The sequence below is a fragment of the Salmo trutta genome, chromosome 3 (genome assembly GCF_901001165.1).
Source record: "Salmo trutta chromosome 3, fSalTru1.1, whole genome shotgun sequence".
Classification (NCBI taxonomy): Eukaryota; Metazoa; Chordata; class Actinopteri; order Salmoniformes; family Salmonidae; genus Salmo; species Salmo trutta.
This window is the reverse complement of record NC_042959.1, coordinates 37,386,920-37,516,992: the sequence shown is the minus strand read 5'-3', so window position 1 is coordinate 37,516,992 and position 130,073 is coordinate 37,386,920. Positions and strand designations below refer to the sequence as shown.

General features: G+C 44.0%; 1 protein-coding gene and 2 pseudogenes across 1 annotated transcript; 2 read left to right on the top strand and 1 right to left on the bottom strand.

Annotated features, from left to right (window-relative positions):
* The first annotated feature begins 45,731 nt into the window (after positions 1 to 45,731).
* LOC115174749 (peroxisome proliferator-activated receptor gamma coactivator 1-beta) lies at positions 45,732 to 102,624 on the top strand. The gene is made up of 12 exons (XM_029733575.1): positions 45,732 to 45,889; positions 82,465 to 82,650; positions 83,533 to 83,718; positions 88,426 to 88,557; positions 93,407 to 94,370; positions 94,568 to 94,613; positions 95,103 to 95,167; positions 95,886 to 96,438; positions 96,573 to 96,648; positions 96,759 to 96,877; positions 97,020 to 97,153; positions 98,212 to 102,624. The coding sequence occupies exons 1-12, from the start codon at positions 45,809 to 45,811 to the stop codon at positions 98,301 to 98,303; spliced, it is 2,634 nt and encodes an 877-aa protein (XP_029589435.1). The 5' UTR covers positions 45,732 to 45,808; the 3' UTR covers positions 98,304 to 102,624.
* A 1,548-nt stretch (positions 102,625 to 104,172) lies between these two features.
* On the bottom strand, positions 104,173 to 118,864 carry LOC115174742 (rod cGMP-specific 3',5'-cyclic phosphodiesterase subunit alpha-like; annotated as a pseudogene).
* A 1,997-nt stretch (positions 118,865 to 120,861) lies between these two features.
* On the top strand, positions 120,862 to 129,761 carry LOC115174735 (sulfate transporter pseudogene; annotated as a pseudogene).
* Positions 129,762 to 130,073: the final 312 nt, after the last annotated feature.

The following is a 130,073-nucleotide window of genomic DNA, read 5'->3' as shown; positions in this document are numbered from 1 at the left end:
GAGCTGGCCACAAGGGGGCGTACCTCACCAACTCTCACCGAACAGATGGCTTTTGTCGGCTTTAGCTTTATCATCTTTTTATTATTACCTCAGTCAGTATTGATGTTAAGCTTCTGGTGGATGTTGCACAATCTAAACGTGTTCATATCTTAACAGTGTTGTCATATATAACTAATTTGACTGTCACTATCTGCTTCATAATATTATCTAATGAGAATGTGTTTGCTCAGTAAGTCTACTGTCAGGGATAATCCTACGCCATGTTTTTTTATTTTTATTTATTATATTTATTTACCTCTAGCAGGGCCGCACATCAGGCTTTCATGTGTTCTGATGAAATGAGCCATGGAAGATGAAATGACTCAGTATAGCCCAAAACCGTTTGAAAGGGAGCACAGCTCTGCACTGTTGGTGCAGCCGTGTCATTGTTATGCTGATTGCTGCAGAATAGTCTGTGTGGCCTGGATAATACACAATTCAAGCTGGGTATACAGCTTTTCAGATATTCACCTCCATTTTACCGTGTTGGCTCAGAACAGCATTTGTATGCGGCTCTAAGATGGTGCAGTTTCTGAATTTTAGATGTATTTTAAGGAAAGGCCACATAGATGGTGACCCATTTTTGAGAAAGCTATTATAACATAAGAGAGCACCAGAATGGAGGGTAATCAAGTGTAAACAGACGTCAGGGCTTTTAGGGTTGCACTTAACCAAACAATGCTACTGTGAGGCGTGTGCTGTCCTCCATATGACATCTAAACGTATGTGTGGCGTATTCCGCATTTGTGGTTGTCACCTTGATGCTAAGGACGGGTTGTCAACAGGGATTTGATGCAGTGACTCCCTGCAGCTACCGCTATCCCTAGCATGACAGAACCCTACGCAGCTCTAAAAATACACTTTCTCTCATTCAATGGTTCTATAAATAGACTACTGTCGTTATAGGATCCCCTGTTGGACCCTTGGCCTCCCCCTGCTGGCTACTGTGGAAACAAGTTGTTTTTCCCTTCCTTCCTCCTCTGGGTGGTAAATCCCATAACAGCGACTGTTATACTACCTCCCTGCATGGCTCCAGGGCCGCTCTTGGCTTAAAATCCATAGGGGAGTATACAGACAACAATTAAGTTGGTTGTTGTTTCTGTCTTTGAGAATTGGGCTCCTGACTATGAGGGTAATCCAGTGCTTTGCAGGCAGGGCTGAGACGAGGCATCCATGTTTCTGTCAGCCTCAGGCTCCAGTCAGTGTGGATCAGCTGCTCCACTGTAACACTGTCTGCTTATCTGGCTACAGCCTCAGATTTACGTGTTGGGCTGAAATTATTGTCCATTTTTAGAGGGTCACTGTGGCAGTCAAGGGAAAGAGCATCTGCATCTGGGTGCCGGGGGATATTTTTCCTGAGTCTCTCCCTCCGCCACCTCCCCTGACTTGTGAGGAAGTGTTGAAGCGCAGTGTGTAATGGGGGCTGATCCGTCAAAGCCGCACTGGGCTGGCCACAGAAATAGCAGCAGTGGGCTTGTCCTGGTTGTTTTAAGCCAGGGCTGTATTTGGTAACCATTTGGCACCGCCCCTGATGCCTTAGCTTGGCTTCTTTAAGGCCCTGTCAGCTGGCTCTTTTTAGGCCCTGTCTCTGGCAAAACCAATTTTAGTTTTAACAATGGTTCATCCCCTCTGCTGCTGGACTAGAATGGGACATTTTCCCGTGGCTTGTAGCTAATGACTGGGGGTTTAGGAGATAGTGGTGAGACTGAGGCATGGATGGTGCAGGGTACGGCAAGGCAGGGATGCACGTGACACTCTGCCCCCATGCAGCCATGCAGCAAAATTCTCCTGAGGCTCCAGTTGGGGAGCTGGGGAGAGAGCCACTGACATGGCCCAAGCGCCATGTGTGTCAGTGAGAGCGTGTGAGTGAGCCACGGCAGTCAAGCTTAACAGATCTCCTTGTCGTCAGGAGGATTGACTTGGCTGTTCCTAATTCCAGGACATCGGCTGTTTTTCTGCTTTCTCCTTCATGCTTCCAGCCCTTCTTTGAATAAGACATACAGATATACAGTGCATTCGGAAAGTATTCAGACCCCTTGACTTTTTCCACATTTTATTACATTACAGCCTTATTCTAAAATGGATTGCATTTTTGCGTGTAGATTGATGAGGGGGGGAAAACTAAATTAATAATTTCAGAATAAGGCTTTAATGCAACAATGTGGAAAAAGACAAGGAGTCTGAATACTTTCCGAATGCGCTGTACACTGACATGAGATACAACTCTCGTTTCCCTTCAACTGGATATCATTCCATTCATAGTTTTCCCACACACTGACTTGAAACTGAATTCTATACACCCTTTCCATTTGAAGGAAGTTATGTGGCCTGCAATAGATTAGCGTCCTGTCCGGGGAGTGTATTTGTACCTCAAGCTGCCTCACGCTCCAGAAACAGGAGATGGACTCCTGTCCTATTGGCCGTTCTGTCTCGAACAGGGCTACTTATGTGGCCTTCATAAAGGAATTGCTTTGATGTTCTATAACTGGATACTTTTAAATGGCCAAACATTATTTGTAACCAAAGAGTATTCTAGGATTGTTTACATGTTGATCTCAACTGTGCTGTATAGGGCAGTGCCCTTTCCCTTGGTGTAAATCACATTGGCCCCTTAGTACAAAATAGACTGGACGGTCCTTTGAGGCCCATTCCTTTTGGGTCCTGGGGCCCATTCAGACTGAGGGAGGAGCATGGGTGGGGGTGAGGGCAAGGAATGATTGGGGTAGAGCGAGAGGCTGCGTTGGGGCCTCTGTGAGGATTCTAGCTGGAGGGGGACTGCGTTGATCATAGACTGTTCTAACGCAGAGTTCGTAGACACTCCGCTGGAACCTACAGTCTCGGGACAATCCCCCTCCCTTCTTACTTTTCCTGAAATGATGCCATTGCTTCGTCTTTCTTTCTCTCGTTCACTATACGCGAAATGTGGCGTCGAGACGCTCCGCTTTTCTTTTGTTTCTGTTTGAACCCTTTGACGTACAGTCATGGGCTGGCTACTGGCTCGCGTGGTGGGCGGGTGGCCGCTCAAGGTCTGCTTTGTTTTTCAGCAGAGAGGACAAGGCACCACCTCTCCCAGCCCAATTATGGGACGACCCTGACTGTGTTTTGAAACAGGTAACCGTGCGGTCCATACGTAAGCGCCGCCCTCTCTCTTGTAAACAGTGCTGGCCTCGAATGTCAGGGATGTCAACCGTGATCACGAGGGTGCAGGACTTGGAGCTTGCTATAGTTTAGTGGGCGTGAAACGCAGAGCCATGCGGAGGGGGAAGAAGGGAGGGAAGGGGGTGTTTATGTTCGACGTGAAAGAGGAGCTCATCCCCCCCACCATCCGGCACTGGGACAGACTATGTGCCATGCCCCCTTCTGGCAACCCGATAAGGCACTTTATAACACTTACATGACACTTAGCTTATAGGTTGTCACACATTATAACACGAGGAGTGCAAACTTCTTTCAGCTGGACTGAATTTCTAAGTTTCTAAGCCGCTGCTGTGTCAAGCTATTGAATGTATTTTTATTTAAATAGATGTGGTACTAATATTTTCATCTCGCTCTTTAAACTGTCAATCATCTCATGTTCTCTTGTTGCTGTATTGTACAGTGTGGACTGCAGCTACCGCCAAATGGAGTGCTATGTTGCTAGTGTAGGAACTAACTGTTTAGTTTTGCAGTTGTACATGTGGTGTTATTTTGCGAATATGTTTAAAATTAAACATGTATTAAACACCCCAACCCCCCCTCTGTGATGTAATTCTGTGTTTTGCCCTGTTTTTAGTCACTTGCCCTGTTTTTAGAAACCTGTGCATTGCTCTGTATGGGGGGGACATACAGGGAAGATAAGACGCAGGGAATGGATTTTCTTGTATGACACATTGGATTCTTCGAACATACAGCTGGGAAGCCTGAGCTCAGCCAATAGGGCGTGCTCTGAATACCAATGTGATATCTGTAGTAGATATCCTATAAGTAGGGAGGGCCCTGTGTTTTGGACTATCATGTCACATGACCTAGATTTGAACCTTTTTTTCATTTGAACCTTTTCCAGAAATGAGAATTACACCAAAAATGAAAGCAATTGTCTGAGGATTGAGCAGGACCATCTGACATAAAAAGGAAAGTGGACAGTTTGAAAAAGCTTTTCAATAAATGTTAAAAACAAGGTCATCTGACATGATTCTCCTAAACACAGGGCCCTACCAATAGACCTATAGCATGTCCACACTGTGGAAACAGCCTCTGTATTTGGCACCTGCGATCAAGGCCACGTGAAGCTGGCTCGTGTTCTCCCTCATGCTCCAGCCCTGGGTCTGATACCGTGTCAATAATGCAGTGGAAGACGCCCCTTCGCTCACGCCTCACGTGGCAGGTAAATCTTTGACCTTCCTCTGCTCGATTCGCCCCAATCCAACAGTTCCTTAAAGCTGTCATTTACGGATCTTCTCTCCGCCTCTGTGGTCGTAAAAGGAATGTGGTAATATGTCTTTGGGGAGAGGGCACCGTTATGGCCATTCAATAAAGATTCTGTCATTAGTGTTCACATAGGGCGCTGCCCTCTATTCACTGTTGCACTAGCTAGCTACTTCTCCTCAATCTCATCACCGTCATGTCACAACACGTACAATGACCCTTTAATTGGTTAGCAACCTTTAAATGCAGCTTGTGTGAATAACTGGCACTGTACACAATCTCTATGGACACATACTGCACATTAGCGTGTCTGAATAGGATTTGGAGGCGGACTTCAAAGTTAAACCATTGTAGTTATGAAGTTGGTAGTGTGGCTTATTGACTAAATTAATTTTGAGGTAATGGTGATTTGTTGGGAGCTTTGGAAGAAAGTTTGGTTTGGTGGTCTTTACATTGCCTTGCAAAAATCATTCACCCCTTGACGTTTTTCCTATTTTGTTGCATTACAACCTGTAATTTAAATGGATATTTATTTGGATTTCATGTAATGGACATACACAAAATAGTCCAAATTGGTGAAGTGAAAAAGTAACTTGTTTAAAAAAGAAATGTAAGACTGAAAAGTCGTGGGTTCATATGGATTCACCTCCTTTGCTATGAAGCCCCTAAATAAGATCTGGTGCAACCAATTACCTTCAGAAGTCACATAATTAGTTAGATTGCACACAGGTGGACTTTATTTAAGTGTCACGTGATCTGCCCCATGATCTCAGTGTATATATACGCCTGTTCTGAAAGGCCCCAGAGTCTGCAACACCGCTAAGCAAGGGGCACCACCAAGCAAGTGGCACTATGAAGACCAAGAAGCTCTCAAAACAGATCAGGGACAAAGTTGTAGAGAAGTACAGATCAGGGTTGGGTTATAAAAAAATATCAGAAACTTTGACCATCCCACGGAGCACCATTAAATCCATTATTAAAAAATTGAAAGAATATGGCACCACAACAAACCTGCCAAGATAGGGCCGCCCACCAAAACTTACAGACCAGGCAAGGAGGAAATTAATCAGAGAGGCAACAAAGAGACCAAAGATAACCCTGAAGGAGCTGCAAAGTTCCACAGTAGAGATTGGAGTATCTGTCCGTAGGACCACTTTAAGCCGTACACTCCACAGAGCTGGGCTTTACGGAAGAGTGGCCAGAAAAAAGCCATTGCTTAAAGAAAAAAATAAACAAACACGTTTGGTGTTCGCCAAAAGGCATGTGGGAGACTCCCCAAACATATGGAAGAAGGTACTCTGGTCAGATGAGATGTAGGTTTTTGTCCATCAAGGAAAATGCTATGTCTGGCGCAAACCCAACACCTCTCATCTCCCTGAGAACACCATCCTCAGAGTGAAGCATGGTGGTGGCAGCATCATGCTGTGGGGATGTTTTTCATCGGCAGGGACTGGGAAACTGGTCAGAATTGAAGGAATGATAGATGGCGCTAAATACAGGGAAATTCTTGAGGGAAACCTGTTTCAGTCTTCCAGAGATTTGAGACTGGGACGGAGGTTAACCTTCCAGCAGGACAATGACCCTAAGCATACTGCTAAAGCAACACTCGAGTGGTTTAAGGGGAAACATGTAAATGTCTTGGAATGGCCTAGTCAAAGCCCAGACCTCAGTCCAATTGAGAATCTGTGGTATGACTTAAAGATTGCTGTACACCAGTGGAACCCATCCAACTTGAAGGAGCTGGAGCAGTTTTGCCTTGAAGAATGGGCAAAAATCCCAGTGGGTAGATGTGCCAAGCTTAGAGACATACCCCAAGAGACTTGCAACTGTAATTGCTGCAAAAGGTGGCTCTACAGAGTATTGACTTTGGGGGGCGTGAATAGTTATGCACACAAGTTTTCCGTTTTTTGTCTTATTTCTTGTTTGTTTCCCAATAAAAAATATTTTGCATCTTCAAAGTGGTAGGCATGTTATGTAACTCAAATGATACAACCCCCCCCCCCCCCCCCCCAAAAAAAAATCCATTTTAATTCCAGGTTGTAAGACAACAAAATAGGAAAAATACCAAAGGGGGTGAATACTTTCGCAAGCCACTGTATACGGTGTCACCGAGCTTGATTTTCCCATCTCTCCCAGCCAGCTGATGGTTGTTATTGCTACGCTGCAGTCCGGGGTTTCAAAAACCATCACTATCTGTCTGCTGTGGCAATTCCATTCCAATCTTTGCATCTGAGTGTGAAAAAAATAGCCTTTGTCCTCACCTCCTCGTCCCACAGGCTGGCCAATGAGAAGCTGCTTAGACCTCATGTCTTCACGTCGCAACATAATCCTACATACACACAGGTTGTGTGGAGACCCTTTCCTCATGTATCCACCCAGCTCCAGCCCCTGCATGGATCCCTCCCTGTGATTCAATTAACAGCTCAACCACCTTCACACACCATCCCCCTTCCACAGAGCCCTCTGAAAGACTGCTGGTTTAGATTAATAAGCATGGCTTAATCATTGAGGAGTAATTGTGTGTGTGTTTAGCTAGAGTAAAGACTACAGAGCGGAATGATTTGGCTGCTTGGTGCTGGACTTCCTGCCTTGTGTTTCTCTGCTGAAATAAAACATCATAAACCAGTAAAGGCTGGTCACCTTGGTCAGTGGTCACCAGCCTTCGCTGTGTTTTTGCTGGTGACCATCCTTCGCTGTGTTTTGCTGGTGCCTTCACTGGTTGACAAAGAGCGACCCGGCTCTACATATTTTACTGGTTTGTGACCCACTGACACCGCCCCGGTTAGAGGGGAATGAAGCAGCCCAAGAGTTAACACACACAGGAACTGTATTTAAACACACTGAGGAAGATGAACATGGGGATGGTTCTGTAATGCAGAGTGCACTGAATAGAACAAAGTATGGAATGGATGATATAAAGGAGCTATAACCATGTAATGGCACAGAACTTCAATAGCACAATAGGAAGGACTGAATGATAATTCACTGCCGCAATAAGCAGTCGGCTATTACACAGCAATTCTCGAGAACCAGGACTGTATCTAATGACCTAATAACCATGTATTACATAGTAACACCATATTAATGACTAGGATGGCAATAGCACAATAAGAATAATGGCAAAGACTATATGTAAATAAATAGGAAGTAGTAAACAGTGACTAATCATTGCAGAAAATATCAGTAGTAACATAATAACAGGAATGAGAAACTACATAGAATACTGTTTACGCATGCCATGCCCACCCATGTTCTCGGACTGGAAAAGCACAGTTTTGGCCCGGCTCATACTTATATGCTTGAGAGAGGATGCAACGGACCCGACTGGCCAGTGCTGGGCTAGCTAAGAGCATCTGACCAATCATGATCAGTGCATGGGAAGAGGGTGGGGTGCATGGGGACAGTCTAATTGGCTGGAGACACGAGCTGAAGGTGAGGAGTGATGAGGAGATCTAGACTGCGTGGTACCTGACAGACATAAACAACAACACACACACTGGAAATTAGTGCCACAGAGCCCTGCCTTCGCTGAGTTTTTGCTGGTGACCAGCCTTCGCTGTGTTTTTTCTGGTGACCAGCCTTCGCTGTGTTTTTTGCTGGTGACCAGTCTTCCTTGTGTTTTGGACACTGGTCACCAGCGTACCAGCATAAAGATGTAGGATCTTAATTTGAGCCAGTTTGCTACTGCAGGAAAATAATCCTGCATCAACAGGAAATGTGAATTATTATGTGGATTATAATTAACGGATATCTTTTTTAGGGCTTGTACATTTTTCGTAAGGGAAAAGTTAAAAGTGGAAATTACAAACTTCAGAAGCTTTTTTTAAACCTCAAATACACTAAAAGTTTTAAGTGTTCTGCATTGCAGGAAAGTTCTTGCCTGGCTACCCAGACTCCTTGCTCCGGCCAAATGCTGCGCCACGCCCAAGGACGTTAGTTTCTTATCCGCGCTGAGTCCGAATCTGAGTACCTCCCTGACCCTTCACCGAACGTGAACACAATCGGGGCCATCTGATTGGTCTAGAAACCGATGGGTTGGGCCAGAACCAGAACACACGTGGGTAAAGCGGCGGATTGTAAATTCGTCATTGGCTTTGATACTCTGGAGACGATCCAATCGCTGATGACTTTGTTTTGTACAACGCCCCTCATCACCACAAACGATTTCAATGATAGCAGTCTCAGACTAATTTATGTGGCGAACGACAGAGCAGCGGAAGAATTTAGCATGAGACATCAGGCTAGGAAAAGGTCTGCAACATAGTGATCCAATTAAGATCCTACATCTGTATGCTGGTAAAGCCAGCATTAAGTCACATTATGCTGGCTTGTAAAGTGATGTTTAATTCCTATTGGAATCCAGCCGGATTGGGAATATCCAACAACTGGAAGTTTTATTCACCCACGATCTGCATTCAGAATGACTTCCAGGTGTCACGTCCTGACCAGTATAAGGGTTATTTGTTATTGTAGTTTGGTCAGGACGTGGCAGAGGGTATTTTGTTTATGTGGTTCGGGATGGTGATTTATTTAGTAGCGTGTTGGTTTAGTTAGTTCTGGGTTTATGTTCTATGTTTGTATTTCTATGTGGTCTCTAGTCTTTTGTATTTCTATGTCTAGTTTATTGGGGTTGGACTCTCAATTGGAGGCAGGTGTTTTCTAGTTGCCTCTGATTGAGAGTCCTATATATGAGTATGTGTTTGGTTTAGTGTTTGTGGGAGATTGTTCTTGGATTGCTGTGTTGCCTTCAAGACTGTTATTTTGTCGTTCATCGTTTTGTTATTTTTGTATACGTGTTTGTTTGGTTTTTTTTCCTTCTTTTCCCATCAATAAAGAAGATGAGTATACATGTCCCTGCTGCGTTTTGGTCCTCTCCTTACGACATCCGTGACACCAGGGTTAGAAAGATGATAAATGAGACTACCTAAATCATATAAACTGGAACAACCAACAGTCCAACTAACAGAATTAGTTTAGAAACATTTATTTTATTTATCTATGTGCACATAAGATACATTAATTGAGTAATTAATCAATCATTGTAAATGCAAAACACAGATATTGAAACAAACAATAAAAAAATATAACTGCAATAGAGCATACTGGGAAATATGATAATGAGCGGCGAGGTTTTGCAGACCAGCTTGACTGCTGGACCAGCATAGACCAGTTTGGTCACCAGCATACCAGCATCACCAGCATAAGCTCATCACCAGCATGAGCTGGTCACCAGCATACCAGCATCACCAGGATGCCAGCATGAGATGGTCACATGCATCACCAACATACCAGTGGTTCCCAAACTTTTTATAGTCCCGTACCCCTTCAAACATTCAACCTCCAGCTGCGTACCCCCTCTAGCACCAGGGTCAGCGCACTCTCAAATGTTGTTTTTTGCCATCATTGTAAGCCTGCCACACACACACTGATACATTTTTTTAAACAAATAAAATACAATTTTATTGGTCACATACACATGGTTAGCAGATGTTATTGCAAGTGTAGCAAAGTGCTTATGCTTCTAGATCCGACAGTGCAGCAGTATCTAACAGGTAATATCTAACAATTCCACAACAAAATCTAATACACACAATCTAGTAAAGGAATGGGATGAGAATATATAAGTATAAAATATATGGATGAGCATTGACACAGCAGCTAAGATGTAATAGATAGTAAAGAATAGATAGTGAAGGATACAGTATACAGCATTTTGGGGCAGCAGGTAGCCTAGTGGTTAGAGCGTTGGGCCAGTAACCGAAAGGTTGCTAGATCAAATCCCCGAGCTGTCAAGGTAAAAATCTGTTGTTCTGCCCCTGAGCAAGGCAGTTAACCCACTGTTCCTAGGCCATCATTGTAAATAAGAATTTGTTCTTAACTGACTTGCCTAGTTAAATAAAGGTTAAATACAGTATGACGTGAGATATGTAAACATTCTTAAAGTGGCATTATTAAAGTGACTAGTGTTCCATTTATTAAAGTGGTCAATTATATCAAGTCTGCACCTCTCTGTGCTAGTGGTGGCTGTTTAACAATCTGATGGCCTTGAGATATAAGCTGTTTTTCAATCTCTCTGTCCCAGCTCTGATGCACCTATACTGACCTCGCCTTCTGGATGGAAGCGGGGTGAACAGGTAGTGGCTCAGGTGGTTATTGTCCTTGATCTTTTTTGCCTTCCTGTGATATCGGGTGTTGTAGGTATCCTGGAGGGCAAGTAGTTTGCCCCCGGTGATGAGTTGTGCAGACCGCACAACCCTCTGGAGAGCCCTGCGGTTGTGGGCAGTGCAGTTGCCGTTCCAGGCGGTGATACAGCCCGACAGGATGCTATCGATTGTGCACCTGTAAAAGTTAGTAAGGGTTTTCGGTGACAAGCCACATTTTTCAGCTTCCTGAGGTTGAAGAGGAGCTGTTGCGCCTTCTTCACCACACTGTCTGTGTGCGTGGACCATTTCAGTTTGTCACAGAGGAACTTAAAACTGTCCACCTTCTCCACTGCTGTCCAGTCGATGTAGATAGGGGGCTGCTCCCTTTGCTGTTTCCTGAAGTCCACGATCATCTCTTTTGTTTTGCTGACAATGATGGAGAGGTTATTTTCCTGACACCACACTCCGAGGGCCCTCACCTCCTCCCTGTAGGCTGTCTCGTCGTTGTTGGTAATCAAGCCTACCATAAAAGAATGAGTGTGAGTTTTTGTCACAACCCGGCCCGGTTGTGACAAAAGGGTGTGCTTGAAAGGATGCACATAACTCTGCAATGTTGGGTTGTATTGGAGAGAGTCTGTCTTAAATCATTTTCCACACACAGGCTGTGCCTGTATTTAGTTTTCATGCTAGTGAGGGCCGAGAATCTACTCTCACATAGGTACGTGGTTGCAAAGGACATCAGTGTCTTAACAGCGCGATTTGCCAAGGCAGGATATTCTGAGCGCAGCCCAATCCATAAGTCTGGCAGTGGCTTCTGATTAAATTACATTTTCACAGAACCGCTTGTTGCAATTTCGATGAGGCTCTCTTGTTCAGATATTGGTAAGTGGACTGAAGGCAGGGCATGAAAGGGATAACAAATCCAGTTGTTTGTGTCATCCGTTTCGGGAAAGTAAATGTGTAATTGCGCACCCTACTCACTCGGGTGCTTCACTATATCACATTTAACATTGTCCCTAAGCTTGAGTCCATTTGCCCACAAAAAATCATACAATGATGGAAAGACCTGTGTGTTGTCCTTGTTAATGCAGACAGAGAAGAGCTACAACTTCTCAATCATAGCCTCAATTTTGTCCCGCATATTGAATATAGTTGCGGAGAGTCCCTGTAATCCTAGATTCAGATCATTCAGGGGAGAAAAGACATCACCCAGATATGCGAAGCAGTAATTGTTTCAAAACATCTCCTGCCATGTCACTGATGCGTCGTGAAACAGTGTTGTTTGATGAAGTGATTGTCTGTATAGTTTTCTTTTCTTTCCCCCCAGCATTGTCCCAGTCATATCCGCTGCAGCAGGAAGCATTAAGTCCTCCACAATAGTTTGGGGCTTGCCTATCCTAGCCACTTGGTAGCTCACCATATAAGACGCTTCTAGACCCTTCTTATTAATGGTATTGGTTGCTTTTATACATGTCTTTCTACTCGAAAGTCGTCTTAATTCTCGCTCAAACTCCTGTGGCTTATTTTTCAAATTGGCATGTTTTGTTTCTAAATGTCTGCACAAGAGTGAAGGTTTCATTGAGTTGTGAGATAGTACTTTTGTACATATAACACACTTTCGCTGAGGAAATGCACTACTCCCAATATAAGTGAACCCCAAATCAATGTAGTCCTCATCATATTTGCGCCTCTTCGATGGTCCAACGTCCCTGTCTGTTGTTCGGTGGTTTCCCGGGTAAGGGGGCAGTAGCTCTTCGGCAGCATCAGATTCACATCTGTCCAGTGTCCATGCTAGCTGGGCTAACAACAAATGTAGAATTACTGATGCTAGCATTGGATGTGCTCGTGGAAGCAGAACAACTTGTGTCATCGACAGGTGCAGGTGTAGTACTGCTGGTAGTAGTAGTACTACCAGTAGAGCTGGTATGTGTCTTGATGGATGCGGGCTTTACTTTTTTTTAACCATTTATCCATTTTCGAGCAAACGTTATAAGCAGCAGCTACGTTTGGCTATATACGGATCATTAGTGGAATTCCAATGAGAGACTAACAGTTATTGTGATTGGATGTTAATTATTTGACTAGGCTACCTGTATTTGACATTGTGTTATTATTACGATGAACACTAGATGGTTTAATTTTATTTTTGGCAGTGAAAGGAGGCTACTCAGGCGAGAAAAAACAATGTATAGCCCCGTTGGAAAATATAAACTGTTTGAAAATGTGAATCACGTTTTTATTTGGCGTACCCCCGACGGCATTGCGCGTACCCCAGTTTGGGAATACCTGGTCTAGACCATGCTGGTCAGACCAGCTTGAAATGTTGGCCAATTTAGGCTTGTGAAACAGCCTGTGAGGAAGCCCAGAGCAGAGACTGGAGTGGATTGGAGACGGTGGGTTGAGATTAACAGAGAGCAAAGCAGACGAAAGGGACCGAGGTGACTGACTGCCACAGCCTGCTATGCCGACGCCAATTAGGAAAACAGACAACACACAAAATGCCGTAGATAATGTTTTGAGAGCTGTAGCAGGTAAAACAGATTTTTTAAATGCACCTAGTTCATCAATAGTAGAGTACACAGATGCAATATGGTGAATTAATGCTCTTTAGCGTAGAACATGTCACGGTGTATCCATGTGATCATGTTATGCATTCCTCTGCTACTTGAGTGTCTGCCTGTATTTTAAAAGCCCTTTCCCTGTTCATGTACCTCTCTCTCTTTACCCCCACCCCATCTTTCGCCCTATTTCTCCATCTGTCTCCTCCTTTCGCTCCCACCTTTTTGCCCCCCCCCTCTCTCCCTCCTTTTCTATCCCCCTATATCCAGTGTGACTGCCGAGGCAGCTGCCCCTCTCTCTGCCTCCCAGCCCCAGCCAGCCACTCAATCAAGGTTGCCTTGAAGCTCAAGGTCATGTCCATAATAGCACTGACATACAAGAAATGCTACTGTGATAAAAACAAAATAAGTCAGAGCAGCTAGGACAGGACACAGAGCACTCAGGAGCCAAGGGAGGGGGTCAGACCAGAGGTCAGGAATCGTCAGGCACGCACAAGGCCCTGACTGACTTTGACTTTTTAGGATTTCCTTTCTAACAGCCACACATGTCCCAGTCACGTCCCAGCCAGCACTGCCTATTTGTGTCCCCAGTTACCCTAGCTCTAGTCCAGCTATCACTCCAAGTGATACTCTGGTGAGTTGTGATGCTTGTTTATTGACTTGCTGAATGATATGTCATAAACACCTGTTTCACTTGCACCGTAATCCCTGTGCAGATGAAGGGATTTCAGGCCCTAATCCTGGTATTTAGAGGCATTTGGTGGGACAGGTTCTCTGGATGCTGCCGGCCTGTTCTCTCCCTATCTGTACTCACACACGCGCGCGCACACACACACCGAACAGAGAGAGAGATCACAGAGGGTTATGTTATGAGTCCTCTATAATATGCTTTACATGTAAACACTGCCCTCAGTGAATCATGCTGGCTGATTGGAGTAAACAATGTTGTCACTGTAAACAGTCAACATGGTGGATCATTGGCACCCAAAACAACATGCTTTGATAGTCAATCCTGATAACAACAGATGACTTGTACATTTTTGCTATGATGCAATGGTTTTTATAATGTCCATGACTGCAGTTTATAGCAAGTATGACTTAAACCCTACAATAAGGATGTTTTAACAATTTACAGTTGTGAAAGAGCATGAAAACAGTTGGTTTAAGATGGAATTGTTTTAACATGGTCACACTATGGATCATTTAGCTATTTGATTTAAAATTGAAGGACCCCTTTAGTTATATAAAAATATATACAAAAATGATTTGATAAAGTATAGAATTTGGCCTTTACTACCATAGCCCAGAGAAACGTATTGAATAACACAAAAAATTGGGTAGGCACAAAACTACCTTCATACTTCCATTTATTTTTCATAACCTTCAGATGAGTCCCGTGACACTTATGGGGGTCATAGAGCAAAACGGAGAACTGTCGTGTTCGTGAGAATTTCCACAGTGGGGTCACATTAGTTTGTAGTCCAAACGGTTCAGACGCTACAGACATTTTTGTGAGACGTCTCCTGGTCTGACAAACACCTCTCTGCCACCTTTCACCGCAGATGCGGAACTGCGACATATCTCTAGCTTAAACTGACGGATTTTGATGGGGATTTTTTTATTATGTTTGTAATATTGACGCATCAATCGACTCTATGCGGTTAACAAGAGCACTACTGCTCAGCATACCTCATTCAAGAAATATTTGGAAATCCTGACTCTCTTTCTGACACTCTTTCCATACCTCTCCATGATTTGGTGGAAACCAAACATTTCCATTCTTGGCTTTTTTGTGTGTGTGTGTGTGTGTGTGTGTGTGTGTGTGTGTGTGTGTGTGTGTGTGTGTGTGCGCGCGCGCATGCACGTACGTGCGCGTGTGCATCTCACTGCAGACCAACCAAGGAGGAGTTGCAGAGTTGAATCAGGAGACAACACTGATGCTGTACACTCCCTGGCCTGATGGCCTGCTGTGAATTAAGGTTAGTGTTACTGTCACAATTTCGTCTGGATTCCAAACAGATCTCTGCCGCCACTAGGGGGAGTGTCAGCTTGTTTCCCCTCCACCTCGCCCCCTCTTCCTGGAGAGATTATCAATAAACAATTTTGTGTCATGCAGCCCATCAGTCTCCATATGATATAGCCCCCACGTCTTGACCAGACTTTACCGATTTTCTCAGGATTGCATCAATAGATACCTTACTATAATGGTAACAGAACACACAGCCTACAGTGTAACCTCTGGCTGGTTCATTTTAGATAGCCTACTGTCTCATAACATTAGAGAGTGAGAACAGTTCTGAAATTACAAAAACCAACAGTATTTCATGTCCCTATCCTCGTCCACTGCAAATTCGTTGTGTGTATCAGAGTGTGCCATTCACGATTGCTCTTTATATATGATTGAAACATCAAACGACACTCATATCTCGCCTCTTTTATTGCTGTCATTTTCCAAAGGATGGAGACAAACAAAAAAATGAAGATGGCAAGCTATCAGATGTCCAAGTCAAGATAGTGACGCAGCAGCACAATCACAGCCCAATTCTGATGGACTGAGAGCTGTGTAAGTAATCTCAATGACAGTTTAAGGTTGACCTGGCTGTCTTCCCTGTGGACCGACCGACCACTCTGGACCGAGGGTTTGTGCAGATTACCGCCTTGATTACACCCCCCCCCCCCCTCCTACACACAGATCAGTCTATACAGTCAGTCAGGTAGGCTGTCCTGTCAGTCAATGAGAGTGAAGGGAAGGGAGGAGAGTCCCACACACACAACAAATCCTCCATTAAGCCTGATTTGATTACATCATGATCGCCAGCAATCAAGGCCGACTAGCTGCAGGGACTTTGTCCCCCCCTCCGTTCTCTACCGTCCACCCTGTCCTCCTATACTCTCATGGACGTAACAATGTGAAAGTAGCACTGTCTGAGACGCTGTAAAAATGCTACGATAAGTTTGGCCAATTACTCCGAATGCACGTTAAGGGTTCAACTTTTTGGTGATAACCCCATCTTAAAAATCAGAATGCGGTGTTTATTCATGGTGTTATATCATCAAGTTGTTCCTTGATGAACTCTGTGGACGTCATCCATCTTGTTGAGAGAGCCACAGGCTCTGTCTGTGCTGTTGGGAGGCAGGAAGGAGGGGTGGGGTGTAGTGCTTTCAAACTAAATTTAGGCTGCTTGTCTCCTTCATAAACATGAGCCTGCATCTGTCTTGGGCTGTGAAAGCCCACTGTAGTAAGGCTTGTTCTCTCTCTCTCTGTCTCTCCCTGTCAGGGCTGGGCAACATAGTATGGCACTGGTCTGGGCTCATATTAGTCTGGGAATGAATAAAAACACACCAGTTATCTAAAGAAGGAGGAACCCTCCTTTAGCACAGTAAACTGTACTGTATTACATTGTACTGTATTACATTGTACTGTATTACATTGTACTGTATTACATTGTACTGTACTGTATTGTATTGTATTGTATTGTCTATATAGCCCAGCCCAAAGCAGGATTGGCCACAAATGTAAACAAATAGTAGATGGTGTCCTCCCAGCTCAAACTATGCCTAGCCTAGTGGCTGTCCCAGATTTCTATTGGATCAATCTTGAATTACACTCACTGGTATAAAGGATATTCCCATGTGTGCTTCAATGCTATTGGACGTGATCAGGGACTAATGACTTGAGCTAGTGCTGACCTCAAGTAATAACGTCTAGTTCAACTGCGGTTGTGTTATTGCTGCAGTGTTGCTGGCTCCTGGTACAGTGGTGGCGAGTGAATGCTCTGAGCACTTCTGATTGAGGTGACATCTCCTCTCTCGGGTCCCAACTCTGTGCCCTTACTCTGTTCTGTGTGAGAGCAGAAACTGGCTCTGAGCTCTTAATCCCGGTAGATGGATGGCCGGCCGCACTACGCCCCTGTAACGGCTGTCGGGAGAGAGAGTAGACCAAGGCGCAGCGGAGTTAGTGTTCATCATAGTTATTTAATTAACGTAAGAACACGATACAAAAAACAAGAAAACCGACAGCCAAAACAGTCCTGTCAGGTGCGAAACAAAACAGAAACAATTACCCACAAAACCCCAACGGAAAAACAGGCACTTATGTGTGACTCCCAATCAGCAACAACCAACAACAGCTGTGCCTGATTGGAAGCCACACGGCCAAAATTAATGAAACAGACAACATAGAAAATGAACATAGAACGCCCACCCAATGTAACACCCTGGCCTAACCAAAATAAAGAACAAAAACCCCTCTCTATGGCCAGGGCGTTACAGCCCCCCCACTCGCTGCCTGCAAGGCCCATCACAGGTCCCCTCCACAGAGAAATTAGCCACGACCTATTCCACAGAGACACACGGCTCCCCTACAACCTAATGTTGCGCACCATGACCACCTCCCTCCTCACAATGAAAGGGGGGGGAAAAACAAGTTTCACATAAGCAAGGGACACAAAGACTTGTCTTGCTTACTCATCCCGCCTACACCGATGAATGACTTGGTGGTGGTTAAAAGGTCACACCATGGCATTTACTAAACCAAAACATACTGCACGCTACAAAACAATGATCAACTAACCTCTCATACCCGCCACCGTTATTATGTCTTTCAACCAGTGGTAAACACTAATCTGATAAGCAAGCATGCAGATGTTTATCCTTCCTGCCTGCCTGGCTGGCTCGTATGCCTGTATGCTTGTCCTGTCCAGTTGATGACCGGTATAATCCCACATAGACGCAGTCTATTCTGTCATGAAACCAGATAGCCTCTCGTGTCTCATGCTATAAGACATTTGGCACGTTCCAGAGGGCCAGTGTGATTTGTATTGCTGTAAGCCCCAACTGCACACAGCAGGCCTGACGTTATCACCGCTGTAGGATTTCAGGGAAGAGACAATTTCCTTGGAAATGAGTAACCCGGAAAGATGAGTTCATTTTTAAGCCCGGTACTGCTTTGCGTTGACTCTCTCGCTCGCTGTGACCTGTTTTGACTCTTGCACGCCCTTCCTGCCAACGGTTGTCAATGTAAGCTTTTTATTTGCTTATGGCTGCACTCTGGTGAAAGGCAAACTCTTAACATGTTCGGAGGCGTATGTAATCCTTACGGCAGAATTTGTCCAAAATTATATCCTTGAGGTAAGACTGACCCCTATGGATCAAAGTCAGACAAGGAGAGCAATTTACTATTAGCCACTCAATGGTGCTTTACTAACTCTATCCCATGCTTAAGCACTGGAGTTTAGTCCTCTTGCTAAAGCCAAGTTAGCATACAAACTGAGTTTGGGGAACCCCGTCTCTCAAAGCTTGGAGAATTCTTAGTGCTCCTGTATTTTGACCAAAGGGCTATTTTCTACTAGAGCTATTGATGTGACGACCCCAGTTCCCTGAACTGGGAGCCCATCTGTTCAATAATACATCTGTTTGCTCTTATGAGGAACGCTACAGTAGATTTTGGGCTATGGGAGGTAGGTGGAAAGTTGGTGCTGGATGCATTTTTCAAAGCAGTCCTTTTAAAAAGGAGGAAGGCTCCTCAGCGGCCCCATTAGTCATACAGATTTGGGGCTGGAGCGGTTCTGTGACTCACTCTGTACAGCTCAGCCCTGCCTGCCGCCCACTCGAAACACTCCAAGAACTCATTGTTTTAGAAAACAGAGATGTAAAGAAAGAGTGAGGGAAAGAGGTGGGGGGGCAGATAGATAGATAGAGAGAGAGTAGAGGGAGCGAGAGCAGAGAGAGAAAGAAGGTGAGCAGCCTAGGGATAGATGTGTGAGCACTCTGAGGGCAGAAGGGGGAGGGGGGGCGGGGGGGGGGGAAGAGAAGCTGAAGTATGAATTGCAACTAAATGCTTCAGATGTCTGAGTTATTAGTAACACACCCACATGCAGTTTAAGCCAGCCTGGAAATCATAGAGGGACAAAGTAAAGTAATTTGACGTGTGTGCACGCGTGTGTGTGTGCTTGTGTCTGCAGGCCATGACTGAAATAGGAGTAGAGGAGAGAGAGGCAGAGAGGGTGTTTGAGTGTGTGCATGAGCCTGTGTGCACTGTAGGTATGTACTGGATACGTCTCTTACTATGTACATGTGGATGATTGTATGTCAGTTCCAGGCAATGCAACTATTACTGAACACAAATATAAACGTAACATACAACGATTTGAATGATTTTTACAGTTACAGTTCATATAAGGAAATCAGTCAATTGAAATGAATGAATTAAGCACTAATCTATGGATTTCACATGAGTGGGAAGGGGCGCAGCCATGGGTGGGCCTGGGAGGATATAGGCCCACCCACTGGGGAGCTAGGCCCAGCCAATCATAATTTGTTTTTCCCCACATTGCTTTATTACAGACATAAATACTCCAGTTGGCTGGTCTCAGACGATCCCGCAGGTGAAGAAGCCGGAAGTAAAGGTCCTGGGCTGGCTTGGTTACACGTGGTCTGCGGTTGTGAGGACAGTTGGACGTATTGCCAAATTCTCAAAAATTATTTTGGATGCGGCTTATGGTAGAGAAATGAACATTCAATTCTCAGGCAACAGCTCTGGTGGAATTTCCTGCCGTCAGCTTGCCAATTGCACGCTCCCTCAAAAACTGATACATCTGTGGATTTGTGTTGTTTGACAAAACTGCACATTTTAGAGTGGCCGTTTATTGTCCCCAGCACAAGGTGCACCTGTGTACTGATCATGTCGTTTAATCAGCTTTTTGATATGCCACACCGTTCAGGTAGATTATCTTATCTTGGCAAAGGAGAAATGCTCACTAACAGGGATGTAACACATTTGTGCACAACATTTGAGAGGAATAAGCTTTTTGTGAATATGGAACATTTCTGTCATCTTTTATTTCAGCTCATGAAACATTGGACCAACACTTTACATGTTGCGTTTATATTTTTGTTCTGTATAAATATGTGCACAGTCTTGTTGTTAGGACTGAAAGTGTTACATAAATGTGCAGTCTCTGTACCCCTGACAGTTCAAAGCTTCAAAGCTAGCTACAGTAATAACTGCTATAACTGCTAAGTTATTACTGTAGCTAGCTTTGAAGCTTTGAACTGCCAGTATATGTACTGTCAATAATAAGGTGGCAAGAAGATTGCTAATGCTGTTTGATCTGAGCTGAGCACATGTGTGTCAGCATTATGGATCTGGATTGGACATTGCTGCTAGGGACCCTCACAGTGGCCCCTCGGACTGACAGGTGCACGCCCTGTACCCAATAAGACCCAAGATCAAATGCCAGAGGGGCCAGAGGTGCCAGAGGTGGGCGGGGTCACGACATTTTCTGCCTGGCTGGCTGTGACTTCATTATTGTAAGCTGATGTGGTGACATTGGCCTTTTCTCATTTGGTAGATGTCAATTCATTAGTAGGCAAACAGAAGAGTGTCCTCCCATCCTTGATAGCCATCTTTCATCAAGGAGAGTCATGTATATCCTACCTGAGTCATTCGCTGAAGGGTTTTGAAATCTGCCACACCCCCTTGGAATCAGCTTTTGTTTTTTCAGAGGAGAAAAGCATCCACACCTTTAAAAACAATAAGCAACTTATCTTTTTTATCTATACAATGTATTGCACAACTAACTGAATTAGTTCTTAGCACTATTTCGGGATCCACCCATGTAAGTGTCTTTTGCCTGAGTCTCATTTTATACTAGCACAGAAGTTGAGCAAATCAAATTGAGAAAAGGCCACTCACTGTGTTCTACCTAGGATTCCTTGAACTGTTCGTCTGTGCTGTCAAAACAAGGGAGGGAAGGAGGGAGAGAAGGGAGGGGGAAGCGTTGTGTCACCTGCACTGTTCCACCTTGATGGTTATGCTTCTGAACATCGTTTCTAGCCCCCTACTCTATCATGCGGTATGAGCAGATGCTGCTGGTGTAACTGTGGAACTTCGAACTGCTGTTATGTGTAACAACATCACATGCTGTTCTCAGGTCTCAGGGACTCTGGCAGAGCTCAAGTTAGTTCAGCTGTCTGTGGTGTGAATCTCTCTTTCTCTCTTTTTACGTATGTGTTTAATGTGTGTGTTGTAAAAATGTGACATGCGTGCTGAGCAGGAGTTGTGTGTGTGTGTGTGTGTGTGTGTGTGTGTCTTCTTCTGGACTAATATGCTGGAGCGCACAGGGCTAATAAATCATTCAGAGCCCAAGTCTATTCTTATCTATAACCTTGCACCAACCGCTAGGCTCTATAGCTGGACCCCCTTCTCTCTCTCTCTCTCTCTCTTTCTCTCGCTTTCGATCTCTCGCTCTCTCCCACTCACTCACTCTCTCTCTTTCGCACTCTCATTCTCTCTCACTCTCTCTCTCACTCTCTCTCTCACTCTCTCTCTCTCTGAGTGAAGGGAGATGGTCAGGGCGATATATTCTAGAGCCAGGAATGATGCTGGTTAAAAGGGGGTTGAGGTTCACCTTTAAGAGTTGTATTTCCACCATACCACAGAGTGCACTGGTATACATTCCCCTTTGTGAGTCACACACACAGTTATTTCAGGTTGGGATGAATCACATGACGACAATGTGCCATGGTGTTCCCCCCGTTTGGTTGCTGTAGGTCTGTCTGTCAGCATGTCGGTGTGTTTAACTTCTGCCTGCCTGTGTGCAGGCAGCACTTCGCACAGACTATTTCTGTGTAGTTTAATATACTATATACACTGAGTGTACAAAACATAAGGGAACACCTGCTCTTTCCATGACAGACTGACTGAAAGCTATGATCCCTTATTGATGTCACTTGTTAAATCCACTTCAATCAGTATAGATGAAGTGGAGGAGACAGGTTGAAGAAGGATTTTTAAGCCTTGAGACAATTGAGACATGGATTGAGTTTGTGTGCCATTCGCAACTACTACCAGAAGTGTGTCGAGAACTGCAGTTTCCTGTGTGTCAGGAATGGTCCACCACCCAAAGGACATCCAGCCAACTTGACATGGGCCAGCATCCCTTTGGAAAGCTTTTGGCACCTTGTAGTCCACGCCCCAACGAATTGAGGCTATTCTGAGGGTAAAAGGGGGTGCCGTGCAACTCGATATTAGAAAGGTGTTCCTAATGTTTTGTACACTCAGAGTACCGCGTGTCTGATACTGACAACTTTCCGTGTGTTAACGATTAAACTACGGACCCCCTACGGACCCTCACTTTTACTTAAATAGGGCTTATACATTGTGCCAATGTTGTGCTCCTCATGTTACCTAAGAGCATGCTTTAGCTGTCACAGACACCTGCTGTGTGTGTGTGTGCAGGGTGGTGGTGTGTGTGTGTGTGTGTGTGTGTGTGTGTGTGTGTGTGTGTGTGTGTGTGTGTGTGTGTGTGTGTGTGTGTGTGTGTGTGTGTGTGTGTGTGTGTGTGTGTGTGTGTGTGAGGTGGAGTGTATGTGGGTGTTTGTGGGGGGTTGGATCATTGAGTTCTGTATACAACAGATGAGGGCTGGCAGCAGAGAGGATGGCAAAGGAAAATAGTGGAGAGTCCTAGCACATGCCAGGCGTGCTGAGTTCCTGCTAGATAAAGGTCGGTCCACACTGCCAGGGTCATGCCCCAGGGACCCGGGCCCTCACAGAAGTCACTGTCCTCCTAGAGCCCAGCCTGCAGAGAGGGTCGGCACACTGACCCAACACAAGCACAGCTGGCTGGCCCCAACAGGCCACCTGGTCCCCTTGCAGCCCCCTCAGACCAGGTCCCCAGCCCTCCACACCTGGAAAGGGTTAAAAGCCTTTTGTTTTTCTCCATACCATCCTTGTGTGTACGTTAAACAAGCAAAGCCGGACTTAACCTTCACACTGCATTATGAAAACAAGAGCCTGGTGGCGGCAGGGAGGCTGAGGGGGAGTGGTGCTCGGGGAGGCGTGGCCGACTGTTCACTCAGTGAGAAGGCAATGGTCTTGTTTTGAATTCCTCTGATCCAACTGTCAAAATATACCGGGAAGTAAGGCCTAGAGTCCTAGACAGAGGGGTGTTTGATAGGAAAACTACTGCCAGCCAGGAGGAGTTGGATAAGGCTCTGTTTGGAGCAGTGGGACAGTATTGACTGAAATTGAAGTGACGTTTCACATTCCCTGACAAAATCACTAGTGCTAAATGTGTCAAATTCACGTTCTCAGGAGGACTACATGTATCAGTGTGATCAGCGAAGCATTCCCCAGCTCCATTCTCATTGCGCAATATACCATGAATATTTTTCTACCCATGTTTTTCTACCCAGTTCTCCATTTCCACAGTGTTTCCTTATTCTAACCACAGGGTTGCTCCTTGGGAATATATATTGATCTCAGTGGGGAGGTTTCATGTAGAACTGGGGAAGTGGCCTTGAAATGGCCTTGCCATGTAATTAAATGGGAGCTTATCACCACCACCAGTATCCGTGCTATAGTGGCCATCGATTCTACCGTTAACAGTATCAAGGGGCTTGGGCAGGGGCTAGGGAGCTTCCCCTATTGACTGTAAAGAGGAACCCCAGTGCCTCCCGGGTAGCGCAGTGGTCAAAGGCACTGCATCGCAGTGCTAGCTGTGCCACCAGAGATTCTGGGTTCGAGGCCCATGGGGCGACGCTGGGCCAATTGTGCGCCGCCCCATTGGCCTCGAACCCAGAATCTCTGGTGGCACAGCTAGCACTGCGATGCAGTTAGGGGTTAGGGAAGGTTTGGCCGGCAGGGATATCCTTGTCTCATCGCGCACTAGTGACTCCTGTGGCGTTGCCGGGCGCAGTGCACGCTGACCAGGTCGCCAGGTGTACGGTGTTTCCTCCGACACATTGGTGCGGCTGGCTTCCGGGTTGGATGTGCATTGTGTCAAGAAGCAGTGCGGCTTGGTTGGGTTGTGTTTCGGAGGACGCGTGGCTCTCGACCTTCGCCTCTCCCGAGTCCGTACAGGAGTTGCAGCAATGAGACAAGACTGTAACTACCAACAATTGGATACCACGAAATTGGGGAGAAAAAAGGGTAAAAAAAAGAAGAAAATAAAGAGGAAATTCTGAAACAGCAGAGGAACTTTTCAGCTCCTGGTTGGAGCTGGAGTTCCTCCGCTGTTTCATCTCCACCCAGGTCAGCAACTGGAGCAAGTTCCTCATCTGGGCGGAGTACAACACACTGCCGAACTTACATACCAGAGTAGCAGGGGTGTAAGTGAATTCTGGCACGGGGCTGTCTGGATCTCCCTGCTTTGCTCTCTAACCTTCCCTGAAACAGATCCATGATTACTACTACTACCCATGGGGGCTGGTGTCAGAGTTGGCAAGGGTGTTTGGGGTTCCTCTTTTAAAAAAAATGTTTACCCTTTTTTTCTCCCCAATTTCGTGGTATCTAATTGTTGGTAGTTACAGTCTTGTCTCATTGCTGCAACTCCCGTACGGACTCGGGAGAGGCGAAGGTCGAGAGCCACACGTCCTCCGAAACACAACCCAACCAAGCCGCACTGCTTGCACATTCAACTGTGGGTGGAATCCAGAGGAGAGACTCACCGACGCTCCCAACAGGGAACAGAAGGCTTTCCAATACCGTGCGACGAACTGGGGCCCACGATCCGAGACGATGTCCTGGGGAAGTCCGTGAGGTCGAAAGACATGGGTAATCATGAGATCAGCGGCCTCTTTCGCTGAAGGCAACTTGGGTAGGGGCAATGAAATGAGCTGCCTTGGAGAACCGATCAATGACCACCAGGATAGTGGTAAGCCCTTGGGATGGAGGTAACCCTGTGATAAAGTCTACGGACAGGTGGGACCAGGGCCAGCTGGAGATGGGCAGAGGTTGGAACAACCCAGCTGGCTGCTTCGTGAGGACTTGGTGGAACAGGCCGCAACGAAGGATCTCACATCCTCAATCATGTTGGGCCACCAGAATTTCCGCCTCAGGAACTCCAGTGTCCGATTAACCCCTGGATACCCAGTTCATTTAGAGGTGTGTCCCCATTGTGATACTCAGGAACGGGCTGATCGCGGAATGTAAAGTCTGTTAGTGTGTCCCCAGCTGGGGTCAGGTCTGGGCTTGTCGGACCGTGGTCTCAATACTCTATATCACAGGGGCCACAATGCCGGAGCTGGGGATGATGGGCTCGGAGTCCCTCTCCTCGTTAGAGACATCGTGTTGGTGGGTTGCTTTCTGATTATTGGATCCCGGGCGATAGGCTAGTGTGAAATCGAACCTGTTAAAAAACAGCGCCCACTTAGCCTGGCAAGTGTTCAACCTCTGGGCTTCTTGAATGGAGACCAAGTTCTTATGGTCCGTCCAGATCATGAAAGGATGAGGGCCCCCCTCCAACCTAATTCTGCCCAGATTGTAAGTGTTGCGGAGGTCCAGTTTGGTGAAGAATTGTGGCTCTTGGGCCAACTCCAAGGCGACGGACATCAGCGGTAGGGGATGACGATTATTGATTGTAATCTGGTTCATCCCTCTTTTATCGATGCAAGGACACAGGCCTCCATCCTTCTTACCCACGAAGAAGAAGCCTGCACCAGCTGGGGATGTAGAGGGGCGAATGAAACCTGCCTCCAACGACTCCCGGATGTAATTGTCCATGACTGCTGCTTCAGGGGTCGAGAGGGAGTACAGGCAGCCCCAGGGAGGTGTGGAGCCGTGTAGGAGTTCTATGGCACAGTTGCATGGACGATGGGGGGGAAGGTAGGCGGCTTGCCTCTTACTGAAGGCCTCCCGGAAGTTGAAGTATTCGGGAGGGAGAGTGGAGAAGTCTTGGTCTTCAATGGATGCAGGAGGACACGGCGAGGCTCTTGGTGGGGGTCTTAGACATTTAGTCTGGCACTCCTTACCCCAGTCTAGTAGGTGTCCCGTGGACCAAGAGTATAGTGGGTTATGTAACCATAGTGGGTTATGTAGTGCTAGCCAGGGGTACCCTAGGATATGGGGGTTCTCGGGAGCAGTGATCAAAAGAAAACTAAGAGTCTTTGAGTGGATCACCCCAACCTGCAGTAGAATGGGCTTGGTCTGATATTCCACCTGACCGGAGCCAATGGGCCATCCATCGAGGGCTTGAATCTGCAGAGGGATGGGACACTTCACACAGGAGATTTGTAAATCTCTGGCGAAGTCCTTATCAATTAAATTATCTGCTGGCCCGGAGTCCACGAAGGCTTGAATCTGGTGCTGACGGTTGTCCCAGTGGAGGGTTGCGGGTAGTGACAAACGGTGACTGGGTAGCGAGGAGGTAACTGCACAGCTCATCAGGGTCTCCCCTTGTCCTGGCGAGCCCTAGCATTTCCCGTCTGCTCTGGTGCTTCTTGATTGGGTTACAACCTTCTTGATCTGGGTGATCTCTGCTGGGTCCATGTTTTGGCAGAAGCTTGCTGTGATGTGGTAAGGTTGGACTCAGGTGCAGAGAAGATACCAGATGGGGAATCAGTGGTTAAGGATAAACATAATACTAAACTGAGAAACAGTAGCCACATGATCACAGTACACTTGAAAAAACAACAAACACTAACTCTCGAAAACTCACTCAGGAAACGAACACACATGGTAAACAATTCAATCTTCTGCAAAGGACAACAGAAAACACACATCTTTTAACAAGGAAATCATAATGAGTAAATTGGACACACCTGAGTGTCATTAATGTCTCAAGGACGGTCTCTGCCACCCTCTGGTGACAGGTGGAACAATGACAGGCACACTTGAAATGCATTCCAGGTGACTACCTCATGAAGCTGGTTGAGAGAATGCCAAGAGTGTGCAATGGGTGGCTACTTTGAAGAATCTCAAATATAAAATATGTTTATTTGGTTACTACTTGATTCCATATACAGTTGAAGTCGGAACTTTACATACACTTACATACACATTTCTTGGTAACAAACTATAGTTTTGGCAAGTCGGTTACGACATCTACTTTGTGCATGACACAAGTAATTTTTCCAACAATTGTTTACAGACAGATTATTTCACTTACAATTCACTGTATCACAATTCCAGTTGGTCAGAAGTTTACATACACTGAGTTAACTGTGCCTTTAAACAGCTTGGAAAATGCCAGAAAATGATGTCATGGCTTTAGAAGCTTCTGATAGGCTAATTGACATCATTTTAGTCAATTGGAGGTGTACCTGTGGATGTATTTCAAGGCCTACCTTCAAACTCAGTGCCTCTTTGCTCGACTTCATGGGAAAATCAAAAGAAATCAGCCAAGACCTCAGAAAAAAAATTGGAGACCTCCACAAGTCTGGTTCATCCTTGGGAGCAATTTCCAAATGCCTGAAAGTACCACGTTCATCTGTACAAACAATAGTACGTAAGTATAAACACCATGGGACCATGCAGCCGTTCAGGAAGGAGATGCGTTCTGTCTCCTAGAGATGAACGTACTTTGGTGCGAAAAGTGCAAATCAGTTTCAGAACAATAGCAAAGGACCTTGTGAAGATGTTGGAAGAAACAGGTACAAAAGTATCTATATCCACAGTAAAACGAGTCCTATATCGACATAACCTGAAAGGCCGCTCAGCAAGGAAGAAGCCTCTGCTCCAAAACCTCCATAAAAAAAGCCAGACTACGGTTTGCAACTGCACATGGGGACGAAGATCGTACTTTTTGGAGGAATGTCCTCTGGTCTGATGAAACAAAAATAGAACTGTTTGGCCATAATGACCATCATTATGTTTGGAGGAAAAAGGGGGACGCTTGCAAGACGAAGAACACCATACCAACCGTGAAGCACGAAGGTGGCAGCATCATGTTGTGGAGGTGCTTTGCTGCAGGAGGGACTGGGGCACTTCACGAAATAGATGGCATCATGAGATAAGAAAATTATGTGGCTATATTGAGGCAACATCTCAAAATTCACCCAACTTATTGTGGGAAGCTTGTGGAAGGCTTCCCGAAATGTTTGACCCACGTTAAACAATTTAAAGGCAATGCTACCAAATACTAATTGAGTGTATGTAAACTTCTGACCCACTGGGAATGTGATAAAAAAATTAAAGCTGAAATAAATCATTATCTCTACTATTATTCTGACATTTCACATTCTTAAAATAAAGTGGTGATCCTAACTGACCTAAAACAGGGAATTGTTACTAGGATTAAATGTTAGGAATTGTAAAAAACTGAGTTTAAATGTTTTTGGCTAAGGTGTATGTAAACTTCCGATTTCAACTGTATGTTATTTCATAGTTTTGAACATATTGGAGTGGCAGCAAGTCTTAAACCTTAAATAGTTGAGCATTTTGCCATGTCATCTTGATCGGTTTTTCCCTGTAGTCGCTGCCACCGAGCTGCCTGTAAGCTACAGTGTAGTAGACCCTCCATGCTGCCGTGTTAAAATGTCAATGGTGCCTGGAGGTCACCCTTCACCCTCTTCTACCAGGCAGCTGACTCTTAGATGTGAAGCGACACCCCTGGAATGTTGGAACTAGCTGCTCATTTGGAACTAACCTTTCTCCAGTGACGAGAGAGAGAGAGAGAGAGAGAGAGCGAGAGCGAGAGAGTGCGAGAGAACGAAAGAGAGAGTATATACATACACTGGGGCTAGGCTGCTGACATATGCTTTTCTCGGCTATAGGAACCTGTAGCTGACCCCTGACCTCCTAATGCTCAGATAAGATAATTAATGCAACATTCACAGTCACCGTTGGCCAGGCGGTTGGAGCTAGAGCAGGGCCGGAGGGGTTGGCACAGAGGTTGGCCTGGTTCATGGTTTCACACACACACACACACACACACACACACACACACACACTGCCACCCACAGGACCTGTTAATTCACACACACCCTCAGTGACACCAGCCTGGCCAGTGGCCGTTCCCCCACAGGGCATGCCAAGCTCTTGTTGACTCTAGGAAGGAGAGGCTTGATAAGTTATAGCCACAAAGTTGTGAAATTAAGGTGATCTGACAGAAAACCTTGAAATTATGATATTTTCGGTGTATGCTGCTTATGCAATAGTTGGCTACACAATGAACTATGCACTTTGCAGACTTGGTAATAAACAGTATTAATCATGTTATAACATATTAATAACCTTACACCCACATTCCTTGCAGCAATCACTTTGTACTTGCACTTCAGTCTAGCAGACACCAATCTGACTGATAGAGAAACTGATAACTGAATGCAATTCTGTTCAGATTCTAATCAGATGATCACATTTCTTGGGAAAGGGTGTGTGTTTGTGTCTCTTAGGTTCTAGATAACACTTTTTTTTATATCTAGATCCTAAAAGGGTTATTCAACTGTCCGCATAGGAGAACCCAATTTTGTTCCATATAGAACCCTTTACACAGTGGGTTCTACATGGAACACAAAAGAGTTCTACCTGGAACCAAAAAGGGTTCTAACTGGAACCAAAAAGGCTTCTCCTGTGGTGGACAGCCAAAGACCCATTTGGAACCCTTTTTTCTAAGAGTGTAATGAAGTGAACTGTATCTGTATAGAAGGCTAACAGTGAATGATGACAAGGAGTTTTATGGTGGCTGGCAGGCTGCCTAAGGTGAGCAGAGGAACTGCTGTGCCAGCCTCCAGACTCTGGCCTGGTATGCGTCTGATCTGTGGCAAATTGATACACATCCAGTGGGAGGGCAAGTGTCATGATGGCGTCATGGTAGCTCTTATCCTAGCAGGGGTTTTGTCAGGTCCCTGTCCCCGTCACACTGTCTGTATACATATTGCAGCTTAGAAATGGCCTTGGTCTCAAAAAGGTGCATCCCAAATGGCACCATATTGCCTATGTCGTGCCCTACGTAGTGCACTATGTAGGGAATGGGGTGCCATTTGGGACACAACCGCAGTCTCACATTGCACTCAGAGAGAACAGAGAGTTCCGATTATTACATGTTATTACTAGGGCCCCGAGTTTTTCCTGAGCATGTGACCTGACTAGGAAAAACCCAGGTCCCTAATTATGACTACATATGATTGAGCAACAACTGCAGGTATTTGCTGCACATCTGGCTTGTCATTTTCACTCATTGGCACAGAGAAGGAAACATTAGCGTTACCGAAAGCATACTAGACAATACAGAAGTATTTAAAAAAGCCCAGATGGAGGAAGTACGGATTGCAGACCCCCCAGCCCACTGTGTTAGTCAGTATCAGTGAGACAGATGATGAGGAGGAGGATGGTGAAGGTATTGGGATTTGCTTTCACAAGTGGTGTGTTGCATTGCAGACACAGTGACTGCCTGAGAGTGAATTGGATGGTGAACTGAATGCACCCCCAACCCACACAGATGAATCAGAAAGATTTCCTCTTTTCAGGCGTTGCGTGGTTCAGACTTCTTCTTTAAAAGGGCTGTACTCTTCCTGACTCAGTTGACGCCTGTGTATAAGGCCTGGGGGAAATTCCTAGGCTGCGTCTGAAATGGCACCCTATTCCATATATAGTGCACTACTTTTGACCAGGGACCACAGGGCTTGCAGTGCACTATATAGGAAAAAGCTTGCCATTATGGACATAACTCTAGATTCTGTACATAACTGTGGAGGTATGTAGTGCGAATGGTTTTGACTCCCTCCCCTCTTAGTATTCTGGTGGTGTTTCCGAAAGCTTGCAGAATTTGAGGATTTGTAGAGGTTATTTGGGGATTTTACTGTGGTCATGTGCTCTCTAATCTTGAGGTAATTATGGAAGATTTCCCCTTTTACAACATCAGGCCACCAGGGACAGTTGGCCCTGGCCATGTGTCGACGTGGCAACACTGAAAGATTGACACCAGCATTCTCTCTCTCCATCACATATATCCCCCTCCTCATAATAGCACCTTCGTCTTCTCTTTCGTTCCTCGCTAACCCTATTCTCACACTGTTTTCCAAGCGGCAGTGTTGGTCCATGAGTAGGCCTAGTGAGTGTGTCGCTATGACAACAGACAGTGAAAGGTTGACACCGGCACTCGCTCCTTCCATCAAATATCCTCCCCCTCATATCTTCCCTTTTCTTCTTTCTCCATCCTCTCTAACCTTATTCTCCCTCTTTATTTCCACCGGCAGCCTCGGCCCACGAGGAGGGAGTGTGTCGCTCTGACAACAGGTGGTGAAAGGTTGATGACGGCCCCCTGTCTTCCATCACATATCCACCCACTTCATCCACAATTCTATCAAAAGCATCCGCAGCCTGACTTAGAGGGAAAACCCTTCTTTAAAAGAAGTCCAGGACGTATAGATACAGGAAATCTTTAATACAGCTGTTTAATGGAGACATTTACCAAAAGACTCCTGATTGGTTAATAGGAGTGTACATGTGTATTGAACTTTCACTGTAAATACGGTGCCTATTGCACTTTCCATATGAAATGTCTTTTGTCTTTTTAAGCACATGACTAAACCAATTTCCCCCTGGTGGGATAATAAAGTGTTCCTAATCTAATCCTCCTTGTAATGCTATCTTCTTGTTCTTCTCTTTCTATCATCCCTACTATTCTAATCTCCCTCCGTATTCCCCCCAGCAGTCGCTCCGGGGTATATGACGACCAGCTTATTCTGGCCTTCTCACGGTAGGAATAAGACAGGCCAGGGTCATGTATTGTAATAGCCAGCATCCTCGGTGCAGGGTGAACTGCTGCTGGTATGGGCTCCCTCCCCCTTCCCTCCCCGCCTCCCTCTCATTGTGCTCAAACTAAGAAGACCCAGTAAGCTGGTGTTCTGGTTCAACTCCAACAGCAGCTGTTTCCAAGGGAGGGAGAGACAGTGGATGTGTTTGTGCGAAGGGAGGGGAATGGGTTCATGGTCTATACACCACATCACAGATCCAACTCTGGCTATGTGGTCGTGTAATGTCCTTGTAACAATGTAATCATACTGAGGTGAAGCCAGACAAGCCATAGTTGCAGACTGTTGTGGCCACAGCCAGAGTCCCTTAACCTTACATGCCAGCATGATTGGTTCTGATTGAACATTTATTGGGTGACATATTATACAGTGAGGTGTAGTAGAGGCATTCACTTCGATCACCACCGGAGGAGTGAGCTTGGCAGGAAAGGTCTCTGCCCTTTCAATATATCATGACACACACACACCATGATAGTATGTTAGAATACGATGCGTTTATAAAGTGTGCAAGCCAGGCTGGATGGTTTAGTATTAGATGAACAGCTTTGTTTGGGTTCATAGAGATTACCCTGGGGCTAGTCACGTGGGAGGAAAAAAAAATGTATGTATCTGATTGGTTCACAAGATGTCTTGAGTCATGCTGCATCTAAGCATTATATCAAATCACTGATCTATCCATGGGTCACCAGTAAGGACCGTTGAAAGGGCTGAAAGCCAGCGTTAGGAAATGCATGATTACATAAAAAGCTCTTTAATGTGACACTTTGATGTACTGGGAAAAAGTTCCCATCTAGAAATGCTGCTACAGCATTCACAACGGTCCCTTATTGAACGTTACATTTACACCACAAAAAAAAATCTACTTTCCTTGTGGATCCATCCGGCAGGGTAGAGTGTGATGAGGTAGTGTCGACCTGGGATCCTAACAGATCCCTGTGCGTAATGTTGTATTATGCCCTTTTCTCTGTATGAACCAAGGTGAATCCAGTAGGATTATATTGTATAATCTGCATATGACTAACACACCAGACACTGAACAGCAGAGAGCAGAGAGGCTGGTGAGCATAGAGTCGGAGTCAAAGCAAGCCAAGGAGCCAGAAGACAGAGTCTGTTCAACTGTCCGTGATGCTTTTTGAATTCTTCCCCTATTCATGCAAATGGCCTCATGCACAATTCAATTACTGCCCGTATCACCGGTAAAGAGGTGTGCTGCACTGAGATAAGAAGGCTCTGTTATAGAAGCTTTTATGTCTCTGTGTTTTTGGTGTGCGTGCATGCGCGTGAGCATGCGTGAGTGAATCTTTTTGTGTGGTTGTGTGTGTGTTAAATGGCGTGATGAGATTATGACCAATCATTCTCCTACACCCATTTCAGACTCCCAAAATGAGACGCTAGCCTCAAACTGGATTTAACTTTCGGTCCGAATGATTATAGAGGGAAGTGACTCTAAAGCTTGATAATTTCCTACCACCTGCTGGGAGTGACTCATTACTCGTTCATATGATTAATCGCTACACTCATAGAAAAAAAAGGTGCTATCTAGAACCTAAAAGGGGATAGGGGACAACCCTTTGAAGACCCCTTTTGGGTTCCATATAGAACCCTTTCCACAGAGGGTTCCATGTAGAACCCTTTCCACAGAGGGTTTCAAATAGAACCCTTTCCACAGAGAGGTTTTACCTGGAACCAAAAAGGTTCCAAAGGAGTGTATCTGAAGAGTTTTTTTTCTAAAACACTACTGTATATCCACCAATTTTTCATAATTGTGTTTTTTCATCAGAATGATTGTTTATGAGTATTTTCATGTGTGTGTCACTCTTGCTGCTGGTGAGTCTCTGATCCACCTCTACGCAGACGACACCATTCTGTATACTTCTGGCCCTTCTTTGGACACTGTGTTAACAACCCTCCAGACGAGCTTCAATGCCATACAACTCTCCTTCCGTGGCCTCCACAAGTAAAACTAAATGCATGCTCTTCAACCGATCGCTGCCCGCACCTGCCTGCCCATCCAGCATCACTGCTCTGGACGGTTCTTACTTAGAATATGTGGACAACTACAAATACCTAGGTGTCTGGTTAGACTGTAAGCTCTCCTTCCAGACTCACATCAAACATCTCCAATCCAAAGTTAAATCTAGAATTTGTTTCCTATTTCGCAACAAAGCATCCTTCACTCATGCTGCCAAACATACCCTCGTAAAACTGACCATCCTACCGATCCTTGACTTCGGCGATGTCATTTACAAAATAGCCTCCAATACCCTACTCAATAAACTGGATGCAGTCTATCACAGTGCCATCCGTTTTGTCACCAAAGTCCCATATACTACCCACCACTGCGACCTGTACGCTCTCGTTGGCTGGCCCTCGCTTCATACTCGTCGCCAAACCCACTGGCTCCAGCTCATCTACAAGACCCTGCTAGGTAAAGTCCCCCCTTATCTCAGCTCACTGGTCACCATAGCAGCACCCACCTGTAGCACACGCTCCAGCAGGTATATCTCTCTGGTCACCCCCAAAGCCAATTCTTCCTTTGGCCATCTCTCCTTCCAGTTCTCTGCTGCCAATGACTGGAACGAACTACAAAAATCTCTGAAACTGGAAACACTTATCTCCCTCACTAGCTTTAAGCACCAGCTGTCAGAGCAGCTCACAGATCACTGCACCTGTACATAGCCCATCTATAATTTAGCCCTAACAACTACCTCTTCCCCTACTGTATTTATTTATTTTGCTCCTTTGCACACCATTATTTATATTTCTACTTGCACTTTCTTCCACTACAAATCTACCATTCCAGTGTTTTACTTGCTATATTGTATTTACTTTGCCACCATGGCCTTTTTTGCCTTTACCTCCCTTATCTCACCTCATTTGCTCACATTGTATATAGACTTATTTTTCTACTGTATTATTGACTGTATGTTTGTTTTACTCCATGTGTAACTCTGTGTTGCTGTATGTGTCGAACTGCTTTGCTTTATCTTGGCCAGGTCGCAATTGTAAATGAGAACTTGTTCTCAACTTGCCTACCTGGTTAAATAAAGGTGAAATAAATAAATAAAATAAAAATTACTGTTCTCAGATGTTTTTTAGATTTTAGAGGCAGAAAAAAAATCATCAAATGTTAGCTTTTTCTCTTGCAAAACACTATATATCCATTGTTTAGCTGGAATGGAATGTTTGTATCCTGTATATTGGACTGTGATATGTGGTTGTCTCACCTAGCTGTAAGTCGCTCTGGATAAGAGCATCTGTTAAATGACTAAAATGTCAAATATACATGTTTTACATACTGATCTCAAATAACTGCATTTAATTATTTAAATTTTAAAAATGAAAAAAATGTCATAAATGTATCATTTGTACAGTTATTTAAAAAAACATATTTGTTACATTTGACTGTATAAAAATGTAAAACGTATTTCCCTGAGAGTAAGGCAGATATATAGCATTTAGCGAAAATAAACAAATTATTATTTGTTTCTCTAAAATGGAACCATCAAGTGGTAGATTTAAAACAAATACATTTCTGTCATTGAACAAATCTATGCCATGATTAGAAAGTGAAAAAAACACACCAAGCTCTTTAATAATTTCTTTAAACAATAAAATATATCATTTACTCACATTTCTGAAAATGGATGTAGCGTTTTGAAATGAAACTGTCACGACTTCCGCCGAAGTTGGTGCCTCTCCTTGTTTGGGCGGCGTTCGGCGGTCGACGTCACCGGCTTTCTAGCTGCCACCGATCTACTTTTCTTTGTCCATTTGTTTTGTCTTGATTGTACACACCTGGTTTCCATTACGTTATAATTGATTCCCTATTTAACCCTCTGGTTCCCACAAGGTTTTGTGCGTGTTTGTTCTTTGTTAAGTGTTCACTCGTTTGTGTAGAGCTGGATTCCCTGTATGGAATTAGTTTTTGTCTTATTTCGAGGAAAGTACGTTTTTACTCAGTTCTGTGTCCTGCGCCTGACTCCGTCCTACCCGCTGCACACAGACACTTGACAGAAACTTTTCCATCTATCTCTTGCATGTTGTGTTTTAACTGTGCCATGAGGGATTCCTATGTTTGCCTGTATGGTCCAGAGCAGTGCGAAACTCACATAAGGAGGACAGAGAGGAGTTTCCCTTGGTACTTACATTTCCAGATCGCTTAAATGCCAAACATCTGGGATGCTTACCAGATATGCCTCTGTCTTTCCACGGAATGGGCCAAAATATAACAAACGCCAATCTCTTTATCGGCTGCTCCCTGTGTTGCTGTGTTCCCAGAGGCAACACAGCCCCCCCTCCCCTGCACAACCCCCCAGGAGTGCCTGGCACTGGCCACCGTGGCTAGACTATATTTACCAAAGTATGCTACACCCACTGCATGTCCCTAATGTCCTTCAATCCTCAAATACCTCAGCTCCTATTGCTTCCACTGCTTATTCTGACGTGCCTGTCATTTTGTACGTGTGTGTGTGTGAACGTGTTTATGTGCACTGTGTATTAATCGGGATTTACGTCTGTGTTTGTCTGCGCGCGTGCTTGTGTGTGTGTGTATTTGTGTGTGTGTGTGTGTGTGTGTGTGTGTGTGTGGGGGGGGGGGGGGAATTTGAGGTCTTAAAAATCCAACTGAATGGGATCAATGTTTATTATACTCAACGCTAAGCATTGCTTCATTATTGCTAAACCTAGGAGGGTTGTGAAACAAGATTGTCGTGGGTCCCCTCCGGTGCTCTCCTCGATAAATCAGTCTCTCCCTGGGGAGGGAGAGGCAGGGTGGGAGGCAAGGAGGAGGGAGGAAAGTGACCTCATGGGGATACAAAAGGGAGGGAGAAGGCAGGGAGGGGGAGGCATGAGGGAAGGGGAGGCAAGGGGGAGAGACGTGGGAGGCAGTGGGAAGTTAGCATCAGGGCACCCAGAAGGCAACACTCTGGCTCAGCCTCCAATACTAATCTGGCCTAGTTTGCCTGCCTGGACTACATCTTGCAGCGGTGCACTCACACAGCATTATAGCAGGTGGGCTGTCAACATCACAGGCTGACTCCAGCAGTCTAACCTCTCCCATTTCCCAGAAAACACACAGAAATCCAGCTGAGACCAAATCAGACAATTCAGCATTATCCTAGATTCTCTATTCATCACTTCAAATCAATGTACACATGCAGCTAGTCTATCTTAAGAAGGTAGCCAACATCCAGTCACCCAGTAGTCAGGGAATATCATTATAGAATAGACTACTTAGTCTTAACACATTCACATTTCTTTCTCCATTTACCAGTGCTTTGATTGCACCGCTTTGGTGTCCTGAAGGATAATAATTGAGTAGATAGGATAGAGACTCAGATCTCTCATTTCCCCAGTACGGGGTTCCACACCCTCTAATGTGAGCTTATCTTAATTACAGTCTGTCTCGCTGCCTGTCTGTCCAGCAGGAACACAGAGGAAGGGCTTGGCTGGTGGTGGTGAGAAGGCGGAATGAAGCTTACTGGAACTATGAGAGAGAGAGAGAGTGTGTGTGAGAGAGAGAGAGACTGCCAGGTCTGCAGACAGTGACAGATATCTTCCCCAGGCTCTAGGCCAGATGACCTGCCCCCTTACAGCCACCCATCAAGTGGTCACACGCACGCACGCACACACACACATTCTCTCTCTGAGGAGAGGATGTCGGATCCTTACAGATTCACACACCTGCGTCACTCTTGTCCCAAGCAGTAGAAGCCTAACAGCTTTCTGTTTGTGTGAGAATGCGAGCACAGAGTATGCGCATGCATGTGTGTGCACATGAGTAGGGAGAGTGTGTGGTGTGTGAATCTTTTACGTCAAGGTGTGGAAAATCGTGCCTTTGGAATCACTTTGCTGGCTTAGCGTGTCTGAAAACCCAAATTGTTCTATTCCCGACACCCCTCTATTCACAAAACAATGGCAGGAATGCTACATATCCCACAATGTACACACACGCTGTACTGACTCAGCCACTCTCAATGCAGTGCACACGTTCTCACAGGTCAAGGAACAGACAGCCCCAAAGAAAATGCCACTGTCCATTGTCTAGAGGGTTTGTTTTAGATTTATCAGAGTAATTAACCATTTTCGTCAGAACTTGTTTCTGCGGTCCTGTCATCGACAGTGCAGTAATGAGACTGACGAGGAGCCAACATCAGTTATGTGGGTTTGATATGTAACCTACCTGTAGCAACTCAGTGCATCACACTTCCTGGAAGAAAAAGTGTCAATGTTGTCTCAAACTGCAGGGTTTCTCCATTCTGCTTCATCCTATGACTAATCATATATATATCTTTTTTTTGCTTATTGTGTTAACACATTCCTACCCATCCAGGAACATATAGTAAATACTGTGTGTGTTTGCTCTTGATCAATATTCTGGGATGGTCCAAGAGACTTCTGAATTTCACATTCAGATCCATGTCGGGACAAAAGGAGGCAAACAACAGAATATGGATCTCTATTCATTTACGCCTGTCGTTGTTCAAACAAGTCCAAACGCAGAAGCTCTCCAAACATGGAGAGGCTTTCCAAACGCAAGCGCTTTCCAAGCACAGTTTGCAGTTTGGTCTGTTGGTGATCATCATGGCTCTGTCCTTATTTCTCAATCTAGAAATTTACAAATTTACAGGGGATATGATATGACCAAATGTTACATGCTATGATGGTTAGGTCAAGTGTAAATAGGGCCTTTGGCGTCCATCTATCCCCTAGCCCCTAAATATAGCCCCACTCCTCTTTGCCCTAGGGCGATGTCTGGGGGTAGTGGCCCTGGGAGAAAGGGGAGAAAGGGGAGGGAGGACTGGACGAGGTCTATGCAGAGAAATGTCTGGCATGTGACCGCTCAGCCGGAGCAAACTTTTCACCCCCACTGCTTGTTTGTGTTAGATCAGACGACTTTGAAACCCTTTATCACCTGAGCGACTGGTTGTGGCAGTTTGTTTAACCAGCACGACAATAAAGTAGTGAGAAAGAGAGTGGTGAGCAGCGGAGGGAGCTGAGCTTGCCTGCCTGCCAGCATTGTGCTGGAAGAAAAAGGGAGTCGTGATGGAAAGGCACGTGTTGGCCGGAGGTATCGGGTCTCCAGCTCTCTCGCTCTAGCTCACTACAGACTCACTCTCCTTCCTCCTCCACTCAGAGACAAGAGCCTGGCCAGCCAATCACAGAGCGCTGAGCACGGAATCCTGTGCATCTTTGTCGAGTCCTCTGACTTGCCTCCAATATGAAGGCCGTTAAGCTGGAGGAGTGCTCAACGGGTTCAGTGTGCTGTGCTCTCCTGTATGCATATAGGACGCTACATGCACCACGTCACCGTGCCACATAGGTCATACTGCGGGTTAAGCTTCCCCCCTCAATACATTGCATTTTATACATGCCTCAGTGGAGAGACATTTAGCTTGCTGAACATATGGCTGTTTTTTTCTACAGCTCTGTGATTGTAGGTGATGCTCAGTCGTAAGAAGCCATTCATTCATACTCTTTCCCGCTCCTGTTGGTAATTGTATATTGACTTATTAAGAGCATGTCAGGGATTTTACATGTATTATAGATTTATCACTCAGTATGGATTATCCATGTTACATGAATGACGGTGACCTGAGATTCGGATGAAATTGGATGCTATGAAGAGATGTCAGAATCAATCATTGTTTTGTTTGTATACATTTCCAGAGATAAACGTGTGTAAGCTAAACTCTCAATGAAATCAGTCAACCACAAGAAAAGCCGCGAATTTCCTAATAGTGTCAAACAACTGCATCAAAAGTTGGCATGAAAATATAGAATAGGGCATTTTCGTTCTTCTCTCTATAGAACTCTCCCAACCATACATTACTGACTGATAATGGACATGGCATCGATGAGGCCAATTATTGACTTATGAGCTGACCTGATCTCTTAACCCCCGATGGATCACAACAAAATTGTCAGTGGTCAGTCACAGGTTGCGGTATGATAAGGAGGACCCAGACTAGAACTTACCACTTACGGTGCATCAATCTCTAAAATGATCAGCGTCATTTGATCAGACATGTGACTGGGGCTATGCCAGGCCGCGTCACATTGGGAAATGGTGTCGACGTGCGGCGAAAGCGACGTGTTGCTCTCATTTCCTTCCCATTGATCACGACTGAGCAAAATAATCCCTGTTACCAATCAACAACACTGGCGTGCTAGCCCCCCGTCTCGGAAAGGATTGTGTGAATCCTATTGATTGGCGTCCTTGAACAACTGGGGTAGGCTGGGCTGAACGTGCAGCAGGCAGCCCCGCTGTATTGACCTCCCACATCGCATCAGGCCTTTCCTCCTGACAGATCAATGAGATGATATAACTGATGAAATGGGGCACTCTACTGATTGATGACCATAGATAGCCTAGTTCTAGTAGTAGCCCACGACAACAACGTTTCCTGGTAGTCTACAGCAACATTTCCACTAGCCTGGTCACGGGTCCTGTTTGTGCAATTCCTATGGTCATTGTCATTGTAAAATCAAGTGTTTAGGATCTGAACACATAACTAAAACCTTTTCTGCAACACTTTTTAAACGTGTCAAGCTATTTAGAATTTCAATGAAAATACGTTAGTGTTTTTGTAAACATTTTTATTTGCTGTAACACTTTTTAAACACATGAACCCGTTTATTCAGTACAAGGCGTTTAGGTTTTAAATATTGGGGTGTTGTTTTAACACTATAGGGTGTAAAGCCATATTTGCATATTTACCAGCATGCCTTTTGAGTGAATGTGAGAAATACCCACCCATGACTGTCTTTGTTAGTGACAGAGACATGGCTGTTGCATTCATTAATTTCTATTCCTGAAGCCTTCAAGTGATTGCCCGAGTGAATGTGTTTCAATTAGAAGTGAACACTTTATGACCCCATATTATACATTTAATAAGGCCTTTAGTTATGGCCTAGTTATCCTCAACATTATGGTCTGAAAATCCTGGCTCATGGGCCACATCAGATCTGCAAGTCACATTATGCTGGTTTGTGAAGTGATTAGTAATTCCTATCAAAATCCTGCCAGAGGGAAGAATTTCAATATTTTATCACCCACAACCTGTACTCAGAATGACTGCTAAGGTGAAGGTCTCAATAAAAAAGACTACCTAAACTGTAACAACCATCTCAGTAACGGGTGCAGTAAGTCCAACCCCTTACAGATTGGAATAGTTTAGAAAAATGTTATTTATTTAACTTTGTATAGTATAATATAAATGAATCAATCAATGTGCATGAGGAAACATAGATATTAAAACAAACTATTCTAAACATAAACCTGCAACAAAGCATACGAGGAAAAATGATAATGAGGCCCCCCTCCCACGTCTTTTTCACGCTGAGAGAGTTAACTGAAATTAACTCAATACCACACAATTAAAAAGATGACAAGAATCAAATTACCTGTTCAGTGCTGAAATATAGGTAAGGTGACAAACATTCCTAACACTAACCAGGTTTCCATACAATCGGCGACAGATTTTTATGGTAATATTCTAGCATCGTCATTAAGAAAATATGAGCATTTTCCCACCAGTGGTGTTTCCACCAAATTTACTTGTTGTGGACAAAAATCTGACCTTAAGTTTTCATGTACCCGATAACTCTACCGATAATTTTGTCACAAAAACTGTTGCATTAAATAGCAAATGTGACTATTCTGGTTTTAGCATGTGCGCTTTAGCGAGCCAACAGCTCGCAGATACAGTGCAGGTAGGCTGGGCGGGTAGGCTAGTCTACATGATGAGATTATTATGGTAGTCGAGCATTGTTCATGTCACCAGAATAAGACCCTCAATATTTATTGGAAAGGAGCATCAAGATCACCGTGCACTTTCACCACCCTGTGAAGTTTATCAGAATTTATAACATCTGTAGCCTAATAAACTGCATGGTTTCAAAATCAAATTTTATTGGTCACATACACATGGTTAGCAGATGTTATTGCGAGTGTAGCAAAATGCTTGTGCTTCTAGTTCCGACAGGGCAGCAATATCAACAAGTAATCTAACAATTACACAACAACTACCTAACACACACAAATCTTAGTAAAGGGATGGAATAAGAATATGTACATATAAATATATGGATGAGCAATGACCGAGCGGCATAGGCAAGATGCAAAAGATGGTTTTCAAACCCTTTGCAATGAAACTCAAAATTGAGCTCAGGTGCATCCCGTTAACATTGATCACACTTGAGATGTTTCTACAACTTGATTGGAGTCCACCTGTGGTAAATTCAATTGATTGGACATGGACATGGAAAGGCACACACCTGTCTATAGGTCCCACAGTTGACCGTGCATGTCAGATCAAAAAACAAACCATGAGGTCAAAAGAAATGTCGGTAGAGCTTCGAGACAGGATTGTGTTGAGGCACAGGTCTGGGGAAGGGTACCAAAACATGTCAGCAAAAAATGAGCTTGGCCCCGGTGATGTACTGGGCCGATCTGAGGACCCATGCCAAATCTTTTCAGTCTAGGTTTTAGGGAATAGGTTTTGTCGTGCGCTCTTCACGACTGTCTTGATGTGCTTGGACCATGTTAGTTTGTTGGTGATGTGGACGCCAAGGAACTTGAAACTCTCAATCTGCTCTACTACAGCCCCGTCGATGAGAGTAGGGGTGAGCTCGGTCCTCCTTTTCATGTAGTCCACAATCATCTCCTTTGTCTTGATCACGTTGAGGGAGAGGTTGTTGTCTTTGCACCACACGGTCAGGTCTCTGACTTCCTCCCCATAGGCTGTCTCATCGTTGTTGGTGATTAGGCCTACCACTGTTGTGTCATCAGCAAACTTAATTATGGTGTTGGAGTTGTGCCTGGCCGTGGAGTCATGAGTGAACAGGGAGTACAGGAGGGGACTGAGCACGCACCCCTGAGGGGCCCCCGTGTTAAGGATCAGCGTGGCGGATGTGTTGTTACCTACCCTTACCACCTGGGGGCGGCCCTTCAGAAAGTCCAGGATCCAGTTGCAGAGGGAGGTATTTAGTCCCAGGGTCCTTAGCTTAGTGATGAGCTTTGAGGGCACTATGTTGTTGAATGCTGAGCTGTAGTCAATGAATAGCATTCTCACATAGGTGTTCCTTTTGTCCAGGTGGGAAAGGGCAGTGTGCAGTGCAATAGAGATTGCATCAGCTGTGGATCTGTTGGTACAGTATGCAAATTGGAGTGGGTCTAGGGTTTCTGGGATCATGGTGTTGATGTGAGCCATGACCAGCCTTTCAAAGCATTTCATGGCTACAGATGTGAGTGGTACAGGTTGGTAGTCATTTAGGCAAGATTACCTTAGTGTTCTTGGGCACAGGGACTATGGTGGTCTGCTTGAAACATGTTGGTATTACAGACTCACACAGGGAGAGGTTGAAAATGTCAGTGAAGAGACTTGCCAGTTGGTCAGCACATGCGCGAAGTACACGTTCTGGTAATCCGTCTGCCCCAGCGGCCTTGTGAATGTTGACCTGTTTAAAGGTCTTACTCACATTGGCTGCAGAGAGCTTGATCACACAGTCACGCACAACAGCTGATGCTCTCATGCATGTTTCAGTGATACGTGCCTTGAAGCGAGCATAGAAGTAATTTAGCTCGTCTGGTAGGCTCGTGTCACTGGGCAGCTCTCGGCTGTGCTTCCCTTTGTAGTCTGTAATAGTTTGCAAGCCCTGCGACACCCGACGAGCGTCGGAGCCAGTGTAGTACGAATCGATCTTAGTCCTGCATTGACCCTTTGATGGTTCGTCGGAGGGCATAGCGGGATTTCTTATAAGCTTCCGGGTTAGAGTCCCGCTCCTTGAAAGCGGCAGCTCTACCCTTTAGTTCAGTGCGAATGTTGCCTGTAATCCATGGCTTCTGGTTTGGGTATGTACATACAGTCACTGTGGGGACGACGTCCCCGATGCACTTATTGATAAAGCCAGTGACTGATGTGGTGTACTCCTCAATGCCATCGGAAGAATCCCGGAACATATTCCAGTGTGTGCTAGCAAAACAGTCCTGTAGTTTAGCATCTGCTTCATCTGACAACTTTTTTATAGACCGAGTCACTGGTACTTCCTGCTTTCAGTTTAGCTTGTAAGCAGGAATCAGGAGGATAGAGTCATGGTCAGATTTGCCAAATGGAGAGCTTTGTACGTGTCTTTGTGTGTGGAGTAAAGGTGGTCTAGAGTTTTTTTCTCCCTCTGGTTGCATATTTAACATGTTGATAGAAATTAGGTAAACCTGATTTAAGTTTCCTTGCATTAAAGTCCCCGGCCACTAGGAACGCCGCCTCTGGATGAGCGTTTTCCTGTTCGCTTATTGTAGGAATACAGCTCATTGAGTGCGGTTTTAGTGCCAGCTTCAGTCTGTTGTGGTATGTAGACAGCTATGAAAATACAGATGAAATCTCTCTAGGTAGATATGTTGGTCTACAGCTTATCATGAGATACTGTACCACAGGCGAGCAAAATCCTGAGACTTCCTTAGATATCACCCCAATCTGAGTGATATTGTCTCCATTGAGGTGTAGTCTTTGTGAATTACTTATCAGTTAGGATCAAGGGCTAGGAATTAGGGAATTTACCAACCAAGAAATTACATTCTAAAGACATATTTTAATTAATTATTTGCCTTGAAAATCAGATCCAAGAGCTGATTTATTTATTTTCCAAGGACTTCTATTAGGTCAGCACAGGGATACATTCAACTTCGAGTTCAAGACACTCAACCAACCACCAGCCATTCATCTCAAGAACCTAAAATGTACATACAGAGCATCAAAAATACTGTACATCAAATAGAGCATATTAGAACAAATCAAATTCTAATGAAATGACAAATACATTATGCTTCTTTGATATACTGGGCAACATGCTTGGCCCACATTCATCTGTATTGCTGGAAGACTTGGCCAAGATTACAGGAAGATTACAGGCAAACATTAATGCCAGCCTATGTGGGTTCTTTTTGGAACATCCTTAGATTCATTTATTTAAACAAAATGTCCAACACAACATGATGAAGACATGTCATAGAAAGGGTTAAGGGATCTAAAAATAGGAATGAGAGTACCGATATATGATTTCTTAGACAGTGGCATAACAGAGTGAAGACGTAACAGCAATTGTCCCTGGCCTTGTCATGTTCTAAGCCAAACTGTCCAGTGGTGTGACATGCTGGCATCAGCTGCATACAAAAGCATAAAGGACTGTGTGTGTGTGTGTGTGTGTGTGTGTGTGTGTGTGTGTGTGTGTGTGTGGTGAGCAAACCAATTAGTTAGCTAATCAGGTGCAAACCTTGCTAGGGCAATTGTACAATTCATAACCTTCATAAGATAGCTAAGCCAACAATAAGCATCACTAGCTGCCTGTGTTGAGTTGTGAATGGTAAATAAATGAAGTGGGGCTTTGGGGAGTAGATGGGGGAACCATAGCTTACACTTGTCCCTGAAACATGATCCAACTGATATGCAATCAGGAGGGGCAAAGGTGGGCCAAATGAGCAAACCATATATCCTTACCTGCCGTCAATAGGAATATTGTAGGCATAATAGCAAGGAATGACAAATGTCCATTTATTCTATTTTGATTTTGACCCCATTTATTTGTTGGGTTGCCAAACCTAACCAGGCAACAGACCTCAACATGGGTGTTAGAAAAGGCCTACTGTTTGGAGTGGTGGCAAATGCCCTGAATTCTGTGCACTTTATGGATTACAGGAGTGTGTCAAAATAGAACAAAATGGAAAAGTATGTTCAAATATGAGTTATAGATATACAGCACTTTAAATTGTTAGGCTTGTTGTGTAAACAGATTATTTGCGTTGCCTGTTTGACTTGTAAATGAGTCATCATCGTAGTCACCATACGCATTTTGAGTCCATTCCAGCCTGGCAAAAAAATTATATTTTGCTCATATCAGTGTTGTTTTTCCAAGCATTACTTAATAAGTCAAGGACAATACGCATACACATCGATTGATGTGCACCTTTCGTAGGTACATGTATCTAATTTGCTTATCCAAACAGTGTTATGACATCATTACTTACTAGGCTATGTAATAGTATATTTGTATTCAGTCTAAGCAGTCTATGACAACGCCCTCAAACGGCGACTAACCGCAACTGCATGTGAACAGACCTGTATCACACTGTACTACAGTCTTTGCCTGTATACTCCGCTCTCTGACTTCTCCGCTCTCATTCTCTAGAAGATGGCGGACTGCGCTTCACTGTTAGATGAGGAGCTCTCTTCCTTTGTCTTCAATTACCTGACAGAAAACTCCGGGAGCCAGGTAAGGGATGCTCATATTCTATATGTGCAGGGTCAGGACTACATGGCCGGGGGTTCATGTTTGCATGTTATTCGCAGAAGCATGCGTAATTTCATCTTCATGTGTGCTCTGGCTGTAAGCATCTCCGCTCTCTATAGCTAACCGGCGTCTTCAAACCTTGACGTCTGGGCTTCACGTGGAGTTTTAAGGAAATGTCATTAGCGCATACAACGTGGTGATAGGAAGTCATAAAACATATAGTTTAATAGTTGGGTTTGTGCAAAATTAGTTTGTTTTAACAGCGATATAACAATTTATATGTTGCTTTTAAAACATTTACTCTACTTTTACTCCTTCTTACAATTGTTTTACTAACGTCAGTCGTGCCAAATCAGAGACATCAGCAAGTAGCTAACGTTAGTACTAATGGCATGAATGTGACTTGTGGCTCTTTAAACATTTGATATTGAAATAACTGTAAAATACGGATATGTTGGCAATATGCTTTTATACAAAGGTTTGACTAACGTTATCTAGAAATATTGATGCATTTGTTATGTTGGTTCTACTACTACAATGCAATTTTTTCCATCCTATCTACGTTAATAGCAAACAATCTATAAACAATGGGTCGTTACGGGACGAAGCAAGGTTATGTTTTGATTCATGTTACTGTTATTGCAAAATAATGCAATTTGCGTGTGTTGACTAGCCTACTGTTTTACCATCACCAGCCCATCTAAAAACGAAAGACATTTCAACTAGACCGGTCGCTGCTGCTTCTGTATAGTTCGCCTCTCACGGTTCAAAGTTTAGCAACTTCAATGCAACGATAATGATAGTCGACGTCCTTGGAGTTTCAGGTGCTGCAAGAATGACGATGAGATTGAGAAATGCGTAATATTGTGCCCATCTGTGAAAAATTAATGCGATTATGTATTCGTAGCTAATCGTTTGCGTAAGCACCGAGCTATTGTTACAAAACCTTGTTACCGGTAGTTCCCAAAAGTGTCTGGTCTAGTGTAACAAAATAATTAGGGTGAAACATTCAGGGTCTGATCGCATTAGTGATATTAGCATTGTATAATTAGATTCGTTGCTGTGTTACATACTGTTGCATGTTCATTTAGTTGGGTTGACAGTGCTATATGGTCATTGTAATAGTACTCGATTCTCGTGACCAGAATTATAGAACACGTAGTTGCTGCAGTCATGTGCTTTCTGCAGTTATGCGTAGTAGTACGGAGGCGGTTCCAGTGACGTGCATGAGCGACAGCTACACTCCCTTCTTTTGGTTGCATCATGTGACTGCTACTGCCGCCACTGCTGCTGCTTCTAAGCAGCCTAGATCACGACTAATGCTGCGTTCACAACCATGTGGGAATGTGGTATTTACCACATACGACTGGGGAAAATATCTTGAACGCCCCTCCAACCGCTAATAAGTGGGAAACTCGTTTATCATCAGTGAGGTCCCACATGATGACCTCTGCCGTCACCTACTGAGGAAATGACCTCGATAACATCATTTTCTGCAGTTAAATGGAACAACAAAACATTATTTATTAGAAGCAATCTATTAATATGTTTTTTTTAAACAATGTCATTTGTTTACAAGCATGTTAGCTGTACTTTTAGTTTATGGTGGAAGCAGCTTGTTGGCCATTAGCCAATCAGCCTTACCCAACAAGTTCAAAGCACATGAATGCATCCAACTGGTTTTAAGACTTTACAACTGGTAATTACCACCTTCCCACTTCAGCTAGTCTACTCAAGTCTTGTCCAGTCAAGAGGATCTAAAGATCAGTCCTACTTACACACAACCCTACCTGAACCTCAAAGTTCTAGTTTTAGAAATTGATCATGCTGGACCTTATGTCCTTTAGTATTCGCAGATCCATCTCAATCCATTTTTATTGGGCCAACTTTTTAGAAGTATTGCATTATTTTGAGATGCATCATCAAATGTAATTATCCATTTTGATATAAATATTTAAAAGCCTGTGCTATTATGTAGCCCAGTTATGTTCTTTCCCTAATATTAATGAGATACATACATAGCAAATTGATTTGTGTAGTTTGTTTCATCATAGCCTACATCATACAGAATGTGGTTTCACCGGCTGCCACCGGTTCATTTGATTCTGGTTGCTGAGAGAGTTGTTGTCCAGTCGTCAAATGTATTATGGTCATATCAGCTTAGAAACGGAGTCTTATGTTCCCAGATTTAGTCAGACAGAGAAACAATATAGCCCACTGCACCAGGCAGAGTCCTCACTTTGCTCAGCAGTCTCTCTCTCTGCAATGAAATGCTGTGTATTATTACACAGACACAGAGCTGTCCTGTCGTGATGGAATACTGCAGTGTTATGTGTTCAGCTTCCGTGATATGGGCTGAGTCACCTGTCAGCCCTAAAGTGGAGACCTATTCTATAACTAGAGCAAATGCGTTAGGCTATTTCTATGAAATGAGGACTTCCTACCGTACACCTCCCTGTCTCTCAGATGGAATAAATGAAATTAGCTTTGGCTATGCTGTGTACTGATTGACTGAAGATGATGGATAAGACTGCCCTTTGTTTTGCTCAGGGGGGATTGATGCTGATTTAAACTGGGCACGATCCGCAGGACACTTTGAAGAGGAGTGTCAGACAGTGGCTTATGTGTCTGGATGTTCACTGTGACATTACTGTATCTTTTAGCCCTATTTTAAATGGTGCTAATCTGGAAAATCAATCAATGAAACTGTTACAGAGATGATTCTTATCACTGATAAGGGTGCTTCTTTCTTTACCTCTGTTTTGAAATGGATTTGAGTGGATTATCATAATATACAGCCCACTGGGCACAGATGTCAGTTCAATGTCTAGTTTTAATTTACATTTGTTTGAGTTGTCAACTAATGTGAATTCAACGTGAAATCAACAAAAGAAATGCACCTTGTCATTGGATTTAGGTTCAAAGTTGGGTGAAAAAAAGACGGAAGTTCCTAACCTTGATGATGAGTTTCTGCGATTTCCAATCAGTTTTTTTCACGATGATTCAACGTCATCGAATATATGTTTTTTTGTTGTTGAAATGACGTGGAAACAACGTTGATTCAACCAGTTTTGACCAATTGGTGGAGCTAAAGTTAACGTAATGTTGATCTAGGAGTAGCATTTCACCTATATTTTCAAATTCTCTCACATTATCATATTAGGGTCATTCTGAAAGATACCACCCACCCTTTAACGTTCATTACCCATATCCAGTTGGAACATTTTCTATATTTTCATGTTTCAATTTGTTCATCACTCAAAATGATCAAATCAAATGAGGATTAAGGAGTCTAATCTCCCAGAAGTGTTACTGGGAGGTTTTGCGTGTGTCACTGCCTGGCTGCGTGGTTTGTCACTGAGGATGTGAATGGCTGCTTCCTCTCCCAAAGCCCCAGAGATCCATCATCCGGCTGAGGCTTTAAAGCTCTGAGGCTTCTCCTCAGGGAGGCCTGAGGATGCGCTGTCACGGATCACTGTACCGCTCCCCTCCCCTCCGCTCTGAGCCTCTATGTGCTTCCCAAATGGCACCCTATTCCCTTTCATAGTGCACTCACTACCTTTGACAGTAGCCCTGATGAGCTCTGCTCAAAAGTACAGACGTAGGATCTTAATTTGAGCCAATTTGCTGCAGCAACTATGAAACAGGTGATTAGATATCAATAATTGATGCAGACTAATCCGTCTTCGGCTGATTGCACAACTGGCATCAAAGGTTAGCCTTTGCATGGACTCCTGAGGCACACACTGACTACATCACGCAGTTGGTCGTCTACATATTCAGGCTGTGTAGTTCTAAGTCAATAAGGATAACATGTTTTTGCTTTTTAGTGTGTTTTTATTATCTCTTGTCCTATGACTCATCTTTTGCTGTGCCAACATGCAAATGTCGCATCTCTTTGCATTTTCGTTTTGAAATTAGCCTTGGTTTTTAAACTCGTCTTGAAATATGATATTATGAAAGAATGGGTTATGTATAGTCAAGCCATACTGTTTTGCCTTTTAAGATGAAAGTGAAGTTATCTCCTTAATTAATTAATATCCAAGTGTTTTGTATTCATCACAACAACTCTAATGATATTGACAACACCATCATGAGGCTGTTTCATATTCTGTACCTTGCTTGTGGAAATACATCAAGGGCTTTAACATTATGCCTATGGGACTAAATGACACGTTAGAGCTGAGAAAGGTCGAAACGCAGATTCAACACCCATAGGCTCTGGTCAAAAGTAGTGCACTATATAGGGAATAGAGGGCAATTTGGATTGCACAAATTTACTCAGAAAACTTCAGGAGCAGAAGGCAGCTGCTTCACTCTGTAGTCTGCAGTGTGTGTTTGCTTTTCCTGGCCACTAAAGCAGATGACTGTTGCTACAGAGGCCAGGACAGCAGCAGACTGTCAGATGAGGCTGACTTATGCAAAGAGAAGTTGGAACTGGGTTGCCAGGTGTGCCCGTCCCCTGATGATATTCACCACCACCTGCTTTACCATTTAAATGTGCAATCAGGCATTTGGCCGTAGTCAGCATCCTCCAGGTCATTGTACTGTACCACAGCTACAGGCAAACAATGGATCTGCAGGTAGCCTATTGTTGATGGATTAGGAGACAGATTGTGTGAATGTAGGGTCAACAGGCTTGCAAGTTAGTTTTTGAAGTTGATGGTTTTTATGGTGTGTATAAAACATTAGGAACACCTGACCAGACTGACCAGGTGAATCCAGGTGAAAGCTATGATCCCTTATTGATGTCACCCTTTCAATCCACTTCAATCAGTGTAGATGAAGGGGAGGAGACAGGTCAAAGAATAATTTTTAAGCCTTGAGACAGTTGAGACATGGATTGTGTATGTGTGCCATGCAGAGTGTGATTGGCCAAGACAAAATATTGAAGTGCCTTTGAACAGGGTATGGTAGTAGGTGCCAGGCGCATGGTTTGAGTGGGTCAAGAACTGCAACACTGCTGGGTTTTTCACACTCAACAGTTTCCTTGTGTATCAAGAATGGTCCACCACCCAAAGCACATCCAGCCAACTTAACACAACTGTAGGAAGCATTGGGCCAGCATCCCAGTGGAACGCTTTCGACACCTTGTTTTGTCCATGCCCCGATGAATTGAGGCTGTTCTGAGGGCAAAAGGGGGTGCAACTCAATATTAGGAAGGTGTTCCTAATCTTTTGTACACTCAGTGTATTGCGTTAAGATGAAATGGGCTGCATTCTTTCTGAAGACTTCTTTCCTGAAAAACATAAGATGAACGTTCATAATCATTTAGATGATTTAAAGCTGGAATCCTTAATGGTCAAACTGCTACGTCTGTTTGCGACAGTACAACAAGAAAGAAGTTACTGCAAAAAGCTAACATGTTTGTTTTTTCATTATACGCGCGAGAGTACAGAATAATATACTTTTTACCTTGTTAGGCGATGCTCTTTACCGCCGCTTCATCAACAAACAATAACAATAATAATAACAACGGCTGTGGGGCGGATTCCCCTACAGTGACGCTGTTTCCACTACAATCTTTTCTGGACAGTTTGTAGTAGAAGTTTGTAAAACAGCGATTAATGAGAGAGCGAGAGGGTTCGTGAGTTGCAGTTGGTTCAGTTGTAAATTAAAGTCTGGTCAGGTTGAGTGGGCAACGGTCCAAGTCTTCATCAGCCCTGAGCCATGGTAAATTAACACATTCTCTAGCAGATAACACTTCACAGCCCAAGGAGTGGTCTTGCATGATCAAATACAGTGTGAGCTAGGGTAACAGAGTACAGACTCATCTTCTGTCAAAGTGTGGAGAGTGTGTGTATGCGCCAGTGCGTGTGGAATATGGATTGAGATACTTAAACCCTGAGGTTTAAATAGCCAGTCTGATCAGTATTGCTCACTAATTCAGAGTGTGTCAGGAGAACCATTAGATGTTGATACGAATAGATTAATTGAATAGAATTAAGCAATAAGGCACGAGGGGGTGTGGTATATGGCCAATATGCCACGGCTAGGGGCTGTTCTTAGGGATGACGCAATGCGGAGTGCCTGGATACAGCCCTTACCACAAACATCCAAGGTGCCTTATTGCTATTATAAACTTGTTACCAACGTAATTAAAGCAGTACAAATAGAATTTTGTCATACAGCTTTCAGCCGATCAGCGTTCGGTGCTTGAACCACCCAGTTAATAATATCCAATATAGCACTTACATGTGATTCTGTTGTTATTAGTTTGTTATTTATTTATCCCTGAAGCCCATCCATCTGATGATCTGGGTGATAAATGCATGACTTCTTCATAATAAACCCTCACTGTTGGCGGACCAACCAGTTGAGGCGGAAGCCTGCCTCATACTAAATGACCTCCACTATTTGTAGTAAAGTCATGTGCACTGTAAATAGCCTGGTGGCTTGAGTAGCCAGAGGACATGGCCAGGGTCAGAAAGCGTTCGGAGACGACATCACTGAGATGTGGGCTCCTCTCTCTCTCTCTCTCTCTCTTGGGTGTGATTGTAAACCACGGAAAGGTTAAAGGAAAATTCCAAGGTCCTGATAGGGCAGTACTGTACGGTTTCGCCGTGTACCAGCCCTGCCATGGTAACTCAGCACCAGGGACTGGGGACTGGGGAGGGCAAGCTCAGACTGGCAAGGGCTTACCTCCTAACACCGGCTGGGTTATGGATGGCAGCTCAACTCAATTTCATAACCTGCTCATTAAGTAGTGGTGTGTATTGTTCATGTTCAGAGCAGGAATGGATGTTGACTTCCTGTTCTTTAGTTTAACAAGTATAGAACTCACCGGGTGACAGTAAATGCCTAATCTGTTATTATGTCAAATGTGTGTCCATGCACAGGCGGTATGTAGTGCTTGACCTGCAGCTATAGCCTACTCTGTTATTTATTATACAGGCTGGATATTAGTTATGTATATCACATGCCCAATCAGAACCCAACAACCTTGTGTCAGACATCTCTCATGTACTGTTCCTCTGTTGGCAGTTGAAAACATAGCTCATGGCTATAGCACTGTTCTTAAAAAAACTGATCGCTAATGACTAGGGCAGGGAATTGCCAGGGACATCACGCTATGATATTATCACGATACTTAGGTGCCGATACGATATGTATTGCGATTCTCACGATTTCTAAATGTGTTGTGATTCGATACTGCGATTTGATGTTCCTAACCTATTGCTCACTATATGACTGCTGCAGAGAGACAAGAGAAAGCAAAAGTAGTTTTTGTCAGTCATGGAATAAAAGTGCTGAAAACATGACGGCTCGCTATTTAAAAGATGGGGAACAGGCTATAGGTTGAAAAACAGGTGCAGGCACAGCCGACTAGCGCAAGCTAACACACATTTAAAAACAAAAAAAAATGTTCTTACAAATCGATACTTGGAGTCAAAGTATCGCTATAATATCGGCCAAAATAATATTGCGATATGTAACTGCATCAATCACTACCAATGACACAGCCAGGCATACAGAGCCTAGGACCGGCTGACAGTAAGTGAAATGAACAGAAATCCTGCCTTTTTTTAAGGCTAGGTTATTACTATTCTTATCAGCACGATTCCTTGTATTTCCGCTGCTCAAATGAAGGTGCCGTTTATAAATAGCTGCCATGGCAGTGGCACAGTTCTGCATCTGCATGATGTGTTGTCAGCATGTCAGGTTAGATGACCTGACCGTGTGAAGTCATGATGCCGTCTAATCGTCATCAAGCTCTCTGGGGGATTACGACTCCTTACAACTACTTTCCTTACTGCAACCTGAACACAAGATAGAGTAAGAGTTACTGCCTGGTTGTCTTTCTATATGATCTCCCATCTGCACTATCCAGAGTGCCCTATCTGTTTTTCACTGCTCTGGGATTTAGTATCCAGTTATGAAAGGGTAAACATGAACCTGCCCTGTGGAAATGGACCAGACAATTGATCTGACCCTTGCATTGTTATGAGTTCAGGCCATCACTATCATCATGGTCTGACTGTTAGCTTAACCTCTGAGTTATGAGTATAACACTTTCACCATGATGGTGACCTTTTCATGGACGCCTGGCACACACTTTCAATACTTCACCTGTGTTGTGTTGTGGTGCGGGGCCTGAGGACCTGACGGCAGCAGGTATGTAGGTAGCAGGGTTGTTTCCGTTAGCCGACAATTACTGGGTTTTGTCCGTTTAAAAAAAAAAAAATCAAAAGCCGATAAATTAAACTGTCGCCAGCGAAAATGACTGGGAGAAAAACATTTTTCTTCTCCCGGTCATTTTCCCCGGCAACAGTTTTATTTATCAGCTTTTCATTTTTTTTTATAGGCCAAAACCCAGTTATTTATTGATGGAAATACAAGGCGATGGAAATACGTTTGGCCATCATGCTTATAGGTCTATATGTTAATTAGCATAATTTGGGGGAATTCAATTGGCCTTTGTGTATTTTCATTAGTCATCATGTATCTTATTTATCCAACACCACTATCACACACGCACAGCACACGGAGCCTATTTTGAGCAGGATTTCTCCTGCAGCTCCTCAGCTGGTTGCTGCTGGAGTAATACATGCTTTTATAAGCCCATTCATTGCGCAACAATTCTAAACGCAATTGCGTGTTAAACAGTTTTGTTGCACCATTAAAAAGAGCTACTATTTTTATTTCTCAATTGGTAATTGAAGTGCGCCTTCTATTCACCATTGAAGTGCTTATCAGCGCGTCACCCACCACTTTACAATGTGAGCTGGAGGCAGTATGCATTTTGAAAACATACTTAATTGTTTGAAACCTGAATGTTTTATTTCCTATTATGAGGCATGGCTTACCTTGCTTCGTAGTAGCCTATAGGCAAAATCCGACCATGGAAACGTGGAGGTAATTATTTTATAAAGACTCATAGGCGGTGCGTGAATTTCAAGTTTGGGGAAGCATGGAACTCATAGCCTATTGGCCAATGCAGCAGTAGGCTTACAGTATAACTTATTTTGGCAAATGTTTGAAAATGACGTTTTATTGGCTGCTTCATTACATTAGTTGCATGTTCAGTTAAGATGTATTACCATAATCAAAATGTGATTTCTGTCATTCTGAGCACGGTGGGTGGATGCCCTAATGGGTTATGCACCCAATGCATATGGATCTGGTAAATGTATCAAATGGCCGGTAAATTAAAATCTTCCCGGTCACATTTTCCTGATGGAAACCCTGGTAGTTAGGTAGTAAACATGTTGCTGAGGGCTGCTACTGCCGGAGAAGGTGTACATGTTACACAGTATGAAACTGTTTAGGTGAGTGAGTGATGGGGTACACTGCAAGCCACTACCCGCACACACGTGTAAAAAAAACATTCCACTCACGGAGAAGAAAAGGGCTCAGCTCAACAGTACAGGGATGCGAGAGGCTAGCAGTCTACTGGTAACGGTGTTCAGGGACCAGCGCAGTGCCCTCCCACGACAACAAGGCAACACAGTGTTCCACCACACGGTGTGTTGGCTAGGGAAACTACAGGAGCAGGGGAGGGATCTGATTGGTGGCCTGGCTCTCTAGTGCCTCCCTAAACTCTCTGATTCCTGGCAGTGGCCTCCCGCCAGCCAGGCTGCTCAAAACTTGTAAATTTCCATTATCTCTGTTCAGGCCGTTTGGCAACAGCAATGGCTGGTTCACCATTATGGCACCCAGCGTTGCAGGTGAACAGTAGGTAGAATCACCCCTCCTATCTCCCTCCCCTCCCTCCCTTCCCCCACCTTTTGCTTGGCAGACTTAGGTGTTGGTTGCGTGACTGGAGCTTGGGAGCTGAAGCTGGTTTTTGACTTGGGAGCTTGACTGGCTTTACTCACAGCAACCCTCTGACCCCTGCTGCTGCCCTGCGCCATAAATGTCCTTCTCTCACCCCATCCTGTCCCTCCCCACCACCCCCTATACTGCTCCCCCACCCCACCCTTAGGCTTTCTTGCTGTTCTAATAAGAGACCATTTCTCTCCAGACTGTCTAATGCACAGGTGGGAAAGGGCCTGGAAACACAATACTTTATTACCTTGTTTTGTAAGTGTAAGCTAACTTTGTATTGGCTAGATGGTCTCTTCAGCTGGGATTTGTACAATTTTGTTCAAACTAGTGTTGGCTTGTCCTCTGTCTGCACATGATTACATCTAAGAATACCATCCCATCTCATAGTATTTCCTCCCACTCGAAACATACCAGATTCACTCTGTTGAAATACGGTATGCCATGATGCAATACAGGTAACTCTTACAATTCTCAGTGAAGGCTGTACCTTTAAAACCGGTTTATCCACACTTTGAGTTCCCTCCCACATGCGTATTAGAATGGTAGGCTACATCTCCCATATAGGATCATAAAAATACTAAGAGAAAATATTGGTATAATTGTGGATTCCCAACCTTGACTAACACAGAGAGAAATTAAATTGAAGATGACTCTCTCTCTCTCCTTTTGCTGGACATATCGTGGGATGATATTGTAGCTATATGTCTTAGGTTTGACTGATATGGAACCTGACAGAGCCCAGTGACATCTCCTACTCGCTGCATTTGACTGTTGCTGCTTTTGCCCCACTAGAAAAGAGGTATAAGTAGCCTAAGTTAAACCTTTCTAACTTCATGGAAGAAAGTGGTGTGTTCCTGCGATAAAGGACTGACTGTCTCGGTCCTCGAAAGCCCTTGTCTTCAACCACCAAGGGAAGAGTGAGTTAAGTCCTTTAGACAAGGTCTACTCTGGGCCCTCGTTGTTGTTCAATGCCAATGGGCACATTTTTTGCAATCACCAAAGAATGTTCCGGAGTCAGTTCTATTCCTTGTCAAAGCCTTGAATTCTGCCCACTCCACAAAATGCTTTTTCTTTTTCGTTCTCTCTCCCCCTGCATTAGTCCTTTCATGTACTCTCTCAGCACTCTTTGTGCTTTTCACTGCTTCACTGGTGCCTAGCCTGACCTTATTTTCAGCCTTTCTCCGTATTCGTCAACACAAGGAAGCAAGAGCCAACTCATTGGGACGACTGCAGATTCATTTGCATGTTATTCTTTGAATAAATTATTAGAACCTGATGATATCAGTGCATCATCAGGTTCGATACAGAATGGATTGTGTGACGCAGACAGGTGAAAACACACACAAGCACACACACACACACAAACACGCACACACACACACACACAGGAACACCTATTAGCAGAGGCTGTAGGCGTTATCCCCGTTTTATTTATCATGTGTCTAGTAAAAGTGTCAGTCACCTGGGGCAGACGCCTGGATGAGAAAGGCAAACAGTGAAGGGAGTTGAGATGGAGATGCTCTCTGGCCCCGATGACTCATTGATTTCTCTGCAGGTATTTGTCTTGAGGTGATTTTAGGAAAGATATGGAAAACGATTTGCACAGATTCCCACTCTGCTCACTTTCCAGACGCTTTCTCAAGGGACTGTTTCTGCTTTTCTCTACACTCTATTTAGATAATGTGGCGAAGGGGGAAGGTCTGTGGTTGGATGCGAGTCTAGAAATGGAGAAGATATGTCTGCCTGGGAAGATTTGTACTCGTGCTAAGCCATTTCAGTTTTCCTTTGTCAGTAACTAGATCCAATGTTTCTCTGCTGTCTCTCTCTCTCTCTCTCTCTCTCTCTCTCTGCTGAAGGTGCTATGCTGAAGTCACAAGACTGAGCTGGATCTCCCCAGCAGCCTGATGATTTTTCTTCAAATTCCACTCAAAAACAATCTTTTGGGATCTGTTTTATTAGTACATTGTCCCAAAATGTTTTGTGTTGCTCAGTTGGTAGAGCATGGCACTTGCAATGCCAGAGTTGTGGGTTCAATTCCCATGGGGGACCAGTGAAAAATGTATGCACTCGCTCCTATAAATCGCTCTGGATAAGACGGTTTGCTAAATGACAACAACAAAAAAGCCCCACTTTGTTTGGAGAGAGAATGGCACTGTGCAATGGAAAGGGAATGCATCATGCTCTGGTCTCAGACAGCTCATCAGGGACTCTAAAGGCCAAGCACATGTTTTAGAGGCTTCTGCCAAGCCGCTGTATCACTGACAATACAATCCTGCCTAATTAGGAGTCGGGTCATGTGGAGGCTGCTGGAGTTGTCCTTTTATGTTGGGGTACATGGCAGTGTTTGGGTGGTGTCACCATGATTGTCTGTTGGTGGTGGTGGACCATAGTGAGGACTGAATGCTTTCAGAGGGGTCTCTCTGTCTCTATCTGAAGGGTCATTAGAATGCGAGAGGCACACTGGGCCATTTGTTTCATGCTATTTAACCTCAAGGTTGGTACCAAACAAGGCTGAATAGAGCTGGAATTGTTAAGAACCTGTGGAGTAAGTTTTTCTAGAATGTTCTAGCACCATGTTCTTAGCAATGCAGCCGACCTGAAGGAACAAGACATACCAGCAACACAGATTTAAAATGTTACAACTAGGGATGCACGATATATCGGAATCGGCTGATATTAGCTAAAAATGCCAACATCGGTATCAGCCCGATGTCTAGTTTAACGGCGATGTTAAAAACTGATGTCAAAGCTGCCATGCATACCTATATAACGTAGGTACATGACGTAATGACGCCATGTACAATTTGGCGCTACACGTGCAACACAGCATCCCTAACCTAGCCCACAATGTCTCCTTTGTGGATCGAGTAGTCATTTGAAAGAGTAAGAAAATTTCAGCGAGACAACTCAAAGGCGAAATCCATTAAAGCCAAGATAATTCAATTCATTGCCCTTGACAATCAGCCGTTCTCTGTCGTGGGTGATGTTGGCTTTCGCCGACTGGTCGAGCACCGGTACACACTACCAAGTGTGCTATTTTTCAGATGTTGCCCTACCGGAGTTACACAGTAATAGCGTCACTGCTATTAGCTTCATGACATACATACTATGAACGCCGTTTGGGTCTTTGCGTGTCAAAAAAGGTACAGTAGCACTGTCAAAGCTGTACAAAAAAGTCTGCAAACACCGGCCACGAACAATGTGTTTACAATACCGCGTTGGTAATAAAACAATTTGTTCGACCGCAACTTCTGGGGTAACTAGCTTTAGCTTGCAGACATTTTCATTATTCTTAGCAATGATTTAGGAATCATTGTGAGTAAGTATTAGCTAGGTTGCCACTTGTTGTTCGCCTATTGAAATTGAACTTCAGTTCATGAAAATAAATAGCTAGCCAGCTACTTAACCCTGTTGCCCAAAGCTAACGTTATAAGCAGCGAGTTAGCTTCATTTGGCTAGTGAGGCTCGACCGGACCGGGGTTATGTGTTGTGAAGCTAGCTACAATAAGGATTAGGCACAATAGTGGAATTTGCGGTTTGCCTTCAAAATAAAAGTATGTCATTGATAGTGATGCAAATGAATACAAATAGTAGAATTATGCAATACTTTTATTTTGAAGGCTAACCAAAGTCCACTATTGTGGCTAATCCTTAATGTGGCTAGCTTCACATAATGTGTCCGACCACCATTAATCAAATAAGAACTGTCTTATAAATTAGGGTTATTTTAGATGATGACACCTAGCTATATAGTTAGGTAGCTAACTATAGCTACTGAAACAGATTGTCGTTTTGCTATGTTTTTGGGGAAGAACATTGTTTGCATACATGAGCTAGCTAGCTTTTTTTAATGACCAGCACTGTAGGTGCGCGAGACAACTTTACCAGCATCATAGCATACGTATCGATGAATCGTTGTGACATACAGTGCCTTGCAAAAGTATTCATCCCCCAACTGGCAGCTTCATTAAATAGTACCCGCAAAACACCAGTCTCAACGTCAACAGTGAAGAGGCAACTCCGGGATGCTGGCCTTCTAAAAGACACCATTATTGGTGTCTTTTAGTAGTGGTTTCTTTGAAGCAATTCAACCATGAAGGCCTGATTCACACAGTCTCCCCTGAACAGTTGATGTTGAGATTTCTGTTACCTGTGAAGCATTTATTTGGGCTGCAATTTCTGAGGCTGGTAACTCTAATGAACTTATCCTCTGCAGCAGAGGTAACTCTGGGTCTACCTTTCCTGTGGCGGTCCTCATGAGAGCCATGGTTGATGGTTTTTGCGACTGCACTAGAAGAAAATGTCAAAGTTCTTAAAATGTTCTGGATTGACTGACCTCATGAAGCTGGTTGAGAGAATGCCAAGAGTGTGCAAAGCTGTCATCAAGGCAAAGGGTGGCTACTTTGAAGAATCACAAATATAAAATATATTTTGATTTGTTTTACACTTTTTTGGTTACTAGATGATTCCATATGTGTTATTTCATAGTTTTGATGTCTTCACTATTATTCTACAATGTAGAAAATAGTAAAAATAAAGATAAACCCTTGAATAAGTAGGTGTTCTAAAACTTTTCACTGGTACTGTAGGTGAAGGGGCAAGTTACTACATCTGCATGCCAGAGTAGTAACTTTTCACGTTTCACAATCCGTTACCATGAATGTGAGGCCAGTCGTGTTACGTTTCTGTAGGATTAGCAAACGACTCCAGTTATGTGAGGGAAATGTGAGTGTTGGTGAAACGAGTAAGTCATTCTGTCCTCTCGTCTAGCAGTGAACCTTGCATAAGTACATCCTTCACCTCCCGACAAAGACCCACAAATTCACCCTGTGCTGTGCTGCCGACTGACACCGACACCTGTCCTGAAATATTCTACGGCAGCACTTATAAAACACCAGGGAATTTTCAGCACACTATACCTCAGGTGTTTGCCCAGCAGGTCCAGAGGGCTATTTTCTCTCTATATCACTGGCATTAATAAGTAAACCACTAGCCTTGATGTTGTGGACTGTTCAGGGCTAGCAAACGATCTCTTGCGACACTAGTTGGAAACGTACTGGGGCACTTTCATCAAAGGCGCACATCCGTCACTGGTGAATCGTGTGTGTGTGTGCCACTGCCAGGGGCTTCCATTAGTGGAGTAGCGTGGCTGTGAATGACAGCGGAGCGTCAGCAGCACAGAGTACCCCCCCCCCCCCACTGGTCTTCTGGTGTCCCGCAGGGGTACTGAGCTGTGAAGGGGACATTCCTTTCTTTCGCCCCAATCCCTCCCTTCCTACAACAAGGCCAGCCCTCTCCTCTCCTCTGTGGGCTGTCACGGGGGACACCTAGTCAGTGGGTGGACACTTCCTGATGACATGAGGTGGGATGGGAGGAGGTGGAACTGGACAGAAGAGGGGAGTGGGGCCTGGAGATGGATCACCTGGTGTCTCTTTCCACTGGTCATCACGTATGGCACAAAGTCCTAAGAGGACCTCTTTCACAATCCCTCTTTCACGGTTTCCATCCTCTACCTCCCCTATCTTCTTATCACTGCCACAGGGACATTGGAGAGGACACAGTGTCACACAGTCAGTCAACAGCAGGAACATGATGCAGTGATTAACAGTACCAGGGGTTAGGGTCCTGCTCTGCCTCAGAACAATCACTAAAACAATTGCAACACGCGTCACACGCCTGCGCTTATTTGCTCTTCTTTGGTTTAGCTCCTAAACACTTGACCCTTATCAATACATTTCAAACACTTATATAGTGTATCACAATTAGCAAGAGTGGTTACACATAGTTAGGAAGAAGAATAAAATAAAGCCAAACCTAACCAATCACATGGTGTTCTGTTGGACTCCTGGCGTGAAGGTCACTATGGTGCCATAAACAGCTCCACTGCTCGAGGTCACCCGCTCCATCCTGAGGGTGACACCAGTGTAGCGTGTCCACATCCCTCCCCTCTGCAGGGAAGAAACGGGCCGGGATAGGCCTTCCGAGTCTGGAATCACAAGGTCACTCGTGAGTCGTGAGATGAAGTGAACTGGCCGGGAGAACTAGCTTCACAGCCATGTATTATTTACTACTAGTACTGCCTCAGCAAACAAGCGTATAGTGCTGCCTGCCTGCCTGGATACAGCGGCCCCATACGAGGGGGTCTGAGACAGTTTGAACCTGCATGGCTTAAGGTTTACAGTAGAGCTGGGGAAAATGAAGCAGCCCCATGGTGGCCTGTAGGCCTAGCTCTGAGAAAGAGAGAGATTGATGGAGAGTGGAGCCATTTGGTCCACATTGCTCCTCCACTGGGTCTGTTTGTTTGAATTCATGTATAATCACCTTTTTTGGCGAAATGTAATAAGAGAGACGAATAGAATAGTCTTGATTGTTACCTTTGTGAAGCAGGTGATTTTTACATGTGTATGGGCTGGGGTCTTTGCTTTTGGGGACGTAGGCGTGTGTTGTGTGATTGCCATGGATCTGCGCGATAGCGGGACTGGCAGAGACAAGGCTGTTTGTGGAAATCTCAAAGGAAGATGCTCTTTGATCGGACAGCTGTGAAGTTCAAAGGACTAGCGCCTTGTCTGATGAGAGAACGCGTGTCCTTTTGTAGTCGCCCATGTCCTTTTTAACCGCAGCTGCTGTTCTCTCTGATAAGATAGGCTGCACCGATGACACACTCACACACACACACACTATTTTAGAAAAAGAAATGGCCAAGTTAACGAAAGTCAGATTTGTGTAACTATCATTTTTAGTCAGTCAGTGGGCTTGTTTTGAGTTGACTGTATTTGGTGATTGATTGAGGAAGTCAAGCAGCCTAGCAGGGTTTAGTGCAGAATCTGCAGACGCTTTTCTCTGTCACTGTTTTACCCAGATGAGGTTTTTCTACCAAATATGGCAGTGGTGCTCTGTGAGCTGGGGAGTCACGTGCTGCTAGAGCTTCACAGCTCACTGACGTGGTTTCTCATAGCCCCGGTTGTTTCGACAGTGTTTCAACAGGGTTATTCCACTGGGTAAACAAGTGTGCACCTCTAATCTCTTCCAATCATTTTCTTGGAAAGAAATGTAACGCAAACCAACACGACACCGATGTCAGATCTGCTCATGATGATTTACTCACACTATAAATGTTGTAACTGTATCATGGTGAAATAATGTTAGAGTTCACCGATTTCTCCACTAAAGTCTCATCTCCAAAGGGAAAAATAGCCAACTCTGTAAGCTTTTAAGCTTTTTTATTTATTTAGTCAAGCTAGGAGGATCTTTTCTAGAGCTGACACTGTTTGCCATCTGTCAACTAAATGTTAAATGTGAACGTTCATTTCTGTGTGATGTTTTTCTCTATAACTCAGTTAGACAGAAGAACGCCTATAAGACCCTGCAAATACAGGGAAACAGCAGTTTACTTAAAAATCATTACAGTAGTGTAATTCCTAACATTCTTTTAAACCTTAGAACAGTAATAGCTTAACCACTAAGCCCAGTTATCTCCTCACATTCAGTTAAGCTCCTTCCCACAACAGCTATTCTGATTGACAGCACCTGCCCTTTTGCCCACTTCACCCAGGCACCCAAAATGGTAATGGGGGGAAGATAGCAGCCAGCGAGTCTCACGGGCTGGACAGTCCAACGATGCTGCCTGGTCTCTAGTACTATTCTGTCTTTCTGTGTGAATGTGTGGAATTTAAGAGGCTAATGTGGCAAGACGTGTTACTGTTAGGCAGGCTGTCAGTTAGTGCTGCTAAGGCTAAAGCCAATTGATGTTTCTCAATATGCATACTACCATGCTCCAAGTTCATTCTCCGACCACGTTCTCTTGGGTACTTTCTTGTGAGGACGAGAGTGTGGAGAATGCATAAAACAATACATTTGAGAAGCACTTACACTCTCCCTACTGTATTAACTCACGCTTCACCTCCCCATTCACTGAACCTTCGTCCAGCCAGGACAATGGGAACAAAGCATACGTTTTACTTCATAATTATCAGCTAGATATGTGAATCTTAATAATCTAGCTTGCCAGCTATTTAAACAGGCAATAATTACCTAAAACTAATGTTATGCAAGGTAGATATACATTTCTTTGTAGGTAATTACCAATTCTTCATGGCTAGCTAGCCATTTAGCCCTATTGACTTACTGTGGACTAACCCATTGACTGAACTGTCTTCCAACCAGGACAGCAATGGCAATAGAAACAAAACAAAATATACACAAAGCAACTGTTTTACTTCATAACTATCAGCTAGCTATATGTGAATCGTAATAACGTAGTTAACCAGATAGTTTAACATGCAAAAATACTAATATTATGCAAGATATATGTCAGTTCTTCGTGGGTAGCGAGCAAACATTTCTTTGTGGCTATCTGGCTAGCTAACAGTACTAGTAGCTAGCCAGTGAGCCCTATTGACTGATTATGGGCTTGTGTTCTACGGTATGTAGGCAGGTAAACATACCAAAATTAACACAGCATGTATTTATTAACGTATCAAAATAAAATATTGGAGTCAGGCAACATATGAGATGTGAATAGGCAACATTTCATTGGGGTCTATTTTCTCTTGCTTCAGCTCAAATAATGGCCGCCATTGATTTCAATACCTTTTGCGGCATTTTTTTTTTACATGGTTGCGTCATATTTCTTTGTATATCATCCGTTGAAGCTTGAATCGACGCATGCTTCAAAATAAGTTCAAACGGAGTACGCATTCAAGAAGTGCCCGCTGTGTCCGTTTCGCATACTTTGATTTCAACTCATACTGCGACCCTCGCGTGCTCCGGCTTGCATTTTGAGGAACACCCAATGTGTCCAGAGTGAGTCGTGATGATGAGGAAATCATTGCTCAGTTGTCTAAGGTGAGGTGAACAGGAGGAAATGGGTTGATTGTTGACTGTCGTCGTGTGGGGTGTGGGGCAGTGGGGGTGATTCAGCAGGGGGCTGGTTGATGAGAGCAGAGTGGAGAGAGGTGAGTAATGGGGTGGAAGTGCAGTGATGATGTGTCACAGAGACATCCCTCACCCTGTGTTTGGCGCTCAAGGACAGCAATGCTGATTATATTGGCAGTGGACCAGCAAAGGCACAGGGGTGGGGTTTGGAGGAGGGGAAGTAGGGGCACACCAGTCGTTGTGAGGTCGCCAGGGTTGTGACCGATATCTGAACACACATCTGAACCGTCGCTTAGTGTGCAACCTTAATCTGCCAGGGCAGTTCTTGGAATACGCCAGAGTGTGATTCAGGTTAGCATGGACTTACATTCATGATATGTACCCATTGATTCTTAAAGAATATAACTTATACAGTAAGTGCCTCATGATCTTAGTTCAACTGTTGTACCCCATCGAAACCCAAAATATAATCTTGTTTTACTCCGATGTTTGGAAACAAAGTAAATGTAAACAAACTCTTTATAGCCTCGAAACATGGTTAAAACTATAGTCCTTGCATCCATAGCTCTGTCTATTCATTTGAGAGTGGTTCCATTTCCCCAGCCCCATTCCTCAGATTTTTACAGAAACAGTGGCGTGGAGAACGCTTTTCGATTGTTTCAACTTCTGATTGCCACTTTAAGCATGCATGACTATAACCAGAGTATGTTACAAGTAAAATAATAACCCTTTATTATGTCTCTCTCTCTCTGCACACAAACACACTAGCAGCCTTGTAATTACCGACCGCATAATAGCTAATGATCACTGATTTGAGACAAACTCACGTGAGTCCCTGAATTAAATTTTCATTTTCAGGGTTTGCAGAAAGGCTTAGTGATTGAGGCTGGTGGTACTCTGAGTGACACTAGTGATTTTCACAGCAGGGGGGCTGTGAGAGGGGCTAGGGTGGTGTTGGTTGGGGGCTAGGGAGCATAGGGACGATCCAGCTCCAGCCGCCTGTTCTGCCTCTGTCAGTGAGCCGGACCTTGACAGTGATAGATTGGACAGACTGCGAAAGAGAGAATGACATCTGCTGTGACCTCACAGCTCCCTCCAACATCCCTCCCTCTGGATTTATTACACCCCAGGCACACACATGCTCCCTCCGTGTGTGTGTGTGTGTGTGTGTGTGTGTGTATGTGTGTGTGTGTGTGTGTGTGTGTGTGTGTGTGTGAGAGAGAGAGTGCCTAAAATCCCTGTAATGCTGTCATACTTTGCATCATCCTGGACCTTGTCTTTTGTTTATGGAACTAGCCAACATAGTAAAAGTCCCTCTGTGAGGTCACTGATCATAGAGCGGTGGCAGTTAGCGTAGTGGTTTAGAGTGTTGGGGCAGTAACCGAAAGGTCCCTTGTTCAAATCCAAGAGCCGTCTAGGTGAAAAATCTGTCGATGTGCCGAGCAAGGCACTTAATCCTATTTGCTCCTGTAAATGGCTCTGGATAAGATTGCCTGCTAAATGACCAAAATGTCATGTGAAATGTAGAACCAAGTCCTTGTCTGTCTGGTAAACCTGAACACAGGTAAGAAAGTAAAAGCTTCCCAAATGGCCCCTTGTCTAATTAATTGAATCAATAAGCAAATGATAATGGCGAGAAACGTAGGAGCTCAAGGTGCTTAATGTGTTCCCCACGCTGAGTGGTTAAAGCCATGAGAAATAGCTACCGTCACCAGCAACACACTTTTTAACATATTACGGCCACCACCACAACGAAACGAATTGCCTTTTTACATGTTTAAGATGTTAAGTGGAATTAAGCCCCCTCTTTAACAGGGTTCTACGCTAATCTTTTTTTTTTACAAGGAGCACGTGTGCGCCTAAGTTGAGAAATGTAGGTGCACACAAAGAAATTTAGGAGCACAATAAAATTATTGGAGCTAGAATCCTTAATTCTTCTAGGCGAATTGGTGCTCCTAAATAAAAATTCCAGGTCGCACAGCAAAATATTTAGGCGCATATGCAAGTAAAATGGTCCTACTGTGGAGCCCTGTTTAGTGTCTGCCTAGGCTCTTCTCTTCATGATGCAGCTGTCAGAATGGCTATCTGGTGAGTCGTGAAGGCCAATGACACATTTCAAAGGGCTTCATAATCATTAGGGGAGATGGGAGAAGAATGTAAAGTACTGTAAAGGGGCCATCCTGACCATACCACATCAGGGACTAACGCTAGAGCCCGTTTCTACTCAGAGATCTGCACCTTAGTACCCTGTAAAGGTGCTACAGATCTGGTCACCAACGTACCAGCATACAGATGTAGGATCTTAATTCGACCAGTTTCTCACAGCAGGAAAATAATCCTACAGCAAATGGAAATGTGAATTATTGTGTGGATTATAATTAATGGACATTTTTGTAGGGGTTGATACATTTTTTGTTATTGCAAATGAAGTCTGAAATGTTCAAGTGGAAAGTACAACTTTTTAAACCTTGAATACGGTATGAAATTTCCTGCAAGAACTGGGTGATCAAATTAAGATCCTACATCTGTATGTCCACCCAGCAGCGAATGTGAATCTGGGCCAGGCAAGTGTAATAGGCCTTAGGGGACAAGGACCACTTTCTTAGCATTTCAATTAGCTCCCTCAGGAGGGCTCCTACTGTAGCTAGTAGCCTAGTCTCGGTGTAGGAGGAGGAAAGGGAGACATAGGATCTGCCTACTGCACCGCACGACTCCACTCTGCCATAGTGTCCTTGATGCCGGGTAGGGACGGACCGGTGTGCTGCGCTGTCAATGTGCCCTTCATGGCTTGTGTTGTGCGTATCAGCAGATTTGGGCAGACAGGCAGGAGGAAAGGTGTGGCCGTTCGTGGGGGTTTAACACCGCGTCGGTCGCTTAGCGCCAATCTCTGTACCTATGGCAGCCAGAGAAGTGGCTGCCCGTCTGTCTGTTCTTTTCCTACAGCACACCTCCCTTGATACCGGCAGACACACTGGCAGTGACACAGAAACAGACACAGCACCCTGCTACCAGAGCTAAGGGAGAGGGATAGATCAAGAGACAGAAAGAGGGAGAGCAGGGAGTTGTGAAAAGCACCAAACGTGATGTATTTTACAATGCTGCCGGGCTTGGAGGGAGAGGGAAAGAGGGGCTGCTAAAAGGAGTGGAGACATTTTTTTTTGCTTAGAAACCACACGTCTTTCTCTCTCCCTCCTACCTCTTTCTGTGTCCTGCTCTCTCTTGCTCACTCACACATGCCCCTTCCCCTCTTTCCCTCTACCTCTTTCTGTCTCCTGCTATCTATGACTCACTCGCGCCTGCCCCTTCCTCTCTCCGGTTCTCTCCATCTCACTCTCTCACACTTTGAGTTCTCACTGCAGTCACGTGTGTGTGTGTTTGCGGTGCGCGTGCTTGGGTCGGCTAAGGATAGCAGCGTCTGCTAGGCTCCTTTTTCTCTGCTGCTGAAATGAAAGCAGCTGAATAGACCAGCTCGGTTAACGACTGTGAAAAGATGTAAAGTCAGGCGGGGGATGACGGACCAACCAGCAAACCAAGCACTGTTTCACCACTACAGCTCCTCTCCTCTAGACAGACAGACACAGCTCATTCGGCTAATGAGAGGAGCGACGATGGAGAACGTGTGTGAACTATCAGTCAGCAGGCAGACGGGCACTTTCTTCATCTGGCTCAAAGAGAGGGGGCAGGGGGCTAAAGAGAAAGGTGTGACTGCACTGAGCATGCCTGTACAGACTTCAAGTTTAATCTATTCTACCTCTATTCTTTCTCATTACTCAATGTTTATTTGAACTAGGCTCCAACTTAGTGCAATAAGGCTTAACCTATAAAAACAGTCTGGTAGATGGTAGATAAGAAAATGTGTATAATAAGTTACATATTCTCTTCATGTGTCACACAGGTGCTCTGCAGGGGGTTATTACTGTATTTGTCTCCTAGCAATGCTTTTGTTTAGGCATCCCTGGGCTAGGGTTGATTTCACCAGCGAATGAATGCCCGAGTGAAAGTCCGTCAGAGGAAGAATGGGTCAAGGTGTAGCCTAGTCTTAACAGCTTATCTGGATGTGTCTGACAGACATCTTTAGTGGCACTACTACCACCGCCCTCCCTCATGACTGGCTGCCAAGCAAGTTCAAGCTTCACAATCGAAGCAAATTAGAACATTTTTGTGGAAGGCAAGGCGCCCTTTGCGTCGCCCCCTCCCACCCTGATTTCAACAGAAGTCGTTGGCTGTGAAAGGGCGTCCATTCCTTGTGTATTTTTTACTTTTCTTATCATCAAGCCAGATCCATGATAAATGATTAAGGGAGAGAAGGTGCCTGATGTTTTCTCTGCTTACACCCACTGTGGTGAATAAGAGGTCTTTATAGTATTCTTCTCTCCGTTTGAAAGGACCAAATCTATCCGTCAAACTTCAGCACTTGTGAAAGGTGCTTTTATTGGACTGGCCATGCAGGGAACAACACAGCAAACACGGTCTCTTTCTCTAGTACTAATGGATTGTGCCAGGGCTCGGTACTCTTTGAGTTTTGTCTCGGTCTGCATGCTCTCTAGATGGATCGAGGTATATACACTGTTCTCAGTTCAGTGAATATGGCCTAATGTGGACAGGCTCATAAGAGAGAGAGAGGGTGCAGGCTACTACCGGGTAGCTTGGCTCTTAGTGTAGGTTTACTGTGTTCACTAGAGAAAGGGGATCCTCTCCATTTAGAAATGAGTCAGGCCAAGGTGAGGCGGTGCACTGTGTGGAATACGACACGACGGCCGACTCCCCGCCGCCCGTCGTCTCCTCACGAGTTTCAGATGCTCAAATATCTCTGGTGCAAGAGTCCGGATATTTAGCACCCCCAAAGGTCTGACCTTTTGGAGAGGCAAGGTGCTGAGAGACACCACAGGGATGAGATGGGACTGGCACATTGTATTCCCACCACCCCATCCCTTTGAGGTGAAATAGCAGGTACAGAAGCAAGCAGCAGATTGACCGTCATCACATGAGCTCAGAATGACTTCCATGGGTGCTCCAATCACATTCAGAATTACAGTTGCTCAGTTGTCACTGGTTTCCAGGGAGTAATCCGTTTTTTATTGTTAAATTGGGTTGAAAATACATCTGCAATGTTGTCCTCTAGGAAAATACTATCATATTCCACACATAGTAGTCTGAATGCACTGAAGTATAAAAAGAGAAGGATTTGTCTTGGTCACCTGCCAAGAAGAGAATTCATCACAATTTCTCAGAAAATGCAATTAATTTGGTTGGAACGCATGTGGCTTTGAAATGGCATGTCTAAGAGTACACACATAATCTACACTAAAAGACTATCAGATCAGACCCCTTGCTTCACAAAGCTCATTAGTCTGTTAGCTTTATGACACACGTGCGGTTCACAGGAGCTACTTTTTTTGGGGGGGGGGCATCCAACTGTGCTCTAATAGGCCTACATACAGCCGGTTGATTGATGAATGGATTAGTCCATAGACCAATCAGATATGATCCTATTCCTAAACTCTGGAAAGTAATGCCAGACGAGTGGAACAGGGGCTCCCATTTACGGCTTAGCTTACCTTGGTGAGGCATTTGTGTGCAGTACATTTCATACAGGAGATGTATCCTGCTGTTTAAAAGGAATGGATGGCTGGAAGGACCTGATTAGCCGTTTCCCTCCATTAAGGGGGTCCCTGATGGGGAATGTGTCATTTCACCCAGAGGGACCTGGTCGTTATCGGGGTACAGCCAGGACAACTCTCCTGCCCACTAACCCCCCTGCCCCCCCCCCCCCCGCGCTCTGCCGGTCCGCAGTCACAACCTTCTGTCCCTTCCTCTGTCTGGGTGCAGTGCTCAGCACGTGTTAAGCTGGTGCAACGTCTTTAACATGACAGCCCGCTCTACCATAGACAGGAGGAAAACTGAAGTGGAAAAGAAATCTTGCCCTGCAGTAATTACCGCTAAAGACCTTAACTGTTGGGCTTAGCCTGGAAGATTCATTAGGGGCCAAAAACAGGTTGCCTGATAACCTCCTTTGAGTTGAGTGCTAGGCTAAATCGTAGCCATGCCTAGCTAGCCTAGCAGTGTTTCTGCTGCAGTCATTTAGCTGCGGCGCCGCATCACAGAAAAATCATTGCCACCACGCCAAAAAAAGATGGTACATGAGGCACCCTTTGAAGATGCTGAAACAGTCCACATTTACTTTTCCTCTGCAAACAAAACGAGTGATGAATAGAAAAATCTGCTAAACTCATAGTAGAATAGTTTTTATCTATTTACCTAGGCGACTTGTTGTTGTGTGTTCTATGCGAGAGAATTATTCCTCTCGAGGCGCATTCAAGTTACAAGTGCCATAGGGAGGGAATTCCCAGAATCTAATATAGGCTTCAAAAATACGCTACATTTATTTAGAAGGCTACTCAAACTTTTACCAGCTGCACCGGTTTACACTTTATATGTCCTGTGTGTGGTCTAATGAACGAAAGCCTGAATTAATATGATAGTTAACTGAGTTATTGAAAATGGCACACAAGCCCACCGCGGCAACCTCCCCCACTTCTACAATGCTTCCAGAGGAAACAACATTAAGCTTAGGCTATAACTGAGTTCAGTTAGTACAGTGTCTTCCTGTCTACCATTTCCCGAGGCCAGTGGCTCTGTGCTTTAAATAATACATACCTGTCAGTAACTCTCTGTTATTTCAGACCTAGTCATAATTTTAAAAATAAGACATTTCAACAGCCTTAGGCATAGGAGGGAGGCAGCGATAATAGGCGGATCCGCAGTAGAGCAAGCCAGTTGTTGTTAAGAAGCATTATGAAGGTACTTACTACTGGATATCAGCCCCCTAATGGCTGCAGTAGGAAGGCAGGCTAGCAGATGGCAGAGCCTTCTGTTTGACCATTAGATGGGATGAGTCACCCCCAACTTCCAAAGCTCACCTGGCCAAGAATCCCTGTGCAGCAGTGTCCTATAGGCCTCTTTCTCACCCAACAACCGCTTCTTCCTCAAGGGCTGCATGGAAAAATGCTGAATCATAGAACACGCCTCATGTTGATGCAGGTTGATTCTGAAGACTATAGGCTATGCTAGGCAGGCTGAGGGGGAACTGAGAGAGTAGATTTCAGAGCAGATATCTGAGGGGTTGTGATATCTGCCTTCTTATTGTGTCTTGTTTATGTAGAACCGATTACCATACTGTCTGCATCTGTTTGAAAAGCAGATTTACAGAGTGTGAAGCTTGTCCTATGGGTCTGTGCAGGGGCAAACTGCCGGATTGGGTGGCTGCAACCTACTGTCACTGAAATAACCTGCTTGGAGCAGCTTGGCAGCAAATCAAAATACAATTTTATTGGTCACATATACATATTTTGCAGGATGTTATCACAGGTGCAGCGAAATGCTTATGTTTCAGTGCAGTTATACCAAACAGTGCAAAACAATACACAAAAATACAAAAAAATCTAAGAAAGGAATGAAGGAATATCAGAACGAGCAATGTCAGGCCAAGCAAGAGTGTGAATTTTGAGGTTCACGGTGACCACTTTAGCACTGCCAGGCATTTTATTATCTACAGTCAGACTGATTTCCTTTATTAGGTTCTATTCAATGCCAGAGAGCATTTTTGGTCATGAGGATGTTGGATCAAAATGTGTTTGCGTCAATCCAACTCTATTTATGCCATGGTGTCAAGTATTTTGGGGCGTCAAAGTAATTTCTTAGAGGTTGAAAACTGAGGACAATATTTACTGTGTTGTCAGTAAACATGGTTAGCTGGGTCACCTTACATAATTGTGGAACTGATACTGTAGGGTCATACTGGGAATACAAATAAGAATACATTTTGGGTGATCACCACCTTCCGGAGACACCTGAAACCCCACCTCTTTAAGGAATACCTGGGATAGGATAAAGTAATCCTTCTAACCCCCCCCCCCCCTTTAAAGGATTTAGATGCACTATTGTAAAGTGTTTGTTCTACTGGATATTATAGGTGAATGCACCAATTTGTAAGTCGCTCTGGATAAGAGCGTCTGCTAAATGACTTAAATGTAAAGGTCTTCGGACATCTCCTGACAAGGTTGGAGGTTTCTACAGTGTCTCAGCGCTGTCCTTTCAACCTTTGAATTCCAGCGGCAAAGATCAGCGCGGCTCTCCAGTCAATTCTTGGGTTTCAAAACAAACCCCATTCGTTCTCACAGGGCACCCCAAAATAGAGGGGCAGATATTTTCGACCTCGATTTCTTGGCCACTATCGAACAGTAGACAGGGAAACCTGAGAAGATTTATGCCAGTGGCCGTGACACTCTGCACGACTTTGGTTTTAGTGCCAAACCTCTCACCCTTCTTCCCTTCCTCCCCCTAGTCTAACTGTTCCCATACCCATAATGCAACGCTTTGGATGACTGCATTTGGGAACCGCTGGTCGAGTGAAGCCATTCATTTTTTTTTCATTCTGGTGCATCAGTACATTTTCCTGAGGGACAGACCGAAAGCAAGAGAGCAAGAAAATATTTCCATATTTAAACTGAGAGACATATGCAGCAGGCCGGGTTGCTATGGGACAGTCCAGAGGAGAAGAATGTTCACTCCCATTAAAAGCGAGACACAGACGACGGGGCCCCTGAAAAATCGTGACTCGCTTTGATCTGTGTGCCATGCGCTCTGCACCATTACATGGTTGTATTGGTGTTGTGAAACAGACACCTTGCCTCTATGTTTAAGTGGATATGAATTACAATTCATATTCCTATTCCTCCCCATGCTCTTCATGCCCTGATTGCAGATTGCTGCTGCCTGTACATCACTCCTCAATAGCCTGAGACATGGCTCACAGAGCATAGCTCAAGGACACAGCAGTCTGGCTGGCCCCATCGCCCTGAAGATGAATTGCCCTCGCAGCTCATTGGGGAATGGTCACCTGAGAAAGCCTAGTAATATCCCTAACGAGACTGGAGAACTCAGCCGAGGAAAAAGCATTTTTTGATTTGATTACAGAACAAGCCGTCTTCACTGATCAGCTATCAGGCAGTCGCTGACTGCTGCATTTGAATTAGACAGAGCTGGACCCCTGCCAGATTTCCCCCTGCGTCGTGATAGGTCTGCTCCGCAGTCACCGATATGTGAGGTGACCAGGGCCAAGCTCGTTTCCTGTCTTTTTCCTTTCCCTCCCTCTCTCTTCCTCCCGCCCTCTCAGGCTGGCCTCTCCCTCATCCTCCCCCCTGTTTGTTATACTGCAGTATGTTAATCCAGTTAGTGGAAGGAATTTGCTACCTGCTCAACCTGGCCGTCACTGATGAAACGCCCTAGTAAAACTAGTATGCTCCTGATTTGTCACACACCCTACTCCGTCATCATAATTGAATGGCTGCTTTGCCCATAAATCAGGGTTAGAGTAGAGATGTGTATGATGAAGGATGTAGCGACTAGGTCATTAAGATTCCCTACTGTGATAGCTAGCCTAGCAGCATGATATCTGCCTGGATACGCTGAGCCCAGTGCTGGCTTGGTCCAACATAAACCCCCCTCCATCGCCTCTTCAGGTAATAATAACACCTTAGGTAACTGCATTGTACTGTGTAAAGAACAGAACATGTAACACGGAATAGCCTGCCAGCGAACTTACACAAGGTGTTGAAATTTGAGAAGCGTGCGTCTCATTCTTCCACTGCAATGGGATACGGCCTCGGAAGTTCAGAAGTGCTGACTACCCCTCTATATCTCTTGCAGATCCTTCATCTCTTCCAACGTTTGGTAACCAGCTCTATCTCTCTCCCCATACCATCTCTTCCCTCCACCCAGTCTTCCCCCACTCAGGCAGTCAGTTAATGGCAGGCATGCATGACCTTTTGAGTAATTGAAGTCTGGGTTGTCGTTTTAGCATCATATCACTAACAAATATTCAGCTGATTGGCAGCAGGGATTCAGAAATGAGCACATGTCTGTGGTAAGCAAAGCAATAGACTAGCTAGCTGTTTGTGTTTTCTATCTGGGAATACAAATAAGAATACATTTTGGGTGATCATTAGCTCTCATTGCTAATGCTGCCATGCCCATTTGTCTCAGCCAGCCTGTCTCTCTCTACTCCCCTGGTCGCTCCAGTCTCCATCTCATTACCCTGTTGGATGGGCTGGCTGCTCCCAGGTTGGTGCTGCAGACAGCCCCGACAGCACTTGACAAAGCTCTGCACTCATAGGATGGTAATGGAGTCCTCCAGTAGAAAAGAAGAGACGATCCAAAAGAAGCAATCAAAAATGTATATCAAGACAGGATGGCACGCTTTCCCTTCTCTCATCCCTCTCGCAGTATTTATTTTAAACGCCGGCAGTCTTATTTTGACCACATCTGAGCGCTGTTTCAAGTATTGACATGCTGTTGAGTGTACGAAGATTTTGGCTTGCCTGGCTACCCAGCTCCAACCAAACGCTACGCCATGCCCACAAACGTTAGTTTCTTCTCTGCAATGAGTCTGGATCTGAGTTCCTTCTTGAGCCTTCACCGAATGTGAACACATTCGGGGCCGTCTGATTGGTCCAGAAACCAATGGGTTGGGCCAGAGCCAGAACACACATGGTAACGCGGTGGTTTGAAAATATGTCATTGGCTTTGATACTCTGATTGGTTAGAGACGATCCAACCGCTGATGACTTTATTTTGTACAGCGTGCCTTGTGCCCCTCGTCACCACAAACAAATTCAATGATGGCAGTCTCAGACTAAAGTATTTAGCAAACGATGTCTAGATTTTGGCGTGTTTAAAAAAGGTAAATGTACGATTTCACAGCCTATATGATGTACAGTACATATAACATTGTGGGATCTGTCTGTATTTTGCCATCTTAAGTTTAGATACTCATGATGGCGCCACTTAATTTGCCTTTTAATAATTGATGATCAGATTTGAATAACATGTTCTCCCAGTGTTACTGAATCATGTTACCTCCCCAGGAGGACCCCAGACTCCCAAGTTGCACTTCACCAAGTCGGTCATTGCAGTTATTCTCCCTGTATCCTCACATACTGCTTATTAAAATAGGAGGGTTGAGTGTCTGCAGCAACGGTATCTCTTTCTGCAGTGGTCGGCCTTTGTGCCTCTACAGGCAGTGTAATTAATCAGGACGCATCACCGTCGCCAGAGAGGAGTAGCGAGGCGGGGGGGGGGGGGATTTAGGGTCAATGCCGGGGGATTGGTGGTGGATTCTGCGGTTCTGAAGGAGTGTAAGCTGGTCCAGTATAGTAGTCAGTGTAGGATCAGAGTCAGAACAGGTGAGTTTAGGAAGGTTTCTCAGAATGAGCTGTCTCTAAAACCAAAGCGAGGAAAGGTGCCAGTTATGATGTAAGAAGGGAAGTTGTCAGTCATCTGATTCTACGCAAAATGGAGATTTAGCCTAGGCTATGATATTTGCATAGTCTGTACCTAATGTAAATTACAAGGGCTTGACATACAGACAGTGTAGTTGTACAATGTAAATATAAACACATTCCTGTCCAGTCGTCACATACAAACTGCAAATTTCAGACGGACTAAGAGACTTGTTAACCCTTGTGATCTCTTGCCCTGCCCTTGCCGATAAGGCCCTTCACCATTCTCTCCAATCTCGTTAAGGATTTACAAACAGGGCCTTAAGGGCCCTAGATTACCAAGTGATGACAGTTAAAAATAATGGGAGTGAAATAATTTCTGTCACGCGTCAGATGACACGTGACAGGAAAGTCTCAGCAACCAGAGGTTTGCGTAGTAGAGCGAGGAGGAGTGGTGAAAGTGTCAATCTGTTACTACAGTGGAGCTTGGTTTCAATAAGCCTAAATTATACCTGTACGCCATCCTATTCTGTCTGGCATGGTTGGTTCCTATCGCACACACAATGTGATTGACACATTACCTATAGTAACAAAGTAGTGTTTTTTTGAGTAGGGGTTGGTTTAATCAGCAGGCGCTAATTGATAATGACGTTATTGAAAAGAGCATCAGATACGCTGATTTACAGGTGATGAATCACTAGTGTTGCAACTAGCCTGTAGTACAAACTATCCCTGGGAACAACTCGATCTGCAAGCACCAGATATTTGACTCTGTTAGGAAGAGCTACTATAGTTAACTGTATTCTTGTTCCTCTTCAACCCCAGTCTTAAACTGGTAACCTATTGTCCATTCCTTTCTAATGCAAAGATCTACCCCTGAATGAACTGGTAGACTATCAAAGCCCTTATTCTAAGCACTGAATCCGCTTTCCAATCAGATCCCATTACTGTCCTACCTAGTGGAGAGAGATTGTGTGCCTGAGAGCCCAGTGCTCTTCTCCCTCCATCCCTCCTCCATCTCAGCATCGCCCACCTCTTCCCCCGCACCGTGGACGTCCTTGACGCGCACTTGATACGCGCCTCATCCAGGACCACTCAGACTTAGTTTGACTACTAATCTGACAACAGTTAAATGGGATTCAAAAGGGGTGTGGCTACTGCACTGTTTGGTGACTGCTGAGGCCGTCCAAGGAACACAAGGGTCCCGTAATAACTTCTCTAGGTCAGAGCACAGCTAATATTGGGTCATCTGTCAGAATCGGCCTTCGATCGTCATCAGCCCTTCTTCACACCAGCCGGTGGCTGATTTAGTCCAGATTTAGTGTCGCCGTGGGCGTTTGTTCCTGTCTGGATAGAGAACAGATTACAGTATGTTACTGTCAGAGTGTGACTGTCAGTGAGGGGTTGGATAGAGGTTAGGTGAGTGTAAAGGATCTATTCCACAAGAGTAAGCAGTGGCCAGAGGAAGGTCCCCCAATCCAAACACCGCAGTTGTTCTAATTCGCGTTAAATCTCGACAATCCCTAGAAAATAAACAGGGGTTAAGAAGGTTTCCAAGACAATAACCCCCAGTTCTGCATCGTAAACGAACACCACAAAACACAAAACAATGGACAGTTTGGAGTGGCACCACCACAATGGATATATTAGCCAACTGTACTGCCAACTGTGTTGTTTAGCAAGATGGACTCAACTCAATACATTCTCACTTCCCAAATACAATAGGCCTTTCTTATTTTTCCTGGATACTTCTCCTTGGGTCCTCAAACAGGAGCTCAATAAGATGCATATCTAATTACAGCAATCGTCCTGTTGCTTCATGGGAGATAAAAGGTGCGCTGAAAGTGAGCCAATGTCTGATGGGACCGAGAGGGGCACTCAGGAACTCCATTTTAAGCCATAAGGACACTGTACCCAGGCTAAACAAAGTAATAAACTGCTTACCGGACCTGTAAGGAAGACTTACGTATCAATCCCACTGAATGATGGCCATGACAGGAACAATCAGTAATTGAGTGTATAGTACATGGCTCTCCCAGATCCCACTTTAACTGACCTACTTCTTCTACTAACCGACTGTTGGCAGTTAATAAAAATGGTTAGAGAGGAGACATCCTTCTTTCAGAGAGGCTTCTCATGAGGAACAAATCTAATAGCCACCACTCACAAGTCACAACTCAAGCAGGACAAGTGCTTGCCAATTTGGAGTTTCATTCATCAAAAGCCTCTCTCTCTCGTCAATATTCAGTTAGTCCGTCTGTTTCTAGAGATGGGTCATATTAGTCACGTTAGGCTAGCTGTCATGTGGTCGAGGGTCAGGGGAAAAAAACAGGACGCACATTGACCTTTGACCTCACAGCTAGACTTTACTTGTCTTCACTACTCCTCATAGTGCAAGACTACAGAGACTCCTAGAGGAGTATTATAGACATGCTGGCTATTTGTTTGTTGTGGATTTGTTAAATGAAACGATTGATGACGTTGGATTGAACCCATCTAGTCCATTCATTTGCATTTACAGTTACAGCTTGAGTGTCGTGTGTGTTTTTGTGTGTATGCGTGTCTGTCTGGCTTCCTAACTGTCTAGCCGTCTGCGTGTCTGTTTCCTGGAGAGGCTGAATAGAGCAGAGCGCATCTGCATTTGGCATGGCCAGAATATAAAGCCTGGCTGGCTCGTCACAAGCAGCTTGTGTAAGAGCCAGTCATAAGACTGAGGATAACAGCTATATATAACATACCTTAGATAGCAAGGGGCTCAAAGGGAACAGGGCACCTAGATAAGAGCCTATTAGCTAGAAAGTGCTGGAGATGAATGAGCAACCTGTTTGCTTATTAAATCACAGGACTTGGTAGGTATTGCTGAATCTCAAGGGCTGGTCCTTTTTTCCTCCCCCCTCATCAGAAATTCCCAAAGGTTGGACAGTCAGGAGTTTAGGACAGGAGCTCGCTCTCCCTCTCTCTCTCTCTGATGTGGAGTTGAGCCCTTTTGATGGGCATAGTAAGATACCTCAAAGCAAAGGGTTTACTATTTCTCTTTTGAAGGCCTTAAAGTTAAGGACCGTTGTCTGTCAGTTCAGTTGGCTTTACAACCCTCCTTAACCTCTTCCTTTTTAAGATGTCATTGCACTGTAGTTGTCTATTCATTCACAATCCAGACACCACGGTGATCTTAGCAACAGTATTTGTAATAGTAGTCAATGCTCCCTGTCCTCACTAGCCTACAGGTTGTCCTTGTATGGTTGTGCTTTGGGAGAGAGAGAGCAGCAGTGACCCGCACTGTGCGACTTGTTCCACTGACCTTGTAGCACATGACTGCACTTGTGACTGTGAGTTTTATATAACACAACACACGCTATAGAGATCCTTCATATGCCGCCTGTAATTAGTTTCGTGGGGAGTCGATATAGATGTCATTGCCGTTTTTTGAATGAACGGAGAGGAAAGCGTCGCCTAAGCGAACCCAAATGGAAATTCAACAAAGCATTGATTCTATTCTTTTTTTTCTTCCCACCCCTCCCTTCCTATTTTGAATGCAGCATATTAAGGCTGTTGGTTGTAAGCAGACAGGGACATCTAAAAGAGTGCATAGTTGACATTCCATACTGCTCCCCCCCCACCGCCCAAGTGTTCTGGTCACCTTAGGCCTTCTGTTGATGTCACATATATGAGCGGTGGTGGTATACATGTCCCCCATAGCAGCTGAGAGGGAGCGAGAGAACGAGGTGTGAGGTGGAAGACAGAAAAAGTAAGAACACGGAGATAAGAACAGAAGAGCTGAAAGGAGGGTGCTGGTGTTCTTGATAGTAGGTTATGGCTGGATTAACAATGATACGGCAGCCTACCTACAGTAGCACAATTATCTCTGTATGTAGTTCCACACAACACAGGGCCTGCTATGCCTCTTGGCCGTGTCGTTGTTCTAAATAAGAATTGGTTCTCAATTGACTTATTTGCTTAGATAAAGGTGAAATAAATAAACGGGGCTGAGCTAACACTGTTTTCATGTCTTAATTGGAAGTTGCTAATGCCACTTTAGAACACCGAAGTGCCTAGCTTATTTTGTCAGGTGACACATTTTTCCTTTTAGAGGCACTCAGGACAATATCTACTCTGCATTTGAAACGTTGATTATTGTTGAAAAACCTTGTTTTGACTTAGCATCAATCCGCACCGCGGCACATAGACGTGGCTTTAGACGATTCCTGCGTTTTGATTCCTGAACTGGGGCACATTTAGCAGGACACAACGTTTTGGGAACGTTCGGTTAGAAATATGCTAAGTAGAACAAACACCCCTTTCTGATATGTAGAGTAAGGAATCACGTCGGCTCTATTTGTGGCATTTCTATCTGCAACGTTTGGCTACTGAACGTGGCCTTGGTGTTCAGTTCAGTTGATTGGCCACCAGTGTGGATTGGTGGGTGGAGTGTCAGAGGAGAAGACCCTTGAGTTGAATGGAGTGGCTTCTAATGCTCACTCCCATTATCCCCACAGTCAGTGTGTGAGCAGCATGTGATATGACTAAATGATTCCGGAGGCCAGATCCACTTCAAATAAGGCAATGGTGTGGTTCTGGTATGTGATTCAATCTGCCACTCTTATGTCCTCTGCTACATAGAGCATGGCTGCTGTGACTGCTCCTGATAATGGGTCATTATGCATGTCCATGTCACATCCTTCAAGTAACTGCAAATGCGTTAGCAGTCTGTGTGTGTGTGTGTGCGCAAGGACATGTGTGTGTGCCTGACCGTTCTGCCTGTGACCTTAAACCTTCAGAGCCCAAGGATGTTTTTTATTGATTGATATCCAGGCAGTCTGCAAAGGAGACTGGAGAGAAGGGAGGGGAAAAAACAGGTAAAAAAACAAAGCCTGCCTGGAAATAAAGAACGGTCGGACATTGTTGAAATTGATTAGCCTGGCCTCTTATTTTCCTGAGAGGGACTAGAGGGGGAGAGAAGGAGGATGGAGGGGGGTGGTGGAGGGGTAAACTTAGCTAGGGGGAGGGGATGAGTCAACTTCTGAGATATCACACCAGCCAGGCTGCTGCCACCTCTCTCTCTCTCTCTCTCTCTCAGCACCTCTTAATTCAGTTTGCTTGAGTAACCAGTCATTTGATCATTGCAATGGCACACACACTACAACTGTGTTGCTCTACATCTGCAATTTATGAACTCATAAATGGTATCAATTTATTACACCCTAGTCTTTGATCCAACAAACAGTTGCTAAAATGTCACTGAGGGTTGGTGTTGTATCAAAGAGAACACATCCTTCCTGTGATAAGGTTTGGGTACATCTCACTAACTAGACAAGGAGGCACCGATTAGTTTGTGGCACATATATGTGTTAGAAAGGACAAAATGACACTTGTTCTACTTGTTTCTATGCGACTGCCCATCTCATTGTCCCCAGAAAAGCGTCTTTGGAAGTGATGGCTGATGATTGGTTGAAACCGGGCTGACCCCAAGCCAGTTTAATGAAATGAGTGGAATTGGATTGGATTGGTTAGCGGAGACGGTTGCGACGTGAAACAGAGCTGGAGTATTTAGTGTTAGTCACTCATCAAAGATGCATAGCTAGGGCTCTGTGGCACAGGATTTTCAGGTTGTGGCTAGGCTAGGCTAGGCTAGGGACCTCCTGCAAACTGCATTGTCAAAGTCAGGCACACCTGACACACCTGAAGTGTCCCCTCTTCTGGCATGCCAAAGACAACAGGTGGAGAAGGCTATCAGCAACACACACACACACACACACACACACACACACACACACACACACACACACAGTACAAGTCTCCTCCATGTCCTCCTCTCCAGCTCCACTCTCCACAGGCATAGCCTATTTCCTGTTCTGTCCCTCTCTCCATGAAATGTGGTTTCCATCTCTCCCCTGAGGTGACTAGAGTCACTTCCCTTCACACTGGCTTATACCCCAAAATACTTTTACTATCCGTTCACTAGGGCTCATTAGGAGACGGTGGTCTCAGTCTTTCACTAGGGCTCATTAGGAGACAGTGGTCTCAGTCTTTCACTAGGGCTCATTAGGAGACGGTGGTCTCAGTCTCAGTCTTTCACTAGGGCTCATTAGGAGACAGTGGTCTCAGTCTTTCACTAGGGCTCATTAGGAGACGGTGGTCTCAGTCTCAGTCTTTCACTAGGGCTCATTAGGAGACGGTGGTCTCAGTCTTTCACTAGGGCTCATTAGGAGACGGTGGTCTCAGTCTTTCACTAGGGCTCATTAGGAGACGGTGGTCTCAGTCTTTCACTAGGGCTCATTAGGAGACGGTGGTCTCAGTCTCGTGACTTTGTGTGGCGCATGTTTCATCCCTATGTCCATTAGTTATACTGAGCATGTGCAGAGAGATTAGGGGGACTGTCTCTTTCAGAGGGCTCTGTGTCATTGACAACCACACTGTACTGTACTGTACTGTACTAGTTTACTCACTGTGTCATTAACATGAGCGTACTAATTGCTGATGATTATTCCCATGAACTTTCCAAACGATTTGATATTTTATAAGATATCTTCAATGTACTGTATTTCTTAATGTGTCGCCCTTTGATATAACAAGAGTCTAAACTGACCTTTCCTCCCTCTTCTTCCTCCACTCCCTCCTTCCCTCTCTCTCTTTCTACAGTATGGGGAGGAGGAGGTCTGCTCGGACCGCCTGGACACTGACTTCCCTGACATTGACCTCTCTCAGCTGGACGCCAGCGACTTTGACTCAGTCAACTGCCTCAGCGAGCTCCACTGGTGCAACGACCAATCAGACATCTCCGCTGCCTCCATCCAGTACAGCACAGGAGACCCTGAGTTCTTTGAGGTGAGACCCCCCCCCCCCCTAAGGATTCCACTAGCCTGGTCCCAGATCTGTTTGTGCTGTCTTAGAAACTGATCTGGCTACCAGGCTAGGATTCCACCAGGACCACCCCCTCCCACACCTATGTAATGGAACTCCAATATGGGGACTAGGACTAGAATAGCCCTGAGATATGGCTGTAGACTCCTATGGCGTAGGACTAGACTACACAGTGGACTACATTAGTGGTAAACTGAAGAGGCTACAGTCTGAGTCTCTGATAAGGTTGTAGACTCCCATCTTAGAATTCCCCTCAATTATCGTTATCAATCTGTCTAATGCACAGATCTCGTATAATGTGTTCATAAACATCATCCACTAACACAACACTTGTTCCTGGGTCTATTTTACCTTACCATCCACTTGATTATAATCCCTTGTTCAGATTGATTTTGGAGACGTAGAGTAGAAGTTGGATTGGGACGATTCCCTCTGGTCCTTGTTTTGGATGCCTGTGTGGAATCCATTGATCTCCCAGCTTAGTTCATTTAACCTTCAGATGGAAGGGTGGGGGGGTGTAAAATGAAACCTCGCTCACTTCCCGTAGGCTGTCTCCTCTCCGCTATCATCCCACCACCAGACTCGATGCTTCTTAGCAAGATGGCTGCTGTTGAAACGAACAACACAGTGTGTGGATGGTTGGCGCCCCTCAGACTACAGGGAAAGAGTGGAATTTAAAAGCAGAATACTCTGTGTTGTAAGGAACTAACTGTGTTGTACTATAAGTGGGTGGTATCCTCACTTACACCCCCCCCATCCTGCCCCCTAGAAGAGGGGAATGAACTGTGTTGTAAGTGGGTAGTGCGTTCACTGATGCCTTCTCTCTCTCTCTCCTGCCCTCCCCAGATAGAAGATGAGAATGCAGCGCTGCTGGCTGCTCTCACAGACAGCCTGGACGGCATGGTGGAGGACGAGGTGGGGGGGCTGTCTGTGTTTCCCTCGCTGGGGGAGGGGTCTGAGGAGGACCTTCCCTTTCCTTCAGGCTCCCTGAGTGACGGCTCCCTGAGCTCAGAGACAGAAGACCCGTCTCTAGTAAGAACCCTTCCTCACTGTTTAAGGTGGATTTGGATGGGCCTCTGCTCTGACTACCCCACAGCATGGGTATGATAGGCAACAAAGGTCTGAATTTTTCTCATTTTGGGCTTTTCCATTCTTTTTAGCAACCACTACTTCTAATAAGAATGCTTTTTACCGGCAGGCACAGGCAGGCAACCTGGCTGGATCACAACTATGGTCTCTTAAAGAAACTGTGGCTCTCACCTCTTTTTGACCCCCCCCCCCCCATCTCCCCTAACTCTCATTAAATCTTCCTTTTTTCCCCTTCCCCCCATTGTTCTACTTCTCTCTCACTCCTTTGCCATCTTAAAAGGGGTAATATACTACTCTCATGCCCATGTCTGCCTCCTAGGACCTAGCCCAGCCTCCTATAGCTCCAGCAGTTAAACTGTGGAGCCAACCCTGATGCAGAGTGCCCTGTGACCCAGTCCCTCCCTTTCTCCACTATTCCCCCTTGTCCCCATTCTCCCCCCTCACACCCCCCCCACCCCTCTCCTCTTTTCACACTGTCCTGCAGGGATGCCTCCACCCCTCTCTCCCCTCCACCCCTCTCTCCCCTGCACCCCTCTCCTCTCAGAACCACGCTTCCAGGAAAAACATGTTTTTCCTTTTCAACTGTTGTCCCCTATCTACTCATGCTTGTTCCGGATTGCAACAGAAAACGGGTGTCTTTTACAGAGAATACGATAGGATTTCATTACATTAGGAAACATTTGGCTGGCTGCTATTCGGTGTGCTCGGATGAGCATGCAAGTGAACCAAGTAGTCTGGTGTAATATACTGTATGTCCTCTTATTGTTCTGTAACACATCCTTATTGTTCTGTAACACGTCCTTATTGTTCTGTAACACGTCCTTATTGTTCTGTAACACGTCCTTATTGTTCTGTAACACGTCCTTATTGTTCTCGTCCACAATAAAGCCGACATACTTCCTTAAGTTTCAAACGGACACACACACTTTGGACTGGGTTTAAAGAGACACAGAGATCTCACATGATCAAGGCAAGGGTTACAAAGGTCCTGTTGTGTTACAGCTCTGAGTGAAACGAGCTATGTACATACCTACATGTTCACTCACTTCCCCTACTCACTCTGTCTCTCAGAGATAATTGAAATTACAGGATAACATGCAGACTGTGTGTGTGTATATATATATATATATATACTGCTCAAAGAAATAAAGGGAACACTAAAATAACACATCTTAGATCTGAATGAATGAAATAATCTTATTAAATACTTTTTTCTTTACATAGTTGAATGTGCTGACAACAAAATCACACAAAAATAATCAATGGAAATCCAATTTATCAACCCATGGAGGTCTGGATTTGGAGTCACACTCAAAATTAAAGTGAAAAACCACACTACAGGCTGATCCAACTTTGATGTAATGTCCTTAAAACAAGTCAAAATGAGGCTCAGTAGTGTGTGTGGCCTCCACGTGCCTGTATGACCTCCCTACAACGCCTGGGCATGCTCCTGATGAGGTGGCGGATGGTCTCCTGAGGGATCTCCTCCCAGACCTGGACTAAAGCATCCGCCAACTCCTGGACAGTCTGTGGTGCAACGTGGCGTTGGTGGATGGAGCGAGACATGATGTCCCAGATGTGCTCAATTGGATTCAGGTCTGGGGAACGGGTAGTCCATAGCATCAATGCCTTCCTCTTGCAGGAACTGCTGACACACTCCAGCCACATGAGGTCTAGCATTGTCTTGCATTAGGAGGAACCCAGGGCCAACCGCACCAGCATATGGTCTCACAAGGGGTCTGAGGATCTCATCTCGGTACCTAATGGCAGTCAGGCTACCTCTGGCGAGCACATGGAGGGCTGTGCCCCCCAAATAAATGCCACCCCACACCATGACTGACCCACCGCCAAACCGGTCATGCTGGAGGATGTTGCAGGCAGCAGAATGTTCTCCACGGCGTCTCCAGACTCTGTCACATCTGTCACATGTGCTCAGTGTGAACCTGCTTTCATCTGTGAAGAGCACAGGGCGACAGTGGCGAATTTGCCAATCTTGGTGTTCTCTGGCAAATGCCAAACGTCCTGCACGGTGTTGGGCTGTAAGCACAACCCCCACCTGTGGACGTCGGGCCCTCATACCACCCTCGTGGAGTCTGTTTCTGACCGTTTTGAGCAGACACATGCACATTTGTGGCCTGCTGGAGGTCATTTTGCAGGGTTCTGGCAGTGCTCCTCCTGCTCCTCCTTGCACAAAGGCGGAGGTAGCGGTCCTGCTGCTGGGTTGTTGCCCTCCTACGGCCTCCTGATGTACTGGCCTGTCTCCTGGTAGCGCCTCCATGCTCTGGACACTACGCTGACAGACACAGCAAACCTTCTTGCCACAGCTCGCATTGATGTGCCATCCTGGATGAGCTGCACTACCTGAGCCACTTGTGTGGGTTGTAGACTCCGTCTCATGCTACCACTAGAGTGAAAGCACCGCCAGCATTCAAAAGTGACCAAAACATCAGCCAGGAAGCATAGGAACTGAGAAGTGGTCTGTGGTCACCACCTGCAGAACCACTCCTTTATTGGGGGTGTCTTGCTAATTGCCTATAATTTCCACCTGTTGTCTATTCCATTTGCACAACAGCATGTGAAATTTATTGTCAATCAGTGTTGCTTCCTAAGTGGACAGTTTGATTTCACAGAAGTGTGATTGACTTGGAGTTACATTGTGTTGTTTAAGTGTTCCCTTTATTTTTTGAGCAGTGTAATATATATATATATATATATATATATATATATATATATATACACACACACACACACACACACACACACACACCTACTGAAGGGACATTCTTCACAAATTGATTACATGTCCCTCACGATGTCCTTAGATGGCTTAAGAATCTTAATAGGAGCTGGTATCAGTAGGCACTGATAACAGCAATAAGACAAAATTAGCAAAAACTGGTATTATGCAACTGTTGTTGTGCATACTAAGTCATGAACAACTATACATAACGTAGATCCTATGGGCTAGAAGAGTGGAATGATGGCCAATGAGATGCCACCACTTTCACAAAAAAAGGGCCCATCCATATGGTGAAATGTGGTTTAACATGGTGACATGTACCAGTCCACCTCCCTCCCTGCCTGTCAGTCCCTTTCCATCCCAGAGACAGCCTAGAGGATTTGTTGCATGTGACGCTGGTGTTGTCATCACTGGTGTGTGAGTGGAGGAGGACTCCCTCTGCTGGCAGGAGCTGTAACTGCAGCTGATCTCTGTGTGTGTGTGTGTGTGTGTGTGTGTGTGTGTGTGTGTGTGTGTGTGTGTGTGTGTGTGTGTGCTTTTGCCATGGAAATCCTTGGGTGGGCCGCCTAAGTGTTTTTTCAGGCCGCCTAAGACCAAACAGTGTAAAGAAATGTTTTGGGGAAATTAATTAATTACCCCAAATAATCGGGATGGAAGAAGGCTTTCAGTGTAAACTTTTAAACGACTAAAAGCAGATATAAAGTATGTAGAAAAGATAATGGACCTATATATATATATTTTTATAATATAATCTTTGAGAACTAATAATCACCAAAACAAAAGCTAGACAGTCAGAGAGAATGGAAAATTCCAAAAGCAATTAATTTAGCAGTATTGATTTTGTTATTATGTTTGAGTGAAATAACATGGCATTAGCCATGGCAAAATGCATAGAATCGCAGGAAATTCACTTTAAAACTGCAACATTTTCTCTCAGCTCCATGCCAAAATGTGTAGCATCACAGGAAATTAGCTTTAAAACGTCTCTCAGCTCCATGGAGAAATGTCTAGAATTGCAGGAAATTGTCAAAAAAAGAATCAAAGTTCTCTCTAAAACGTTCTCTAAAATTGTGTGCATGCCTGAGTGTGCAAGACAGTGTGTGTGCGTGTATGAGGTTGTAAGCAGGCAGAGAACAAGGGCTGCATTGAGCCAGGCAGGCCAGGAAGTGGGCCAGAGTAGAGTAGTCTTTCATGGCATGGATCGGCCTGGCGTGCCAACAGAACTTTGTACACAAGAGATGGAAACCTTCAGCGCCCCTTCACTTCCTCAATGAAACACTGAGAGGCACCATTGAAGCCCATGCCAAGTTGGCACATGCTGACAGGGATGGGCAACTCAATTAGCACTCTACTCATCTATTTCATCATCTGTTTCAACAAGCCTCTAAACATGACGTATAGGACCAGACAGTATTTAGTTATCAGCCAAACATAACCAGCCGCATCATTCCCTCACATCTACAGTAGGCGCTCCGGTGCTATCCTCAGTCTGTGCCAAAACCAGTGCAGCTTAGGGGATTGTTGTTGTAAGCAGATTTATATCATCTGATGATTTCACATGCGATGCTGCCTCAAAGTGTAATGAAGGAAATGTGAGGAAGTAAAATCTCCGTTTGAAATGCAATGCTACAGCATTACCGCCCCATTGCAAAGTGCGCGGGAGAGCTATAGAATCGCATTTCCGTTTGATCTTATATTCACACAGCTTCCTCCTGCCAGCTTCGGTTTGAGCGCTATATTGTTCAAACGCTGGATGAAGGAGGAGAATAAAGAGGGGGAAATACATTTGCGAGTGGATGAGTCATGTCAAGAGTGATAATACACGTTGATGCTACTGTATGTTCTGCTGATTGATTGATTTATTGGCAGACATGTACATTACAGTTGTCCCAACCCATGTCCCCCTACAGCTGAAAAAGCTCCTGCTGTCCCCCCCTAACGTGCCCACGGGCCTGGAATCACACAAAGAGGGCAGCAGCAACAGCGGGCATCGCCATTGCAGCAGGAGCCTGCATCTGAAACCTGTCAGGCCTTTGGTTAAGGTGAGTCAGTTGGAGCTCTGTGTGTGGTGTCCTAGAATAGAGCTCTGTCTAGCATAGAGCTCTAGCAGCTCAGAATAGAGCAGGGAAGGCAACACAAGAGACTTAAAGAGAGGGAGAGCGTATACATAGGCTCCGCGACAGGAAAGGTTTTCTATGGCTATGATCCTTAGTCCTTTTCTAGTTCATTCACTGCTCTGACACCGGATCCAGGATATGGTTTGAATAGGGGACCTAATCACCAAGGTAATTCTTTGATTATAGTGTTTTCAGAGACTAAAACATACAACAAGCTCTACGAGTAGCGCAGTGCAATGTAGTTTTTTGTCACAAAAGGGGTGGCGTTGGAAGAATTATACAACGGGTGGGTCTAATACTGAATGCTGATTGGTTAAAAGTGCATTCCAGCCGGTGTCTATTCCACAAGTCACCACCGGCTAAATCTATGACGTTAAAATGCCTACTTGCTCGATTCCATCTGACTGTGCAATCCACTGTCTCATCAGCCCAGACAGGGAAGTTATAAACTTGATCTCCACTATAAAAATCTAGACATTATCGCACATTTCTTTTAGACTAACATTTTGTTTTCAACAGCGGAGATTTGTATAAACCTTACTGTTTGTCTCTCCGACATCTGCAACATTGTTTCAATATTCAAATTCCATCTCCAACTGTCAAATCCCATAGTAATGAACGTGTAGGAGTCGGGATGAGAGGCAGCGTTTCTCAACTAGTCGAATTCATGAATCAGCTGGCATCATTTTTATCGATATAGATATCCAAAGAAATGTCAATTGAAAAAAGGTTTAACAAAACCAAGTGCAGCTAGTTTGCTGTCTTTCCAGCTTCAGTTTGAAGTTATTGTGTTAGCTGTGTTGTTGGCTAGCCCCTCTGAACAACAGTGTCCTAACGAGAGAGCACGTTTTCTATGCCAGGCGAAATCGTGCCTCATTAGTGCATTGTTATGGATGTATCCAAATAAATGTCACTAGAGAAAACAGCTTCAACAAATGCAGCTACTGTTGTTATTCTGTCTGCACTGTTTGATTTGACTGTAAGTTACACGGAACCCAAACCGGCTGCGCGCGTGCGCTATCGTGCATAAATGTATTTTGTCCCCCTACACCAAACGCGATCACGACACGCAGGTTAAAATATCAAAACAAACTCTGAACCAATGACATTAATTTGGGGACACTTGCACTTGCTAGCTAATTTGTCCTATTTAGCTAGCTTGCTGTTGCTAGCTAATTTGTCCTGGGATATAAACATTGAGTTGTTATTTTACCTGAAATGCACAAGGACCTCTACTACAATTAATCCACACGTAAAACGGCCAACCGAATCGTTTCTAGTCATCTCTCCTCCTTCCAGGCTTTTTGATCTTTGAACTTATATGGTGATCGGCATCTAAACTTTCATAGTATTACCACGACGACCGGCAACACAGTTCGTCTTTCAATCACCCACGTGGGTATAACCAATGAGGAGATGGTACTTGGGTACCTGCTTCTATAAACCAATGAGGAGATGGGAGAGGCAGGACTTTTCAGCGCGATCTGCATCAGAAATAGAAAGGAGTTCAGTGCTGACGCTCGTTGGCGCGCTTGAGCAGTGTGGGTGCAATAATTGAATAACATGGATTTCTAAATTTATTTTGCGACGCTTGCGCACGCGACGTGTCCGGTCTGGTCAGCATGTTAGCCGTAGTTGGTTAGCTAGCAAGCAATAGATACGAACGTTGCCAGCCAGTATGGCAATAGAACATTTAGAACAAACGACTGGGTCGCATCCGTAGATACAGAACAAAAAGACTGAACAACTGTGTCGTGTCTCTGTCAACCGAAGCAATAGAACGAACGACCAGATGGCTTGGGTAGCAACCCTTCTTCTTCGGTGATTTTATTGGCTATCGGCTTCCAATAAATGTTGCATTACTGCCACCTACTAGACTGGAGTACAACTCCCTTATACATTGCTTGAAAAAAATAAACAAAACCCCTACCATCTAACACAACACTCACAAAAAAAAGAATACATAAATCAAATAATAAAAAAGAACACCACCCTACTCCACTATTTAAATCTATTTAGTCCTACCTCAGGCCAACAACCTGAAAGGATGGGACACCACCTCTTAATACACCCTGTAACTCTTCTGATGTCAAGTCTCGCACACCCAAATGCCTCTCTGCAGCTGCCACCACAAGCTCCATTTTCTGCGACTCATGTTCCATCCCTGCAGTACAGTTGATAACCATTGCTATAAATGCAAAAAATCCAATCTTACTGAAACATATATCACTTGTTGGCCTATCCCTCTGTACTGGTACAGATCTACTACTCACACCACTCCTCTCAGGATCCCTCCCCCTTGACCCATCTTCCTCTACTTTCTTCACTGTCTCAGCATATATCAACTCCTGCACTACTCTAACCCTGGAAACTTCAACCTGCCTCTCTCGCACGGGACATTTCTGATCCCCAGCCCCATGAGCACCCCTACAATTAACACATACCACAACTTTCCCCAATGCTATGCATTCCTTTGTTTCATGCCCTTCTGCACACCTCTCACACCTAGGAACCTCCCTCCTACACATTGCTGCCACATGCCCATAAGCTTGACACCTGTAACAACGTAATGTATTTGGCACAAAAGCTTGTACAGGATAGCTTATATATCCTAACATCACTTTGTGGGGCAAAGACTCAACATCAAAACTCAAAAGAACAGACAATGATTCTTCTGTTTCACCACTCACGCCACCCTGTCTGTGTCGCACCAAACGACGAGCATTACAAACACTGGGAATCTTCTCCTTCAGTTGGTCAACTTTTACATTTACTGCTACCCTAGTAATCACTCCTTTCAATGGTGCCCTTTTCTTGAGAGCAAAATAATTCACATTTCTTGCCCCAATTTGTTTAACATGGAGCGCCTTCTCCCTCTGACCAGCAGAAACACAAACTATTATCGCAAGACCACTTCTGCTTACCCTCACCGATTCCACAGCACCCAACTCTGTTTTCACCTACACTGAAACCACAAATGGATCAGCCAAAAGGCAAGGGTCCACTTTTTCCAGACTCCTCTTCATCCTGACCCTCGGTGCAAGCCTTGGGCTTTGAGAACTTCACCACACCTACCACCTCCGATACCTCACCCTCATTCACTTCCATTTCTCCTCCTGTCTTCAGCTCACTCTGCTTACACTTTCTACCATTCTTCTTTAACAAACCATCTGCCCTTTTTCCACCATTTTTAACCAACTCAAGCTCACTCTTTTCCTCCCTCTCTCTCTTAAACCTCCTCTGCCTCTCTTTTTCCCTCCATTCCTCCTCCGTATTCCAAGTATACCTCTCCTTATGACAATACTGCACTTCTCCTGACATACATCTTGTTCTTGCCTGGTCAAGGGACGCCATTTAACCGGCTGTCACAATGTCCGTACAATCAGCACAAACCCTTCGATATGTCGGGTAGCAACCCTAGATTTGTTTCGGGACTATATGTTGTGGAAGGATGAAATAGTATGAATAAGTAAATTATTATTTAAATATGTTGGTAACCCGTTGGATATAAGTGATAATGCCCGAGAAGCCTGTGTTTGGAGGATATATTGGCATGGTTTGCCTATCAACACCTGTGCCAACATATCCGGCAAATACCGGCTTCTCGGGCATTATCACTTAAATGGAGATGCGCCGTATCATTCTTTCCACAGAAGTGTTTGTTGTTTGGTTCCTTGATCTGATCTATAGGCTATATAGGCTATTCATCAAAGTAGCTGTTAATAATTGATAACCAAATATAATCTCAGCGACTGTTCAAACAGTAAACCAAACAACAAGAATCCACTCAAAAGGTATTTTGTTTATAAATAATAACTAGTGATTCCAGGCTATTGTGAAATGGTGGAACCTGCTATAGACAACCAGCTAGCCATGTGCTCTTTTCCTTCATGACCAAAACATGATGACGTTCTATTTTTAGCTGATATCGGAATCAATACACAAACAGCATATCAAATTGGGATAATGATTTATGCTACTCCGGCAAGTATACATATATTTGCCAGGGCATATTTTTTTGTTATAAATCTGATTATTTCATATGGAGATGTGGAAAGCTAAAAATGCTAGCTAGCTTGCTATGTTTTTAGCGAGGCTAAAGCTAGCTAGCCAGGCTGTCAGCTAGCTACTACTAACAAATTGAAATTATAAAAAGAAAAAACTTTGCTATCTCCCTCTCGTGAATGGGACTGGGACCGGTGTGGAGATCATGTCACCAAAAGGTGTCCGTTGCTCTAAAAATCCATCTCCACCCACGCGCATGCACGTAGATCAACGGCGTGAAGCTTGTAGTAACCTTTAGCCTTTATTTTGTCATTTATTACCCCTGTCCTGCCCTGGCTTTTCCTTTACGGTGGTGGTGGCCGAGGCGTGTGACATCTGTGGCATTAGAGAGTGATGCTGAGGCTTTGGAGTGACAGATGGATGTAGTCTCGACCAGGAGAAAGGCTAGGGCAGCTCTGGCAATGAGCTGGTGGTTACATAAGGATAGAGTGCATCATAGAATCTCTCTCTCTCTCTCTCTCTCTCTCTCTCTCTCTCTCTCTCTCTGTCATGATACTGGGAACATTGGTATGATTATGAAGGAATGTTTTATAACGTTGAATCTTTGTGGCTCTCTGTGCTGGTTTTGGTTACTCATAAGTTGAAAATGTTCACTCGGCACTGTATGTTCTCATTGCCTAGACATTCCTTAATATTTTGGGCCATACAGTGCACAGAGGCTCACCAAGGTAATTTTATAGGTAGTAACTCTAACTCTTTCTTTCTGTAGCGTGAAAGCACACAGGAGCGTAAGCCCCGAGCGGTGCGACCAGCAGGACGTCTGTGCACAGAGCTCCACCGGCACCTGACCTCTGCACAGGAGGCGGAAGACACTCCTTCAGCCGACACAGAGGATGAGGAGGACGAGGAGGAAGATGATGACGATGAGGACAGTGAGTCTGAGGAGGAAGAAGAGGAGGAGGAGGAGTCCTCGAGCAGTGAGAGTGAACGCTCCACTCCCCTTGAGCCCACCAAGCCCCAGTTCTCCTCGGAGAAAGAACTCAAGTCTGTGGTGGAGCTCATCAAGTATATGCACACATACTGCCTGCCCATGCGCAAGCAGGCCGGCTGGGAGCGCAAGGAGCGCGAGTGCCCAGGCCAGGTACGCAGGGCCAGGCCCGAGTGCCCCACGACCATGATCCACCCGAACTGTCACAAGGCTGCCCCCCAGGCCCAGAGCAGCGCCCCTCGGCCGCGCCTTGCCTTTACCCGCAGACGGGAGGTCAAAGCCAACTCTCTCCTGCGCGAACTGCTCAAAGCGGTCAACTCCTTTGACGTGAGCAAGCCTTACAGACTCCACAGTCCCCCCTACACCCATAACAGAGATGCTATCACCAAGCCAGCGCATGACAGAAAGACTGAGACCCCTAGCCCGACTGCCAGCTCAACCAAACCAGAGCTTATGAAAGAGCACAGCCTAGAGGCCCCTCTGAGCCCTGACCTGGAGGACGCCTCCTTCTCAGTCCGCCGCTCCCGCAGGCTTGCCTCTTTCCCCAGCCGCTTCGCCAAGAAGGTGCGTGCAGGCCGGGTGAGGGAGGAGCCTGCGTCCGGGGAGCGGCGCCCTGACGAGGAGGACAAGGCAGTCAAACACCCCCTGGGAGACGACCCGGAGAAAGACTCCGCCGCAAATAACAACAGTACTTCCCAAACCACGGCAGACGCAGCCGAACCCGATAACCTCTGCTGTCAAAACGGTAAGGCAAGATGGCGACGATGTCAGAAGCCCAAGCTCTCAAGACCGTCCCGATTTTTCAGTCCACATGGCTCCATCATGCAGTATCTTTCTTAAATTTGATGTGAATGAATAACACAAGTGCCACTGTTAAAAGGCTGGTAAAATGTTGTTTTTATACCAATGACCAATGACCTCTTTCTCTCATTCTGTTTGCAGAGAAACGCGCCTGCCTCTGTCTGCCGCTGACTCCCAAATCTACTGGGTTTGTTTTCCGTACTATAGTCCTATACACTACAATACATATACTGCTAGCCCATAGCCCCACTGGACACACAAAGCTATTTTGAATGTACACTTCTGAAACTCTTTCATGTGTGAAATGACTGTGCTGTTCTCTGGCCCCCAGATAGTTTTTTGCTGCTTTGTGGACTGTAATATCCCCCAAAGCACTCCACAAAAGCCTTTCATGGTAACACAGATCCAAAAATAGACCTCAATAGGAGAAGGAGCTTGTACTGTAATACCAATCAAAGACGGCTGTAAAGGAAAGCTATTCTCGTGTAGTTCACGTTCACAACGAAAATGTAATACAATCTCCAACAAAAGAAAATAAATCCTTTAAAAAAATAAAAAATCTGAGCACCCGAGCAGTACATCCTTTTGTCGCCCCTCTACCCCGACCCGTGCACCCCCTTCCCCTGGCCCTGATGATGACTCTGCAATCTCTCTCTCTCTTTTAACCCATGATCAGAGAGACACAGTTTGCCAACAGGCCCTTTGAGCAGACTCTCAGCGTGGACCTGTGTGGCACAGCAGGTAATGTTGGGGTGTTGATCATCTTGACGTCTTCTACACCTTGGCTTGACGAGACAACATTTTGGAGCTATATCCTTGTGTCTGTCAGAAGTAGCTTGTCTAGTGGGAAATAAAGTCTCGCTAGCAAATGTACTGTGTTGTAGACTAGTTTTATCTCTTTTACGTATACTATTGCTAACACAGCTCGGTAGCAAAGCAGTAGAGGAGAGGGGGAATGTATTTGTATCATGTTGTGAAGAGCATGACTGGAGTCTAATGACGTGATCCGTCTCCTGGGTAAATGTCATCTTGACATGGCTAATTTGGTTGCATAGCTACTTGGGAAGCGGAGAAGACAGATATAACAATGCTTTGCAGTGTCTGCCGCTGATATCTTCCTCAAAAGCCATAATGTTAATAACAACTGAAAGTCAAATACGCACTTCAGTCAAAATGAATATGAGATTGTGTGCTCGCCTTGTGCCGTATCAAGGTGCTGTGTTACAGTAATGTTACAAAATAACAGCATCAAAGCAATTTGTTGTATTGGGAAAGCCATTGAAAGACAGATAGAAGTGAACAGAGTAACAGACAGTACACCCAGTAACAGTTAAACATGAGCGGTGTTTTAAAACGTGAATTGTCTGAACTGTTGATGTTTCTCTAATGTTAACCCAACAGAGCTGTATGAAACCACTGTGAGGTACATGTGATTTATTAGAGTGGCGCGTCTTTTCAGGCCTCACCCCTCCCACCACCCCCCCTCACAAGCAAGTGGAGGACGAGCTGTTCAAACCAGAGGGGAAAGTTGAATCCCCACCGAAGGGCTCGTGGCTGACCCGGGCCCACTCCCGCAAGCTCCCCGAGCAGACTGAACTCTACGCCCAGCTCCGCAAGATGGGCCAGGCCATCGATGCAGAACCCAAAGTCCACAGGACCTTCGGAGACCACGACTACTGCCTGCTGAGTCTGGGGGAGAGCCGGAAGAGAACCGCCGCCATGCTGGCCCACTCGCTGTTCGGACGCTCCTCTCCGGAGGGACCAGAGCCTAAGGGGGACAGGGCTGAGCGCAGGGTCCAAGGGGACAAGAGGCTGGAACAGCAGCGTGAAGACAGGCTCTTTTCAAAGGTGCCAGAGTACCTGAGTAACGGTAACAGGGCTGACAGAAAGGGGGACGCTTTATCCCCCCACAACTCAGATGAAGAGGGGGAACGCTCCTCCCGTTCACCCTCCCCCATTCTCCACTCCAGCTGCTGCCAGCCCCACTCGCCTAGCAGCAAGCCCGACTTCAGGTGAGAATATAAACCACTGTTAGTCTGATTAGCAGTCACAGCCAGGTGTACTGTCTTCTCGCATTGGCATGTGACTCAGGTTCTTCCATTAGCTCCCGTCTTATTCTGTCTCTGCTTTGTGTCTCTCTCCTCAGCTGTGAGAACTCTGAGACGTGCCACGGAGACAAGCAGAGAAACAAAATCTCCAAGTCTGTGTTTCAAATTGACGAGGTAAACACCAGTTCTGCCATTATGAGTTTTTACAGTGTGTGTGAAGTCGGCATGATTTGCCACTGCGGCAAGTGTCTTGTTCTGACGGTTGCCATTGTGTCGTTGCCTAGGACAACTGCCAAGTGTTCTACATACACAACCTGCCAAGCAGCGTCACACAAACGATGCTGCGCAAACGCTTCGAGGCCTTTGGAGACCCAGAGGACTGCAAAGTCATCACAAAACACGAGTAGGTCTTTTTTATCGGCCTGTCTGGCCTGTCTGACCTTCCAGAGTACGGAATGCAGTGAAGGTGAGGATCACGTGCTGAAACTCTCTGTCTTTTGTGTGTGTTGATGTGTGTGTGCGTGTGCTTGTGTGTGTGCGCATAGGGAACGCTGTGGAGTCATCAAGTTCCGTCCGGCACCCAGCGGGCAGCAGATCCAGAGGCACAGACGAGAGCCGCTTTTCCAGAACGGAGGGGGTGGCATGCACAGGCTCAGCAGGAAGAGATACATAGATCTGGGTAAACGGAGATACAGTCAAAGTACAGTCAAACCATGAATGTAGAAAGTTGTTAAAGGTGCTACACATCGGATTTATTCGAATTTTTGCATTGTAATTTCAGAAAATGTCAATAATATATCTGGCACTAATAGTGGAATGATAGTGTTTCACAGTATTACACAGTATTACCCACCAGTGTTGTGATTGGCTGTGATATTCTCATATTGATTTCTCCCGCCCAGCGGCAACTCTTGTCAAACTGGGAAAACTGTTCTGACTTTGTGGCTGTGTTATCTTGTGGAAATAGCAAATTTCCTGTTCGCTAAAATTCTACACTGTTCGCTCAGTTTGTTTATGTGAGAAAACAAGCACTGAATAGTGAAGGGAATCGTTGTACCATCTAAATCGCTGTGAAACATATTTAGTATATTTCACAGCGATTTAGATGGTACAATGATTCCCTACACTATTCAATGCTTGTTTTCTCACATAAACTGAAATTGACAGAACTGTAGAATTTTAGCAACCAGGAAATTTGAGATTTCCACTAGATAACACAGCCACAAAGCCATAATAGCTTTCCAAGTTTGACAACAGTTGCCACTCTGGCAGGAGAAATCAATAGGGGAATATCACAGCCAATCACAACACTGGCGAATAAGTAATACTGTGAAACTATCATTTCACTATTAGCGGCAGATATATTATGGAAATATTTCTGAAATTACAATGCAAAGGAAATGTGTAGCACTTTTTACTTGTATTTATCCTTTATTTAACTAGGCAAGTCAGTTAAGAACAAATTCTTATTTACAATGACGGCTTACCGGGGAACAGTGGGTTAACTGCCTTGTTCAGGGGCAGAACAACAGATTTTTACCTTGTCAGCTCAGGGATTCGATCCAGCAACCTTTTGGTTTCTGGCCTAACGCTCTAACCTGTAGGCTACCTGCCGCCCAAAGGAGTATGAACTGTTGGATGGCGGCAATGCTAAGATATTGTACAAGTTGTATCTCCATGTAATGTTGACGGCTATGATGACACTGTTCTAACAAAGCTGTGTGTTTCCCTCTCCAGACGAAGCAGGACCAGGGCCGGTGAAGAGCAAGTATGACGCCCTGGACTTTGACACCCTGCTAAAGGAGGCCCAGAAGAGCCTGCATCGCTGACGGTGACTCGGCTGGACTCGCCTTAGAACCCTCATACCACCCCCAGACTCGGCTCAGTACCTCAACCAAGGCACCTCGTCATGTTTACATTTTTAACATTGGAATAAGAAACGGACCTTGTCTCTTTCAGCTGAGGATACTACAGAGGAAGCTAGCGGGGGTTGGAGGGATGGAGAAAAAAAAAGCAACGAAACAACATAAAATGTATCTGAACACAAAAAGCTGCTTCCTGTCTGTGTTCATGACTTTGTTGTGACTCGTCGTGGTCCCGTTGAGAGCCGATGGGCGTGTGGGCGGGCGAGACCTCTGTAGCAAACCTTGCTCCCTCCGTTGGTCGTTGTGGTGTGTGTGTCTGCGTGTGTGTGTCGTTTTTTTGTACCCCCTTGGTCACTACTGGTGGAACTGCAAGCTGTATTCGCCATTACGTTGTACGGTATATAACAAAACCTGCTTAATATTAGCAAAGTTGTGGATGTTCAAACTGTGTGTGTTATGACATAAAATACAAAACCAAAAAAATCTTTGGAACAGCTTAGTTTACAAATCGAAAATGAAAAGAAAAAAAAATCTTGTTTTTTGTCATTTTAGTGCTTCCTTGATTTAATCTATGCACTCTAACGAGGTAATCATGTTTCCTCACTCGACTTCTTCCCCCTACTCTGCCACTCAACACTGCTATGCTGTTGGCTGCTTTACTCTATAGGTTTCCTACCCACTGCTGCTGAGCTAGCCACTCTCACAACCTGGTTACGCTGATCTAGGATGGCAGTCACTTCCTATCCTACCAACTCCACATAAATGGGGCTATGACAACTAACGCTATTATGTCATGAAGTAAACTTCAAGGCATATTTACCACATGAAAACTCACTCACTCTCCAGAGCAAAATCACAATCTATCCCAGCCAATTCTCTGCACTGTTTGTACTATCTGAACATGTCTGATATCAATCAGTAAGCGCAACCCAGCCAAGGACAGAGCAGAATCAGACATTTACTCCAGGTTCTAGAATATGCCGTATACTATAGTAATGGAATGTACACCTCACTGATCTGAATGTAGAGCCCTTACCTGAATCCAAGTCTCGGGAGTTGTGTTCCTTTAATAGAGCTCCATTGCAGCCTGTCTCTTTGTGATGCACCCAGCAGCATAGCTGAGGGAGAGAGTGTCCAAGGCTCACCATACCATTTAACACCAGAGAGAGGGGTGGTAAATCCAAAGTCTGTTGAACTCTGTTGAATTTTCCCAGAGATATGGAAGGTACCACATCAGACAAGCGTCTCCACCTCATTTAGATCCTTCCCTCTTCTTCTCGGGTGCTCTCTCCCTCTTTTTACTCTTGCTCTTCCTCCTCTGAAACATTCATTTACTTCTCCCAAGCTATCCTTTCTTATTGGTGGAGGAGTTCAGCTTGCTTTTCCTACTACAACTCCCATAACTCGCCTCGTGGCTAAAAACTCAAAATAGTTTCCGTGTCAGTTTTTGGACTGTGTATCCGATGTGTACCTTAGTGTGTCGTCTGTCTGTCTCGTGTTCGGGTTGGCGCTGCCATCGCCGGGGATCCCAGGAGGACCCATGGCCCTCTGGTGTGCTGGGAGACTGAAAACCAATTTTCTTCTCTCCCGCTCTTTCTTGTTTTCTTCAAAGACCAGGTCCCCCTGTCTCCCAGCCCCTCAATACTGTACACCCTAGCTCTTCTGTGTGTGGGCATGGGGCCTCGTGCTGCCCCAGCCTTGGCAAACCTCCTTCCTTTTTTACTAACAGATTATCCCTGTCTCTCTCTCTCTCTCCTCCCCACTTATCTAATCTTCTCCTCTGTAACACACATGAAATTGAATGTTTACATCACTGAATTCTCGTTCGACTTTATTAGAGCGCACACTAAGTACAAAGACGCCTTATTCAGTGTTAGAGTATCCTATCAGGATGTGCCTTCGTGGCTTACCCTAGTAGGTTTACTAAAGGAAAAAAAATACAAATATTTAGTGCTATACATACTGATAAAAAAACAAAGAAAAAAAACTTGCTAATCAAAAGAAGAAAAGCTGAATGACTATTTGTGCTTAGTATGTATACTACTAAAAAGTGAGAGAATGTGCTGGTTTACATGATAAAAAATATAAATATGATATTATATAATGTGTATATAGCACTATACGTAGTGTAAACATGAAATGTATCGTTGTGTCTATACAGCGATTTGTAGATGTGCGTTATAAAGGTGGTGGGACACCATTGCAAATCAGACTGGCAAGGATAAACTGTTTAAAGATGCAAGGTTGAACAATACAGGGAGTAACTGAACTGAAGGGAATTTATTTGAAAATGACTTGACACAAGTCAAACACTGTTGTATAAAGTATCCCTTTAGATATGCTATAGAAAGTTGAATTTCTTTTTTAATGATTTCAATATTTTTGATGATTTTTCTTTTTTTTACGCAATTGAGATGCAATACATATATCTATGAGACAACCTTTCTCAAAGATTGGAAGTGGTTATTTCAGTGGTTGGTTGTTAAAATAAATCCTTGAAAACTGATCCTGTACTGTACGTTGTAGAACTGCTGTTAAAAAAAATATATATATATATAAAATGACAAATAATAATAATGTGGTCAGTCATGCCATACATCAAAAAAAATCATGTATAACAATAATACCGTTGCACATAAAGCCCCAAATAGTGAAATATCTGTTCACAACTTTTCATGAAAGGAGCTCGGCCTATTACTGACACATGTTGTTAAGCTTGTTGAAATCCAGTGGACACTTGTATAATGATTGGCAACTTGTGAACATGTATGACTCTAATTTTGGAGAGAGGGAAAGAAAACAGTCACTGCGCTTTTTAGCCCCTGTTGAATTTTCAGACTACTTGATGCCAGCGGAGTGCTTCCATCAGTAGAGTTGAATGACAACAAACGATTCTCATGAGGAGAGCCTTAAAAACAATAGGGGGAAACTGAAGCTATCACTATAGCTTTTAATATTACCGTTTTATCTCCTTTCAAATCCAATGTGTTTTATTATTATTACAACTTTTTTCAATACAGCCATATTATAAAAGGTATATAAATATATATACATATGAATATATATTTGTGTGTTTGTGTAGATATTAAGATGATTATATACTTTCTTATAGAAAACTTTGATGTTGACCATTTTCCTCAGTGTTTCAGAGCACTTCGGCACATTTCGACAACTACTGTCAATCTAGGATTTGTTAGGTTGAGAGATGATCCAAATTGAACCCCTTCCAAAGGTAACCCTCGTCAGAACAGAATGCAAATCTTCCCATTCTTCATTTCAGAAAATGGCAAGAAATTAACTTTGAGGCAAGTTGACCAAAACTATATTTGATGTTGGCTTTAAATCGAATTCGGAGAGCCTGGTCAGATTGATTTTTCTAACTGTCATTATCCAACTACATAGTCCACACAAATACATATTTAAGTTTTCCGATTTTATTTAATTGGAAAATGTCTATTTTAAACTCACCGTGTTATTAAACTTGCCCTATAGAAAGAAAGTGCGTGCAATACTGGTCCTTGAATCACCACTGTTCACTGTACTCTGGATGTAAATGGCCATGTGTATCAAAGGTTATTTTGTATCCCAAACAGAAAGAGAGCTTTCTGTCAACACACATAAAACAGCTGATAACATAATGGTAATGTGATGTCAATGGCCACTTTGGGGGCTGCAAACCGTCACAATCTAGCTAGCTGTGAGCGGGTCTTTGGTTGGAAGAAAAATGGACATAAAAGGGCATATATTGTTTGTTTTTCTTGTTCAGATTTTTTCATTGCTATTGATTTTTTTTGTCTATATACATCTAATAACTATCAAAATTCACAAAATGATTTCCTTTTTTAATGTAGTTTTGGTAAACGGTAAATACTGCTAGTAAGATTTTATATTTTTACATCTGTTGGTTTATTTTACGTTTATTGTTTTTTTTATTTATATGCCACTTAGTTTGGATGTCTTTTAATGGTGTTTTTTTCCTTCCTGTTTTGTGTGATTTCAGATGTCTTCAGAATGTGGAGACAAAATGCATTTGAGTACTTTTGAATTGTTAAAATCTAGTTTCGTAGATACATTTATCTATAGACTGAAGTTATCTGATGTTATAAATTATATGTTAATTCATGTAAATAGTTTCAAAATGAAGACTATGGCTTCATTTTAAACTAAATACATTTCTCTTCAGAGATTGTTTACATTATTAAACCGTAGAAATGTTCCTCATATACTGTAAAAAGTACATATTTTATTGATTTGCCTCCAAAAAATAAAATCCTAATGAACAACATGTGAAGGTTTGGACATTATACTATCAGTTGGGCATTAATTGATGTGTCAATGGTTGAGACTGTACACATGTACTGGAGCAAATAGAGTAGAGCAGGTCTAGAAGAATCCCTGTGCTACTATGATTTGGTGTTACACCACAAGGACAAGACAACACACAATCGCAGTAGTTAAAATAGTTGAATTCATATCTTTACAGTCCTTTTTATGTGTTGCATATTCAGAGCCAATACATAAAGTGCATTGACACTGATGCATGACACTGACACTATGCATACACTGATGCATGACACTGATACTATGCATACTACGCCACTGATTCTTGACCTGCATCAACTAGTAACTTCAATACAAGGAAGCAACAAAAGGGTATTTCTATAGCTAAATGCTTACACAGCAAATCAATTCAAATGAAATGTTATTGGTCACATACACATATTTAGCCGATGTTATTGCGGTTGTTGCAAAAATGTTTGTGTTCCTAGCTCCAACAGTACAGTAACATCTAACAATTCACAACAATACACACAAATCTAAAGTAAAAGAATAGACTTAAGAAATATATAAATATTAGGATGAGCAATGTCGGAGTAAAGCTATACCTACCGTTCCCCCTGCTTTCTACAAAGAGTAACATCTCATCTGACACAAGCATATTTGGTATGATTCTATATTTCATTATTTTGATACAGTGGCTTGGGGAAGGGGATGTGGGGTCCCTTGGAGTGTCTATGTCAGCACTGAGCAGTTATTCTTGCTAAGGACTGATTAGACTGATTAAGGGCGGCAGGTAGCCCAGCAGTTAAGAGCGTTGGGCTAGTAACCGAAAGGTCGTTGATTCAAATCCCAGAGCTCACTAGGTGAAAAATCTGTCAATGTGCCCTTGAGCAAGGCACTTAAACCTAGTCGCTCTGGATAAGGGAGTCTGCTAAATGACTAACATGTATCTTAAGGAGCCACTGGCCAATTTTCCGCTCTTCTTGCCTGTGGTTCACATATCAGTGTGATATTCTTTAACTGGATGTCTCTCATTCCTCTGCAGCCTCAGCCTCTATACGGCTATGCTGCCCTTGTGTCAGGACGAGACACTGCGAGCATCACTGAGCATCACAGCCCTATACGGGCAACCCTGACTGCAGCTCTCCCCTATTGGTGAAACACAGAGAGCGAGGCAGCAGCGTCACCATCACGAGTGACGACACTACAATGCAGTGCTTAGCAAAGTGCTTGCGTGTGCTCACTACTGCGTGTGTAGCTGTGTGGTGTATAGTGGTGACGCACGGTTTTCGCTACAGGAAAGGAAAACCCGCCTTCTGATCCCCTCCTCCAATCAGTTCTCATTCTCCGTGCTCAATTAGGTTGCCACCCTCACGGCATCGTTCTGTGTTTTGTAAGATTGTTATGTATGGCCCCAGTGGGACAGTTAACACACACACACACACACACACACACACACACACACTATATCCTGAGGGAGGATGCTGCATCGCAGAGGGTATGATGCTAATGCTGTGGACTTAATTCTGCAGTGAGGGACCAGTGCAGAGAGTTGAATTACAGGTTTATGTACATTATTAATAACCATAGGATAACCACTGTTGAAATCAAAGATATATGTCTACATATATGTTTAGCCATTGGAAATGATACCCACCCACTTTATTAACACTGAATTCCATATTTCTAAGTCAATTTCATATTGCCTAATCAACGAGTACAATCAGTTCATTGTAAATTCCACTAAAATGCCTAAGTATTCACATTCATTGCACAGGAATAGGCTGTCGTTGACATTGTCCACACCCTGTTCCATCCTGTGTATCCTGTGCATTCTGTAGCCTGATACAATTCCTTCCATATATAGGTCAGTGTACAGCACAGTGCAGTATACTGTAAAGCTATGCTAGGCTAATGTTAACCAGCTCTTGTAAATCGATATCGGGTACAGGGACTGAAAGTTCCTGTCTTGGTGCTGAGAAGAATAGTCACTTTGGTCCAGGACTGGGAACTCTCTAGTCTAGTTGACAACATAGGTATTTGACTGGGGGGCTGCTTCGGCTGCACTTCCTGTGTGAGAGATGGAACAACACAAGGTTAGAGTACAGGGTCCGTATTCACAAAGCGTCACAGACTAGAAGTGCTAATCTGAGATCAGGTCCTCCTTGTCCATATACTCGTATTCATTATGATCTAAAAGGGATCCTAGATCAGCACTCCTACTCTGAGAAGCTTTATGAACATGGGCCCTGATCTCACATTGATTAAATGTAATTAGCCCCAGAGCATAAGCTATACATTGTTTCAAATAGAGATAGTCTGCAATGTTTGGATTCCCCAACAATAGCTGCTCTTAGTAGTTTCCTCCATGTCTGAAGAGGACGTTTGGAGCATCTCTTAACGATATGGCCGTTACTATGAATGAGGTTCTTCACCAACGTTATAAATTCCACTGTGTAATTAATATCAACAGTCTTATTCCCTGGTCTTTCCTGTGTCTGTCTGTGTGTCTCTTGGTGCTGTGTGTGTGTGTGTCCCCTGCTTGGCTGCGGTGGTGGCGACGGCTACCTCCTCTTTGGCCGTTTTGGCCTCCTCCAGAGCGGCCAGCTTGGCTTCGTGCACCTCCTTCAGAGCATTCCACTCCCTTCTGTTGTTCAGCGGGCGGTCCAGCATGGGAGTGATCTCCACGTGGAAACGAGAGAACTCCTAGAGGAGGTGGGAGGAGATGGGGAGGAGGTGGGAGGGGGGAGAAAAGGGAAAGAAGGGGAGGTGTGAGACAAGAGGGAGGTAGATGAGGAGGGAGGGAAAACATTCAGTTGAAAATACTAGTTAGATCTATTTTGCTTGGTCTTCAGTGCCATCTAGTAGTTATTGATTCATAACAGAGACGCAGGGACTCACCTTGTACACAAAAGCACAGACAAAATCGATGAAACCACACTGCATCTTGGGAAGATCAGCTGATTTAGTCCTGTCCATCATTGGCCGTGGGGAAAGATATGAATCATGGGATTAGTAGTGCAAATGTACTGAAACAACAACTGGGCTCTACTTACTCCAGCTTAAGCAATCAAATAAACCTAAACTAAAGTTTCCCATTCTGACACAAATGCTATTACACTCCTAGGGAGCTGGCTGGGTAAAATGGTGTGAGTCAGGATATGGTCCAGTTGACTGGGCCGTGGTGACCGCTCTTTCTGACTCAGTGCACTACATAATAGGCAGTACATAACCACATGCCCAATGGGAATGCTCTCTCTCTCTCCCTCCCTCCATGCAGTTCTTACAATAGGCTGCTGCTCCAGCACAGTCCTCTCCAGGTCACCCTGCTCCCAGAACTCTGCAGCCACAGACAGCACCACCTGCAGGCCCACACAGGAATGGTCACACACAACACTGATTATGAAACTTACAGTATGATGATGTCCATAGCAACAAGAGTGCATTTGTTTGTGCACTCTTGCTAGTACGGAAATATTCTATTAAGATTTCATAGATACTGTAGTATGAAAGGCCTGCTCCTGATGCAATCCAGACCTCATGAGCAAAATGCCATCACAGAAAGGATATTCCACATTCCTCTCACATCCTCTGCTGAGTGCAACAGTATACAGTAGTTCTGCAGTTACTATGCTGCCATATGAGAATAGCAGCAGGACTTCATTCTTCAAACATCTGTGTTAATCCCCCATGTCCACCAGATACATATGTGTTTTGTTTTGCTGGATGTCTAGCCTGCATTTTCCATAATTGACGCGTAGGAAAGCTAAGGCTAGCTTTTTCAAACAGAAATTTGCATCCTGTAGCACTAATTCCAAAAAGTTTTGGGACACTGTAAAGTTCATGGAGAATAAGAGCACCTCCTCCCAGCTGCCCACTGCACTGAGGATAGGAAACACTGTCACCACCGATAAATCTACGATAATCGATCATTTTAATAAGCATTTTTCTACGGCTGGCCATGCTTTCCACCTGGCTACCCCTACCCCGGCCAACATCTCAGCACCCCCTGCAGCAACTTGCCCAAATCTGGATCCCTACAAATCAGCTGGGATAGATAATCTGGACCCTCTCTTTCTAAAAATATGCGCCAAAATTGTTGCAACCCTTATTACTAGCCTATTTAAACTCTCTTTCGTATCGTCTGAAATCCCCAAAGATTGGAAAGCTGCCGCGGTCATCCCCCTCTTCAAAGGGGGAGACATTCTAGACCCAAACTGTTACAGACCTATATCCATCCTGCCCTGACTTTCTAAAATCTTCGAAAGCCAAGTTAACAAACAGATCACCGACCATTTCGAATCCCACCGCACCTTCTCCACTATGCAATCTGGTTTTTGAGCTGGTCATGGGTGCATCTCAGCCACGCTCAAGGTCCTAAACGATATCATAACCGCCATTGATAAAAGACAGTACTGTGCAACCGTCTTCATCGACCTGGCCAAGGCTTTCGACTCTGTCAATCACCGCATTCAATTACGTTGGCTTCTCAAATGACTGCCTCGCCTGGTTCACCAACTACTTCTCAGGTAGAGTTCAGTGTGTAAAATCGGAGGGCCTGTGTCCGGACCTCTGGCAGTCTCTATGGGGTTCCACAGGGATCAATTCTCGGGCCGACTCTTTTCTCTGTATATATCAATGATGTCGCTCTTGCTGCTGGTGATTCTCTTATCCACCTCTACGCAGACAACACCATTCTGTATACATCTGGCCCTTCTTTGGACACTGTGCTAACTAACCTCCAAACGAGCTTCAATGCCAAACAACAGTCCTTCCGTGGCCTCCAACTGCTTTTAAATGCTAGTAAAACTAAGTACATGCTCTTCAACCGATTGCTGCCCGCACATCCCCGCCCGACTAGCATCACTACTCTGGACGGTTCTGACTTAGAATATGTGGACAACTACAAATACCTAGGTATCTGGTTAGACTGTAAAGTCTCCTTCCAGACTCACATTAAGCATCTCCAATCCAAAATTAAATCTAGAATCGGCTTCCTATTTCGCAAGAAAGCCTCCTTCACTCATGCTGTCTAACATATCCTCGTAAAACTGACTATTCTTCCGATCCTTGACTTCGATGTTGTCATTTACAAAATAGCCTCCAACACTCTACTCAGCAAATTGGATGCAGTCTATCACAGTGCCATCCGTTTTGTCACCAAAGCCCCATATACTACCCACCACTGCGACCTGTATGCTCTCGTTGGCTGGCCCTCACTACATATTCGTCACCAAACCCACTGGCTCCAGGTTATCTATAAGTCTTTGCTAGGTAAAGCCCCGCCTTATCTCAGCTCACTGGTCACCATAGCAACACCCACCTGTAGCACGCGCTCCAGCAGGTATATTTGGTCATCCCCAAAGCTAACACTTACTTTGGCCGCCTTTCCTTACAGTTCTCTGCTGCTAATGACTGGAGCGAATTGCAAAAATCACTGAAGCTGGTGTCTTATATCTCCCTCTCTAACTTTAAGCATCAGCTGTCAGAGCAGCTTACCAATCACTGCAGCTGTACACAGCCCATCTGTAAATGGCACACCCAACTACCTCATCCCCATATTATTACTTACCCTCTTGCTCTTTTGCACCCCAGTATCTGTACTTGCAATCTGTACTTGCACATCATCATCTGCACATCTATCACTCCAGTGTTAATGCTAAATTGCTATTATTTCGCCTCTATGGCCTATTTATTGCCTTACCTCCCTACTCTTCTACATTTGCACACACTGTACATAGATGTTTCTATTGTGTTATTGACTGTACGTTTGTTTATGTGTAACTCTGTGTTGTTTTTGTCGCACTGCTTTGCTTTATTTTGGCCAGGTCGCAGTTGTAAATGAGAACTTGTTCTCAACTGGCCTATCTAGTTAAATAAAGGTGAAATAAAACAATTTAAAATATGCTTCACTTTTCAACTAGATAAAAGTTAGCTAGTTGGAGTCTGTGTGTGTACTTTCGTTTGTACCACCGCAAGGTAAAGCAACGCACGAGTGGAAAATATTGAACGCATGCAGTAGTACACAGAGCGCAGCGTTGGGGACTACTCCATTGACAATGAATGTCTTCTGCCGGAACGCAAAGAGTTTGATGCATTTGGTGGACATGAGGCATTACCTTGCTCTGGATCTCCCAAGGTTTGGCGATAGCAGACAGATCACAGGCCGTCATCATCATAGCCCTGTGTATGTAGAGGACAGATAGAGTTTGAGTAGAATTACAGTTCGAAGGTCTGTAGGAAAAGCAGTTGTACAATTATTTTCTCCACACCTTAGTGAAAACATAATTGATGACGGATTGTGTTTTAAGTCTAATATGGTCTTGGACCTGTAGCCAAAGACATCCATAGTTTATCTTTGTCTTAGTTTTTGTCCTGTCTTAGTTTTGTCTTAGTTTCTGCCCTGTTTAGTCTTAGTTTCTGCTTTGTTTTGTCTTAGATTCTGCCCTGTTTTGTCCTAGTTTCTGCCCTGTTTTGTCCTAGTTTCTGCCCTGTTTTGTCCTAGTTTCTGCCCTGTTTAGTTTGAGTTTCTGCCCTGTTTAGTCTTAGTTTCTGCCCTGTTTAGTCTTAGTTTCTGCCCTGTTTAGTCTATGTTTCTGCCCTGTTTAGTCTATGTTTCTGACCTGTTAAATTTGAGTTTCTTCCCTGTTTAGTCTGTTTCTGCCCTGTTTAGTTTGAGTTTCTTCCATGTTTAGTCTATGTTTCTTCCCTGTTTAGTCTTAGCTTCTGCCTTTTTTTGTCTTAGTGTCTACCCTGTTTTGTTTGAAAAGTGAAATAATACAAAGACATCCATAGTTTCCTCCAAAGGGCACAACTACCTTCATATGCCTAGGCCTACTACTCAGCTAGGAAATTCACCTACATGACTATCGCCTTGCGAGTAGTCTCCTGTGTCATGTACTTGGTCCAATCATCCCAGCTCTCGTAGGTCTTCGATTGGTCCACGATCTTTTGGAACACGGTTCTTTTCCTACAGACAGGAGAAAATCATCCTCAGTTACCATGACTCAGGATGCCTCCCAAATGGCACCCTATTCTCTGTATCTATTCCCTATATAGTGCACTAGTGCACACAAGTGCACTATGTAGGGAATAGGGTGCCATTTGGGACGCACAGACAATCTCTATGCTCTCAGGTATGTAATGTATGCATTATGGGGCCATGCATTTAAAAAATATTTGAGAAATACAGCGGTACCCACTCACTTGAAGTAGAGAGTGAGGTCGGTGGCGATGATGGCGATGTCCGTCAGATGTATGACCTGCTCATGCTGAGCACGACTTAGATTCTGATAAATATTTAAGGCCTGAAACAGGTACCAAGATAAGTTTGAATGTGATAACATAAGTATTAACATGTACTGTTGAATCCGGGAATACCAACACATATGTATAATATATCAAATGTATGAATAAGGAATAACAAACAAAGCCCTAGGATAATTCACATATTCCAGTTCCTAGAGGGAAGTATGAAGCCGCTGCCTGCCACAGTTCATGGTCCGGTGATAATGTGAACACTGAAAGTTGCCTAATTATCTGATGGCTGGTGGGCAGATTCTCCCAGGCACATTCTGTGCCATCAGAACTGCATCATTCACAGTCTAGCTTCTCCAAGGGAGAAAACAACCCCTCTCAGGTCAGAACCTAGAGAGGCTCAGGCTGCATCCCAAATAGAATCCTATTCATTATAGAGCGCACTCCTTTTGACCGGAGCCCATCAAAACTAGTGCACTATGTACAGATATGGTGACATTTGGGAGGCAACCCCACTCACAGGATCTCTCAGCAGGGTCTTCCCAGTCTCCAGATGGTGTCTCTCCAATATGGAGGAGCCGTGGAGCTTGGCAGGAGGGTTTCCAGACCTGACCAACACAGGAGGAGAGAGAGGAAGATTGAGATCGATTGCAAAGATAGATTAGCCATTGGTAAGTAACGAGTCATTGCTTTCTCAGTTGCTGTCTCTACACTTTTCCAGGTATCACTGTAGGCAGCAGACCTGCGTTCAAATAGAATTTGTTTTCCTTCAAATACTTAAGCTACGCTTGATTGAACTTACTCTAGCTTACTCTGGTACTCTAGACAGGCTCAAATCAAACATTCAAAGTATTTGAACGGCAACAAACACTATTTGAACACAGTCATTCCATTACTTCATCTGGTAGAGGTTGTTTGTGCCTCTGTGGTCGATATCGTGGCATAAGCCGGCTGTTACCATGGCCATGGTCTCTAGGTCTGTGTAGTAACGCTTCAGGTCACCTGTCTAATGCAATGATACAGAAAGTTAGGTTAGGTCACATATCTAATGATACAAGAAATTAGGTTAGGGCCAGGATTCATGGAGCTTCCCCCAGGGGCAGTACGGGGCCACACCTGCGCCTCTTATTAATGTCCTTGCAGTGACACCCTCTCCACCCCCACGCCGCTCCCAGCCTGCTCCTATGGAGACGCCTGGCTCTGTAGGCCTCATTAGAACCAATGAAGCATGGACCCACCGAGCAACACAGCCACGCAGGGCTGCTGATAATGAGCCTGACGCTGCTCTCTGCTCCTCCTTCCTCTGCGAGTTATGAATATCTGAGGAGTTTACTGTGATTATACATTATAGGAGCACTGCAGCGAGAGGAAGGGTCACGCTTGGATGACTCGCTACATTACATGGAAGGAGGGTATTGGTGTCAGGAGGTTCACAACGCAGTAAAGATAGACTCTTACACCTGGCCACCACAGCTTGAAGATGTATTACATGTATCAACTGTCATGGTATCATCATCCATGGTATACGTGTGCGGAAATGTAGGTTATGTTTTTATCCCTGAGGGTTTGTGTAATGTAAGGCTTAATACGTCCCAAAGGGCACCCTTTTCCCTATCGAGTGCACTACAAGTACTACAAGTACCTGGGGAATCGGGTGCCATTTGGGACTCCTCTTTTTGTAATAGAATGCTGGTTAGCTGTAGATGAGAGGAGGTACTCACCATGAGCAGAGTGAACATGGTCTGGCCCACGTTGAAGCCACGACTCCAGTTGTGGTAGGCGATCTGCCTGTAGCCCTTACTCAGGGAGTAACAGCACCTGGCGAGGGTCTGAGAGGAACACGCATAGGGATAGTTATGGGTCAGCTAGTTATAGCAGAAATACATATCATTTAAAAAAAAACAACATTTATTTCACCTTTATTTAACCAGGTAGGCAAGTTGAGAACAAGTTCTCATTTACAATTGCGACCTGGCCAAGATAAAGCAAAGCAGTTCGACAACATACAAAAACACAGAGTTACACATGGAGTAAAACAACATACAATCAATGATGCAGTAGAAAAAATTAAGACTATATACAATGTGAGCAAATGATGTGAGATAATGGAGGTAAAGGCAAAAAAATGCCATGGTGGCAAAGTAAATAAAGTATGGCAAGAAAAACACTGGAATGGTAGATTTGTAGTTTGAAGAAAGTTAAAAGTTAAAATATAAATAATATGGTGCAAAGGAGCAAAATAAATAAAATAAATAAATACAGTAGGGGAAAAGGTAGTAGTTTGGGCTCAATTAAAGATGGGCTATGTACAGGTGCAGAGATCTGTGAGCTGCTCTGACAGCTGGTGCTTAAAGCTAGTGAGGGAGATAAGTGTTTCCAGTTTTAGAGAAAGCCAATGTAACCAGGGTAGCTAACATCTTCTACATCGGGATCATATCAAATCATTACCCATAACCAGCAAAACTCATGATTTAGTTATTAAATGTTAATCATGCAATTGTTATGACTGAATTGTGTAGCGTTGCTTTATTACACATTATTGAGCAGAGCTATGCATCTATAATGGTTAAACATAACTTGGTAAAAGTAGGAAGAAGAGACTCTTGCTAAGATGTTTCTTCATCAGAGATGTCTCACCTCGCGGGGGATGTGGAACTTGTCCACCACACCCAACTCGTAGTGCATCTTAATGCCTAACTTGACCAGGTCTAAATGACTGTGCTCAAAGTCACAGAAGTGAAACTCAAAGATCTCCGACTTGGTAGAGGGCTGGCTCCTTTCCATACGTCTCCCTGGTATTCTAAAAGAAAATAACACAATAAGTGTTCACCTAGGATGACATTACGCTATATCAATCCATTTCTGCATTCCCTGAAAACCTTGGTTCTTTTTCTGTAAAAATCTCTCTGTCTAAATCTCACAGATGGTAACTAACATTCCACGATTGATTGATAACCCCGTATCTAGTATGGCAGGCTATTTACCATGTTATACATTTGTTTTTCACCACCTGTGTGTGTGAATAACTTGACTTTACCCACCAAGACATTCTGGGTCTCATCCGTCCTGCACTTGATGTGGTACAGCACCATGTCCTGGAAGATGTCCTTCCTGTTCTCCGGCTTGTTCCACTTGTCATAGGTGTCTGTGTTGAGCACAGACCAGCCAAGGAACTGGGTAAGAGACTGCAATGACCAACGATAGAGTTAGACTATTGTATTTCAGACCTTGGTTCACAAAATCAGTATACACAGGCACTATCAAACGGGATTTGAGAGGGGGATGTGGTACAATAACGATTGGGAAGATATATTTTAAAATAGATTACTGTAACTTACAATGTTATTGATAAATATTTCAAAGGCTCCATAAAGTTATATTATGCATTAACTGGCACTATGTCACGCCCTGACCGTAGAGAGCCTTGTTATTTTCTCTATTTGGTTAGGTCAGGCTGTGATTTGGGTGGGCATTCTACCTTATGTATTTCTATGTTGGCCTGATATGGTTCCCAATCAGAGGCAGCTGTCTTTCGTTGTCTCTGATTGGGGATCATATTTAGACAGCCTTTTCCCACTGGGTTTTTGTGGGATCTTGTTTTTGTTAGCTACTGTCAAGCCTGCAGAACTTTACGTTCGTTTTGTATTTTTTCTTTGTTTTGTTCGGTGTTCATCTATTAAAAGTAAGATGTACGCTTACATCGCTGCACCTTGGTCTCATTCAAACAACGGACGTGACACACTATCCCTAATGTAAGAGTGGATGAGAGTAGAGGAGAGTAGAGGAGGAGGCTTGACTCTAACCAATAAATAATGCAGATACTGTCAATGGCCTGTGTTTATTTATACAGCGGTGACTCAGTATCTTCGCTCTACTTCCCCCTCAGTAACACTTGAGAGTAGCATACCTCCATTAGAGTTTCATCCTGCTCGTCGAAGGGTTTCCCGTCTTTCCTGCTGCAACTATTTCCTCCTTCTTATTCACAATGGGGTGGGACAGCACGTTCTTAATGGTCAATCCAGATGTATCTACAGGCCCTTTCTGAACAGGACAAGGAAACAGGAACCATCTGGCGTCAATGGCTTTACATTGGGTTCACAGCAGTACAAAAACAATATTTGATGACTTGAACCTGACATCCTTGACTTTGAATGTGTTAGTCCTCAGCGATGCATGACTTGGAACTAAAATGTAAAATACTTTCTATGGATAAGTCATTGCCAAGTGTTGGAAATAGCAGTATCAATCTATCTACTACAATGATACTCCACTTGGCCACAGGACTATAGCCCCTTCAGTAGCAGAGATAATATTTGTTTTAATTGATGCATTCAAACTCAGACTCTCTAAGATCTGATGTCAACCCTGTTTGATACAGGTGTCGGCATGCTACTGCTTTATTGATACATACGTTTTGGTCTTGCCCTTCACTACATAACTATCTGTCTGCCATCTTTAATACTATATCTAAAGTATTACAGGTATATTTTGCTCCTACTGCCATAACATCATTATTTGTTGGCAAGAAGGTTGATTTTACTTCAGGGGAAATCACCCTCCTCATTTTGTGTGGATTAAAAATGTCTTACACTTTAGTAAATTGGAGAAGATATACCCTACGGGGTTCTTCTGACAAATTCTACCGAAGGTGGCAGCCTTTCTTTAACTATGTAGAGACAATGCAATTTCCCTCTACTCCACAGCAAACTGCCTAGCCTAGTTTTGTATTTAATTTATTTACCTTTGTTAGGGTTTAATATTAGACTGACTTATTATTATAATTGTTCTATTCATTTTGAAGACTAGCCATGTTTTTTGAAACTTTGTTGTTGTTTAATACGTGTTTTGTTATGAAAGTGTTACTTAAGTATTTAATATTTTTGTATGGGCATATACATTCCTACATCCTTCAAAAAGCATTTTTTTCATGGTATATTTGAATGTATAAAATCACATGTGCAGTATTTCATTCATTGTTTACACTGTAACTGTGAAAAAATACCAATACAAATAGTTACAAAACAACAACAACAATTATTTGTGAATTTGACAGCACTGAGCTAATCAGACAGAGATCTGCTCTTACTTGGAAGCTGAAGAAGTAATCTTGGGCTGTGTTCATTATGTTACAGATCTGGAGGGGAGAAGAAGAAATATGGAAGAGAGGAGAGGATGATCATGGTCACTCAGATGAAAAGCACTGCACGATTAATTACAATGTCCACAAAATTGCAATTATCCATCATTTCAGTGCAAGAGTACATTTCATTTCCAGGCTGTGTGCGTTTGACAGCTGCGTAATTAACTATAATGACTTTCTGGTTGTCTGGTGCCCATGGATACCATGTACAGGGAAGAGAAGACATGGGCTGCATCCCGGAATGGCACACTACCATCCCTATGCACCCTGGTCATAAGTAGTGCACTACATATTGAACAGGGTGCCATTTTGGATGCATTCATTCTTCAGTAAGTAAGGGAAGGCTTCTCAGCTCACCAGTCCCTCCTTAGCCACATAGGTAGGGCAGGCCACTGGCAAGAGCCCAGTGGTCCGGAGCAGGGTTCCTGACAAGAATGGGGGAGATGGAGATAATAATATGATACCATTACTTCAAAGTTCCAAGGAAAGAAGTTTATAGATGTGTAATTTCAAAAAGTACCAAATGAAATGCAGTAATACATGCACCCAAATGTAATTGTGGGTGTAAAAGCTGCACATAAATATTAAAAGATAATGTACTGGTATATAATTCTATTTTCTACGTCAATGAGGAAATTACTCACGGTATAACTTTGATCTCCTCTTTTCCATGTAAAATGTAGTCAATCACTTTGTAGAAGTTTACTTCCTGGAGATAAACGAGTTGCATGTAATTAGAATCAGATTGTATGAGTTGATGTATGAATACATAACTGGAGACAGCAGTGTATGGACTCAGATCTGTACAGGTAATTTGTCTACTGTACTGTTTAGTCACTAGTCACTCACTCTGCCATCAGGAGTCTTGGGTCCATCGTATTGAGGCACCTCTCCCATTTAATCACGCTTCAATACAAGGGGAACATATTAACCCACATTAAGTCAACATGTTGAAGTAAACATAAAAGGTCAAATTAACATGACAAGATAATGGTGAGTGGTCACTGAACACTGGCATGCTGTTGCTTTTAGTAGGTTGAATTTCCTGTCCAACCTCACCTTAGTTTTGGTCATGTCCAAGAGGCCAACAGAGTAGCGTTCACAGTTGAGGAAATTCCTGATGGTATAGAGGGCCTTGTGGAACTGTCTCTTAATATCTGTGATCTCTTCAAACACTTTACTGGCAGACCAGAGCAGGACCTATAAGGATGGGAGGAGGTGTAGTTATGGAGTCAAGCAGGAAAAGCATATAATTTAGTAATAATGAAATATAAGCAGCCCTCATCATCAATTTAATCTGGAGAGGTCTTACCTGTCCTCTTCTGGTCTCACAATTGTGATGGTAGCTCAGATGGAACACTCTTAGGATCAAGTTCACATAGTTGAGATACTTCAACAGAGTCTGTAAAGTGCAAAAACATCTCAATTCAGTCTTACTTTAGCAGTGATGTATTTCTGAGCTTAATCTGTAAATATAAGGAGGCTGAAGGGCAGCGGCAGACTGGCTGGTCCATTTTTTGCCCAGTGGGTTTTTTGCACAATTATTTGGCTAATAATGTGGGCTGCAAGGGGGAAAAAAGTCCAATGTGGGGGCCTCATGAAAGAAAATGGGCTGGTGTGGGGGCCTCAAGGAAAATAATGGGCTGGTGTGTTAGAAATGCCAGGGACGATTTTTGGTTCCAGTCCGCAGCTGCTGAGGGGAGTGGGTAGGGTTAGAGAGGTTACCTCTTCATCCTGCTGAGTGAAGTGGGGAGCTCCAATCTTGTTCACAGCCATCATAACAGCCACCATATCCTTGCCGCTCATGATGGGGGTAGCCAGGACACTCTTGGTCTGGTATTCTTGGATCTGGTCCACAAAATCACTGTAGTGGCTGCTCTGAGGGGTAATCCAGAGAAAAGTTTTTAGAACTAATAAACAAGCATCTGTCAATGTGCTGCATCTTGTTACATTTAATTGTTACTTTTGATCATAAATCCATTGTTGAGATCATTTAACTTGCATGTCACAGTGAATCCCTAGAGCCAAAGTAAAATAAAAAGTCAAATTATTATATGATTATGTAAAAACTAACTTTGATAACACTACTAACACATTGTTAAAAACATAATATGCTTTTGTGGAGACTCATATTAATCCAAGAATAAATGAATTCACTGTCATATCATCTAACGATAAGAATGGTTTGTTCTCTCAGTGTCATTGTGAGCTATTCTTGACTGGAGAATATGTATCATGATTAAAAACATCTGGATTAAAGGAAAGGACATTACAGGTGACATTGAATAGAATGAAGGTGAGATCTCTTGAAATTACGCTAACTTGGGAAAAATGGCTTTTGGGCTATGACCTTTAGAAATAATCCAGCATCGCTCTAATTCAGATGAGATTAAAGGGTTTTATCCCCTGCAGGCCCAGTAACACCCAGCAGCCATTCCTCCCTGCACAACCGATTGGTGAGGGAGGGGACTGCCTTGTCGTGGCAATCCCCCACCACACTTACATATATAGGTAATGGTGGCTCTGCCTTTCACTAGGGAAAAGGAAGACACAGAGCTCGAACCATCCTCTCCCTAATTACCATAAATAATTCTGCCAACTATACCAGAGTGAACTGAGCAGTCTCTCTCAGTGGTTGGACACTCTGTAATCCTTGATATCAGTTGAGTAATCATATGTCGCTATTTCACAAACAATGCTACCGTTGAGAAGGTCTATGACAGGAAAACATGTCTAATCATGACGATACTTTGGCTGTATTACTTTGTTATTATTTAATAAAGGATATATTATCTGTGAGTGTTTGTGCTCTATTTGGTCAAATGAATAACAAGGTTCTAGATGTGGATATTAAGAATGTATCTGTAATCAAAGGCAGTGGTTAAATATGAAAACAGCATAATCTTATTAGTTTTAGGTCACATAATTCATTTTAATACAGGTATGGACAATGATGGCAATCCACTGAGGATAAGTAGTAACGTGACAAACATGTAAAGTATGAAAATAAGATTGCCAGTCATTTTCAAATGTTAAATGTATTGGCTCCAATAAAACTGACCTGGCTTTGAGGGAATTAGTATTACAAATATGATGGCCTTATGCTCCCATCTAGAGGCAGTAGGCAAGTAGGCCTCTGAATCTGTCAGTACTAATGCTCTCATCTATATAGTGGAATGGAATACTTCATGTTTACTAAATTTCATAGAAATAAACATGTCCAATTGTATAAGATAACACAAACTGGGAGGTCAACTGTAAAGTGGCGATTAGGTTCTTACTTGTATTGGGAATGTGAATTTTTTAATTGCAAGGTTTCTCCACAATTGATCTATCGCTTTATATGTTTACCTGTGAGACATCTGGAATGTTAACAGTCTTCTTGGTGGTGGCCACGTGGCCCACGATGCCAATGGGAAAGATTATCTCCCTATCCGGCTGGACCAGGCACTCCTCCAGGGTGGCGTCCTTGTGCACGTTGAAGAGTCTCGTGGCCAGCTCGGCCGTGCCGTTACGCATCCGGTACATGAACAGGCTCATCTTCTCAGATCGAATCATGAAGCTGAGATGTTTCATGAAATTGAAGATGGCCTTCTCCATCTGGAGGTTCTCCTGCAGGTCTCTGACCATGTCAAATATGATCTCACTCTCTTCCACCATGTTCAGCTCATGGAAGCTGCTGATATTCACCTGGGAAGTCATGTTGTCTTGAAAAAGGTTAGAGATGACCTTCGGGCGTAACTTGGCGTCATAGTATTGCTTGGCGAAGTCAGGGTGGCTGTCGAGAAACTTCTCCGCCACATCTTGGTCCACGGCTGCCATTTTTCAGTTGCTGTGTGTGGTGTGTGTATCCTACAGCTCATCAGAGAGTACCTAAACTGTCTGCAGGTAGTTGAGAAGAATAGTGATTAGCAGGATGGTTTTAAATGGTCATGTGTGTTGATAAGCCTGCATCCAATTACACATTGAGATTATAATATGTTATGTTCACATGTTGCCAGACGTATAGGCCTACCTGGAATTTGTCTCCTCAGTGAATAACCTTTTGTAGGCCTACAGTACTTGTGGGTGTACAGAACGTCCTACAGTAAATATCTTAAAGTGTCGTGAAAATAATTCGTAGCCTACTGTGCTTTCCAATAACTATTTTGCACAGACTGAGTAGAAAAATTATCATGGCTCTAAAAGCAATAAACAGAGGAGTGGTAGAATGATTTGAACTGGTTTAGTGTATCACCCTCCTGCAGCTGAGTTAATAAATAATGTTATTAAATGTTGAAATGAGATGGAGTGTGACTTACCAAGCTCTTAAGTTCAAATATTTCCCAGAGTGTGAGTTTACAGCCTATGTGACATGCTTGCCTAATGAAAACCTTACACTAAGCCTTGAGTTTTGGCAATGACAAATATGACAATATTTGAATCAAATACTCCTGACCTATATTTTCTGCCAGCCTGCAGGCTGCATGTCATGTGCTGTCGTGCAGGGGTTTTCAAACTGGAGTCTGTGGCCCTCCAAGTGTCAGCGGATGTAGTGCAGGCGGTTCTGTGAAAATAATTTTTTGATGAATATCACTAGCTGGAAAGAGATTACCATTGTGGATACCATTGTTATGTCTATGCGTCCAGTATGAAGGAAGTATTAGTGCAATGACTGGAAGTCTACAGGAACAATTAGCATTCTAGCTGTTCCTGTTCAGCCGACTCTGGGGAAGTAGATAAAGGGCTTCATTGCCAAAACTATCTCTTTAATATGAAGGAAATTACAGTAATTGGACACAATTACCAAGTTTTTTTCTGTATAAAAAATTAGGCAGGGCATCTACAGTAAGTGGTCATTTTCGGGATGGAAAAGCAGTCGTTTCAGTGAGTGTCAACTTAAATGACCAAAACCAGATAGAAAGCATGCAGAAAATACATTGATCAAATCAAATAAAAGCTAGACAGTCAGGGAGAATCAAAGTTCCAAAAAACGGGTATTCATGGCACATGCCCATTGATGTTCTTATAATTTTTGAGCTGAGGAACACAGCATTAGCCATGGCAAAATGCGTAGAATTGCAGAACATTTGCTTGTCTGACAGCTCTATACCAAACTGTGTAGAATTGCTGGAGATTTGCTTAAAAATGGCAACATTTTCTCACAGCTTCGTGGAAGAATTTCGCTGGTTTGCCTGGGTGTGGGTCCCTGGGCAAGAAAAGTTTGAAAACCCTTGCTGTAGTGTATAGCCTTTGATCTATGTTTGTCCATGTATCTGCACCCAGATTTGACTACCCTATCAGGGGGAGTTGGAAGAGAAGCCAATGCATCCATGGGTTGGGTTTAGGGCAGGTGTCCCCAATTACATTCAGTAATTTTTTTGTTGGGCGGATGGTCAGGGGTCCGGAACATAGTTATAAATTATTTGTACACTGCAAATTGACCACAATAACCTCAAACAGATATCGAATTTGACAAAAATAGAATAATTTCAAACCTTGATTACACTGGGATGACCATTTTGGGGGGCCAAATATAATTGGTCTGCCTATTGGGGGTCCCTGGTTTAGGATGTCTAGCATGTCAAAGTTACACAGCATGCCATTTGGGGGCAGTAAAGAGAATGCGTCTGCAGCACTGTATAGTTTCTCAATCAGACATTACATTGTCATAACACTGACATACTACATTCATGTTGTGATGTTCTTAAGGACGATTCTTCAGACTGTTTTTCTCCCTTGAAAGAGATAGAGTAAGAATACAATACAAACCTTTTTCTGATCGACTGTGTGTGTCACGTGATGGGGGCGTTTGCGTTTGGCTTCATATGTCATGACGTACGCCACACTAGCCGAGTGCTACACTGAAATGTCATGACGTACCCCACACAAGCTGAGTGCTACGCTGAATCCCTGCAGAACGATACATAAAGTATTCAATGATTTTGTTACTAATAACCTTATAAACGAAGAGTTCTAACAGGCTCAGGTGAGTAACGTATTAAAATGCGCATGTAGTCTAAACTGCTGTCAACAAAGTACATTAGGTGGTGCACACGTTGGCAATATGTTTACAATGGTCCCCATTCATAACATAATGTAATCTGTATTTACCGTTGTAAAAGTTATCAACAAATATTTAAAGCTATTATATAGAATTTGATAGCCTAACAACTTTATTACAAAGACTTTATTGAATGTGTTCTTAAAACAAGGTTAAAGTCGTTAGAAACATTATGCAGTGGTTCCCAAACTTTTTAGTCCCGTACCCCTTCAAACGTTCAACCTCCAGCTGCGTACCCCCTCTATCACCAGGGTCAGCGCACTCGCAAATGTCTTTTTTTTTGTTGCCATCATTGTAAGCCTGCCCCACACACACACACTATGCGATGCATTTATTAAACATAAGAATGAGTGTGAGTTTTTGTCACTACCCGGCTCGTGGGAAGTGACAAAGAGTTCTTATAGGACCAGAGCACATATAATAATAATAATAATCAAGATTTTTGCTCTTTATTTAGCCATCTTACATATAAAACTTTTTGTTCATCGAAAATTGTGAATAACTCACCACAGGTTAATTAGAAGGGTGTGCTTGAAAGGATGCATATAACTCTGAAATGTTGGGTTGTATTGGAGAGAGCCTGTCTTAAATAATTTTCCACACACAGTCTTTGCCTGTATTTAGTTTTCATGCTCGTGAGGGCCATGAATCCACTCTCACATAGGTACGTGGTTGCAAAGGGCATCAGTGTCTTAACAGTGTGATTTGCTAAGGAAGGATACTCTGAGCGTAGCCCAATCCAGAAGTCTGGCAGTGGCTTCTGATTAAATTAAATTTTCACAGAACCGCTTGTTGCAATTTTGATGAGTCTCTCTTGTTCAGATATCAGTAAGTGGACTGGAGGCAGGGCATGAAAGGGATAAGGAATCCAGTTGTTTGTGTCATCCGTTTCGGGAAAGTAAATGTGTAATTGCGCACCCTACTCACTCAGGTGCTTCAATATGTCACATTTGACATTGTCCGTAAGCTTGAGTTCATTTACCCACAAAAAATCATACAATGATAGAAAGACCTGTGTGTTGTCCTTGTTAATGCAGACAGAAGAGCTACAACTTCTTAATCATAGCCTCAATTTTGTCCCGCACATTGAATATAGTTGCGGAGAGTCCCTGTAATCCTAGATTCGGATCGTTCTGGCAAGAAAAAACATCACCCAGATAGGCCAGTCGTGTGAGAAACATGTCATCATGCAAGCGGTCAGAGAAGTGAAAATGATAGCCAGTAAAGAAAACTTTAAGCTTGTCTCTCAATTCAAAAACGTGTCAATATTTTGCCCCTTGATAACCAGCGCACTTCTGTATGTTGTAAAAGCGTTACATGGTCGCTGCCCATATCACTGCATAGTGCAGAAAATATGTGAAAGTTCAGGGGCCTTGCTTTAACAAAGTTAACCATTTTCATTGTAGTGAAACGTCTTTCGTGGATGCTGCAGTGTACCCAAGTGGCGTCGGGAGCAACTGCTTGCACTCGCATTATCACTCCACTATGTGTCCCTGTCATGACTTTTGCGCCAACACATCTTGACCACCAAAGTCCATTTGATGTCGCAAGGCTGTCCAGTACTTTAAACATATCCTCTCCTGTTGTCCCGGTTTCCAGTGGTTTGCAGAAGAGGATGTCTTCCTTAATTGACCCCCCATAAATGTAACGGACATATACCAGGAGCTGTGCCAGGCCCACCACACCTGTTGACTCATCCAGCTGTAACGCATAGAATTCACTGGTTTGTATGCGACGGAGTAATTGTTTCAAAACATCTCCTGCCATGTCACTGATGCGTCATGAAACAGTGTTGTTTGATGAAGGCATTGTCTGTATAGTTTTTTGGGGCCTTTTCCCCCAGCATTGTCCCAGCCATATCCGCTGCAGCAGGAAGTATTAAGTCCTCCACAATAGTATGGGGCTTGCCTATCCTAGTCACTCGATAGCTCACCATATAAAACTATTCTAGCCCCTTCTTATTAATGGTATTGGTTGCTTTTATACGTGTCTTACTACTCGAAAGTCGTCTTAATTCTCGCTCAAGAAACTCCCGTGGCTTATTTTTCAAATTGGCATGTTTTGTTTCTAAATGTCTGCGCAAGAGTGAAGGTTTCATTGAGTTGTGAGATAGTACTTTTCTACATATAACACACTGTGGCTGAGGAAATGCACTACTCCCAAATTAAGTGAACCCCAAATCAATGTAACATTAGTTCTCATCATATTTGCGCCTCTTCAATGGTCCAATGTCCCTGTCTGTTGTTCGGTGCTTTCCCGGGTAAGGGGGCAGTAGCTCTTTGGCTGCATCAAATTCACATCTGTCAGTGTGCATGCTAACTGGGCTAACAACAAATGTAGAATTACTGATGCTAGCATCTGATGTACTTGTGGAAGCAGAAGAAATTGTGTCGTTGACAGGTGCAGGTGTAAAACTGCCAGTAAAGCTGGTATGTGTCTCTATGGACGTGGGCCTTACTTTTTTAAAACTATTTCATCGATTTTTGAGCAAACGGAATGAGCAGCAGCTACATTTGGCTACATACGGACCGTTAGTGGAATTCCCGCAAGTAACGGTTAATGTGATTGGATGTTAATTATTTGACTAGGCTACCTGTATTTTACATTGTTGTTATTTCACTGAACACTAGATGGTTTCATTTTATTTTTGGCAGTGAAATGAGGCTACTCAGGCGAGAGAGAACCTCAACCAAATGTATAGCCCCTTTGGAAAATATAAATTGACTGTTTGAAAATGTGAAGAATTTTGTATATATATATATATATATAACTGTATTGTGAAGAATTGACTGTATTGTGAAGAATTTTATATATACACTGCTCAAAAAAATAAAGGGAACACTTAAACAACACATCCTAGATCTGAATGAAAGAAATAATCTTACTAAATACTTTTTTCTTTACATAGTTGAATGTGCTGACAACAAAATTACACAAATAATCAATGGAAATCCAATTTATCAACCCATGGAGGTCTGGATTTGGAGTCACAGTCAAAATTAAAGTGGAAAACCACACTACAGGCTGATCCAACTTTGATGTAATGTCCTTAAAACAAGTCAAAATGAGGCTCAGTAGTGTGTGTGGCCTCCACGTGCCTGTATGACCTCCCTACAACGCCTGGGCATGCTCCTGATGAGGTGGCGAATGGTCTCCTGAGGGATCTCCTCCCAGACCTGGACTAAAGCATCTGCCAACCCCTGGACAGTCTGTGGTGCAAGGTGGCGTTGGTGGATGGAGCGAGACATGATGTCCCAGATGTGCTCAATTGGATTCAGGTCTGGGGAACAGGCGGGCCAGTCCATAGCATCAATGCCTTCCTCTTGCAGGAACTGCTGACACACTCCAGCCACGAGGTCTAGCATTGTCTTGCATTAGGAGGAACCCAGGGCCAACCGCACCAGCATATGGTCTCACAAGGGGTCTGAGGAGCTCATCTCGGTACCTAATGGCAGCTAGGATCACCACTTTATTTTAAGAATGTGAAATGTCAGAATAATAGTAGAGATTCATTTCAGCTTTTATTTCTTTCATCACATTCCAAGTGGGTCAGAAGTTTACATACAGTCAATTAGTATTTGGTAGCATTGCCTTTTAAATTGTTAAATTGGGTTGAACGTTTCGGGTGGCCTTCCAGAAGCTTCCCACAATAAGTTGGGTAAATTATGGCCTATTCCTCCTGACAGAGATGGTGTAACTGAGTCAGGTTTGTAGGCCTCCTTGCTCGCACACGCTTTTTCAGTTCTGCCCACAAATATTTTATGGGATTGAGGTCAGGGCTTTGTGATGGCCACTCCAATACCTTGACTTTGTTGTCCTTGAGCCATTTTGCCACAACTTTGGAAGTATGCTTGGGGTCATTGTCCACTTGGAAGACCCATTTGTGACCAAGCTTTAACTTCCTGACTGATGTCTTGAGATGTTGCTTCAATATATCCACATAATTTTTCGTCCTTATGATGCCATCTATTTTGTGAATTGCACCAGTCCGTCCTGCAGCAAAGCACCCCCTTAACATGATGCTGCGACCCCCGTGCTTTACGTTTGGGATGGTGTTCTTCGGCTTGCAAGCCTCCCCCTTTTTTCCTCCAAACATAATGATGGTTATTATGGCCAAACAGTTCTATTTTTGTTTCATCAGAGGACATTTCTCCAAAAGTACAATCTTTGTCCCCATGTGCAGTTGCAAACCGTAGTCTGTCTTTTTTATGGCGGTTTTGGAGCAGAGGCTTCTTCCTTGCTGAGCGGCCTTTCAGGTTATGTCGATATAGGACTCGTTTTACTGTGGATATAGATACTTTTGTACCTGTTTTCTCCAGCATCTTCACAGGGTCCTTTGCTACTGTTCTGGGATTGATTTGCACTTTTCGCAACAAAGTACGTTCATCTCTAGGACACAGAACGCGTCTCCTTCCCGAGTGGTATGCCGGCTGCGTGGTCCCATGGTGTTTATACTTGCGTGCTAAGGTTTGTACAGATGAACGTGGTACCTTCAGGCATTTGGAAATTGCTCCCAAGGATGAACCAGACTTGTGGAGGTCTACAATTTATTTTCTGAGGTCTTGGCTGATTTCTTTTGATTTTCCCATGATGTCAAGCAAAGTCTGCTGCCTCAGTGTCTTTAGATATTTTTGTCAGATGTTACTATGGAATACTGAAGTATAATTACAAGCATTTCATAAGTGTCAAAGGCTTTTATTGACAATTACATGAAGTTGATGCAAAGAGTCAATATTTGCAGTGTTGACCCTTCTTTTTCAAGACCTCTGCAATCCGCCCTGGCATGCTGTCAATTAACTTCTAGGCCACATCCTGACTGATGGCAGCCCATTCTTGCATAATCAATTCTAGGAGTTTGTCAGAATTTGTGGATTTTTCCACCTGCCTCTTGAGGATTGACCACAAGTTCTCAATGGGATTAAGGTCTTGGGGAGTTTCCTGGCCATGGACCCAAAATATTGATGTTTTGTTCCCCAAGCCACTTAGTTATCACTTTTGCCTTATGGCAAGGTGCTCCATCATGCTGGAAAAGGCATTGTTTGTCACCAAACTGTTCCTGGATGGTTGTGAGAAGTTGCTCTCGGGGGAAGTGTTGGTACCATTCTTTTTTCATGGCTGTGTTCTTAGGCAAAATTGAGACTTTCTTGGGCGCCCTGAAGCCGCCTTCACAACAATTGAACCGCTCCCCTTGAAGTTCTTGATGATCCGATAAATGATTGATTTAGGTGCAATCTTACTGGCAGCAATATCCTTGCCTGTGAAGCCCATTTTGTGCAAAGCAATGATGACGGCACGTGTTTCCTTGCAGGTAACCATGGTTGACAGAGGAAGAACAATGATTCCAAGCACCAACCTCCTTTTGAAGCTTCCAGTCTGTTATTCGAACTCAATCAGCATGACAGAGTGATCTCCAGCCTTGTCCATGTCAACACTTGTGTTGATGAGAGAATCACTGGCATGAAGTCAGCTGGTCCTTTTGGGCGGAAATGCAGTGGAAATGTTTTTTGGGGGGATTCAGTTCATTTGCATAGCAAAGAGGCACTTTGCAATTAATTGCAATTCATCTGATCACTCTTCATAACATTCTGGAGTATATGCAAATTGCCATCATACAAACTGAGACAGCAGACTTTGAAAATTAATATTTGTCATTCTCAAAACTTTTGGCCACGACTATGTAAACTTCTGATCCACTGAAATTGTGATACAGTGAATTTTAAGTGAAATAATCTGTCTGTAAACAATTGTTGGAAAAATGACTTGTCATGCACAAAGTCGATGTCCTAACTGACTTGCCAAAACTATAGTTTGTTAACCAGAAATTTGTGGAGTGGTTGAAAAACAAGTTTTAATGACTCAAACCTAAAGTGTATGTAAACTTTCGACTAACTGTATGTTGAAAACGTTTTTTGTGAGATGCAATGGATCACTGGGGATCATTCAATATACCCTTTTTGTTGTTCGATGAAAAAAACATCTACATTTAAATGGTGTTAATATTAATTTGCATATATTCCCACGGAATGTTTCGACCTCTGAATATTCCCCTAAATGTGCAACCCTAATACAAATGAATTTCATCACTTTGCTACAGACAAATTGTAAATTATTTTTCCAGAATAAGTTTTCATAAATTAGAACTAAGAGGAATCTCGTGGATGTGACTTGTTCCATTTCATTCCCACCAATTGAGGTTTATTTATTAAAAAAAATATTTCTTATTCTTACTAGTGAATACAATAAAGTTGGATAAAAAAAAAAAAACATTTTAAAGATAAACAAATGATCTGGAACCATTCAGAAATTAGTGAATCAAAATTATTGTGTGATAAAATCAAATTGGTATTGTCAGCAAAGAGCATGTGAAGTATGGTAGAAGACACGGCAGCAAGGTCATTGATATCGATTAGGAATAACAAAGGTCAGATTATCCAACCCTGTGACACACCACAGGATAGCTTGGCCATGGTAGATGCACACGTATTTGAATAAGCACATTGTTCTCTATCATAAACATAACTATATAACCAATTACATGTATAATCATGAAAACCGTAATAATGCAATTTAGAAAGTAATATTTCATGATCAACCATGTCAAACACTTTGGATAAATCTAAAAAGATGCCAAGAGCATATTCATTATTGTTAAGGGCTGTAAATATCTTATTCCCAAGTTGAAAAAGAGCCATATCTGTGGAGTAGTTTTTACGAAAATATAAAAAGATTATTGGTTCAAAAGATCATAGGTTCAACTCACTGACGCCATGCCACAATAAGGAAATAAATGTGTTTGCATGATTAATTTCTAAGCAAATGTCCTATCTGTGTTTGGAGTTCAAAAGAGATAAAAACAGGTCTTATTGAAACGTTCAGTGAAAACCTCCAAGAAACCTATAATTTATGATCTCATTTACGTTAATAAAACCTCCCAGGAAAACGTTCAGGGAACCATAGTAAAACGTTCTCAGTATCTCCCTCAAACCCCCAAAAATGAAGGTGAATTGTTCACTTCCGTTCTCAGAATAAAAAACGTTTCGTTTTACAGGTCAGGAAATGTATGGCTTCGTTCTCAGAACCAATAGGAAGCCAAAAACGTGTGTTCCCACAACTTCTAAGGAACCAAATGTGCTAGCTGGGTCTTGACTTTAACTGACTTTTTCTATCTAAAGGGGACAAGGTGGGCCTGGTATGATGGCTGAAGAAGACTGCTGTGCCTCAGCAGATGAGGGAGGGAAGAGTGGACCACACATCCCTTTAGTGCTGGAGAGAAGGGAGAAGAAGGAGGAAAACTGGAAGGCAGCTGTTTCACACCAACTAAAAAAACAGTGCACGTGCAGCTCAGAGCGAGCCAAGGCCCAGGTTCTCGGGTTCATCCCCATCCTAAAATGGCTACCACGCTACCAACTCAGAGACTGGATCCTGGGTGACGTCATCTCAGGGTTGATAGTGGGCATCCTGCTGGTGCCCCAGTCCATCGCCTACTTTCTGCTGGCGGGCCAGGACCCAATCTACGGCCTCTACACCTCCTTCTACTCCAGCATCATCTATACCCTGCTTTGCACCTCACGTCACATCTCTGTGGGCATCTTCGGGGTGCTGTGCCTGTTGGTGGGCCAGGTGTTGGACAGGGAGCTGTCCCCGGCAGGGTACCTCACAGAGAGTAGCGGTAACACTACACTGGGCCTGGAGAATGCTACCACAGGGCCGGTCTGTGATAGGAGCTGCTATGCCATCATGGTGGGGGCCACCGTCACCTTTATTGCATGGATCTACCGGGTAAATATGTGCCTCATGTCTCACATGATAAAAAGCACTGACAAACAGAACGCATTCATGTTTTAACAGGTTGATTGACATTGGTCACAAAAAGTATGAATTGTATTGTATGTAAATGTTTCCAATGCTTTTACTCCGTCTCTGTTTTTAAGCTGTGTATGGATATAGTTAGTATGCCAAAAGTTCCCGGATGTTGTACTAAATTCGGCAAAATATGTAGTATACATGCAATGTACACTATTTCTGTGCATTTAGGGCCCATAATGAAATTCTTCAGAAAATGGTGTGGCTTCACAGCGTTTTCAGATTTGAGAAAATAACAAATTATGCCAAATGTTAAGAAAATGTTGAGCAATGTAATAAAGTAATGACTTTTCAAATAAGTTACGTTACACACACATTACGTTACACACGCTACGTGGTATGTTAGCTAGTTACCTAACGTTAGTTGGCTACTAATACATCAAACTTGCCAGGCATAATATTAACTATCTAACTACCAAACGTTTATTGACTTTAATATTCATTTAATTATTACCTAATTGGTATAGTCATTGAGCATTTCAATGGACATAGACAGAATTAACAATCTTCTCCTATTTCAGAGCACTCTCGCGCAGAATAACTGATGAATTTACGAATGCTCAACACTTGTAGAATATGGTCGGTGTCAGTAAACGTAAAAAAAAACGTAATTAAATTGTTGCCAGCAGCAGAGTTAGTCACCAACGCTCTGGATGACATGAAAACAGCCTAACCAGCTCTGCTAGGGTGAGTAAAATGGTCAGTGATGTGTGCTCTCATTTGTATGAGGAAGTAGCTAGCCAACGTTAGCCAGTTAGCTTGGGTGCTTGACTGCCGTTGAACGCTCGGATCAACCCTACTCCTCGGCCAGAGCGTCCAGGGTGCGCTCCGAGAGCGAAACGCTCTGAATTTGCGAAAGGACAATCTGACAATGCAAATCATTTTATAACATTTTTGACATGTTTTTCATGGATTTTTTTGTTGTTATTCTGTCTCCCACTGTTCAAATAAACCTACCATTAAAATTATAGACTGATCATTTCTTTGTAAGTGGGCAAACGTACAAAATCAGCAGGGGATCAAATACTTATTTCCCCCCACTGTATACACTCATTAAGTATGTAGTATACAGTGTGTTAGTATGGGTATTTGAACACAGCTATTTTTTATTTCACCTTTATTTAACCATGTAGGCAAGTTGAGAACAAGT

What these genes read in the sequence shown, in the direction of transcription:
- LOC115174749 (XM_029733575.1), top strand. Translation starts at nt 45,809, where the DNA reads ATGGCGGACTGCGCTTCACTGTTAGATGAGGAGCTCTCTTCCTTTGTC. An exon ending in TAACCTCTGCTGTCAAAACG is followed by an intron (nt 94,371 to 94,567) that starts GTAAGGCAAGAT and finishes TTCTGTTTGCAG; the next exon opens with AGAAACGCGCCTGCCTCTGT. An exon ending in GAAGAGATACATAGATCTGG is followed by an intron (nt 97,154 to 98,211) that starts GTAAACGGAGAT and finishes TTCCCTCTCCAG; the next exon opens with ACGAAGCAGGACCAGGGCCG.